Here is a 144,179-nt window from a genome sequence, read left to right as displayed (position 1 = left end):
GTGACAGTAATAGCAGTAGGACAACAGACTGATGATGGGGTGTCCTCTCTATTTCTGAAAATCAACCTTCCTTCCAGTTTAAGGTGGTATTCTACACTGGAAGGAAACACTCTGAAATTCTTTACTAATCCACAATCAGACATTCCCACTCCAATAGTCCAGAAAGATGTGAAATTAGCTCAGAGCCTGGCTGATATTCAGCAAATTGGAGAGCAGTTGTTCATCCCTGTTCAGTTAAATGAAGGGAAGGATTCTGTTCTCGCCCGACTGTGTGTGAACAACGGTAAGAGCTTCGTCAGCGAAGCCATGTTCCACCAACTCCCAAAAGATCCAGCCATTCCCACATTCAAACTGATAGACAAATGGGAAATGGATCTGGAAACACGCAATTTCAAACATCTACTGCCAAACAGGTGTATGTTCAAAATCTCCATTGGCAACAAGAGCATAGTCCATAATTATTGGGTCGTGCGAGACGTCACTGCCGCCTTTTACTTAGGCAGTGACATTCTCAATCGCTTTGCCATTAGTTTGGACCTAATAAACTTCAAAGCTTGGTCCCAATTAGCGGATAATCCCATGGGTTTTTATGATCCAGAAAAAGCATTTCGGTCAGCTCAATTGCTACCTTATGCAGATGAAATTCAGATTAAAGAGGAAGTCACCATCCCAGAAAGGACCCGACAATGCTCCCTCGAAGTGAAATTTAAAAGAGGACAAAAATTGAAAAAACCTGATGCTTATATTCATCTAAATGCTTCTCTCCAACAGCAAGAGTTGGGGGTAAACCCAACACCGTTAGTCAATCTAGAACATGACACCATTCCAATAGAGGTGGATAACAGCGACTTAAAGAGTATTACTCTAGCCGCAGGCACCATTATTGGAATGGCGGTTGATGACCGACATTTCTCCATTGATTTAGGAAATTAACTATTAGGACCAATCCCCAAGGACTGTTTTGACAGTGACAGTGATGACAATACAACACCAGACGGGATCTTTACCCAGCATGCGGGGAACTTCCTGGTGTACACTTCCTGCCCTTATGGTAAGGAAGATGTGACTTGTGACTTCAGGAGGGTTGAGGTGATTTTCCAGGTCCATGAGGGCTGCCTTTCCCACCTGAAGCCTCCAGTCCAAATCAGCACTCTGAACAGGGACTTCTCCACCCAGCTGGAGGAGGCCGCTGAGATAGCAAAACCAGAAGTCTTTCCAGGCTTCAGGCAGATGGTTGAAGAGAGAGTCAACCTAGCTGATGCCTGTGTGACTCTGGAGCAGAAGCAAAAGTTGAAACAAGTTTTCTTGGATTTCCAAGATCTCTTTGCGGTGGACTCATATGACTGTGGTCGCACCGACATCCAGACAACAACAATTCCCATGGACCCTGGCATGACTCCAGTGTTTGTGAAGCAATATCGTTTGCCTCTCGCATCCATGGAGTCCCTTACTGAAATAATTAAGACCCTTGAGTCCCGGGGGATAATCGGTCCAGTACACAGCACCTTCAATAATCCGGTGCTGGGAATATTGAAGCCAAACGGCCAGTGGAGACTCTGAGCCGACCTCAGGGAGCTCAACAAAAGGGTCCATACTTCCCGATGGCCTCTTTCCTACATTGACCAAGGGCTGGCCCATATCCAGGGGTCACAGATATTCACTGCAATAGACCTGACCAATGGATATTGGACTGTGCCTGTCAGTAGGGAGGACCAATACAAGCTGGCTTTTACCTTTTGGGGCCAGCAGTACACATGGACCTGGACTCCCTTCGGATATCTCAACTCCGGCAATTAATTCAACATTTTCCTACACAAGGCCATGCCGACCTGGATGCGAGGGGTAACCTGGCTTATGTAGATGATGTCCTCATCAAAAGTTAATCTGTGGAGGAACACATAGCGGAGATCCGTTATGTTCTGACACAGTTGAGGGCCGCCGGAGCAAAACTTTCCTTTCAGAAAGCACAGTGGTGTAGAACCTGTGTCAATTTCTTGGGGCATGAGATTACTCCTCAGGGTCTCTGTCCCCAGGAAAAGGAAGTGGAAGCACTTCAGAAACTAAAGGACCCCACAACTCTGAGGGAGCTAAGGAGCCTCCAAGGACTGACTAATTACAGCAGAAAGTTCATTAAGTGCTACGCAGCGATCACCAGACCCCTGATTCTTCTCATGAAGGGGGGGTCAAGTGGGAATGGGGTCCAGAAATATCCGAGGCAGTAAGACAGCTCAAAAGAAGCCTCTCACAAGTGCCTTGCCTAGCTTACCCTGTCAGAAACAAGGAGCTTTTATTGGAGACAGGGTTCTCTAATACATGCTTCACTGCAGTATTATATCAAAAGCATGACAAGGTCAATAAAGTAATCTCCTATGCGAGCAAAACTTTATCCTCCGTGGAGGAAAAATTCAACGATTGTGAGAAGGCACTCCTGGCAAGGGTGTGGGCATTGAAGAATTACCGCCCATTTATCCAGGGGGAACACATCATAGTGGAGACTCCACACCAGCCTCTGCAATATCTCCAAAGTGACAGAATCCGGGCCGGAAATGTGAGTAATTCCCGAAATACTTCCTGGATTCTGTCAATGCAAGGCTTTCCTGTGGAGGTCAGATATGGCCAAAACAAGAAGAGTCCCCTCGCGCAAGGTCTGGCTGACTTGCATGATTGTGCCATAGAAAACTGTCTCGAGGACGAAAGTCTAAAAATCAAGGACAGCATGGAGGCATACCTTAATTCCCCACACAAAGTATTTGAAGACGACAAGTGTGAGGGAATGCCCACTGTCTATGTGGATGGATGCTCCTTTCATGTTGACAACAACAGGGAAAAGAACTTGTGGCCAGTGTAGGGAATGCATGGGTGAATGAGTCCCCAGAACCCTCCAGAGTTGATGGCTGTGCATTAAGCCATCCTCGCTGCTGTCCAACATCAACTCCACAAACCGGTCATAATCACAGATTTGGATTATGTACGGAACGGGTTCTTGGAGCACCTGGTTAATTGGAAAACCAGAGGCATGTTATGAGCTAATAACAAACCCTTGAAACATGGGAAGTTAATCCAAAATATTGATTATCTGGTCACCTCGAATGGGATGACCATCTACTGGAAAAAAATCAAGGTTCATTCCAAAGTAGAGGGACCAGACAAAACTGGAAATGACTTAGCTGATCATCTGGCCAAAACTGGGGCCCTCCAAGGGAATCTAATAGCGATTGAGTCCCTGTTTGGGGAAATCCAGGTCACTGCGATCACTAGTTCCCAGACAAATGCTCACAATTATCTTTCAACTGCACAATTGAGTAAGGAGACCCCAGATGCTGATTTGATTACGGCTCAGAAGGGGGTCCAATAATTGGTAAGTTTTGCCAACACATTGAGGACCCTGAGAACTTTCCCCTGACAGATACCGATTACATTGGGAAAGAGGACCTTAGAGTGTTGATGAAATGTCCAAAAATGTTCTGAATCCAAGATGGTTTGTTGGTAAGGAAATCCCAAGCTGGCCATGATCAGTGGGTGGTTCCTACCTCATTCCGAAGCCTGATGTTAAGTCACGCCCATGATGCGGCCACAGCCGGTCATAGGGGGTTTCACACAACACTTGAGATCTTAAGAGAGGTTGCATACTGGCCACACATGGGGCAGGACCTCGAACAATACTTGAAGGGGTGTCTTGTGTGTGCACAATTTCAGCCAACATCCCTCACACACAGTGCGCCTCTCCAAAAGAGGGGGATGACACTGCCATGGTCAGATTTGCAAGTCGACTACATAGGGCGCGCCTCGAGGGGAAATAAGTAAATGTTGACAGTGACATGCTTATTTACTAAATGGGTGGAATGTCTCCCAGCCCCAAACTGCAAGGCAGAAACAGCAGCTGCCCTGATGATCAACCACATCTTTTCACGTTTTGGACTACCCCAAAGGATTGAGTCAGACAGAGGTAGCCATTTTACCAGCGAAGTAATGACTAAGATGTTGAAGATACTGGGGGTTAAAAGAAAGCTACACATTTCTTACCGACCAGCTTCTTCGGGTGCAGTAGAACGTTACAACAAAACCATTGTGAGCATCTTAAAAAAGTTTGTGGCAGATTCTGGGCCAAGTTGGCATATCCGATTACCTCTTGTCCTAATGGTCATCAGATCTACCCCTTCATCTGCAACTAAAATTTCACCATTTGAGCTGATGACTGGACGCAGGATGGTGCTTCCTCAGCATTTGCTCTACAGGGCCCAAGAGCAGACATTGATCAATGCCTCCACAACTCATGAGTATGTTGACAATTTAAGAAAACACCTTCAACATGCTTTTGCCTATGCTCAGCGAAACCTAGAAAGATCAGCCAATAGCATGGAGACCCACTATGACTTGAAGACTACCAGGAAAGAATACAATGTAGGAGACCGGGTTTATCTATACAATTTCCAAAGGAACCAGGCCAAACAGCGGAAATTTCTGCCCACATGGAAGGGACCTTTTGAAATTGTAGACAAGATCTCACCAGTCGCATAGAAGATCCGCATCCCCAGAGGCAGTTGGGCGGAAGGGGAAGAAAATGGGTCCATATTAATCAGCTAAAGTGTTGCCATCCCAGGCACACTCTGCAGCAACTGGAGGAGTCATTTGCAATCCCAGAGGGGGCCGCTCCAGATTAATACATTTCCAACCCTAAAATATCCCACATATAGTGTATGAAATACCATAATAAGAATGCAAATGTCTCCTGAAAAAAAAAATATATATGTTCACCCCACTACATTAATAGTGGTGGGGAAATGTCTACGAATATGTTTCTGCTGCTTTTGCTTTGTCATCCTAGGAGAGATGAAACCATGGAGACTGACCAAGGAGGACGACCTGGGGACCGGGAACAAAGATCCGAGAGGCCCGGGGTACCGCCCAATACTCCCATCAGGACCGGCGAGTAGAACCGATCGATCCACCCCTGATGGAGGAGAAGATACTGAACTTTGCCATCTGCGGAATCAGAAGAAGATGAGGTGAACATCCCAGTCTTGTGAGTTCCATCGACGAAAGCTCAGAATGGCCATTGCAAGAGGGGGCTTGTGGGATGTTTCAATCCAGGCATCCAAACCCTACAACATCATTGTGCATTACTGACATGGGAAACATCATAATGGCCGACGGAAAGCATGCTGCTGGCCATAAATCACCAGAAAGTGCGCAGTGAGAACCTGACAGACAGGCTGCCATCTTCTTTTGCCTCTGTCAGTGTTAATACAGGAGACCATTGCCAGCCCCATCCTTTGACTGCCCACAGAACAAGAGCAAACAAAGGAATGCAGAGCTGTTCAACAATTCTGTTCTTGATTCTCAAAATCGCTAAAATCATGGGCATGAAGCCACCAAAAAAATCCAACTCCTGGTTGGGTGTTCTACATTACTCTACTGCAGAATCCACATCAATACAATGTTAGCAAGGATCATATGCTATCAAGTAAAATCACCTTTTTGTAATGTATTAATTTAAGGCAGCTGTCAAAATTGGGTGCAATACCGGTGCCTGCCATTCACCGGCGCTAGCGACCTAAATTCTGACAGGAGACTTGTATTTCAGGAGCTAAACAGTGAACCTGAGTTAGTTGGGACTTCAAAGGCTTGCTTGTCCATGAGAAGTCTTCACGCCTAGTATTCTCAGCAAGAAGGCAGGGAATCACATGGTTCTGTTAATCAGATGGAGAGTGGCACCCTGGACTGATGCCCTGCTAGCAGGAAAAACCAGACAAAGGATTCCTTCAGCTGAATAGGGTATGCTGATTCTGGGTGTGAACTGTCAACACTGCTCTGGGGAAGGCAAGACATTGACCTCTGAGTCAAGCCTAGTTTCTAGGGGCGGGAACAAACAAATGGGTGTACTGCAGTGGAAGCAAATGTATGTTTTATTAAATTGCTTATAAAATATTGTATCAAGCTGACAGAAATGTACAATTTGGGGATTCTTAATATGAAAAATGCACCCACAATTTGAGAAGAAGCTGGACGTTGTAGGATGTTCTGAGGCCAAGCCCTGTAATTATTAATATTGTAACATCTGTGTTTATGCTAGAGACCTCAAAACTTACTTTAATATGCCTAGAGAGGGTGTGTACCTCCATGTCAGATTTGATGAAAAACCAATATTGCGAAACCCATCAAAAGCGCACAATTTTGTCACTTCTGCACCCAAGCTCTTAGAAAGATCGGGGTTGAAAAGAGACCTGTCTTAATTCATCTGTGATGTGTACATGTAATTTCAATAACTTGTGTATCTGGGAAGCATGTTTGGTTATGAAAAATTGTTTTTCTAAGTAAATGCAAGGGGAGTGTTCTTTCAGCCAAGCCATAAACATAGCATCACTCTGACTCATTCTGACTCACAATTCCCTTCTCCAGTAAGGTCACAGTAAATCCTTTAACCTATCAGCATCCTCAGAGGGTTGGGCATAGAAAGTCAGCCTTCCCACCCACTTTCAAAAGACATAAAATGAGCCACTGATACCCAGATAGACAATCATTTTCCACTCTTTAATCGATTTCTGCGCAGCATGCTGCCCTACCACATCCAGAATTTAGACTCCAGATAGACTCCAGAACTTGAAGCAGAGAGGCCTGAACCAAAAGCTGAATCCTTCTCAGCAGGCTTCAGAATCAAGCAACCTAACCAAACTATTCACCAGCTGGGCGAGCTGTTTGATTCTGGCTAGAACCCTGTGCCAGACCAGACACGGAAAGCAGAGCTGTATCCAGAACCCGTCAGACCCAGACCTTATAGTTTTTTCCGTAATCGCGATCGACGCACTCAGAAAAAGTGCCTCGACTTGCAAACTAACTCAACTTCACCACTTGTAAAAATAGCTGCTTCTTGCTTTCCAATGCTGAAATTCGTTTTCACTCTGATAATCATTCCTGAATCATTGCTAGTGTTGACCTGAACTAATTCAAAGTAGCTATCACCTACCCTGAATCTCCTATAGGGAATTAAAATCATGTTTAGCATATTTTTCACTTCATTGCAACCACATTTAAAAGTATTTGGCCTGTGTCTTAAAATCATCCCTGTTTCTCTAAGATTTCTGGGGGGAGCTGAACTGCTTTTGATTGTATTCCTGAAAACCTGTGTGCCCTCATTTCCATCTCTTCATATTGCATAGGGTGGAGTGAGTTGTCACAAGGCAAAAAGTTATCATATTATCTCTTGTTGAATCCATATTGAGTTTTATTTCTGTGCCTGCATTCTTTCCATCATTGTTTTTCCTTGAAACCATACAAAGTATTCTCTGCTACCTCATCCTTTCTATACCAACTCCTAAGTAATTAAGGAATTGTGCTACTGTAATATTATCCATTGTTGATCACTGTTCATACTCATAACTGTGCTATCAAATATTAATTTATTCATAAAAGTGTGATATATATATATATATATATATTGTTTAATTTCTCCAATAAACCTTTTAATTTGCAAAACAAACCTACTTCTTGGCTCAGTGAGGACAGGGGGATTCAAAGAGAGGGGCGTTATATAAGGGTTTATCATCCAGATTTAAGAACTTGACATAAAAATATATGAATAAGGGCTTCCATTGGGCATCCCAGACTAGGCATTGACTTAGTTGGAGTGCTTGATTGAAGTCACTTACAGCAATACTAAGTAATGGAATGATCCGGTGAAAGGAAGTAGCCCACTCAAAAGTCTCAGAGAAAGGAGAAAGGTGCATTGTTTGAAGCTAAAGGGCGAACAAACAGCAAGAGTGAAAGTAAATAGTGAACGTTGAGTCGAAGTGGTCCTGTGGTGTTCTGTAAAGAAAGCCACGCGCATTTGAAAGACTGACATCTGAAATTGGTCCAAGCCTGATTGAGGGAGGCCCAAAGTATTAAATTTAGGGAAGGGAGCCCCCTTCCAACTTTGTGTGAACTGCATTGTGAGAGGTCTGAGCCCAGCAGATGGGGACCTATGAGAACTGTGTGGTGAAAGGTCTGAGCCCGTCAGAGGGGGACATTTGTGATTGTTTTGGTTAAAAGAGTATTTTGAAATCAAAGAAAGGAGCTTTAAAAAGTTGAAGGCCAGGTGGGCCTCGATGCACGGTTTTGAACTGTGTACTGAGTTGGAAGCTGAGACAGGGTGTCATCCTGCCTACAAGGATCACCTTATCTCGTGGGGAGGAGAGCTGGTACAGCCACATTATCATTTGAACACTAACTATTCCTTTTTGCATACATCTTCTCCTTTTGACACTTTTGTACAAGAGATAGGGCAGGTATCAGGTTTTTGTTAGTATAGGACATTTTGATTTGACAGACTGCACTAGGACTGTTTTGTGTATCGTTTGATGGTTGAGACTACTCCCATCTTAGTTATAGTGCAGGATAGGAGTTTCCCCAACCCTGACATTTTCAATAAAGGTTTTACAAATTGTATCCATTGTGGCAGTGTCAATAATTGTGATACCATGCCTTCTATACAATCCCTACGAGATTAGTCCTCCACACACATAGGTTTTAGGCTGCTTTGAAGGTTCCTGGAGGTTCCTATGTGTTGAATGATATTTTAAAATGTCCACCGTAGTGATTTTAGTATTTCAGTCCAACTAAGAAACCATAAAGCACTAGGGAAAAAAATCAATTTTCATATATCACATATTGTTTTGGCAATGTTTCAATACAAATCTGTTTGTACAATTCAAAATGTTTCCAAATAGAATATTTCACATTTTTTGATAAGGGGTCATGAAGATTGTATGGCCTTAATTTGTTTGATTTGGTCTTTCACAAAGTGTGATTGTGGTTTTCTTTTTTCTATGTCTCTTACTTGAGTCCTTTTCACCTTATCAGAGTCAGTGCCACTATGCCACCCCCACCCCTATGTACATAGTTACTTTCCTGGTCATAAAGAATGTTATTTATGCATACAGTACAAGTGCTTCTCTCTTTTGTCCCTTTTCTATTGCTCTACTTGGTTATATGCCTGAATCCTTTTGGAGGAATAGGATAGTGTGTCATTTCTTCCTATTGTTACTCAAAATCAGTGTTTTTTATCTAATGGATATAGGTTACCATCATAGTCACTTGAATAAGGGGGCATGGCCTGATCCCATGGAGTGAAGTTGTGAACTCGCCAAGCACCCATCTAGATCCTGCACTGATCCTGGGTTCTGGTGGTTAAGTTGCTCTGCTGCGACAGCCAAAAGCAGCATTCTGCAGAGGAAGAGGACGGCCTGCGGTCCAGCCTTGTTTCAGCGAAAATCAGAACGGAACACATGGAGAAATCCTGACAGGGAATCCTACCGCGTCGGTAAAAAGATGGCCACAGTGACCGCTTTCCAGTGAAGGAGAACAAGGATGGAGATAGCACTGTGGCTTGGGTGCAACCCGTGGATTACCTGCACTGGAACAGGCTTCGCTTAGCGGCACCACCGGTAGATCTACCACCGGTACCACTGGTAGATTTCAGTGAAGCAACTGCAGGGGCAGAGCGGGAGCTTGCTGGCCCACTGTAACCACATAGGGCTGGTCCGCGCCCGCGTGGTGTCCGTGGAGCCTAGACGGGCGGTCCCTGGTGGAGAAGGTGCCCACACTGAGCGAGTTGTCCGGCGGCACACACAAACTTGTGCACAAGGAAGAATGGTGTGGGAGCCTAAGCTTTGCGCATGCAGTGGCTCGCAAGGATAGCTGACTTTTGGCTGCCTGGAGAAAATAGCAGAATCTGCTTTGCTGGCGGCATGTCAGCCCCAACCGGGATTGGCAGGACACGGAGCACCGCACTGCTGATTGGAGGCAGCTGCAGCCCCTGACTGGGGCACGCACAGGAGAGGGTTTTTGTGCCTGGGCCTCCCTGGCAATATTCTGTATTAACCCTGGCTGAATTTAGGCCCCCGCTGTGGAGAGAGCATATATGGAGGTGCGCCAAACCCGGGGGAGACCTGTAATTGGTGGAGGTGCTGCAGACCACTCACCCACATAAGAGAGAGATTGTTGCAAGGGGGTGATGGTGGGCTAATGGAGTCCAGCATATGAAGTGGCACAGTGCAGTGCACGAAACATAAATTTGCCTGCATAGCACCAGGAGCTGCTGGGTGGTTGCGGGGGTCTGTCATGCCTGCACTCCCCCCTCCACTGACTGCATCTCATACAAGGAAGGCTGAGAGGGTCCCTGATGATTGGGGTGTGCACTTCACCATATGGGCACTGGTCCCTAAGCTCTTTGCTGGAGATGTCTTCACATCCCTAATCTCAACGGCCTGATGATAGGGTGAGTGTAGTCGATTGCTCAGACCCACAATCAGACATAGCACTGATTGATTGCCTGACTGACTCCATAACAAGCATCTCTTTCACGGGTGCTCCCCACTGGGGCATTGCTGCTTGCTGGACACTGGGAATACACAATATAGACCATATCCAGCAGTGGTAATGCGCCAAGTGCCCCTACCTCGGATCTACTGTTGCTTTGATCAAACAGCATGCAAGAACATGCAGTTTAAGTACAAATGTGACGCTTGCGTGGGGCAACATTAGTGTCGCTGTGAGTCATCCACTGCGTAAACCCTGCTTCTCAACAAAAGGACACCGGCACATGAACTTTAAAGCGGATAACGGCGGCTGCAATACTAAGTGTTGGCTGACAGTCGGCAGGGTGCATCACCTGGTCTCAACCCATACTGCACGACTAAAATTGCTTTGGGCCACCACCAGCTGTCGGAATTAACCCCTCTGGTCCGCCTAGCACTTTGACACATACCAGAACATAGTATACCAACTGCTCCTGGCAGGAACAATGTCTCCAACCAAAGGCAAGAGCAAATCATCAATTATGGACTTGTTTGCCGCTCAGGGCAAACCTCGTGACCCGCCACTGTGCTCAATGGCAGCGCAAGCGGAACTGGAGACGCCTGGGGGAGGGAAAAATACACAGGAAGACCCAGTCCTTGTCACGATAGCTGCCTTGAGATCCTCAATGGACACTAGATTAGATGAGGTTAAAGTGGATGTTCAACTCCTTAGGCAAGATGTTAGGCAACTGGCTGGGAGGGTTACATCAGTGGAACTGGAGCTGAAAGAAACCACTACCTCCACTAAGGACTTGGAAACACGGGTCGGAGACCTCGAGCAACGGAACACAGCACTGGAAGCTGCGAGCGGAGGATGCAGAGGGGAGGGCACAGAGGGAAAACATCAGGTTACTGGGGCTCCCGAAGGGCACAGAGGGATTGGACCCCATGGTATATGTGGAAAATTTACTGCTGCAGGACTTTGGGCCGGGTAGTCTGTCACATGGCTTCACGGTCGAGCGGGCCCATCGTTCACTGCAAAAATGACCACGAATGGGATCCCACCCACAACCTGTCACTGCTAAGATACAGAATTTCTGCACAGGGAACTCATACTAAAATACTCATGGGAAGGCAGAGCGATACAGAGGGACAACACTAAGATTGCCATTTATCCTGTCTAGCCACCGGCATTCCAGAGGGCCATGAATTTGTTTGCGCTGACTAAGACACCTGAATGTTAAATATATGCAAATGTACCCAGCCAGATTAAAGATCATCTATAATAGCAGAGCTCATTTCCTCGACACCCCTGCGGCAGCAACCATGTGGCTAGAGCATAACAACCTAGCCAGTGGGGATGAAACTAAAGCTTGATCTTGTGGAGCACCCTCGCCAAGCCGGGCCATGTCCATGTGACTATGAGACCCATGCACCCAGTACAGTGAGGCTGGGGCCGAGAGGTATGTTGTAGATGGCTGGGTGCTGAGAAAGCACTGACGTTGCTTTGTTGTGTCCGCTGGAGGAATGCTTCTGTAACATGTAACTGGGTGGCTACAGTTGAGCAGTAACTGGTATGGACGATACCCACCTGAACAATTGGTTTTTCGCAGGGGAAGGGAGCACCGTCTGGTCGCCTCACTCTGAACTTGACTGTTCAGAGTATGCGTTGGTTGCCGGCCTGTTGCTGACACCCACCACCTGATACACGATGGGCTGGATGGGCTCCCGAGGTAAGGGGAACTATGTGGGAAACAGCTAGGTGTGGGGTCTTGCAATTATGCCCTGGTGGTTGTACCCTAGGAAAGCCCTGCGGGTATCAATGACTGCTGGATTTTGGTTGTCCCACATGTGATGTGGAAAAGTTATACCCGCTTGATTAAATGGCTGCATATACAATGGGAGCAACGTTTGTTCGTCCTCTACTAGTCTTGTTGGAAAGCCCTGCGTGTAGGCTGGTGGCTGGCCTGTTGCAGGCTCCCATTACCCAACACACAATGGCCTGGATTGGCCTTAGGGGTGCGGGTGCGCCTGAGCACTGTACCCTCCATGCAGTAGCTGGGCATATTCTTAAACTTTTGGTTTGCTGTGTTTTCATTTTTGAAACCTGCATGCATTTATGGTCTACAAGCTGTATGTGAAAATTGGCTAGTCGGTGGAAACGGGGGGAACGGACATGGTGGGTGGATGCATGACCCAGGGGTTGGCATTGGTGGATGGGAGGCACTGTTGAGTTTGTGTTTGGTTTTGCATTCTCCACGCATCCTATTATACATATCTCTGGTTGGGAGAAAGACGGGGGTTGGGGAACAGAATGAGGGCACAGAACCTGGTGCTGAGCAAGCAGAATCAGAGGGGGGAATGGCTTTTCTTAAGGTATTGGCCTGGAACGTGCAGGGAATGGGCATGTACTTACTCGGGAATAGAATGAAATCCTTCCTAAAAATCCTTCCTGAATGGTGAAGATCTGAAGATGGTCCAGGAGCGCTGGGGAGGTAAGTGGTGTGGGGCATCATATTCTGAATATGCTAGAGGGGTGTTCATGTGGATAGAGGATTCTGTGCCGTTTCAGCTGTTGGACGTGGATGCGGACAGAGGCATGAGGTATCCCATTCTGCGGGGCTACATTGATAATAATGAGGTATGCATGGTTAACTCTAATTTCTCAAATCAAGCCATCCCATCTTACATTGCACCCTCTGTGCACGTGTTGCGCAACACTGGGAGTGCTTTTTCATATGGGGAGGCGATTTCAATTGTATTAGGGATCCTTTGCTGGACAGATCCTCTCCCCAGAGGGAGGGCCCATCCCCGGTGTCTGCAGCTCTCAACCTGGCACTGATCAACATTGACTTAGTGGATATATGGAGGGAGTTGCTTCCGGTGGATAGAAGTTATTCTTTTTACTCCTCACCCCATGCCCTATTCAATAGAATTGACTATATCTTTGTCGGGCGGAGTCAGATGGCTGACATAGGTGATTCAGTGTATCTGGGTAGAAACAATATCAAATCACTCCCCGCTAACAGCGACATGCTACTTAAGAGGCCCTAGATTCCAATGTGGCATATGCCGGCTGACGCTCTGTCGGATCAAATCTTTAGAGATAAACTGCAGAAGATGCTGGTTGAATTCCTAGAACATAACATGGGTAGTGTGGAGGAATGGAGCATGTTGTGGGAAACCCTGAAAGTGGTGGTGAGGGGTGATGTTATAGCCAGTGCGGGAGGCATTTGTAGAACGCTGAAGGCTGACCTGGAAAGTTAGAGGATGAAATCAGGGATAGCGAGGCCCGAAATATTTGTCACTACCCACATGAAGTGGGGTTGGCGAAATTAGATATCGCTGTCTTGAGGCGTGGGAGAGGTTGTCTAAATATGATTATATGGCAAAGACTGCCAGGCGCTTATGCAGAAGGGGATAGACCGGGTAGGCTTCTGTCGTTGCTTTCTAAAAGGGAGCATTCTGGAAACTGACCACAGAGCTTCAGGGTACCGATGGGAGCACAGGTAGAACACAGCTTGAGATTAATAATATATTTACTGAATACTACTCCCATCTATACAGTCACGAGGAGCAGGTCCCCTTCAAAGATGTGATGGAGGCCTTATCTTATATTCGGCTTCCCAAACTGGAAGAAGCGCAGCAGACTGCACTAGACCAGCCCATCACGGGGGAGGAGGTAAGCGCTGCATTGTGTCCCTTGCCACTAGTAAAATGCCGGGCAGCGATGGACTTCCTCCTGAATTCTATAAAACATATAATGTGACACTGGCCCAGGTGTTACTTAAGGTCTTTGAGGAAGCATATTCCAAAGGCTTGCAACCGGCAAGCATGCAAGAAACTCTGGTCATTACGATCCCTAAGCCAGGGAATCCCACAGAGAGATGTGAATCCTATCGGCCCCTGGCCATGTTAAATTATGATCTGAAGATATTAAATACAATATTGGCAGGGAGGCTATGCAAAGTGATCGCAGGTCTGATACATAGCGACCAGACCAGCTTTATCCCTGGTCGGAGCACCACACTGAACCTGTGCCAACTGCAACATATTATAGCTCAGACCAATGAGTCCCCTGAGTGACATGTGGTGGTGTCTCTAGATGCAATTAAAGCATTAGATTTGCTCTATTGGGAATGGCTGTTTGCAGTCCTGCAGGAATTTGGTTTTGGTGAGTGGTTCATGCGTTGCGTATGCATCCCCAACTGCGAGAGTCAGGTATCAGTGAGCTGGGATATACAAAGAGGAAAGTGCCAAGGATGTCCGCTTTCACCCATGCTTTATGTGCTGGCGATGGAGCCTGCAGCCGCCTACCTACACCAAGAGTTTCTGGAGGTGGGTATTCGGGTTGGGGGTGTTACACATCTAGTTTCGCTATATGCTGATGACGTTGATTATGGAGGTATTGGGCAATTTTGCTAAATACTCAGGAATTTCTTTTAGTGGGGAGAAAATCCTGTGTATTCCCACTGGCGGGTCTCTGCTGGGCTTTTCCAAAATTGGGGCTCCCGTGGGCTTTGGGCTCCTTTAAATATCGGTACACATCATGCACACACCGGTGGATATGCACACCCGGGATGAAGTTGGGGTGGTGAGAGGGCTGAGAAAATCGATGGCATTCTGGTCTAGACTGCCACTGTCCTTGATGGGCAGGATAGCGGTCAAGAAAATGATTGTCCTTGTGAAATGTTTTGGCAGATTGCTTGGACTTTAAGTTAAATCATGCTTGGTACTAAAGCTCAAGGAATACATGTCTGCACTCATGTTATTTTAAATGCCAATAAACACATTTGAAAATAAATAGTCACTTGAATAAACAGGCTTTTTTTAGAATTCTGTGGTCTGCAATCCATGCTTCCCAAGGTTAAGGTTAGCCAGAGGGCCAGAATGGTCTCTCTGATGGATCATATGTTGTAATTCTAGTTCCTATTATTCCCCTTCTGTCCACTCCTGACATACTATGGTGACAGCTCTCCCTCTCCTCTCACCTGAAGGTCTGAGTATTGCTCTGTGTCATGTCTCATTTTTGGGAAGGACAAATGCTGATCTGGGTCCCCTAATGGCTTGGCTAGGACCAGATTTACCAGATCCACTAGTATTTCTCAGGGATGGTCTTGTCAGTATAGAGATAATATCAGGGATCAGGGAGAATCTCCCCTCTTCCATGAAATATATTTATTTCTGAACTGGTGATTCATAACCCAATCAACTGCTTTCATTGGGCCTTAATCTAGCAGTACTGTCCATCTCTGTTATGATTTATTTTTTACATTGTACTAGCTGTTCCTTAGAAACAACAAGACTAGCCTGACTAGACTCAAACGTGTTAGTTTGGAGGCCAGTGATTCCTGTGTGTTTTGTAAATCATTTTTAAAGGAATCTTTTTCTTGCTGACAATCATGTATTTTATCAATTGCCTCTGGATTTTTAGACCGCCAGCTTTCTAACTCGTTCTTCAATTGTCCTATTTGGAACACTGTATCAGCAAGATCTTCAGTACTTTTACTGATTCCCTTTCTTTGTCAGATTCTCTTCTATTCTTCTCACTACCTCTTATGAAGACACCGTACCCTGATCACATTGTGATTGTGCATGTGTCAATTGTAGGGTGAGTTGGTGTGTTTTGTTCATGCCTCTCTTTTTCTAGAGCTCTCTAGTGTCATGACCCGCCGGGCGCATCCCTTCTGGGCTTCGTGGTCTCTGACCCATAGGGGACTGAACTCAGCAGTACTCCCAACATGGCCGCTGTTTGCAAGTCTCTGCCTTGTACGCTCTGCATTCTACAAAGCAGACACGGCCCTGCGGACCTGCGCGTCGCAACGCTACCACTTGCAGTAGTCAGACGTGTGCTACTGTAGTTCGTACAGCGACTTCCACTGATTCCTGGTTCCCGGTCCTTTAATATTCCTTTTCCTTCATCCTCCCCTTTTTTTTTTCCTCACCTCCATTCCTGGATTTCCTTCGCACTCGTTTTGAGTGCACTTTTCGCCTTTTTCCTGGACTTCTTCCCGGACATCTGAACGCTCCTGGAAACGTGTTCCGGACCTCACGATGGAACCCGAGGACCCACGCATAGGGTTATACAAAACCCGAACTGTGCGAAAGAACTTTCCTTCGATGAGCTCGAACAAACAACATAGACAGGTGAGAAGGGGGGAAACCTGTGACAGATTCAGATGCCAACAAACTGACACTGTTACGGAAATGGAGGCTGCCATTCAGGACATCATGTGCGGCATGCAGGAGTTAACAACAGAAGTTCAGAATATCAAGGCCGAAAACGCTGCCTTGAAACAACTAGTCCTGTCACGTGATTCCGCGACCAAGGAAAGCATGTTATTGGGCGGAGTAGTGGATAAATACGACGGCTCACCAAAAAACCTTTGTGGCTTCCTTGATTCATGTTTAGTGCAGTTTACCTTCAAGCCCTACTACTTCTCCACCCCTAGGGCAAAAGTGGGCTTTATAATTTCACTTCTTTCCGGGCATGCATTAAATTGGGCAATTCCCTTAGTTAATTCGGGTGATGCCCTCCTGGATGACTATGATGGGTTTGTACAGGCGCTAAAGACCATGTTTCACCACCCAGAACAGGTGTACAGTGCCCAAGAACGCCTATTGGACTTCCGGCAAGTATCCCAGGATATGGTTACTTATGTAACACGCTTCAAGCAACTCGCTAAGGAAGCAGACTGGTCCTCTGAGCCTTGTTCTACCCTTTTTCGAAGATGGTTGAATGAAAAAATAAAAGATGAACTAGCCAGGGTAGCGCGCCCAGGCTCTTTCCAGGCTCTCATGGATCTCTCATTACAAATAGACTTTCGTATCCAGGAAAGAAAGGCGGAAAAGAAGAAGTCTAAAATGACCTACCAAAAGACCTCTACGGAATCCTCCTCTAGACCTGAGCCCGCTCCTTCCCCGACTACCGACCCAGAACCTATGCAACTAGGAGCCTTCTGCGGACCCATAACTCTGCAAGAAAGGATGCGAAGGATTCACACCGGGCTGTGTATGTACTGTGCCTCTAATAAACATCTTGTGAGAGAATGCTCTATAGCCCCTCCACGGTGTTTGGCAAACACCAGCTCCCGATCCTAGATGGAGCACAGCTTCGGGAGAGAGATGTTTGCTCCACATCTATTCCATCCTTGAACTCTCCTGGACAAAACAATCTTGTCATTCTGCAGGCCTTCCTATCGCCTTCCAAGAAAGAAATCTATCCCATTCTGGCATTAGTGGATTGTGGGGCCATGGGGATATTCATAGATCATGACTGGGTCAATACCCACAATATTCCATATGAAACTCGAGACGTCTTGCAACCTGTAGAGGCTATCGATGGAAGAGCTCTCTCTTCAGGACCCATAACCCTTCAAACCAAAGAGATCCTGCTTTCTATGAACAACCATCGAGAGTGGATCAAATTCGACATCATAAGATCTGCCCATTACCCAATGGTACTGGGTATGCCCTGGTTACAGAAGCACAACCCCTACATTAACTGGGCGGCAGGATCCTTGTTTCTTGGTTCAGAACATTGTATGTCCCATTGTCTATCCCTAGATTCCTCGTCAAGATCCTCTGAAGATACACAAACTGGCCAGCAAGGCCCAGTTACTGTCTCGAATATCATCCAGGTTCCCAGGGCCTATCAGGATTACACTGATGTTGTTATCTGTTAGAGTATGATTATGCCCTTAGCGGAAAACAGTCTCCAGCTCAATAGTTTTCTAGGAAGGAGAGCACTAACCTGGACATTCAGCAGTGACTGGGAAGGCAAAGGAACAGACGAATGTGAGAATTCCCCTACAAGCCCAATCACTCTCAACCCGGATAATGGTAACCAGGAGAAGAGAGGACTGCGTCCCCAGGGAAACCCTCTATGGGAAGAAAACCCTGGGTTGCGGTTAGAGCAGTCTGATGGCATCTGGTCGTCAAGAGCAGGACCCCTGCGGGAGCTTGTCATTGTTTCAGACGTTCGGTTTCTGCAGGGGAGTTGTTCTGCGAATGAGAAAGGACAGGTAAGAGAAGTGGAGAGAGTCGCGAACCGGAGGGAGTCCCACGGGAGCTGTCACCCACCTCAGACCCGCCTTGGAATCTCTAATGCTGCTCAAATATCCTCACCACGTTCTGTGAATCGGAAGTCTGCAAGAAAGGGAGGAATGATCCTAAGCAGGAGGGAGAAAAGTATAAGTCGAAAAATACCTGCTGTTAGAATGGCATGAAGCGAACAGACGGTACTACAGTTAGGGAGAAAGGGGAAGACTGGGAATATGTACCCCGGTGTGAATTCAATTTCGGATCACTTGAAGGAGTTCCAGGCAGTGTTCCGAAACGATCTGGATTAAAAAAGGCGAAGCAAACAAGAGGTAAGAGGTTAGGATTTAGATAAGAGTCAGAAGGTAAGATCCCTAGGTGGCGGTCACTTTCAAAGCGTCTGGACTTGGAGTAGCGACGCACTGAAGCAATACACTGACCCCCCTATATTCTGTTACATGATCGGCTGGCAACATAGGGGGAATACCTTCAACAACTAGACCAGTGCACATAAAATGACAAGTAAGAGCACCCGCCATCTTAGAAGGACTCAAAATCGCGGCACAGCAAATTCGGCCACGATGCCAAAAAGACCAACGTTTATAGCAAGATGTAACATATGTGTTCTCGACTGCCATAGTTCAAGCCCTTCCCCCTCACAGACCTGAAGACTGCGCTATTGATACAGAACCTTCAGCAGTGATTCCCTTTGGGAGGATGTTCATTCTATCAGAACCAGAAAAAAGAGCCCTCCGAGAATACCTGGATACCAACCTAGAAAATGGCACTTACGACCATCCAAATCTCAGCCAGGAACTTCGTTTTTTTTTGTCCTCAAGAAGGATACCAAGGAGCTTAGGCCTTGCCTTGATTATCGTGGTCTTAATCAATGCACCCTCAAGAACCGCTGCCCATTGCCCTTGATCTCGGCTATCCTGGAAGCGGTAAGAGGAGCCGTAGTGTTCACGAAATTGGATCTCAGAGGTGCCTACCATCTGATCCGTATAAAGGAAGACGACGAATGAAAAACCGCCTTTAGAACACCCTTTGGTCATTTTGAATACTTGATTATGCCCTTTGGACTTGCCAATGCCCCAGCAGTCTTCCAACGTTTTATGGACCGGGTGTTCTCTGATATGCTGTTCCTCTTCATCATAGTTTATCTGGACGACATACTGATATACTCCACGGATCATCTGAAGCATGAAGAACATGTTAAAGCAGTCTTATAGCGTCTACGTGAACATAAGCTCCTGGGTAAACCCGAGAAATGCCTTTTTCATGTGTTCACTGTTGACTATCTCGGATTTGTCCTTAGCCCAGAAGGAATTGGGATGGACCACTCGAAAGTAGACTCCATTCTATCCTGGCCTGTTCCAACTACTGTGAAACAGATTAAATCCTTCCTGGGGCTTGCCAACTTCTACCGGAAATTCATACCTTCCTTTTCGGAGATAGTACATACGATCATTACATTGTTGAAGAAAGATACTCTGTTTCGCTGGACGACACTCCAAGATGAGGCCTTTCAACGGTTGAAGTCGCAGTTTACGCAAGCCCCCATCTTGGCTCAACCTGACATTGATCGACCCTTCCTAGTGGAAACAGATGCCTCTAACTACGCCATCGGAGCAGTTCCAAAACAGGAATTTGATGACACCACCCCATTGCCTATCTTTCTCGCACCCTGACGCCTAGCGAATCCCACTATTCTGTTTCAGAAAAGGAACTCTTGGCAATCCGTCAAACCTTCACAGACTGGCATCATCTATGAAATTCTCGAAGACAGATCCTTCCCAAAAATGTTTCACAACACAATATTTGTCGCCCAAGCAATCAGTCTCCTAGAAGACATTCAGATCCAAACCCAATCCTCTGGGATCTGGAAGGAGTTTATTGGGAAGAATCGATGGAATCTCAAGACAAGGGACGGATATTTGTTCAAAGATAATGGCCAGGTCATCCCCACACAGAGACTTCAACAAAGGATCACAAGCCTGAGTCATGATACACTCCTATTAGGACATTGTGGTATCACCAATACTCTCTGTCTAATAGAAAGGCAGTTTTGGTGGCCAAAGATGAAGGATGACGTACAGCATTACATCCAAACCTGTGCAGTCTGCACTCAGAACAAGCATGATAACAAGAAATCGGTGGGTCTCTTGTTCCAACCAGCATTGCCAACAAGACCTTGGGAATTCATCGCTACAGACTTTATTGTGGAACTACCACCGTCCAGGGGATACACAGCTATTATGGTTACCATTGATTTATTCACACACATGGCTCATTTTGCACCTTTATATAAACTACCATCTGCCTCTGAACTCGCTGGAATCTTCCTGAAACACATATTCCGACTTCACGGACTACCCTCCAAGATAATATCAGACAGGGGACCTCAGTACATATCTCAATTTTGGAAACACTTATGTCGTATACTAGGAATCCAACGTGCCCTATCCTCAGCTTATCATCCACAGACCAATGGAGCCACTGAACGTGTGAACTAAACCCTGGAGCAATATCTTCGCTGCTTTGCCACCAAGGTCCTGGACGATTGGTCACTTCTAATACCCCTGGCTGAATTTGCATACAATAGTTCGGATCACTTCGCCGTCAAAACCAGCCCGTTATTTTGTAGCCAATGATTCCACCCTTCGGTTCTACCATCGATACTCCCACTTCCTACCCCAGTTCCTTCAGTTGACTCCTGGATTGAAACTCTCATCAACGTACACAGAGAAGCCAAAGAACAGCTCGAAAAAGCCCAAACAAACACCAAGCATTACGCGGACTCCAAAAGAAGACCAGTGCCTTCATACTCAGTGGGTGATAAGGTCTGGCTATCCTCGAAACCTCTGTCTCGACACTTATGACCAAATAAATTGTCTCCCCGGTACTATGGCCCCTTTTCCATAAAAGAAATCATTAACTCAGTGGCCTTTCGACTCAAACTACCAGAATCCTGGAAAAGGAGCCACCCAGTTTTTCACACTTCTTTGTTGAAACCATACGTCCATTCCTCCCGGACTGCTCCAAGGTCTACCCCTGTGGTTGTCAATGATCAGTAAGAATACGAAGTGTCCAGAATATGTGACTCCAGGTACAGACGTGGTCAGCTACAATATCTGGTCAAGTGGAAAGGGTACCCTCCCAGTGAACGCACATGGGAACCAGTGTCTAACATAAGTGCCCACAGACTGCTCCGAAGTTATTACATTATACACCCGGGCAAATCCGGAGGAACTGGGTTTCGGTGGAGGCATGCTGTTATGACCCACCGGACGCGTCCCTTCTGGGCTTCGGGGTCTCTGACCCGTAGGGGACTGAACTCAGCAGTACTCCCGACATGGCCACTGAACACGAAACGCTGTTTGCCAGTCTCCGCGTTGTACGCTCTGCGTTCTACAAAGCAGACACGCCCTGCGGCCCTGCGCATCTCAATGCTACTGCTTGCAGTAGTCAGATGTGTGCTGCCGTAGTTCGTACAGAGACTTCCACTGATTCCTGGTTCCCAGTCCTTTAATATTCCTTCTCCTTCATCCTCCCCTTTTTTTTGTCCTCACCTCCATTCCTGGATTTCATTCGCACTCGTTTTGAGTGCGCTCTTCGCCTTTTTCCTGGACTTCTTCCCAGACATCTGAACGCTCCTGGAAACGTGTTCCGGACCTCACGCTGCAACCCGAGGACCCACGCATAGGGTTATACAAAACCCAAACTGTGCGAAAGAAGATTCCTTCGAAGAGCTCGAACAAACAACATAGACAGGGGAGAAGGGGGGAAACCTGTGACATCTAGGCCCTCAGTTGATTATTTTGATATTTTGTTATAACTACATTCTTTGTGATTCATTTTTAAACTACCTCCCTGGCTTATTATATGGTGTGTCATGTCTTCTCATAATGTATTGCTGTGAATGGTGTACTCATTTAAATGACTCTTCAATTCATCATGCATTTGTAAACACTGAATATGAGCATTACTAATTGTCAATTGTCTCTTTCTCAGCATTGTTTGGCTTTTCTGTACACTTTGAATGTGTCTTGTATTGCCTCAAAGAGACCTTGGAGAAAATATTGTTTCTGCAATGACATCTGATTGTTATCCAACCCCTCTTTCATTTTTTACATCTTGTTCTCTCTTATCAGCAACTTGCTGATGTCTTTTGAGAAGTCTCTGTGATTGTGTCATGCAAGTTTCCCTTTCAGATAGAGTGTCCTCCACCAACATGCAATGGAAAAAGAGATGTGTTAAGGGGTTCACAAGCATAAGTCTCCCTTCTCTGTTAGTGGAAGTCATGTGCAGGTTCTGAAATGACTGGTCGAATGAGCTCTGTACCTCCCAAATATGTCCTCCTACTTTCTCCTCTCTTTACCTTATGTTGGCCCTGATTAACAAGCATGTTTTCAATGGGACGTTCCCATGTTAAAACATGTTTGTAAATCAGGCCCTTTGTCATTACTTGAATCACAATAATTTGTTGCCCATTGTATATGCACAACATTTCTAGACAGTGCATTATACCTGGCCATTTTAAAATCAAACTACAACATTCTTTGACATTTTTAGACCGAATAGCTTGATTACAAACCACAATCGATAGTTACTGATCAGTAATGGATAATCAAATAAACCTATCTATCTGAATTATATTTCTCATTTCCAAAATATAATTAATATTTGGTTCAATTTACCAAGAAATTTCCCTGAACAAATATCCCACTACGACAATCAGACCCTAAACTCTGGAACAAGAAACAGGCTGTTTTTAATGTGAATAGTCTGTGTTATATACAATTACAAATTATGACTTAAAAAGTGGCTCCCTAAATTTCAATGCTGGTGAAGACATACTAAATGTTGCACAAAAATACCTGACAGCAGTTTGTCTATAAAAAAAAGAAACGTAACCTGTTTTATATTGTAACAATAATGCTTTAATTGTGATTTGCACAAACAAGTATATACTATTCTAAAAATAAATGGCATCTTCGAATATCTGTTGATACATGAAATAGCACATAGCACAGAAGAAACGGTTCTATAATATAGGGAGAATAATTATATTGTTCACTCATCAAATTGAGCCAACAACATATGGCATCAATATGAAATAAGTTCCTAATATCCCTCACATACATTTTAAATGATTTTTATTACATTTCACAAGTTGTGTACACGAATATGGTGATCTAAGCAAAAAGTTTGTTAAAACAGCACCATGAACAACACACCAGAAATAACAGAGACTTCCCTCTTAAAACATTCGGAAAACAAACCGAAAGAAGGTTTATTTTGGAGAACAAAAACACCTGCATGAATTAAGTTGTCATGCAAGCAGGAGACTGTAAAATTGAAAGGAAAAGGGATCAACAAATTAATTTTAATTGGCATTAGGAGTTAATTTAAGGCAGAATCATTCTATATCAGTGCAATATCACTTAGAAAAATTACATTAAATGCTCATTATTTTCTTAGAAATTAAGGGAAGAAAATGTCCTTTCTTATTCCATTCTAAAGAGTAGAAAACATGTGTAATGATCTTTCCGTGAAAACTATGACTTTCAGAGGTCAAGAAGTTTATAAATCCCTGAAAATCTGTGAGATATGCTGCACCTATAGTTACTCATGTGAAAACAAGGAATTAATTAATAACTCGTTATTGCTTGAGACAACTATTTCATGTGTGTATTTATTTATTTATTTATTTGGTTTGTAAGCAAGGGTTTCGTGATTCAAATCTGTGTTGCGCTGTGTTGTCTTGCTGTCAAGACAAACGCGTTGCCCCTGAGCTATCCTTCCTCCCCAACTATGTCCTGTGTAATTATAGATTCATTGTGCAATATATTTAAAGTGTACTTCAAGACATTTCGCTTCCATGCCCTGTCCACCTTTATTGATCTAGCCCACAAGGAGGATTCCCCGAAAATGGCCTTCACAAGAGACCTAAGAGTAGTGAGAACATTGAAGGGACAGGAGACTGGAGGGATGAGTGAGAGTAGGAAAGGGAGAGAGTGATACTGGACAAGTCAGCTAGAATTTGAATCGAACGTGTATTATTTTATGGGATCCCAAATCCAAGTAGAACATCATCCACTTGATAGAATAGGCACAGTTTAGACGACCATGTGGGAGACTTGGGTTGAAAAGGCCAATATGCCGTGCTATAAGTTGTTCTTTCCTTTCCACTCCAACTCATAACATGGCATCAGAAGGTTGCTTAGTAACCACTGATGCCTTTCTGCATTGCTTGTCTCCTTGCAGAAGACACCCACGCGAGTAGGCACGACTCTGCCAGTCGCATTGGAAAAAAGAGTGATCTGCTCTAGTGTGCCTCTGATTCTCCATTAGTGGTAAGTGCAAAACCCAAACCCTTACTTTGTTCTACCCCTCGCTCTGCTGAGGCCACATGCATAGCGCGGCCACTTACGCACTGACATTCTTTTTTCTATCATATTTTAACTGATCACCAGGTGCCATTTGATGACCTCCTGCAGCATTTTTACTTGCCAGCCACTATTGCAGGAACAGCAGCAATCGATTTTCAACTTTACTGTAAGTGCTTCATGCTCATGCACTTATTCGAATTTTTATTTCAGCACACTGAGAATTTTTCTCAATGGTTTCCTAATATGACAATACAATATTGTGTTTGTTGCAGGCATCTCCAATACCTTTCAATGCACGATTCCATGTGAACAGCCTTGGATTAGTGACTATGCCTTTATTATTTCTGCTTGATGCCACTTTACACTTTTTACCATCCACACACACACACTGATTTCCTCATGTGTTTTTGTATTCTTAGGACTATTGGGAGTCCTACTGAGGACAATAATTATTTTTTTGGACCACATTCAATACCACACATCCACTCCTGATGACAACTGGCCCTTCCCAGGGAAAATGTTGAAACTAGTGCAGGGGTGACCACACAAAGGACCGTGTCAGATCTCACTATTGAAGACAAACATTGAATTTGTCTCATCTAGTAGACAGTCTTTTCGGAATGCTAGATTTGAAAATCTCAATTCTATGCACTAATTATTTTGACCAATAACTGTATAAATTACCAAGTTGGTTGAGTAGCAATGTGATTCTGAGCCAAATGAGAACCAGACTTTTTATTGTTTGTCCTTTCATGTTTTTTATGTTGCGCTTTCTCTGTGTTGCAATAAGGAAAGCACTTGGCATTTACAAATTGTCATTGATGTTTCACTGACCAACACTGTTTGTATGCACTGTATTGCACATGTACCAAGTCATTGTTGTGGGGAATTGTCTAAACTGTCGTTGAGTACATAAAGAACACACGTTTTCTCTTCAAACTGTTGTGTTTTACTTGTTGACCTGAGATATAGCTTTGTTTATTGATGATGATTATCAGCTCCAGTATTTTAGGTTGTAAATGGAGCAAAACTACCCTAATTGTCATACATTTAGTTCTTCACAACCAGGACAAGACATACTTTAGACAGTAGGTGTCAACATTTGATATCTACTAGAACGGGGTCAGGAACACCTGGGTTAGAATGAAGGATCAATAAAAGACAAGAGAAAGAGGTTGAGTCCTTGGGCCCACAAATACATCTATAAAAACCGGAGAACCATTAGTGAGACTTGGATTGATTCTTCTGCCTTCTGTGACACCACCTGCTCCCAAGTCCCCTCTCAAGCAATCTGTTAGTGTCTTGGAAACGACCTCAACATTCAACCTCATCTGGAAAAGGCCTTCTTAAGACGATTTTGCATCAACTACATCTGGGTGGAACCCCAATATGCTTTCCATCTGTTGGGCAGGCTCTCGTTCTTTTTTCCATTTTTACTAAAAATCTCTTTTTTCTTCCAATGTGTTTGAGGTTACGTACCAAGCAACACTCACCCATACAGAATCATTTGACATAACATTTTGACAGACTTTTTGATAGGTTCCCTTCACCTACTCACACCCACTAGGAATCTTCTCTTTTCAACAAACAGCCCATTGAATCCTCTATTTCATAAGGGCATGTATTGGGTATGAGGTAGCCCTCCCCTTATGAATGTGAAATCAAAATTGGACTGGTCCCTAAGAATTATATATGCAGATTTGTAAAAATATCCAGAATTCAGAGACTTCCTTTATGTTTGTGTTGTTGTGTGCACAACAACATTTTTAACATTATAATATATCTTTTTTATATGCATACTGTTCCCCTTCTTGCCTAAATTCAGATCTACTTTTATTTTTTCAAATTGGACAAGCAGTGCTATAACTAGAGCCATTAATGCATTTCTAACGTGCACTTTCGAATGCATTTTTCAGTGCACATTTTATCATATAGTCTAGCTTTATTTCCAGTTGTGTATTTGTCCTGATTCACATTTATCAGCTGAATCCATGTGTTGAAGCAGATATTCTGTAAAATAAAGGGATCAGATGGAGCAGATGCATTCTGCTTGTGGCTCTATTGCCTTAGCAGGGTTAGAGCTCAAGGGCTGTCAGAAGCTTCTGCAATTAAGAAAATTAAGAATTAACTTTAATAATCCAAGAGACACTAAACACGTTGATCTTTCAATCAGCTTAAAAAATGAGACCATGAAAACCCTAGATTTGGAATTCATTTTGGCTTAGGTTTATTGTAATTTATTGACAGGTCTTTGTCCTGGATATGCACAGCTGTGCCATTAAATCAGATGAAAGTGAATGTGAGGAGTCTTTGCATTTCTGGTCCCAAGAAGCTAAGCTTTGCATAAACATACAATTTAGTTTAACCAGAGTTCACAGCTTTCGGGTTCACAGTACTGAAATCTACATGAGCTATTCTATCCTATGTTACAGAATGTCCTATTTACTATGTCTTTATTTACCATAAAACTTACATAATAAATTGTTCTGTTCATATATATACTAAACATCCATGTTATATTTGAATATAACCCTTCGTCTGGTTATGTTTAACATTGGTTTACATGATATTCCAAAGCAAAATTACTTTAACAAATGCACATAGTTTCACAAAAAAGCATTACATTCAATCAAATAATTTCTAAAAGTTCTGGGTACATGATGCAGAGTGATTGGATAACCCTCAAAAACAGGACCTCTGAGATGCTCTATCACTGGATCTCCTGTTTTGGATCTCACCAATCATAAAGCTTCTGCTTGATCTGCCATGTCCATATCTGCTATTCAACTTCAACCATCTTGGGGGGACTCCTCAAGTAGAAAATCCACAGGTGGCTATAAACCATGCTCAGATGGCTTTGAGATGACCTCCTGCATGATGACTTTGAAGGCATTGGCCAGAGAAGAGGCAATCAGTTTAGCATCTCTTAATACCTTGCCCTTAGTCTTTGTTGTCTCACCTTGACCCCACACTGCCTGGGTCAGGGATGAACTGCGATGTGTGGTGGGTAGTAAGGAGTCAGACACACTGCGGACATGATTCAATATGTTTATTAAATATATAAGTAAAAGGCTTAACTGTCCCTGTCACTAAAGAGAATACCCCACATATCTATGGAAACTAAAGGTGCATGTCAGTTGTCAGGAAGTCCAAAGTAAAAATGTCCATTGTCCAATCGAACTCTGTCTGACCATACCACTATATTTTACTTACTTAAATAGACCAAGAGAATGTTTTATCTTATCCTGGTGTTTGCTTTATCCTCAAAAAGGCTTTTTATCTACAGTCTTTCTCTGTGGTAGATATATTTCTTGCCATAATCTCCTTGCATAGTCTTTGAGATCAATACTTGTAGTTTTTCCCGAATAGCCTTGGCTTTCGTATATTCTGTGTATCTATTTTTACAATAACTTCCCTTGCAATGTCTCTTCTTTTATCTTGTTCATTCAAGATTTGTATATCTTGTTTCTCATTACCTATTCTTATGCTAGACTTGTCCCAGTCTTTAATTCTGAGGTTTTAGGGTTTCTTCCCTTCCTCCCAGGGAACTTGTTTGTGGTCTCTGCTTGATCCCCACCTGCTTGATCCCCTCTACTAGGCTTCTCACGTCTCTTCTTAACTTGTTTATCTTTTGGTATCTTGTCCTTAGGACTGAGATGAGTTTCTTTCTTTGATAATAACCCTCTACCTGACCAGGTTATTTCTTATTTCTTTGCAACTCCAAGTATACAGTTTTAGGGCCTCATCGGGAATTGGGTCCAACGATATAAATGCATCAGTAATGCTATTACCACCGCATTCCCGCTCAGCTGAATGCTGAGTTTGGTAGAACCTAAGAGCATTCACCTCCAGCTGTAAATTGGAGGTGAATGTGCCAACTTTCCCACCCATTTTCAGTGCAATTACTGCAGCGCAATTACCGCCATGGTAATTGCGCAGAAAATGCCCCATTGAGTCCTATGGACTCCAAAAATCGGGACTTACCCCACTACTGCAACTTGTGATCCGAGGTTAATAGCGCCGGACCAAGTTGCAGTAACACTAATTGAATTGGGTGGTATCCCAGCAGATTTACCACCAGGATACCGCCCACTCGTGATGAGGCCCTTAGTTTTATTTTCTCATCCTTGAGACTGGGATTAGTTACTTCTGATTTATAACAATGCCCTGCCAGCCTCCCACTTCTTCCGGTTGCCTCTGTACTGCTCTCTATGCCAGGGATGGTGGTGGGGATTGGCTCTCACTCAGGTGTGCTTTCCCCATTCCTCTCGATCATCGGATTCCTGTTCCCGGTTCCTCATCGGGTTACTGCTCTGCACTCGCGCAGGTGGTTGGAAGCATTCCACGCTTCCCGCACCAGTGATCTTGACATCGTTGTTTGGGCATCCTGCCCACCATGCTGTATTTGTAGTCACACCACCACCGGATAGCTTTTTTCTCTCTCCTTTCTCACAACGCCTTTCTCACATCTGCATATGCCGGGCATCTGTCTTGTACTGGCGTTCTCTGCCTCGTTGAAAGTTGTAGGGTGCGCAACTTGCCTTCGCTCCACCTTCATAAGGCCTAATGATGTCAAGGAGCTTCCATTACCTTCAGTGCCACATTATTCATTCCAATAGGTAGTCCCATTTATGTGGCTAGGGTGTATGGCCAGGGAGTTTCTCACAGAAACCAGAGTCCATTTCCCAAAAGGGGGAGTCTCTCCCGTTGAGGTCTGTGCAAAACCTGAGGCATTTCTCCCATGCTATTCCCGGGGATACCAGACTCAAGTGGCCAGGGTAGGGCCATCACTCTTGGATCTCAACCCTGGGGGCGGACAAGCGAGGGAGAATCACCTGGGAAAGGGACCCTTGGAGAGGGTTGGAGGAAAGCCCTTGGGCGAGACATAGTATCCCCCCATTCCAATACATCCCTACCCAATATCCCCTCAGTCATCACAGGATATTATCACCCAAAACCCATTCACCCACAACAATACATCTGCATCCTTCACCCTGACAAAAACCCACAGGGTTTTTCCATGATCTATAAGAAAAAGTACAACTCCCACAATCCCTTCATCCACTATAAAAACCCAAAGATGAGACTAGGCAGATTGCCTATAATGATATGAAATGGCCTTTTCCCACTAATAAAACCAAGCAGGGTCGAGACTGAGTCACCATCATGCCCACTCTGCCGTTAGGAAATATGTGCAGTGCCATTACATGTTCCCTTTCCCCATTTTTGAACAATACTAAGAAAATGAAGAGGAAAAAGGGAGCTATGAAGATTACCCCTATGCACCAGAGATTCCTATGGGAAGTCGCCATTTTGTCCTGATAATGAGGCCAGGCAAGTTCATGCCTCCCTCCACAATCATTCTCACCTGAAACCTGCTAAGCCTTCAAGTCAATATAAAAGGCAAAGAACACAGGCACACTTTGAGCAAGCTGGGGAGACTGAGAGTATCATGCCGTCCAGAGGAGCAAAGGAGAAGCTGCAGAGACCCTGGGAAGGAACCCTGAGAAGGAGGACAGGCTGTCAAGTCACTGGGCCTATGAGTGCAGGAGCGGCTGCAGTGTGGCAAGAAAGCTGTGCCTCCACGCAGCCAGACCAGGGGCCCCTGGAGCTATCTCAGAAGACCCAAGTCAAGGCTCATCCTCTGGGTGTAACATTGAAAACGCAGGCTTCTGAAGGACAGGTGGGATGACCCTGACCCCAGAAAAGCTCAATCGGAAACCCCACAACTCCCATAACCTGCAGGATGCCATTTTGGGGAGCTAGCAAAGTGGGAGCAAAATAGAGACTGATGTCTTGTGGACCTTGAAGTCACGGGGAAAGTTTTTTGTATTGAACTTTTGTGCAAAGCAAGAGAGTCCGAGTCTGACTGAAGGAGACCTGTGTGTGAAGCAAATGAGAAAGTCCAAGACCAACTGAGGGAGACCTGTGTGAGAAGCTAAAGGAGGGGTCTGAGCCAGACTGAGGGAGACCCAAGAGAATTGGAGCAAGGTGGAACACTAGTAAGAGCAGAGTTTCCGGGGCGAAGGCGAACCAACTGGAGCAGAGCAACGGACAGAGGGATGAGAGCCATGGATGGAGAACCCCAGGAGTTCCCTGCAGGTGGTCATTCCCTCCAAAAGGCAGCAAAAGACACATGGCGAAGGCCGAATCCCAAACTAGAAGGCTGCATTGTGTTTCAAGGATGCCAGCGACCCTCTCGGGTGAACAACAGAGTTTGGGAGGCGAGGCCAAGCCTGTGGTACTAACCTTGACTCGTAAACTGGAAGACAATAAAGACAAGAAAGAAATGCACACAGCTGGTGAGTTGGCAAGTGAGATGAGAGGCCAGAGTGTGCTAAAGAAAGATTATAGTGGCAACATTATATCGCACTATTGAAGGCTGCACATGTGTGGATGAGACGTGAAGAAAGGCAGACCTCCAAATGAACCTTGAAGTAACAATAGCTGTAAAGCCAGCGATATTGAGTAACGGACTGGTCCGGTGATAGCAAGTAGCCCACTCGAGAGTCTTGGTGAAAGGTGAAAAAATTGAAGCGATAAAGTGAATGAACTGTAAAAGTGAGGTGATTGAAACAGACCCTGAGAAAAGGGGAGAGTAAAAAGGTGAACGTTGAACATTGATGCATAATGCAGTGAACTACCCAGACCAGTAAGCACTGGGCAAATAACATAGATGGGTGAGTTGTAAGCTGGAAAGTTGAAGTGGTCCTGCGGAGGTCTGTAGTAAAAAGCCACGCACATTCAAAAGTCTTCTAAGTTAGGGGAAGGGAACCCCTAAGGGAGGTGAATTAAGCTTGGGGTAGGAGCCCCTAACAAATTTGAATAAAGCTTGAGGAAGGGAAGCCCTGCAAGTGCTGTGATTTCGAGTTCTGAACCCAGCTGAGGGAGATCTACATTGAATCAGGTACTTTTTGCTTTGAGAGGTCTGGCCCAAAAGAGGGAGACCTACGTGAACATTTTATTGAACTATGATTTATGGAGAGGTCCGAGCCCGACAGAGGGAAACCTATGTGAACTTTTTGTAGAACTATGATTTATTGAGAGGTCCGAGACTGACAGAGGGAGATCTATGTGAACTTTCTGCTTTAAGAGGTCTGAGCCCAACAGAGGGAGACTTTTGTGAACTTTTTATTGAACTGTGAAAGAACTGGACAACCAGTGACTTTAACATGAAAGCCAAGCAGGCCTCAACCCACATTTTTAACTGCTTCTTGATAACCTGAGTCAGAGTGTGTCATCCTGCCTAGAGGGGGCTGCCTTATTCCGTGCTGTTCAAAGTGGGAAGAACAGCTAACTCAGCCATCTTGATTCTTTATGTTACAAAACTGACTTTTCCTTGCATACAAATTCCCCTTTACATACTTTTTGAATAAGAGATAGGGCAGGCATTAGGTTTTGTAAGTATAGGCCATTTTGATTTGACAAATAGTGGCTAGTACTGTGTTTTCTTGATTATTTGATGGTAGAGACTACTCCCATCACAGCTATAGGGCAACGTAGGAGTTTTTTCAAACCATACGACTCTAATAAAGGTTTTGAAATTGTACCTTTTGTGTCAGTGTCATACTTGTGATACTATGTCTTCCTTACAGTTCCCACTTGCCACCATCCCTATGGGTGTCTTGCAGAGAGGGCGCACCTCCCTAGCCTCACAGGAGGAGCTCCTCCTTGGGTGGAAGGGGCAGGGGGTAGATGCCTGATAGGAGAGAGTGGAAGAAAGGTTGTGGACTGGTAAAGCAAGAGAGTTCTGCTCTGTTGACCACTAAACGAATCATGAACCATAACATTAACTCGCAAAAGGGCATCAGCTAAGGGTCACACCAAATATAGTACACACTACAAAAGTTCAGATTTTTAGCTTTTATTACATCATCCTTGGATCTTAACAGAAGGCACACAACTTTAACAGGCTGAATGCAGGACTGAAAGTTCCATTATTCCCCTGGAAAAAGCATACACAGTCACATGATCACAAGTCAGGACTACATGTGATGGTTCCTGTTACCAACCTCACATCAAGAGGTAAGAAGTGTTGATCCAAAACAGACTACAGGCTCATAACTGAGTTAAGCTAACAAAGTGAAATGGAAGGTGCCTGGTTGTGGCTGTGTCCCCAGTGGCACCTTGGAACTGCTGCATTTGATTGTATGAAGCATCCACACCATACCCTTCCTCGCAGGGACACCGGCATGATTGGTGCCATGTTGGGGGACCAGTGGGAAGGTTCCTCTCATGTGCAGTGCCTTTAGCATTGTGAATAAACACACCAGCGCCACCAATGACAGGACATCGCAATTCATTTCCTCTACCTTGAAAGGAGATGCTACAGGTTCCTAGTCCTCCAATTTCCCTTGACTTTGAGTCGGTCTCTCGTTGTGTCCCAGCTCCTTGTTCCTCCCATCGTCTCTCCATCCGCCTTGGTTCCTTCCTTCCTCTTTTGCTTAACCCTTTGCCAGTCCCTGTGTGAAGTTACTTATCATGTTTTTATTCCTCCTCATTCATTCTCTGCCAATGGTCAGCGTTCATGCTGTTTTGACACCATTATCTACTCTAGGGTGGCAGTTCAGTACTTAGCGTTGTTAGGGTTGCTGATGACCCTGGTTTCAGTACTCATCTTTGCCAGGGTGGTGGGAAATTCTACTGCGCTGCCTTTCCTCAGGATCAGACCGAGGCTACCGCCAAAGTGGAAACGTCAGAACATCTCCAGCTTTCACTCACAAGTACGAAAACACAGCGGAGGCCCAGCTTGACAGATTACAATGCCCACCAATTCATACTGAAGGCAAGGTGGATGCCTTACAAGAACTGCTGGATGAGCTCAATGCCCTTAACACGGGAGTTACTGGCCTAAAAGCTGAGAAACAGCAAATGAAATCAGCCCTTGTTAATGCAACCCCTATGGTGCTATCTGAGAGCATAGTAGGGCAGTCTTGGTTGTGACAAATCCAGGGAATTCATCCCTTCTCCTTAAGGGGGAGCCACCCCCTTTGGGATTAGGGAGGTGAGCCCACGCAGCTTAACACCCCTTAGGGGACAGGGCAAGTGAGATCCTGCGGGCGTGACCCTCCCTCGAGGATAGGTAACCCCTAAATAGGGATAATTGAATAGAGGTGGATGTATCCACAGGAGGGGGCCCGTGCAGTAAAGCCAAAAGCCCCATGAAAGGGAGTAGGGCGCTGCACAAAGAAATGTATGTGCAAAAACACACAAAGAAGATGTAGTTCCAAGGCATAGATATATAGCATAGATATATAGGGGTTTGAGAGCACAGTGATTGCGACGAATAATCACCTGTGTAGCAATAATTGGGTTTTGTTTTCATTTTTTAGAGCATATGTGTGCAGGGGTTTATAGCACATATGCACATGTCGTTTGCTTATTGTTTATTTTTCTAAGTAAATGTAGAGCATAATTAGTGCTTTTGGTTAGAGGTAATAATAGTAGTAAGATAGAAGCATTATAAGGATTAGTGTTATTTGTATTAATGGACCAATAGTGCAGCCATTTTGAAGCAAGCCTAATGCATACTTGATAGAAGCCAGTATTATATTTTAGTTAAGATGATTCAGCACATAGTAAAATTGAGCTTCTGCTGACCCGATGAAACAGTGGAGATCAGCTCACTAAGGTTGAGGCACACAGAGTAGCTAAATAATAAAGATTGCCCATGCGACTAGAGCAGGAAGTCTTGATTCTATTAAAGACACGGAGGCGAGCATTATGCTTATTCTTCTTTAATTACTGCTAACCACAGCTTTTAAAATCTTCTTTTGTTTTCATCTATAACATTTTTTTTTTTTTTTTTTACTTGAATGACAAAGAAAAAAGGAAAATATGAAAACATCATCTTTCCAAAACATCATAAACTACTCTTCCCATGAGGCTTCTCTGTCTAGTAGTCCCCAGCCTCTTTTTCAATGTCCAATCAGTCCATCTTCCTCACTATAAACCCCTGAAACTCTGGGTCCCTTCCTCTTCTTTTGCGGCGTATCCAATAATTGAACAAAGTCCAACTCCAATCAAATTCTCAAACTCCAGCTGAAAAGTCTCTTTTTTTTTTTTTTTTTTTTCGACAACTGGCTGAACTCTAAATTTGCTGAACTGACTCCTTCCATACTCTAATCTCTGCTATTCTTTTGCTCTTCTCCTATGCAAAAAGAAAAACACTTGTTAGGGAAGGGAAATACAGTCATCTTATGTCATAATGAAACTTATACATAATCTATTTGAATCAATACAGACCACAACGTAACATAACACTGTATTTCATAGGGTGGGATAATGCTCGCCTCCGTGTCTTTAATAGAATCAAGACTTCCTGCGCTAGTCGCATGGGCAATCTTTATTCTATGACAAGACCGGAGGCGAGCATTATGCTTGTTCAAAGCTTTCCACCACAGCAGCAGCTATATTGGATACTGGTTTGAAGTAAAAAGTCTTAAAGATCGACTCGCTTGACCAGTCTGCTGCCTTCATGATCTCCTGCAGTGGAACTCCGACTGCAAAAGCTCGCGAAGCCATTGCTCCTCTGGTGGAATGAGCCCCAAATTTAGACGTGTCTATGCCCGCCAGTTCCATTATTTCCTTCACCCATCTGGCTATAGTAGCTGATTTGACTGCTTTGTATGGCTTTATACGCGCTATAAGCAATTGCTTCACTCCATGCGGTCTAACGTCTGCTGTCGCTGCTTCATAACGCTTAATGCAATTCGCTACGCACAATTTCTCATTATTTGGCCAATATGGATATGAAATCACTTTAGAATTAGACTTAGTACGCTGCGCTATGGTAAACGCTATCCCATCTGGGTAATACATTTTCCTATCTATCTCCAGCGCTTTGACATCTGAAACTCTTCTGCAAGAAACTAAGCAAAGAAGCGTAGCCAGTTTGCCCGAGAGCTGTTTCCCTGATAAAAAATGATTATCCGGCCATATCTGAAACAGCTGTATCACCTTCTGCACATCCCACAGTGATGAATACTTTGCTCCGGGGGGTTTGGACATCTTCACACCTTTCAGCAATCTGGATACTGCTGGGTGCTCCCCCACCGGAGCGCCGTCCACTAGCTCGTGCCCTGCCGAAATTGCAGATCTATAAACCCCGACTGTCCTGAAAGCTCTACCTGCTACAGGAAGGGTGGCTAGGAAATTCACTACTTGTACTACAGGTGCTGAAATGGGAGATATACTCCTCCTGCACCATAAGTCCCAGGCTTGCCATGCGGAATTATAGCTCCTGATTGTAGATGGAGCCCATGACATATTGATAAGTCTTGTAGCGTCTTCTGAAAGTCCCGGCAATCGCCATCTGTGCCTGAAATTCTGCACGCTATCAGATATAAAGATCGATCCTCTATCAGAGGATGGGGAGCTCCTGCCGGATCCACCAGCAAGTCTGGTCTGAATGCAATCCTCTGTGGAAAATCCGTAGAAAGTTCCATCAGAACTGGAAACCAGGCTTGCGACTTCCACTCTGGCGTCACTATCACTATCTGAGCTTTGCTGAAGTAATTTGGTAGCTGAGAATTCAGTCTCGAGGCGAACAGGTCCATGTGTAGGGGACCCCATTTTGCTTCCAGTTTCTTGAAGACGTCCCTGTGTAGTCTCCAATCGCTGTAGTCCACTAGGTGACGCGAGTTCCAGTCTGCCACTGCGTTCAGGGCCCCTGGTAGATATTCCGCCGTCACTGCGATATGTCTCTGCAGGCATTCGTGCCAGAAATTCTTCTCTAATTCCGCTAACATTTTGGATTTGGTGCCCCCTAGTTTGTTGATATACCTCACTGCAGATATGTTGTCCATTCTGAGGAGAATGCTGCAGTGCGCTCTGTCTCTGGTAAACGCTTTTACTGCGAAAGACCCTGCTAGAAGCTCTAGACAATTGATATGTAGTTCTAATTCTCCTGCTGACCATTTTCCCCCTGTTTCTAGCGTACCACATCGCGCTCCCCAGCCGGACCTGCTGGCGTCTGACTCTATGATTAGCTCTGGCACGTCGCCGAAAATGGCTCTGCCGTTCCAGGCTTCCATATTGTGTAACCACCAGTTTAGCTCGGCCTTGCTTTCTTCGTCTAGGGGCACTAGCCGATGGTATCTCCAGCCTTTCCTCAAGTATTTGATCTTTAACCTCTGAAGGGCTCGATAATGTAATGGGCCGAGAAAAACTGCCTGAATGGAAGCTGCAAGCAGCCCCACTATCCTGGCCAGGTAACAAAGCGAGATCAGCGGTCTTTTGAGCGCTGCTTTCAGATCCTTCTTGATAGCTCTCATCTTCTGAGTCGGCAATTCTAACGTAGCTTTCTTCGTATCTATGGTGAAGCCTAAGAATTCTAGATGTCTGGTGGGCGTTAGCTCCGACTTGCTCCTGTTTACTAGGAATCCCAGATTGGAGATCAGCTCTATCGCCCAGCGGATCTGTTGCCTTAAACGGTCCTTGTCTTCGGCCATGAACAGAATGTCGTCTAAGTATACAATCATCCGGCACCCTTGTTCTCTGAGTGCTGTTGCTACGGGCCTCATAAGCTTGGTGAAAGCCCATGGGGCGGATGCTAGGCCGAATGGCAGGCATTTGAATTGCCAGAGTTCGCCTCTCCATCTGAACCTTAGGAAGCGTCGAAATGGTGCCGCTATGGGCACAGTAAGATAAGCGTCTTTTAGATCTAGGCGCGCAAGCCAGTCCCCCTTCCTGAGCAGATCTCCTAGTAGATGGATCCCCTCCATCTTGAAGTGTTTGTAAACTAGCCAGCTGTTGAGCTCCTTCAGATTGATCACTGGACGAACTTTGTCCTTGCGGTGCACTAGGAAAATATTGCTCAGGAAGGAAGGATCGCTCCCTATCGCTCTCTCTATCGCTTCTTTTTGCGCTAAGGTCTGAATCTCTGCATCTAAAAGAGATTCTTCCGCTTGGGTCATCTGAATTCTGAGCGGGGCCTGACTCTGAACTGGGTGATCTAGAAGATCTAGTACAAAGCCTTGTACTGTCTGATGGACCCACGCGTCTGATGATAGCTCGCGCCAGCTGTGCAAATAAAGCGCTGTCCTGCCCCCTACTGGGGGGTAGGTCATTGCGTGTTCTCTCACCTGAGTTATTGTTTTGATGTCGGTAGAATGCGCGCCCTCGGCGCCCTCGCGAGCCTCGGCCTCTGTTCGGGAAGAAGGCGTCTTGCTGCCGGGTCTCCCAATACTGGGCTCTGGGGCCTTGTGCTCTTCTATGATTGAAGCGGCCGGTCGAGCGGCCTCTATATCGACCGGCCCCTGAAAAAACTCTCCCCGGGAATACTTTCCTGATGGAAGCCTGCGCCTTTTCCAGCGCTGTGTATGTTCCAACGAACCTATTCATCTCCTTGACGAATGTATCCCCGAAAAGAAGGCCTTGGGCGCTTTCCCCCGCTTCATAGGAGGCCAAGTCCCCCAGCTTGTTATAGATCTTCAATAAAGCTGACCTGCGGCGCTCCGAAGATATGGCGCAATTTGCGTTGCCCAGCATGCAGACTGCTCTCTGAGCCCAGCTCGCCAAGGTAGACGGGTCGACCGGTTCTCCCGTATCTCTGGCTCTCTCAGCCAGATCCATTATTTTGGCTATAGGGCCAGCAATGTCGAGCAGTTTATCTTGACATGTTTTCCACACCCTGTCCATGCCTTTCCTAGTATCCTTTCCCGCTTTAGTGATGAAGGTCAACATTTTTGTATCGAGCTCTGGCGTATCTGCCACTTTGCCGCTCAGCTCTGGCCTTGGACATTCTGCTTTGAGTCTGAACCTAATGTCCTTTTCCATAGGCTTCCTCATCTTGTGGGACATATATAGGGCTACGCGTGGAGAAGGTGTCCAGTCTGTCGATCTGGGGTGCCTTATGGTATCGGGGTCGAACATATCCGATATGTCTTCCTCATCCGGAAGGGCCTCCACATTGCTGGCTTTGGGTTTGTCCACGCTCTTTTACGAGACCACGCTCGCTCTGCCTATGCTGCGCACATCCTCCTCTGGCTGTTCTTGATCTGAGAACTCCGAGGATGACGAATAGGCGTCCCCTATGTTTTTCGCCCCTGGGGTAGGGGGTACGAGGTTGGGCAGGGCTGTCTTCGTAAGGAAGGCACTTTTAAGCCTGTGGCAGGCATCAGCCACCTCTAGGGAATTGTTCTTCCCTGTACTTTCGCCCGGGGGAGTAGAAGAGAATTTTCTCTTCCGGGCCACTTTCTTCCCCTTCTCACCTTTTCGCAGAGGATCTTGCGTGGAGGTCCCTTCTCCGGGATCATCGAGCGTGCCAGCCTTCTTGCCCAGCATCTCTTCCAGGACTGATAGCCTGTCTTGCAGAGGCTTAACTCCCAGTGCCACGGCTTGCACCAATGAGTCGCCCAGTACTCTTTTGAAGCTCTGGGAAAGGTCAATGTCCTCTTCCATACCTTCTTCCAGACCTCCTTCACTCCCCTCACTCCAAGCCTCCTTCTCCATGTTATAAGCCATGGAATTGTATGTGCTGCGATGAAGGCTCGTGGGTGAGACACTCAGCCTTCTCAAGTAAAGACACCGAGGGTCTGCAGAAAGTTAAAATAAATGCTTTCTCTTTCTTTCCTTTTTTTTTTTTTTTTTTATTTTTTTATAAATTCTCCAGATGAGAAATGCCTCTGCTGGTCCCAGGCGAAACGCTAGTTAAATAGCGAAATTCGGGTACATCTGGGTTAGAAAACGAGTGGGGGAAAGGGTCTGCAGTTCTCTTATTCGGAACGGAAATTTGAGCGCGAATTCGCGCTCCTGCGCATGCGCGCTCCGCGTTTGTTTTTAGGGTTGGTTGGGCTTGCTTCGCCTGCTACGCGAGCCCAACCACCCGAAACGCGATGCCGTGCGGCCGCTGCCTGCGCCCTGCAGCGAGCGCTAGATCACTCGCGGGCTCGGCAGGCGGCCGCTCGGACGAAGAAACACCTTGGGCAAAACGAACGCGAATTCGCGTCTCGTCAGTCAAGATTGAAAACGCACGAACGCTACGGCGCTATGACATTAATGCGCGCGCGCTCCTAACACGTTAAAATTGTCTATGTCAATACAGAAACAACAGCTTTATTGATTATTCCTGTGTGTACTTATCTGTGGCTCCGCAGCAAAAAAGAAGAGGGAAGGACCCAGAGTTTCAGGGGTTTATAGTGAGGAAGATGGACTGATTGGACATTGAAAAAGAGGCTGGGGACTACTAGACAGAGAAGCCTCATGGGAAGAGTAGTTTATGATGTTTTGGAAAGATGATGTTTTCATATTTTCCTTTTTTCTTTGTCATTCAAGTAAAAAAAAAAAAAAATGTTATAGATGAAAACAAAAGAAGATTTTAAAAGCTGCGGTTAGCAGTAATTAAAGAAGAATAAGCATAATGCTCGCCTCCGGTCTTGTCATAGAATTGTTGCCAACTGAAAAATTCTCCATGGTCAGACACCAGCTACTTCCCACACAATAAGTTTCAGGTGCTCTGGCAGTGAATATAATAGCAATTGAAAATAAAATAGCAGGAATTGATTTCCAGCACAGTGCTGCACGAGTACTTTCTAAGAAGAGCTGGCACCAGGTGTGCAGAAGGAGGTTAGTGTAGGAGATGGAAAGAGCAAGGGAACCTATCAGAGAGATGGGACAATGTTTTCAACCTTGGTGCTGTTCTTCAGGGGCTCGTGTTTTGTTCAAGCCAACTAAATCCAGTTCAAGCTGCAGCTTCATGGTTAGTTTTGTATGAGGACTATTCCAGCCAATTGAAGCAGAGAGTTGTTCTGCTGGTTGGCATATGGTGATTTAATTGAGGGGAGGGAGATTTCAGGATTGTGATGTCAAAGGTGGGTGGTGTGGGTTTAGTTCCAGGAAATATGTTAGCTAGTAAGATTGCACCAATGTATGGGGCCCTAGGGATTTTTGCACTAAACAGCTTATTTGAGCCACCTCAAAATGTAATGAATGTTTTGTTGTATAAAAGTGTATTAGCAGAGGGTAGGGCTGAGAACCTTTTCATCCAGTTCAGCTTGCAAGCTGTTTTGAAATTCTGTCTCCCAGCTGTGAGGGTTTAATAAATATGTGTTTTTGCCTGCACGTTGTCTCTCTTCTGTGTAGTACTTTTTGTACCTTTTTTAAGATTACTTATGTAAGTAGTGCCTCATTACATAAGTATCATCCTCCCTCAAATGAGGTTTTCCATAGTTATGTGTTACATGGGAAGTAATGCCTCCCCTGCACTTGCGCAATCTGAATGTCACTAGGCTGTGTAGGGTCGTAGTTTTTGTCCTCCCTCTGTTTCCCCTCCCTTGCCTTGTCGCGCCTTGAAACACTTGTGTATAGGCGCATTATAAATGCCCTATCATATCATAACACTTGCAGGAGCAAGTCGTTTCCAACCGCCGTGTAGGTGATCACCCCCACAAGAAGATGGCTGCCGCCGCTCACACCGCCTGCATCTGGGAGTGCCTACTGTTAGGGAGAATTCTCATAAATGGCTGATTTCCCTTACCTAATGAGTCCCTCAGCAGCTTTGCTGGATTTCTAGGGTTTATTTTTTTCACCTTTAAGAGTTTGAGCCTTTTTTCCCACTCTTACATGTGTTTTGCTGTGTGTGTTTTCACTTTTGTGTGATCTTGGGCACTGGAGCCTCACATACTCCATGAGCACCAATTTTTATGTGTGTTACACAGCACCTTCAGTGCAGTGGCACAGGGTTGTCTTTAAGACTTCCCACCGACTCCATTTTTCTGGGGCTGATTACTGTCCCCCAGAAACAGGTAAAGTTGGCATTAACTTTATATAGTCACTTTAAACAACAGACCCAGTACACCCCATCTTACATGGAGTATTGGAAAGGGTTAACTCTTATCCCTTTTTGTCTGTGCCTCTTGGAGCCTTGTTTCGCTCCCTTAACATTAAGACTTTGCTACTGGCAGTGGTAACTACCCTAACTTTTCTACCGCGATTATATTATATAGACGTGGTATTGTTTTAGGCTATTATATTAGCCTCAAACAGAAACCCGCTTGACCAAATACATTTTATTTTGGTTCCGGCTGAGTTTATTCACCATTTCTTTTTGTTAAAGTCTTTCTCGTGTTTTTCTGTGCGCGCCAAACCGGGGATGACTCCTTTGTTCGCTGTCTTTTCGTGGGCTTCTGCACAGAAGCCCTCCTTAAGGCACCTGATAGTCTAGGTAGGCAGGATGTGAGGGAGGGATCTTCGGACCCCTGCCATGGGTTCCCATGGTAACCCAAGTCGCACTCTTGTCTGATTGCCTAATGGGACTGGCCTTGCCAGGCCAGCCACCCTGCTGTGTGTTTGACAGCCAGGCTGTATGAATGGGGGAAAACTGCATAAAAAGCAGGTCTCTGGGACTGGAAATACAGAGTCACCACTGGAACGAAAGAACCAACAAGGAACAGGAAGAAGAGGACCCATACCATGACCGAACCGCCCGGTGAAGCCCTGCTGCAGGTCCGAATCGCCAGAATCCGACGACAGAGAAGATCCTCCAGGAAACTTCTTCCCGCGAGCTGGTGGGACCAACCAGTTTGCCCAACCTACAAGGTAGGAACCCTCCTCTGGTCAAATTCACTGTACAGAGCTACAATGGGCCAGATAGCGAGGAAGGTCAGACCCTGCTTGGGTTTTAAGGAGTGCACCTTTTATTCGTTGTTTTGCTCTGCTGCTGGTTTCTTCCCTGGGTGGTGCAGGATCCTCCAGTCTTCCTACTTCGTGTCAGTCTGATAGTCGCTTCAGGAACCGTGAGCCTGCCGGAACCACCAGGAACGTCTGCCTCAGCTACAGCTCCCTCTCCGTTTTAATGTACTATGCACATCCGGTTGTCCGTTTCGTTTTGCAGCAGTGAAAGTGTTTGAAATCTTTCCCCAATCTGAGGGCTTGTCCTTCTCTTCTCTTTGAACTAACTTTTCTACCAATCAACCTCGTCCGGAATATGTGCCACGAACTTTACCGCGAACTTCCCTGAACTGTGTGATCTTGAGCAAAAGACTTTTGACCGATTGACTTTGGCCCTAAGCCTTTTCTAGCTGATCTCCTCACTGTAGACTCTATTGTTCAATTGCCCTGAGTACTTACCTGTTGATTTTACCTAATTTCTATTAACTTTGTCTTTCCCTCCCTTTTAAATTTCTGGAGTGCCATTTTGCTCCCACTTCATTTTGTGAGCTTAACTTGTCTGGAATTTAAGGGAAGTGGTGTGGTGTATTTATGATTGTGATTTTTAACTTGCTTAGATAGTGAAATGTTATACAACTGTTGAGTAAATAAATATATATTCTTTTACTTAGAAACCTGAGTCAGTGTTTGCCTGAATCATAGTAATTGCTGTCTTTTGTGTAACTATTTGTACTGCTCACTGAGATAAGTCTGGCTGCTCCGCTCCTGCTACCACTATAACTGTGTAGTACAGGCTTGTACCAAAGGTGAAATGTTACTGTCACGTCTAGTCTTAATTGTATGTAGTGTTCCAAAAGGGTACTGCATATAATTCTGCCTAACACCTACACCCCAGCATCGCTTTGTGCTATTGGCCGGCATCAGCTGGTAACCCCAGCAACTGATGAAGCCGGTCCCCGAAGGCCATCACCAAAGGCCAACAGAGCTCTCTGTAGCTCAACGCTGCTCAACAATGCCACTGAACAGCTCGCCAGTTATCTGTACCACTGCTCATAACCATGCACATTGCCATGATCCACGGACTGCCTCCATTCCCACTGTATCTTGCGCAAAGCTTGAACGCCCTACCAGCCCAGTGAAACGAACAACCTTGCCCGCACCACTATCCAAGGTAAGCGTGCATATGTCTTTCCGCACAATGCCATCTAAATGGGAGACTCTTGCAGAAGGACATTTATTTGATAGAGACGCTTGAATCATTGGCCCTAAGGGGCATGCATTTAGAATGTGATCTCTTGTTTTTCTTGTGATCTTGTTTACAATAATTTGGCAAGTCAAAAATAATGATCATAATCAGAAAATGTGAATTATTGCATTGTGAGTTCTCCTTGTGCTACATATGGTATCATGTGAAGGAAACATGTAATCTGCATTATTGATTTTGGGGATGTTTCATATAATGGTGGACAGCTAAAATATTGTTTTGCAATGCCATCAGAGATTGCCACAAAGATCGATTACTGGTTTGATTATTTGGGACATTTTTAGAAATGTCAATGATTTAAGTAGACAGGTTGCAAAGGGTATTCCAAAGCCAATTGCTATGTATGTATTGAGATACATTTTGTGACCACATCAGCTAAGTGAAAGCCTTATTTTAGACATCAGCTGTTTGAAAATTGGAGATCGTAGAGTAACTCACTTGATGAATCTTTGATATGAGTTAATTCTCTGATCAATACTCACGCCATGATTTGTATCTTTATATTATCTGGCTTAAATTGAATTGAATCTCATGTGTTAAGATTTACACACGCTTCTGTTGCGTTATGTTACCAAGCCAAGGTACGTTGGAGAGTTTAGACATACAGAGAATCTTTTAACATACGGTAAGGATACAGAAGAAGAAGAGCTTAGCCATGGAAGAAGAGGTCTAGATGTCACTTTCATTGCTGAGTTTTTTCGTCTTGGTACAAGCACTGTGATGAAGAAAAGTATTCTGATGAAGGGGACAGACTGTGATGAAGGAGACAGGCAATGACAAAGGAGGATGGTAACAAAGGAGAAGGAATGTGACAAAGGACTGTTAGAAGGAGAAGGACTGTGATGATGACTTTGAAGGAGAGTGACTTTGACAAATGAGAACGAGTGTGAAGGAGTACTGTAATGAAGACAGACTGTGATGAAGGAGAAGAAATGATATGAAGGACTTTTATGAAGGAGAAAGGCTATGGAAGCAATCTGTGATAAAGGAGATGGGCTGTTGTTAAGGACAAGAACTATGATGAAGGACTACTGTTACAAAGAAGAAGGAATGACTATGACGAAGAAGAAGGACTGTTAAAATACTGGCAAGAGAAAAGGACTGTGGTGAAGAAGGATTGCACTGCAACACATTTTCTTCTCTGTAGCATTGGGAAAGAAACCGAGTGGAAAACTACCATGCAGGGGCATCGATCCACCAGGTCTAGGCCCCCTCTGACCCATTATCAAGGTGCTAGCCCAGTGAAACACAAGCACTCCCTCAGCTGTTTTTTTCAGCTGAGGCAGTGCTCTTAACCGTCAAAGGGAAACACCATGTATCTTTAACAGTTAAAGTTCCCTAGCAGTGCAAGCTCAATGAGCCATGAAAGGCTGAGGGCATTTGCTTCAGCAGCCTCCCATGGCTCATTGGAAATTCTAGATGGGGAACTACATGTCTATATGTGCAAGGGGGTGCTCCTGTCTCTCCTCACACATTCAGACAGAGCAGGCTGGAGTGAGGTGCCTCGTTACCTACGCTCAGGCCCCTCTACGCATGAGCAGAAACCAGGAAGCTTTTACTGTTCATGCTAGCAGGGGCCTGAATGTTGGTGAGGAAAGACCCGCGGCAGACAGTTAGTTTGTTTATGTTCTGTTTTTTTAAATTTAAATTATGTGTATTGATGCGTGCATGCTTATGTTATTAGGTGAATTAATGTATGATGATTGATGCTGGCTTGCATAAGAGCATGACTGTTGTGTGCATGTTGTGTAAATGTGTGTGTTTGTATGTTCGTTTATTTATTTAAATATGTGTATGGATGCGTGCATGCTTGTGCTAAAAGTGAGTGCATGATGGGTACTCGTGTGAATGAGACAGCGAGGGCTTGCTGTGTGTATGTTGTGAAAATGTGTGTGTTTGTTCATTTATTTATTATTTAAATAGGTTTATGGATGCATGTATGTTATATTATGTTATGATATGTTATGTTAAATTAGGTGCATTTTTGTAAGCACACGTACACCCGAGGGCATCTTGGCGCTGAGCAGGTAAAGGCTGGATGCCGAAGCGCAGCTAAAAGAGCAAAGTTTTTAGTCCTGGCCAAAAGGCAAGGTGGTCAGATATGTCTTGCAATGGAATGGGAAGTAGGTTCCACGCTCTTGCAGCGGCTACTGAGAAGGAACGGGCACCCTTTCGGGCTAGTCTAAACCGAGGCACTGCCACCCGCCGGGCGCTAAGAGAATGAAGAGTCTTGGTTGGTAGGGAGTGAATTTACTTTGCAGATATTCTGCTCCCATTCCATAGAAGGATGGGTGGACCATATACATAGATTTGAACAGGATCTGCTGGGCAACAGGGAGCCAATGTAGTTGTCTAATTATGGCGGTCATCCGGGCTCCAGAAGGCGGGCGGATGATAGAACGGGAGGCAGCATTCTGGAGTAGCTGCAAACGGTCAATAAGATAGCTGGATTGGGCTAGATATAGTGAGTTACATTAGTCCAGGACGCTAAGAACAAGGGCTGCCACCAAAGGTGCCTGACTAGCCGTAGGAATAAAAGGGAAGACTTTACGGAGGACCCTGAGTTTAAAGTGACCCGATTTGCAAACTGCTCCAACCTGCTCATCCATGGTCAGAGTGGCCGAGAAGCGTACTTCCAAATTCCTGACAGATAGAACAGATTTAGGGAGAGGGCCTAGTGAAGGGGGCCAGAAGTTGGCCGTCCAGAACACATGAGGGGTAGAGCTACCCACAACCAGAACTTCGGTTTTAGTATCATTTAGCTTGAGCCAGTTCAGCGTCATCCAAATACCCAGCTCCTCCAGGCAGTTTTTTAGCCTCTTAGCAGTTTCCGATTTTGTAAGGTCCAAACGGACCAGTATCTGGGTGTCATCAGCATATGAGTAAAAGCGAAACCCATGAGATTCGATCAGAAACAGTAGATATCTTATATAGATATTAAACAAAATAGGGGAGAGTGCTGAGCCCTGAGGGACACCACAGGAGGGAGAGACAGGGGCAGAGCAAAAAGGCGGACAAGAAACTGACTGAGAACGACCAGTCGGGAAGGCTATGAACCATTTGAGGACCTGGCCAGAGATACCGGCTTCGGACAGTCGGGAGATTAGAAAAGAGTGATCGACGGTGTCGAGAGCAGCCGATAGATCTAAAAGCAGGACTGCTCTGACACCACCATGATCGACAAGACACATAAGGTCATCCATCACCGAATTAAGAACAGATTCAGTCCCTCTACCAGGCTGGAAGCCAGATTGAAATGAGTCAAGGATGGTTGTGTGATGAATAAGCGCATGATGGGTGTTCATGTGAAAGAGACAGAGAGTGGTTGTGTGTATGTTGTGTAAATGTGTGTGTTTGTATATTAATGTATTTATTATTTAAATATGTGTACGGATGCATGTATGCTTGTGTTATGAGTCAGTGCATCATCGATGTTCATGACAGTGAATGAGACATTGAGTGCTTTCTGTGTGTGTGTTATGTAAGTGTGTGTGTGTGTGTGTTTGTGCTGTTCCGAGATGATTTTGGCAAATGGGGGTAGGAGGTTTGTATAACAAAGGCATTTAAAAATGCCTTTGTTGCACAACTCACCTCCCCACCGGCCAAAATCACTCTCTCTAAGGTGCTGTGAGATCCAGCGGACAGGGATGGTATTTTATAACTGGACATCTATGATAGATGTCTGGTACAAAATGCCATACCTGTGCCCCTGACCCCCGAGAGCCTTGCATACACCCATAATCACTTTGATAGTATGTGTATGTTTGCAATTGTGAGGCCCAGGGGACAGGCATGGTATTTTATTACTGGACATCTATGATAGATGACCAGTAAACAATACCATCCCTGCCCCCTTGGAGCCCCAGTGCCTGGCATACACACATAATCACATTGAACCACACGATATAAATAAAAAATCATATCATATCATATCATATGTGTGAGGAGGTCGGGACGCAGGGGAAAGGCATGTCATTTTTTTTACTGGGCATCTATGATAGATGTCCAGTAATATAAACATGCCTTAACCCAGTGCCAACAGCACCTCGCATACACACAATCACATTAATCGTGTGCATGTGAGGCATTGGGGCCCATGGGGCAGGCAATGCATTTTGTACTAATTAATTAATTTATTTAATGTGATTTAGTTCAAGTAAATTAAACTTTACACATATAAAAAAACAAACATACACAATGGGTAAAACAGAATAAGAATAAAGTACACAATATTCACATGATTACACAGTTACCAAGATACCTTCCTGTATCAGCCACAGGAAATGTTAAAAAGAAGAAATGAATATTGCCTGTAAAATATTATGCTGATACTCAACTCAGGTTAACTTCAGTCACAGTTAGTATGGTTATTTTTGATCACACTTTATAGCAGAGGGCCCAATTTAGATTCAATCCTTGTCCATATGTTGTATAAAGCCACTAATAGGCTCATATTCCCAGAGTTTATGCAATATTGCCAAAAAGATTGATCGCCAATGGTTCCTAAATTATGTACATATTTGGCTAACATTTCCTGGATGGATTTGGCCATGACATGGCATTTAGTTAGTATATGTCTCGCAGTAACAGGGGTTTCTGCTCGTTTGCAGAGTCGACAAATTCGATCTTCTATCAGTATTTTTGCTCTACTTCCCAAGTTCATCCTAGTGGGGAGTTTTTCCAGTCTTAGCAAGATGATGAACCGTCTGAGTCTGATTGCTGGGCAGAGATTTAGGTATGCCTGGGGCTTCATGAAGTCATAGTGTCTGTGATGGACAAACTGGTATCACTTTAGCTTGCTCAAATGGGCATAGTTTTCTAGCCAGTCCCATAAGACTACCCGCATATGGAGCACATTTTGCACAGCTTTCGAATAGCTAGTTCCTCTGTGATTCCATCCTATCTCTGTTAGGAATTTAGTCATGGACTCGTACAGTGAGCTAGTGGTGCAGCTTTGACCAAACTCCTGTCGGATAGTTATCAATAAAGGGTTGGTGGAGCCGCCAGTCGTCCTCAGAAAAAAGTCTGCTCTCTTTTTTAGGACAGTGGCTTTTAAAGAGAGGATACCGAGTTCGAGCCGTATAAGCGCCATCGGGACTCCAGGCGGTAACTCCAGGATCCGGCGCCAAAATTTTCCTTCGATGACATGGAGCCAAGCCAGATCCGAAGTCCATAGCGCCTCTAAGCCAGAGGTGATCATTGGAGAGAACACCTGGATGTATAAATGCTGCGTAGCCCACATTGTGAACCCCCCCTGTTTGTAGGAAAAACTAGCCATAAGGGCAGACACTTGTGCGGCTTTGGTAATACCCGTTTGCATGCGTTATGGTCACCGTGTGGTTCGAATTCGATCCCCAGGTATCAATAGCATGGTGTGTATGCTATGCTCGTGTTGCCTACCATGAGGTTGACCCGACTGACTCTTTTATGCAAGTATCTGATGATCTTGGTTTTATCAAGGTTAATCGTCAGCCCGTTGTTATTAGCATACTCCCATAGTGCTATAGCAGATCTTCTGAGGCCGCTTATGGTATTGTCCAGCAGTACCAAGTCATCTGCATAGGCTAACACAGAACAATGAGAATCTCCAAGTTTAGGGGGGCAGTTGTTAGCAGCCTCAATTACTACTGGTATGTCATGCACATATAGGTTATAGACCAGTGGTGCAGTGACACACCCTTGTTTGACTCCCCTATTTTGGTAAACCATATTAGTCAGATGCCCTTCCTGTTCTAATTTGAGCCTGACCGTAGTATTATGATGGAGGGGTCTGAGGTAGTATAGTAATCCCTTTGGGTACCCAATGGTTTCTAATTTGAGCCACAGCCTGTCTCTGGGGATGGAATCGAATGCCGCCTTAAAATCTATATACAATGCGTAAAGTGGAGGCTGCTACTTGGTGAGCGCTCTAGTGCGTAAAATGTCCATCACTGCGAGATTGTGTGTCGTGGAATATCTCGCCTAAATCCACACTGACATTTACACAGAATGTTGGCATAATCCACCCATTTCTGCATTTCGCTCAATAGCAAGGATGCAAATAGTTTTCCTGTAGCATCTCACATAGATAATGACCTATAGTTATTAGGATCTAATCTATTTCCCTTTTTAAAAATAGGGACGAGTATTGCAGATTGCCAGGAGTGAGGGATTATTCCATGTTTCAAGATCTTGTCGAACAGGATGACTAATAGACTGGACCAAAATTCAGGGTAGTTCTTGATGACGGCATTGGCCAATCCATTAGGGCCAGGTGCACGTTGTCTGGTTCATAAACATAGCCTATTAATAGACACAAAGGGCTACAGAAATTCCTTTTATTTAAGTAGTTCAAACGTATGTTGGGCGATGACCTGGCGTTGGTATTCCAGTTGAAATGCAAATTTAAAAACATTTCAAAGCTATTTGTGGATTTTTGCACACAACCCTAAGAAAAAGGCTTTTCATATCCATATCACTGAACCACAAATGCAGCAAATACTCCAGTTCATTGCTAACTTACCAAGTCGCAGAATTCCACGCAAAACAGAGCACCCCACTCTGTACCACCACCCACCCTACCCCTCTTTTTCTACTGAAGCCTACCCCCTCTCTCTGGCTCCACCCACCCTATACCTTTTATTCCCCACCCACCTTCCCCACTCTACCCCTTCTATTCCTCCATCCAAATGATCCCCTCTACCTATCCCCTCTCATCCCACCCCACACACTCTCTGTGTCTTACCCTCTCACTCTGACCCTTTCCTCTTGCTTATCATCAATGGCTCCCTCTATCAATGGCTCCTCCCTTTCTTTATTCCCCTTCTCATTCTGCACACCTTATCGCACACTCCCTTAAAACTTTGCACTCTCCTCCTTGCAACCTGCTGCCTATAAATGCAACGTGAACAACATAATTAAACGCAAAAACGATTGGCATTGCCAATGCTTGTTTTTAGTTGGTTCCTGGACCCCAGTCGCTCTAAATGCATTCGTATTTTGAGATGGACCAACAATTAAACTTCAAGCAAAATCGCTACTTGGACCGCCGTTTCTCGTTCAAGCAAATCTTCATGTGCTAGTAATTTCTACTGAACACAAGAGTTAATATGTAAATATTAATATGGGCTCCAGTCGGCGCCTTCCTTTTATCGTGAAAATCCGTAATTTGGCCTGAGGTAACATCACAGCACCCATATATGTCTTTGAAAAAGCAGTGCACTTGCCCTTTGTAAAACTTTCTGAACTTTTCTGAATCCAAAAATCTGTTGGACATATTTGTCTTATTAACCTGCAATAATTTGGTAAGGCAATTGTGCAAGGAAAACACGTTCTGCCAGAACCAGGGAGGAGGGAGGGTAAATACCGGATGAGCTGCAGAAAGAAAAGGGAGACAATCATGGGAAACGTGCCCAAGGAAGATATCTTTTTTTTAGGAGGAAATTATAGGTTTGGCTAATCTTTGACAGTAGAGTATGCAATAACAGAAACATATTGTGTAATCTTATTGTGATATTTCGTTAATGCGTTCTTTTTAATAACATTCATGATGTCGTGTTCGCAATCTCTTTTCTTCTTTGGTTTTCGTCAAATTTCTATTGATATTATAATAAATGTCTATAAATGTGAAGGAGGCAACAATACATGTCCTCTCTTTTTTATATTTTTTTTACTAACACAATCTTCGCTGTAATTGTTTATGCTGATATACGCACATGCAAGGATAACATGTAGAAAATAAAAGCTGCAAGACAAGTCCCTATGAAAGTAAACATTAGTAGCACACGTGAAATTGGAGCAGGTTCTGTATGGAACATGAGACTGATTGCAGGGAGTGGGGTTATAATGTTTATGAATGTGGCATTTGTACATCGCTCACCTGCCATGCGTTTGGGCTCGCAGGGCTGTGGCATGATTCCGTTTACAGCGTTGCACGGTTCTCAGTTTCCAATGGGCTGCAGTCAGTCCATTGTATAGCAAATATACAGAGTGTGAAATCTATTTCAGAGATACATAAGCAGCAGTGTGTGTGGTGAATATGGGAGTTGATATTGCTGGTTGAATAGCTGGGTGCCTTGTTCCAGACCCACCTGTGGGAGTACATGTGTGAAAGTACCAGTTTGTGGTGTGATGTGTGCCAGACCATGTCAGTTCCTGGAACTCCATGGGTGACTGGGCGCATTGTTTCCTAGCCAGTTGAGTTGAGGGGCTTTGTAGCACCCCGGAGTAGCAGTGCACGTTTAGTTTCCTGACACCGTCGGTAAAGGATTGTTTGCATTTGCAGCCCTGGGCGATGGCCTCATGTTACAACATGGCTTACAAGTCTAGTCATCCACATTATGAAGTAACTCAGGCAGTGGGGAACAGAGTTTGCCAAAGACAAAGAAGTGTTTCTGCCTCTTGCTGTTCACCGAGGGTTTGGCTACTGTTACCATGACTCAGTCTGTGTCTTCGGAGTACATTAGAAGCACTAGAGGCTTGTATGCACTTGTACCTAGCACAATCTCTTTAATCGTAGAGATGGATCTGAAGAGAAAATGAGCGACTTGATTGGAAACAAAATAGTGGTTGTCTGCATGGGGCCTTAGAGATTCTTTCTCTGTCTGAAACAATCCTTGCAATGTTTGCAATCTAATCTCTACCCTTCACCTTGATTAGCCTATGTTGTCTGCTCCCTATCATTCTTGCATTGCAATTCATATTCAACAAGTTTCTGTGATTTTCCATAACTCAATGTATATCTTTGGCACTTTCCAAAGCCATTGGGGACTGTCAATTTGGCAGCTCCTAGATTTCCTACCATGACCTACTGAGCCGTTGCCGGACACAACAGGACACAGATATTAAACGGTGCCTGGGTTTCACCCAGCCTTTCTACCATGCTTCTCAACTTTACGTCAACAAAGATTGTGGGTAATTTCCCTAACATGTGGGTGAATGATTTCACTACATGCGTTGATTTTCAAGATGATCCCCAGAGTTGTGACTTTCTGGGTCATCTCAATTACCTTATTTTCGTTCAAATGGTTCATGAGCACCCAGTCGTAGGAACCTCACCTATGCCACAATAGACCACATCATCACTCCATCATCCAACACTACAAGAAAACCGATGTTCTCTAATGTCTGCTCAGCAGGCAACCATGCAGCAGATATCGCCAACATCATCACCACAAGGGATAACATCCACCCATATCCTAGAGGTACTCACCCCCAACGGCTACAGAATTGTACAACGAGACCATCCAGAGAAGATCAGCAGAGGACTTGCCATGATTCACAGTGCATCATGAAAATGCATCCAACTGGACATGGCCACCATTGGCTCTTTTGAACACATTTCCTGGTCCTTCCTTCTCTCCCTAGCATACTGGGAGAAACCTGAAGGTGTCTCACTTACTAGTCACCAGGAATCTGTCATCCAGGTGGACAGGACACGGCCATCGCTATTAGATCCAGTTCCTGGGGGTGGACCGTGCAGGAGCATCACCTGGAGGGGCGTCTCCAGGTAGTGGAAGTGGGACACTGAAGGATGAGATGCATTATTCCCTTCCTTATGACACCTTTTCCTCATCCTGTCTAGTAGGATACTTAGAAACTCTACCCACCCCCCTTTTCCAATACGATCACTTTCTTACTCTGTGAGCGACAACGGACAAATACCTGAGCCATTTACCTGGCATGTCCTAACACAAGGGACTGGCAGAGTCAGGCATTTACCGACAACTACACACACCTGACTGCCCTTTCCCTTCCCTATAGGGATAAAAGGCAGAGCACAAGAGCACACTCTGAGCAAGGCTGAACGCACGAGGAAGCAGCTTTTCCAGGACAGCAGTTCAAATGGAGGAGAAAGGTGGCGAGAGCTGAAAGGTCTTCAAGGAGGGACTTGCCCTTGCCCTTTTCAACCCAGATCCACGACCTCCAACAAAAGAAACATAAGACTGGGGTTCGCAGCTTGCGGATGGTGTGACAGATGTCAGCGGTACATAGAACCCTCCCACTCTGATAGCCAGGGCGGGGAGACGCAGTTGCCATCGTGGTACCGTCCTTGACTCCAGTGGCAAAAGAAGCTCCAACGAGTTCATGACAGCCGGTGAGTTGGAAGAACCTGATAGTGGGCCAGACTGTGTTAGAATCAAGGTTGCAGTGGCAACATTAAGAAGATTAAGAGACAGATGTATTTTATGAACAAGCTTGGTACCAGAGGTAGAGTGGTCCAGCGCCACCTGAGCGCTTGTTCGGAGGTCTCTGAGTGGTACCGCTCTCCTGAACAAAGAGACCGTGTTGATCAAAAAGCATAAAGAAACTACAGGTACCAAGAGCTCTTGGGGGAGGTCGACATGAGGTGTCTAGGTGGTCATACACAGGTCAATGAAAAACCCTTGTGAAATCGAAAGTCCTTGACATGTTGCAGATGTTTTGATGAGAATAGAATTGTGAGCCCAACTGAGGGAATTGTGAAACAGGTCTTGGCGCCGGGCGGAGGGGAACGCTGTACAAACTTGTTTTTGTGAAAAGGACACGCCCTTGCCATAGACTAACAGAGTGACCCAGCGAGACGTGATTTCCCTTTTGAAGTCTTTGTTTAAGGTTGGCAAGTGCTGTGGAATGTCCAAGCCCGGATGAGGGGGGACATAACTAAAAGGTGGTTGTTTGAAAAGACATTGAGACTCTTGAATATTACAAATAAGGAAATTGTGATTGAAAGGCGATATTGAACCCGACTGAGGGATGTCCAGAGAAAACTAAGCTAAGCTAAAAACATTGTGACGACAAGTATGAACCCGACTGAGGGATGTCCACAGTGAATGGTTGGTCTGAGCCCAATTGAGGGAGGCTAATCACTGAGAGGAGGATCGGAGCCCAGCTGAGGGGGATCCAAGGGTGAAGAGTAATCCTACGTGAAGGTTACCAGAAGGAACTTTTGTTTTGTTGTTTTGGCATATTAGGCCCTCAGAAACAAGAGTCTTTGCATGAGGAGAGACTTGGGCACAAAAGGCCCTGATATAGAGAAAAGGAACTGTGAGCTCATGCCAGAAGTCCAGGGGTGTCTGTGCTCAAGATTCCCACCTTGTCCCGCGCTAAAAATGTGGAGATGGGAGACCGTGGCCATATCATCCTGACTTTTCATTTGGTGAAAACATCTTTCTTTTCTTGTGAAAATATTATTATTATTATTTTATTATTATTACTATTTTATAACACAGCAGTAAGGACAGGCAATTGATTTTTGATTTTTTTAGAGTAAGCCCTTTTTATTTATTTGACTAGACTCTACTAGGACTGCATTATTATTATTTGATGGTCATAGCTTGATCCCTTCTTAGATTTAGGTTTAGATTAGGCGTTTATTTCATCCATTTTACAGTGTAATAAACACCCTTGAGCTGGGATCACTTGTGTCTGTCTTGCTTTGATACCATGCCTTCCTTACACTACACAGTCACTTTTCACCTAATCTACAGGAATCTATGTGATCACTCTGCCGCTCGTAACTGTGCCGATGAAAATGTCAATGCTGTTAAGATGGATTTCTAAACCCTGACCTGGTGGACAGAAGTTTAGGAGGCCACCCTCGGTTTGGTGAAACAGGGGAACCTCCTGGACAAGCCTGACCAATCTAGGTAGCTTGGCAGGCAGTCAAGACTAAGTCTCAGGAGGGGTGAGAGTGATCAGAAGCCCACAATGAACACACGCAGCAAGGAACTACAAATTACTCTTGGACAAGTGTATATGAACAATATCTATGCATTTATTGTCGGCTGGACCAAATAGACACAAATAACTTTAGCAATGAGAATAAACGTTAGCACACAAATCCTTACTCTATAAAATATATATACAATACATTTCCTAATGCAATTTTAGTTAGATGAAATAACCACAACCTGTGAAGAGAGGGTAAATTTAGCATACAAATGGCATTAGGTAATTCTTCAGAGTTCTCTAATGTTCGAGTCCAGCCCTAAGACGTGGGGAGTGCACGATCGCCCAGATGAACAAAAAGTGAGTCTTCTTGTAGGTACTGTAGCAAGTCAGGAAGGGGATTGAGGCGATGAAGAATTGGTTCCCACTATTCTAGTAGGCCCTACCCTTGGCGGATGAGCAGTGTTCAAAAACGGGTAGTAGCTAGGGAGTGCAGGCTATCCCGGCCAAGTTCGAATACCTTTAACGGAATTCTTGTGCATAAAAACACTCAGCTGTGGCGGGACAGTTGCTTTTTCTCAGCTTCTGAAGGAGGTATGAAAAAAATTCCAGTGTAGCTGGCTTCAGGGCACAGAAAAGTAGAACAGCAGGGGAACTATAGCGACCGTCACCACCAGGTATTGACACGGAATCGTGGATGCGTGCAGAGTCACACACTCTCCTTGTTTGGGACCCAGAGGAGCTAGGCCTGCGAAATTTGGTGGGAGAATGTACAGGACCACAAGCAAGCGAAGTCCCAAGTCTCGGGTCTGCACTCGAGACGGCAGCGGTAATGTGGATTACCGTGCGGTAGAGCTGGACAGTTCACTGGATGGTCCAGGAATACTTACAAAGGGGCTGTTTGGTGGGTAAGCAGTGGGTGTCAAGAGTAGTTGTTGCCACGTCTCCAAAGGGGTGAAGTGCCTTGGGCTTCTTGATTGAAGAAGAAAGCAGGGAGAACACAGGTGATCAATCTGGAATGGCTGCAGACCAAAACATTGACTGCTATCAAGGCTCAATTCCCATCAGCTTTCAAACATCCCTGATCTGGCCACAGTTACAGAAAGTCTCCTAAAATCCAGACAAATGTGTTATTTTTCGACCTATTGACATTGTGTCCACCATGGACAAAGTAGGGGAAAGGGCAGTGATATCCCAGTTACAATCCTTCCTGAATTCTAGCTAACTAAAGAGGGGAGGTGTGTCTTTAGTTCAGCTAGATCCATCTGCCACCTTCAATAACTTAGGCTTCTAATAGGGCAAAACGAGACTGCTTCTGCCGTTCAGTACACAAGAATACAGAGACCACATAGTGTGAATACTCTCGAATTCGTGTTGATGTTATTGCAGTGCTCTATACTGGGGGATCTCATGTGAGTTCTTCTCGAAATCCCCTATTTTTGCTCAAACCCATTTACACATCTTGAGTTCATGGGGTCTTTGTCTTGAAGGATTTTTCAATCGAGCGTCATACTGAAACTTATTTTACTGATATGAGGAGAGGTTTTAAAACTCACCATATCTGCTAGTTCCCTGAGTAGTGGGGTTTGCTCCTTGTAGAGTTACTGGCAACTGATAGTTTGAACCATTGGAATGTGCCTTAAAATGTTTCTCCATTCCCAGTTGGGGTTCCTTGCGTTGGCCAGTGTTAATGGAAAGTGTTCTAGACCCCATAACGTCTGCTTCTCCATTGAGGCCCTCTTGCTCTCTATGATGTCTGTAATGGAATTTGTCCAGTGACATTATAGTGCATGGTCTACTGCAATGGGAATGGGAGTGCTGCAGTGTTCATTGTCTGCGGGTGCAGTTTGGCTGTGATGGGGTGATGGATGTTTGAAATTTGGCTGTCAAGGATGCACTGTTGAAGGTTGCACAGGTGGAACAGAGGGCACATTCTCTTATTGCACTTGGAAATACAGCAAATGCTATGCATGAGAAGACATGCCACATAAGTTTCAGGTGCTATTTTTAAAGGTATCAGTATGGTATGGTTTTTAAGTATCCTCCCCAACTCTACACAGAAATATTGCTCATTGTTTCAAAGTTTCTAGGTGTAAACAAAAGTCTCTGTGTACAATAATGTAACTGCATTACCAAACAGTTTTCTGGGGCTCAGACAAAACTTTATGGGTCCAACAATGGTGTGTTAAAATAAAATGTGCTTAGGCTCAAAATTTCAGATGTTTATATTGCTTAATTCAGGGATCCCTTCACAGGATGTTCTCCCTTCTACATCGTTCACTCTCCACTTTTCCTTCTTGGCTCCTTGGTGTCTTTATTAACTGCTTAACCTCCATGTCCTCATCTCTTTGAAGCCCCCTCACCTGGTTCTCTAGTATATTTCTATTTTATAGAGCACAAACATTCCCCCTGAAGAACATACAGAAGGGGGAGCTAGTTATCAAACAGATGACCTTTCAGGTTTTTCGTGAAGGTGAACAAAACACACGTTCGCCGAAGGCAAAGGGAGTGTTTGTTCCTTTTGCGACCTACTGTCATAGAAAAAGCTTGTGCTCCCCGTGTGGCGAATTTGAACTTGGGAATGATCACTCTGTTAGAGGTTCAAGAGCAGACGTGGCAAGGCGGAACGTAGAGTTGAATATTAGAGGCCTGAAAGACTGGAATGCTGTCAGCCAGTACTTTGTGCATAATCCAAAGTCTCCTGAAAAGAATCCTCTGGTGCATGGTGAGCGAATGGAGGGATCTTAATACGGGTGTGATATGTTTGTGTCAAGGAGTTTTTGTCAAGGCTCGGACTGCAGAATTATTTAGTCGCTGAAGAGGCTTGAAATGGTCTTGCTATCTATGCCTGGTGTTACAGTAGTGAAGCCTAGAGCTGATAAAAGCATTGACCACTGTAACACAGTGGAAAAAAACAAAGATATGGGGCCTCATTACGACCTCGTAATCGCGTCTGGTTCCGGGTTCCCAGAATGAGGAATTACCGGGCCATTCCGAGTTTGGAGGGCCCAGTAATTCCTCCCTCCAAGGACCCGGACCTTCCCCATTCCCATTTCAGCCCCCGTAGGGCTGAATGGAATGGAAGAGGGAGCAAACAACGGGCCGATTACGTGTGGCCCGTTGTTTGCTCCCTCTTCCCCTGTACAGTATAGTGAGCAGCGGTTGCGGGGGAAACCCCTGCAGCTGCCCGAATAAAAAAATGAAATAAAAAGATCCTGCAGCGCTGGTTCTCGATCACGGAAGTGAAAGGGAACTGGCGCCGCAGGGACACAGCGCATCTTAAAAGGTAAATAGGGTGTGTGTGGGAGTGTGTTGGGGTGGGGTGTCTTGTGGGTGTGGATGGGGGTGTAGGTTTGTAGGGTTTTGAAATGTATGTTTGCATGGGAAATGTATGCACATTTTGTGGTGCATACATTTCCCACGCAAACTTTTCCGTCGCTGACTTTTCCGCGACGGAAAAATCACATAGATCCGTTAATGACGCCACAGGAATGTTGTAATCTCTCCAACCCGGGCCGCAGCAGTCCTCCAGAACGGCCTGGCGAGTGCTCTGCTGTTACTCTTCAGGTCCGGGTTGGCCCGTGGGGACCCGGACACGCAGATAAGTGTGGAGCGGTGTCCAGTCATTTGGTCGACTACAAACTGGTCGACTGCAATTTGGTCGACGTCATTTGGTCGAAAACCAAATGGTCGAATTTTTTTTTTTATTTATATATGTGTTTTGTGGGTTTTCGTGTAGAAAAAAAAAAAGAAAAAAAAGGGGTTGGGGGGGGGGGAACCCCCCAAAAAAAAAAAAAAAAAGGGGTAAAAATAAAAATAAAAAAAAATTCGACCAATTGTTTTCGACCAAATGACTGGCAACCGTGTGGAGCCATGATTTGATGTTGGCGTGGGTAGAAGATTGTGGATTGAGCACTGCTTGCACGTTTCTTTGAACAATCAGGTCGACGGCCCGCTCCCGCTATGTTCTGCCTTTAAGCAAATGTTTCTTTGAACGTACGCGCTGCAAACACAAACATTGTCGAGCCCAGTTAGTGGGAGATTAGACGTCATGGCAGCACGATGTAGGCACTTCAGGAGGGAGGGGGTCAGTTTTAATTCATTAGATGAAGAGAAGGGGGTCAGTGCTCTAACCCTGAATGTCATGCCATGCTTGCTTTTTGCTTGCCCAATGGACCATGTGTTTTGTTTTTTCATGAAAGGGGAATCGCCCTAGCATGGGCCATGCTGCTTTCTGCAAGGTCCATGTCTGCTTTTCATGATGCAATCAGATCTATGTTCTGTGTGCTCATGTTGCATTAAGTCACGTGTTATGTGCTTGGAGGTTATGTTCTTCTATGCTACATGATTTCTATGTTGTGTGTGCTTCATATGCATTGTAGTTGGATATCGGTTTAGGTAAGAGGATTCAGGTATTGGTTCTAGGATTGAATGGTATGAAGGGATAGGGTTAGAGTAGGACAGGATTGTTGGTATTTGCATGTTGCTTTTCCTAATTTCCCCCATACCTATCCAACTACCCTACCTTATTTCCTCTTTCCGGTTTTCCTTACTCCCCCTTACCTATCCACAATCTCTCCTTAATCCCTCTTCCCCCCATTGGCTGCCAAGTGGTTACCTGTTATTCAAAACCAGGCACCCGTGCCAACCACTGTGGGTGGGTTGATCTATTTGGCTAATGTGGTTCAGGGGAGAGTGTTAATACCCTCTCCTCCTGTGGTTCTTGACAGAATAATCTGCCTCCGATTGCGGGATAATTGAACCGCCCAGGCCAAATGGAGATGAATCCTTCTGCTTTAGCTCAAGTGCTAAAGGCTCTGCAAGATATCCAACTCGAATTAGCTCATGCCAGGCAGAAATCTAGCACTTTAAAGGCTCAAGTTCAGGGGTTAGTGGCGCAAGGTACACCATTAGAATCAGCCGCTTTGGGACCTTCAGGAGGAGTAGCGGCAGGCAGGGCCTCTACAGTTATTGTGCAACCAACAAGTAGTGTGCCCTTGTCGGCCCAGGAAAGGTTCAAGGGAGATCCACAGAAATATATGATGTTTTTGATGCAATGTAGGTTGCATTTTTTGTGCAAACCCGCTGACTTTGAAACAATTCAGGCTAGAACAGCGTTTGTAATTGCTTATTTGACAGGAGATGCCGCCACATTGGGCTATGCCCATGGTGCAGAAGGACGATCCCTTATTATAAAACTTTTTTATATAAACTTTTCCGTCGCTGACTTTTCCGCGACGGAAAAATCACATAGATCCGTTAATGACGCCACAGGAATGTTGTAATCTCTCCAACCCGGGCCGCAGCAGTCCTCCAGAACGGCCTGGCGAGTGCTCTGCTGTTACTCTTCAGGTCCGGGTTGGCCCGTGGGGACCCGGACACGCAGATAAGTGTGGAGCGGTGTCCAGTCATTTGGTCGACTACAAACTGGTCAACTGCAATTTGGTCGACGTCATTTGGTCGAAAACCAAATGGTTGAATTTTTTTTTTATTTATATATGTGTTTTGTGGGTTTTCGTGTAGAAAAAAAAAAAGAAAAAAAAGGGGTGGGGGGGGGGGGTGGGGGGGGAACCCCCCAAAAAAAAACCAAAAAAGGGGTAAAAATAAAAATAAAAAAAAATTCGACCAATTGTTTTCGACCAAATGACTGGCAACCGTGTGGAGCCATGATTTGATGTTGGCGTGGGTAGAAGATTGTGGATTGAGCACTGCTTGCACGTTTCTTTGAACAATCAGGTCGACGGCCCGCTCCCGCTATGTTCTGCCTTTAAGCAAATGTTTCTTTGAACGTACGCGCTGCAAACACAAACATTGTCGAGCCCAGTTAGTGGGAGATTAGACGTCATGGCAGCACGATGTAGGCACTTCAGGAGGTAGGGGGTCAGTTTTAATTCATTAGATGAAGAGAAGGGGGTCAGTGCTCTAACCCTGAATGTCATGCCATGCTTGCTTTTTGCTTGCCCAATGGACCATGTGTTTTGTTTTTTCATGAAAGGGGAATCGCCCTAGCATGGGCCATGCTGCTTTCTGCAAGGTCCATGTCTGCTTTTCATGATGCAATCAGATCTATGTTCTGTGTGCTCATGTTGCATTAAGTCACGTGTTATGTGCTTGGAGGTTATGTTCTTCTATGCTACATGATTTCTATGTTGTGTGTGCTTCATATGCATTGTAGTTGGATATCGGTTTAGGTAAGAGGATTCAGGTATTGGTTCTAGGATTGAATGGTATGAAGGGATAGGGTTAGAGTAGGACAGGATTGTTGGTATTTGCATGTTGCTTTTCCTAATTTCCCCCATACCTATCCAACTACCCTACCTTATTTCCTCTTTCCGGTTTTCCTTACTCCCCCTTACCTATCCACAATCTCTCCTTAATCCCTCTTCCCCCCATTGGCTGCCAAGTGGTTACCTGTTATTCAAAACCAGGCACCCGTGCCAACCACTGTGGGTGGGTTGATCTATTTGGCTAATGTGGTTCAGGGGAGAGTGTTAATACCCTCTCCTCCTGTGGTTCTTGACAGAATAATCTGCCTCCGATTGCGGGATAATTGAACCGCCCAGGCCAAATGGAGATGAATCCTTCTGCTTTAGCTCAAGTGCTAAAGGCTCTGCAAGATATCCAACTCGAATTAGCTCATGCCAGGCAGAAATCTAGCACTTTAAAGGCTCAAGTTCAGGGGTTAGTGGCGCAAGGTACACCATTAGAATCAGCCGCTTTGGGACCTTCAGGAGGAGTAGCGGCAGGCAGGGCCTCTACAGTTATTGTGCAACCAACAAGTAGTGTGCCCTTGTCGGCCCAGGAAAGGTTCAAGGGAGATCCACAGAAATATATGATGTTTTTGATGCAATGTAGGTTGCATTTTTTGTGCAAACCCGCTGACTTTGAAACAATTCAGGCTAGAACAGCGTTTGTAATTGCTTATTTGACAGGAGATGCCGCCACATTGGGCTATGCCCATGGTGCAGAAGGACGATCCCTTATTATAAAATTGGGAGGGATTTTTGACAGAGTTTGGGCAGTTGTTTGACAGACGGGAGGTTTCTTTGGTGCAGGATAAAGAATTATTCGAATTAAAGCAGGGGGCGTCTGATTTGGTGTCATAGGTGATGCAGTTCAATAGGTTGTTAATTGAGACAGACTGGCCGGAGACCAAACAGACGGTGTTGTTTTATCAAGGGCTGCGGGAGGAATTGAAAGATGCGATTGCACAAGTGGATCCCCGAACCTAGTACCTGTACAACCATGATTGATTTGGCTTTAAGGTTAGTTCACTGCATGAATGAACTCAAAGGGCACAGGAAGAGGCCAGAAGGAGTACCGTTTGTGAGGTTGGATAAGGGTAGGGGAGGAAGGAGTGGAGAAGGAGAAACTATGCCAATTGGGAGTGTGAGAGGGCCCTTGTCGGCCTTGGAGAAGGAGCAGCGCAAGGCTAATAACCTGTGTCTGTATTGTGGGCAAGCTGGTCATTACACCCGGACTTGTCCTAATACTCCAAAGAGGGGATCAGGAGGAGATTGTAGCAAGGGGGAGTCAGCAAAAGTACTGGGCTGGCCTTAGATGGAACTCAGGTGACAGGCCTGTATGCACATTGGTTCCCCAGTTGGGCAGCAAATACCGTAGGAAATAAGAACTCACATTTGTATATTTTGGTCACATAATTTTTTGCATTAACCAAGCAGGTGTTGTCTGCGATGGTGGATTCTGGGGCCACAGGGAATTGTATTGATATCAGTTTGTCAAAACAATTGTGATTGCATTTGCAGGAAAAACAACGGGTGGAGGGAGTACAGTCAGTAGATGGATCACCCTTAACTTCAGAACCCATTTGTCAGCAAACGCAACCATTGCGAATGGTGTGTGTGGCTCAGGTCATGTTGAAGAGATTATGTTTGACTTGATAGCAGCTCCTCAGTTTGGTCTCATTTAAGGAATGCCCTGGTTAGTACAGCATAACCCACAGATTGATTGGGCCACCTGGGAATTGTTTTTTGAGACTCAAGGGTGCGAGGAGCACATGGAGGGGGAGATGGGGCCTACAATGTTTTGGGCAGACAGGACACAGGCACCTCAGTTTGTGGGAGCAGAGGAGAGTGGGATTCTGTGCCAGTATACCGAGTTTGCTGGGGTCTTTGACAAGGGTGGGCTGGAAGGTTGCCACCTCATCAACCTTATGACTGTGTGATTGAATCGGAGGCCGGGCCAAGTTACCTTGTAGTAGGATATAAGCTCTCTCTGAAGCCGTGAATCAACATTTGAGGGAGTACTTGGATAAGATGCTGGAAAAAGGGTTCATCAGGTATTCTACTTCGCCCGTATCCCTGCCCCATTTTTCATCCCCAAGAAGGAAGGAACACTCAGGACGTGTATTGACTATAGGGCATTGAATAAGGTGACAATTAAGAACAGGTACCCGTAGCCTTTGATTGCTGTATTATTAGATCAGGTCAAGGCTGCGGTGTTGTACACGAAACTACATTTGAGGGGTGCCTACCACTTGATACAGGTAAAGTAAGGGGATGAATTGAACACTGCTTTCAGAACTAAGTTTGGGCTATTTGAGTACCTAGTTATGCCTTTTGGTCTGTGTAATGCTCCTGCCGCATTCCAATACTTCATGCAGGAGGTGTTGATTGAGTTCATTGATGTGTTTATCATTGTGTACATGGATGACATTTTGATTTATTCATCTTCTAAGGAGCAACATATAGAACATGTGAGAGCGGTGTTGCAATGGTTGCAAAAATATCAATTGTACATACAACTGGAAAAATGTGCATTTCATGCGACACAGGTGGAGTATTTGTGGTTAATTTTAAAGGAAAAAGGGGGGTTTTGCTCTCCAGCTGCGCACACACATAAAGTAAATAGGCAATTGCAAATGTATATGAATGGTTTTAATCAAAAACTAATGCAGCCTGACACGTGTTTCGAGCTGAACGCTCTTGGCTCCATTTCCTCACTTAACAGTGAACGCACTGCAAGTTAATAATTTACCGATAACCTATCCGTGCAACTGCAAATTAATGGGAGCCCATGGTCAATAATTTGTGTCAGATTAATTACACCTCAATTTTAGTATTTACAATTTACCCAAGCCAAGACTAAGCCTCAGTAGAAGAGCGTTCAGCTCGAAACACTTGTCAGGCTGCATTAGTTTTTGATTAAAACCATTCATATGCATTTGCAATTGCCTATTTACTTTATGTGTGTGCGCAGCTGGAGAGCAAAACCCCCCTTTTTCCTTCAATTTCCTAATCCAGTGGGAACTTGGCAGGCTCCCACCCAAGCTCTTAGCCGCAGCCCTTTCACAGCCACATTATTTGCTGACCTATGCGCTGTATCCTGCTGGCTTTCTGCCACCTTTTTCGTGGTTAATTTTAACCCTGCCGGGCATTGTGATGGACAAAAAGAAGGTGCAGGTGGTTACGGAGTGGTATGCTCCCCAATGTATAAAAGATGTTCTGTCCTTTTTGGGGTTTTCCCGTTTTTACTGAAGGTTCATTTCTAATTTTTTCTCAGATTGTGGCACCAATAACTAAGTTACTGAGAAAGGCCACAAGTTTCAGGTGGAATGAGGAAGCTGAGGGGGCTTTTAAAGAGTTGAAGGAAGCTTTTACAACAACACCAGTCTTGAAACATCCAGATCCGGGGAAGCCTTTTCAGGTTGAGACGGATGCATCTAATGTGGCTGTGGGGGCAGTGTTGTCTCAGAAAAATGAGGAGGGTTCTTGGCATCCAGTGGCTTTCTATTCCCACAAACTCACAAACTGCAAGCAAAATTATTCTATTACAGACAAAGAATTGTTAGCCATTCGAGCTGCCTTTCTGGTATGGAGGCATTATTTGTTGGGTTCCAGGAATCAGGTGGTGGTAGTGACAGACCATAAACATGTGCAATACTTTAAGACACCTCGAACTCTTAGCCCAAGACAACTGTGATGGTCACAATACTTTAGTGTGTTTGATTTTCTGGTGACTTTTCGACCCTGTAAGAAAAATGGGAAGGCTGATGCTTTGATGAGGCAGCAAAACCTTGAGAATGTGGTGATGGAAGTCAAGGCGATCATTCCCTCTGAGAAAGTTATTGGGGCTATTACTGAGAAATTGTTAGGTCAGGTGAGAAAAGGAATGAGGCAACAGGAGGTGTTGAAATAGTGAGTGGGGGAACCCTTAAAGACCATGCGTGATGGACTCCCCTATTATGCAGGGAAGTTGTTTCTACCTACCCATGAGTTGCAAGAGAAAGCTATATATTGGTGTCATAATTCCCCGTTAGAGGACCCCTTGCGGAATAAAAGGACACAAAGCATGTTAGAAAGGTATTTTTGGTGGCTGGATCTGAAAAAGGATACTATTGGGTACATTAAAAAATGTGAGGCGTGTGTTCACAACAAAGCAGATCATTCTAGGAAGGCAGGGTTGCTCCACCCTTTACCAACCCCTGAAAGAGCTTGGACACAAATTTCTATGGACTTCATTACAGATCTTCCTCCTGATAATCAGTATGACACGATTTGGGTGGTGGCGGATTATCTATCCAAACAAGCTCAAATTGTGTCAGAATTATTTCTCCAACATATAGTCAGGTCACATGGACTTCCCCTGAATATTGTGTCTGACAGGGGTCCCCAGTTTACTTCCAGATTTTGGTGTGCCTTCTGCCCTATGTTGATAATCGACCGTGCTCTTTCCACAAACTATCATCCCCAGACGGATGGACAGACCGAAAGGCTTAGCCAAACACTTGAGCAGTATTTATGCTGTTACTTGGGAGACGGGATAGAGTCATGGGTACGAGCCTTGTGGTTGACTGAATTCACGTACAATAATACGGAACATGCATCGCTTGGTAAGGCACCAAATGAGTTTCTGTATGGACACATACTAAATATGCTAGCTGAGATTTTACCGGAGATAGAACAGATTCCGGTGTTACAAGTGAAGAAACAGTTGCTACTGGACATCCGTTGGAAGGCGCGGTCTAATTTGGAACAGTCCAAAGCGGCCTACAAAAGACAGGCAGACAAGAGGTGACAGGAGGTTGCTAAGTATAAGATGGGGGACCGGGTATGGTTGTCAACCGGTAATTTGCCACTGGTGGGACCTCGTAAATTTGTATTCCAATTTATCAGACCCTATGAGATTATGCAATGTATGTCTTCAGTAGCTGTTAAATTAATATTACCTACAACCGTTAACATAAATCCAGTGTTGCATGTGTCTTTGCTTAAACCCGCAGCTCCTGGTATGCGTACACAAAGACCCCTAGCGATTATGAAGGACGGCCAAGTGGAATATGAAGTTAAACGAATATTGGATTCAAGAAGAAGGAAGCAAGTATTGTGTTATTTGATTCAATGGTCTGGTTATGGACCTCAAGACTGTTCGTGGGAGCCGGCAAGTGCCATACACGCTCCAAGATTGGTGCAACAGTTTCACTTGCATCATCCTGGTAAGGCAGGTCCTGGGAAGAGCCCTGGGAGAGAAGGTAATGGCAGGAATTGGGGTTGGGGCAGGAAAAAGAGTGCTGTATATGTAAGGTGACTCAATGGGTGTAGGAACTACATTTCCCAGCAGCCTGGGGAAAAGCTCATAGCCCTGGCCTTTGTGCGCTACACCATCTGACTGTGATTGAGGCTGTACTTAGCGCACCAGCCGACCATGCTCAGGTGTGGATTATAAATGTGTTTCCAGCACAGGCGGTCACAGCAATTTCTACAAGAAAGTTTGAACGCATGAGGGACGCCAAAGGAATGCTGCAATCTCCCCAGTACCGGCCGCAGCAGTGATCCTGAACGGCCTGGCAAGTGCTCTGCTGTAACTCCTCAGTTCTAGGTTGCCCAGCAGGTACCCGTACATGCTGATAAGTGTGGGGCCATGATTTCATGTTTGCGTGGGTGGAGTATTATGGATTGTGCCCTGCTCGCACGTTTATTTGAACAATCAGGGCGATGGCCCATTCCCGCTATGTTCTGCCTTTAAGGAAATGTTTCTTTGAATTTACAAGCTGCAAACATTGTGAATCCCAGTAAGTGGGAGATTACACATGGCGGCGGCACGCTGCAGGCACTTCAGGAGGGAGGGGGGAAGGTTAAGTCATTACGTGAAGAGAAGCGGGTCAGTGCTCTACAGGTTGCATAAGGAGGAACCCTGAACGTAAAGTCATGGCATGCTTGCTTTTTGCTTGCCCAATGGGCCTTGGGCCTCATTACGACCCAGGCGGTAAGTTACCGCCTGGGTCGTACCTTTACCACCATGGCGTAAACTACGTTTACGCCATGGTGGTTTTGTGGATTTACCGCCCCATTCCGAGGTTGGCGGGGCGGTAAGTCCCCAATCCCCATTTACCCTTCCCCATTCCCATTTTTGCCCCATAGGGCATAATGGGAGTGGGGAAGGCGTTAATTACTCCACCGTAAATTACGGTGGCGTAAATAACATCAAGGTCCCTTAGCGCCATGGATTTTAACACCTGCTAAAAGCAGGTGTTAAAACCTCCATGGCGCTAAGGGACCTCGGAATCAGGCGGTAAGGGTCGGCGCTGTTTACGCCGCCGTAAACCCCTTACCGCCTGAGTCGTAATGAGGCCCCATGTGTTTTGTTTTTTCATGTTAGCGGAATCCCCCTAGTACGTGCCACGCCGCTTGCTACAAGATCCATGTCTGCTTTCCATGGTGCAATCAGATCTTTGTTCTATGTGCTCATGTTGCATTAAGTCACATCTTATGTGCTTCCATGTTATGTCCTTCTATGTTGCATTAAGATCTATGTTGTGTGTGATTCATATGCATTGTAGTTGGATGTCGGTTTAAGTACGAAGATACAGGTTTTGGTTCTAGGATTGAATGGTATACATGGATAGGGTGAGAGTAGGACATGATTGTTGTTATTTGCATGTTGCTTTTCCTAATTTACCCCGCACCTAGCAAACTACAGTATCCTATTTCCTCTTTCTGGTTTTCCTTACTCCCCCTTACTTATCCACAACCTCTGCCTAATCCCTCTTCCCCACCATTGGCTGCAACATGGTTACCTGTTATCCAAAACCAGGCGCCCATGCCAACCACAGTGGGACGGTCGTTCTATTCATCTTCTGTGGTTCGGGGAAGAGTGTCGACACCCTCTCGTCCCTTGGTTCTTGAAAGCCTGGCACCAGGTGGCGCGAGTGGACTATAGTTAAGGTGAGCACAAAGAAACCAAGTGGAAACCACCGGCCTACCCAATGTGAGGGCGGGTGGGCTGGATGCAGCAGAAGTCTCAGGTTGCATCCTCACTGGAGCCTGGGTGAAGATCTGGGTCCCAGTACCAGGAGGGACCCAAGTGTCAAGAAAAGTACTGTGGTGCAAGGAAGCGGCACCACAGATGTAGGTGCCCCTGCTGCCAGTGCTGGCGTACTAGAAGATGAGGCAGGTACACCCACCTGTGATGCACTGACACAATGATGGAGTGGGGGGAGGTGCTGGGCTGTTGGCGGTGAATGTGTGGGTCCCCCGGGGAGTGTTTCTGCGGAAGTGAAACAGCATGGGCTTCACTGAGGTGATTGTGGTGGTTTAAATGGGGCAGAGTACGCACCTTGAGGATAAAATGTGTGTGTTGCCATGTGGCAGTGATGGTAGTGATCTTTGTGGGGCACAGGGCACTGGCATAATAAATTCAGGACCCAGGGAAGGTCATCCCCCTTTCAGAGCAGAAGGGAGGGGCTGGCCCTGCTACATCCAGAGAACTACAACCACAACAAGTACTGAGGATGCCTAATCAGATCGAAGAGACTAGTTGGGGGGGGGTTGACTGAACCAGCCACCCCTTGTGAATATCATGTACATGTGTACATATGTTTGTGTATTTACCCATGTATATGCATGTATTCATTTATGTTTATAGATTTAGTGTATAGATATATGAAAAGGTTTAGGTGGGGGTGTTAGTTTAGAGTGGGAGCATCAATCAGGAACACAAATGCCCTAGCCTGATAGGGCAAGTAGAGCTGTGGTGTACTAGAGGCCTCTTTGGGGAAGGGGCCATTTTCAGGCCCTTCTTCCTTGATAGGTGAAGCCAAATAGGTAGAAGGGTTGTGTTCAGTGAGTTCCCCCAAAGGGTCCCTCCAGGGCCTATCTATGGCGGGTTGGCTGACGAAGCAGGTTGCTAGGAGGAAAATCATGCCAGGGTAGAAAATCAAAAAGGAAGTTGATGGTAGTTAAGATTTTCTTTTTGTTATGTATTTATTTTTGGAATATCCTGAGATAGTCCGGTCAAAAGAGGACCCAAGGGATGGATTGTTTCTTTGAGCTAAAGCAAACTCCAGACTTAAAAGAAGTGGGACAGTGGGTCCGACCCTTAGGTTTAAGTGTGTGCCTGTCACAACGAACCTCTGCGATGCCTATGGGTACCTCCGTCCCCAAGCACCAGCGAAGGAGAGAATAACTCCCTCGCCAGTTATTGAGGCCACAGGTGATAAAAGGGTCGGAAACACGGGCACCAGGTGCTGCAAAGGAAAAGCAGGTCAGTGTAAATACAAAGCAATAAATTTCAGAATAATCAATACTCTAGATAATGGAGTGGGACCTACCAAACAGGGAGGACAACCAGGCCGGGAAGACAGCCGGGGAAGTTGGTGTTCAGGACCCCCACACTTAGGGCTGGACGTGATGCTGAGCCGAAGTCCAAACCAAACACCCTTGAGCCAGGGAGTTTCAGAAGCAGTTCCAAGAAATGTCCAAAGCAAAAGGGGTCCAAGATCCGAGGGAGATAATACTTGAAAGTTCCAAAAGCCAAGTCCGAATTCCATAAAAAGCAGGTCCAATGATGCAAGCCAGAGAGTCCCAAATTCCGTTTAGACAGTAGTTCAGGCAACCAAATCCAAGGAGCAGGCAAAAACAGTCCAGATAAATCAGAAGCCAGAGTTCAAAAAGCCGGAGGTTCAAGATCCAAGAAAACACAACGCCACTCGAAATTGCTGAGAACAGCTGAGAAGCGCGGAGACTCAGCTTCCGTGTTCTTTTGAACCGGTGTTCGGGTCACGTGATCGCTTCTTCACTGGGTCACGTGAGCGACGCAGCGTATCACGTGACCCTTGCAACCGGGGAGCAGCAACATGATTGGATGAGCGGGCCGCTCCTACAGCAACACGTGGGCGTTGCCTATGTGACCAGGACGCCGGGGTGGTGAGGGTCAACCCACCCCAGCGCCATCGCGGCCACAGTCTCCAAGCTGTTGTGTGCCGCCTCCCTCTTCCGGGGAGCCCGGCACCATGGCCTCTGAAGGGGAGCGCCCGGCCAAGGCCACCGCCGCAGGTAAGATGTCTCTGGGAGGTGGGCGGTGTTGCGCGGCGCTGGGTGGTGGGTGGTGCTGCGTTGCGCTGGGAGTTGGATGGTGCTGCGCGGATCGTAACTGAACCCCCACCCAAAGGCCCACGTCCACGTGGGCAGGACAGATGCTCCCGGTGGAATCGAGACACTAACAGGGGGGCATGAACATGAGACGCGGGCTCCCAAGATCTCTCTTCCGGGCCGAAGCCGGCCCAATCAATCAGGTAGTACAAGATCCCCTTACGAAGGCACGAACCCAATATGTCCTTCACCTCATATTCATCGGAGGACCCTTGCACAAGAGGAGCCGGCGGCAGCAGTGGTCTCGTGAGGGGCGGCAGGGTTTCAACAGGGAAGTATGAAACACTGGGTGTATGCACCAAGAGGAAGGAACGGTCAGGCGAAAGGCCACTTGGTTAATGACCCTCGAAATTCGGTACGGGCCAACAAAACGGGGAAGGAGCTTACGGCAACCCGGTATCCGTAAGTGGCGGGTGGACAACCACACCTTATCCCCAACTGAGTAACAAGGGCTCGGGACACGATGTCTATTGGCCGCACGGCACATGGCAGTCTGGGCGTCCTTTAAATGCACCAAGGTCTGAGCATGTACGCTTTTCAGATCCCTAATGCAGACAGCTGCCGCAGGAGTTAATGTGGCGGAGAAGTCAGGAATGGGAAAAACCCTGGGATGTTGCCCATACATAGAATAAAACGGAGAGAAACCGGTGGCAGAATGAGGTGCGTTGTTATATGCAAATTCTGCAAGGTGCAAAACTTGGAACCAGGTATATTGATGTTGAAGAGAAAGACAGCGAAGATACTGTTCTAGTGTCTGATTACAGCGTTCGGTCTGGCCGTCAGTCTCGGGGTGGTATGAAGACGAGAAACAAGCATCAATGCCCAAGAGGCGAGTGAGGGAACGCCAAAACTTAGAGGTGAATTGGAAGCCCCTATCGGAAATGACTACTGAAGGCAATCCGAAGAGACAGAATATCGATTGAAAAAACAATCTGGCTAATGTCGGTGCTGAAGGGATGCCGGTGCATGGAACAAAGCGTGCCATCTTGGTGAATGCATCCACCACAACCCATATGGTATCATGACCCTGGATCTTCGGCAAATCAGTTATAAAATCCATGGTTACAGTGTGCCAGGGACGGGGAGGAATGGGCAATGGTTGAAGCAGACCCAACGGGCGTCCTCTGGTATTTTTACATTGGGCACAGATTGGGCAGTTTAGAACATAGTTAGTTACATCTCGACGCATGGACGGCCACCAACACCATCTCCTTAATAATGTGAGGGTTTTTTGTTGTCCTGGATGCCCGTTGACTGGGGCGTCATGAGACCATTCAAGAGCCTGAATGCGTGTGTCCGTAGTGGGGAGAAACAAGAGGCCTTGCATGAAGGGTAACCCTTCATGATACACTAAATCCCATTCACTCATTTCATCGGAATGCGTAGAAGCCCAAGTGCGAATGGCACTGACTAGGTCGGTTGAAGGATGACATGATTTTTTTCTAAGATGTGTTCGGGGAATACAGGAAGAGACTCTCCAGGTGACAGATGACATGATTTTTTTCTAAGATGTGTTCGGGGAACACAGGAAGAGACTCTCCACCTTGTAGGCGTGAGAGAGCATCTGCTTTACCATGACCGATGCCAGGACGGTGTCATATGACAAAGTCATAGGCGGAGAAAAACAGGTGCCAACGGACTTGTCGACTGTTTACGCATTTCAGGTTCGCCAGATCTTGCAGGTTGCGGTGGTCAGAATAAACAACAATTTGGTTTTTTGCTCCCAACAGGTGGTGTCTCCAAACCTGAAATGCGTCCTTGACAGCGAGCAACTCTTTTTCGGTTACAGTGTAATGTAGTTCTGTAGTGGTGAACTTGCGGGAGTGATAGGCGAATGTGGCCTATTCTTAAGGCGGTCTGTAAGTAGTCCTTGAGAGCCTGATCTTCCGTGGGTGACAAGGAATAGATTCGACCACAGGGAATTACGGAATCCGGGACGAGGTCGATGGGGCAATCATAAGGTCTGTGCGGCGGGAGTTCTTCAGCTTTTCCTTTGTCAAAAACATCCAGGTAATCCCTGTATTCTGCAGGTATGCCAGAAGCGGCGACTCCTATGACATGGTTAGGAGGATCTGACTCCATATCCTGCTCATCCGTGAGCTGCAACTGGGCCAAAGCACCGAATACTTGGGAAGGGGAGGTCACCGATTCAGGGCATACCAAACAATGATCTTGACAGTATGGGGATTCAAATAACACTTTACTCTGGGTCCAATCAATGATTGGGTTGTGGGTTCGTAACCATGGAAGACCCAAGATGAGACCGAACTGTGGTGTCGTGATAAGATCAAATGACAGGGTTTCTTTGGTTTGTCGTGGATGACCAGGGTCAATGGAGCTGTCTCTACTGATAATTGATTAAAGCGAGTAATGTAATCCACTAGTGGACTCTTACCCTGAACCAATTCTAACATTTCTAGATCCCGGGTCTGTGCTTTGTGTCTAGTATCAAACACTCTTGTCATTTCCGTGATTAACAAATCGAAATCATATAATACGGGACTGTTTGTTTCTAACAGTGGGTTGACCCAGGCGGCTGCTATGCCTCCCAGGTGTGAGAGTGTGAATGCCGCCTTCGTTGTGGAATCGGGAAAGGCTAGGGGGCGGCATAAAAAATGAAGTTTACATTGATTAATAAATGTACGGAATTTACTGGGGTCTCCATGAAACTTTTCAGGGGGTGCCAAGGGAAACGGTGTGGGAACATAGACCGGGGTAGGAGTCGGAGCAGGGGCTGGTGGGCTCATCTGGGGAATGCTATCCCCAAATTCCGGATCAGGAGGGAGTGCATGACGTTCGCTTTGTATGGTGTCAAGCTGCTGATGAATAGCGGCCTTAGCGGCAGACATGTCGGCTCTGAGAACCGTAATAGCCTGTACCAGAGCAGCTACCTGGTCCCCGGCGGCGGCATCCATAGCCAAGGCAGAGAAGGCTTCTCAGTCTGTCACAACGAACCTCTGCGATGCCTATGGGTACCTCCGTCCCCAAGCACCAGCGAAGGAGAGAATAACTCCCTCGCCAGTTATTGAGGCCACAGGTGATAAAAGGGTCGGGAACACGGGCACCAGGTGCTGCAAAGGAAAAGCAGGTGAGTGTAAATACAAGGCAATACATTTCGGAATAATCAATACTCTAGATAATGGAGTGGGACCTACCAAACAGGGAGGACAACCAGGCCGAGAAGACAGCCGGGGAAGTTGGTGTTCAAGACCCCCACACTTAGGGGCTGGACGTGATGCTGAGCCGAAGTCCAAACCAAACACCCTTGAGCCAGGGAGTTTCAGAAGCAGTTCCAAGAAATGTCCAAAGCAAAAGGGGTCCAAGATCCGAGGGAGATAATACTTGAAAGTTCCAAAAGCCAAGTCCGAAATCCGTAAGAAGCAGGTCCAATGATGCAAGCCAGAGAGTCCCAAATTCCGTTTAGACAGTAGTTCAGGCAACCAAATCCAAGGAGCAGGCAAAAACAGTCCAGATAAATCAGAAACCAGAGTTCAAAAAGCCGGACGTTCAAGATCCAAGAAAACACAACGCCACTCGAAATTGCTGAGAACAGCTGAGAAGCGTGGAGACTCAGCTTCCGTGTTCTTTTGAACCGGTGTTCGGGTCACTTGATCGCTTCTTCACTGGGTCACGTGAGCGACGCAGCGTATCACGTGACCCTCGCAACCGGGGAGCAGCAACATGATTGGATGAGCGGGCCGCTCCTACGGCAACACGTGGGCGTTGCCTATGTGACCAGGACGCCGGGGTGGTGAGGCTCAACCCACCCCAGCGCCATCACGGCCACAGTCTCCAAGCTGTCGTGCGCCGCCTCCCTCTTCCGGGGAGCCCAGCACCATGGCCTCTGAAGGGGGAGCGCCCGGCCAAGGCCACCGCCGCAGGTAAGATGTCTCTGGGAGGTGGGCGGTGTTGCGCGGTGCTGGGAGGTGGGCGGTGCTGCGCTGCGCTGGGAGTTGGATGGTGCTGCGCGGATCGTAACAGTGCCATCCCTCTCTTTCCTGAGAGGGATTACCCACGCCTTTCAACCCCTTAATCAAACTGGACAACTTCTGGCTTTAAAAAAATCACAAACCAACTGACCTATCAGATCCCTTTCATTAATCACAAATGGGTCTCATCCATGGTTAAATACCACAACTGTGACTATCCCCAATAGCCCTTTTCGACTACTCCTGCCCCAAAGGCAATTCCACACTTCACTACCTACCCATACTTAGATGCAATAATCTCATAGGTCCCATTTGGTAACTGGCACTTCAATAATTTAGAAAAGAAGACATTGCCAATTATCAGAATGTCAACAGCATCTCGTCTCAATATGTGGAAACCAGCTGAACCTGCGTTTTCCTTAAAGGGATGCTGCACCCTCCTGAAAATCCCTACAACCTTTAATGTTGGAGTAGAACAAGTGTGGGGAATTTAGGGTGACTCCCTGCTGAACCCAATTCTGACAGCATCTGTTACAAAGACAAGCAGGATTAACAATATGTGCACATAGAGAGGAATTGTCAAAGGAGGATTTATCCGTTTTCTGTAGATTTTTAAGTAGAACTGATCATTTTTTTTACATAATTGTGCCAAATAAATAACAGAGACCAAGTTAAAAGAGTGTCCATTGGCAGCAAGAGGATTGCTTCTACTTGGATGCAAAACATCCTTGGTTCATCAAATCACATTCTGGATTCCCTTCTCTTAGAAGGCAATTGGTTCCCAGTCACTCACAGTCCTAGGTTTTGTATGACCCCAACACTTCTGTGTTGTCTCTATGGTCCGTCCTCCACTTGTCGTTTGGATCACTTCCTATGTGTCCTCTGTCTTATGGACCCCCAGGTCTGTGTGCACCAGCAAGCCCGGCTCTAGAAGTGACAGTTAGTGTGTCTTAGAAAAGACTGGCAAAATCCGGGAGCCTTCACAGAGGACTCCATGACCTATCCTGTTCCACGCTTTAACTTCTTTCTTCTCCCCCATTTTCAGATTGCATTATCCTGCAAACGGCCATTTGCTCAGACAGATTTTTCCTGAGTTTTCTCCTCTCCATATTGAGCTTTTCTTCAACAGGATTTAAGAAGTGTTCCTGGGGCTCCCCTGTTCCCCTACAGTCCCTTTCTAGTCTGTCTTTCTACTGATGTCCCATTGATCCCCTATGGTCTGTTTGGGGTTAGGGGGATGGGTGTTTGGTGCATCATTTAGCACGCTGAGGGGAACTTCCTGTGCAATCCAATTGGTACCGAATTTCTCTTGCTTCAGGTTATTCTTTCAGTTGCACAGAGGTACATTCTGCTGCTGGTCGTATAGGTTGCCCTTTTGCTGTTATTTCCATTCTGGACGGGTGATGCTTGTCAGGCTTCCGAGGGCTCAGTTGTCTCCGTTGTTCATGTGTTCTGAAACAGAAGAAAAAAAGACCTGGCAAGGACAGAGGCTGAAAGATATAGTAACAGGGACATTGATAGCAATAGCATTCAGACACTATGCTATGGACTGGGATCCTTCTCAAACACCCCTCCACCTCATGACAGGGTCACATCCATGACCCTGTCACAGTTGGTGGGGAGAGAGGGACAATTCAAGATAGCTTTTCTGTTGTGTTGATGCAAGCAGACCGGATTCACCTGAGTTCTGAGTGTGGGTCTGGTTCAAGGTGTTCTGTGTGGGTATCTACTGGGTGGGTTATTCAAGTGTGAGTGTCTTAGATGGAATAAGTGGATTATGGTTGAGCATAGAGATTGAGAAAGTGTGTTCAGGGAGGTTAGAGGAGGACATGTTGGGCAATTTAGAACATCCATCCGGTGTGGCTGTGCAGTCAAATCAGTAGGGTTGTTTGTGATTTCAGCACTGAATACAAAAATTGGTGGGTAAACAATATTTTCAACACTAAATGACTGGATACCCTCAGTAGGGCTGCCCTTCACGCAAGATAGTTGTGAGGAGATGTCAGGAGGCACCATGCACTAAGCTGATTTCTCTGGAAGTGGACAGTGTGTAGCAATTGGTCCATTATGAGAGTTTGATAGATATTGGGAATCCAGGAAGTAGTGGGAAATATAGGGATCAGGTAATAATGCCCCCTTACATAATGTTGCTGGGAAAAGCCATTGGTGACATTAGATATGGTGACATAATGTATGGGGACGGGTTGCAGGGATGTCCCCTGCTCCCCTTGTGAAAAATAATAATAATTGGGGATTGTTGGGGTGTCTTTCGCATGTTTAATTTAATAATGTCTCTGCAAAAAAGAGCGACTTTTTTGTCAGGAGACATTTTTGCGGTGAACTTATTGCATGGAACCGAAATATAGGGGGGATGCAGCAGTTGGTACTGAGTTTGCACTGAGTGAGAATATTCCAAAAGGGGGTTCAGACTTGGGGTGCCAAAGCAGGCAGGGTCCTAGTCGGGTCCGTGTGATCAACTGAGCATGTTACAAGGTTATGGTGGGATATCTATGAGCCAGTCATGTGAACTACATTGACCACAATATAGCAAAACACAGTAGAACACTAAATGCAATGGCCTCTAGGGGACAACATCATAGTGGGGCATCAGGGAGGGAAAATGCAGCAGATTAGTGAGGGGTGCAAGCAATCAAGGCACATATTTCAAGGCATAACATGGACTAGTGTGTGCACATACAACAAACAACCCGGCGGAATGCATGGGTGTGATCAATATGTGTTGGAAAGGCATAGCATTTTAATGAGATTTGCTGAAGAACTATAAGTTACATAAAGAAAGTTTCCCTTTACATATTAAGTTCATTAGCACATTCATAATCATAGGATGCATTGAACACAGCTGCTGCCTTGAGTTTAGCTTTCAGTAATACATATTTCATGATACTTATGTTTAGTTACTCATATGAAGGGCATGCTAGGGAGGAGAGAACACAATGATGAACAGACATACAAAGAGTGAATAGCTAATTAGATGTTTCAAGACCATTAGACGGTGCGCAATATGGTACAGCCAGGCCAAAGTGGCGTCAATGAAGTCCAGCCAGACCTGGGGTAGTGCAGAAGAGGATACATCCACCCTGGTGGGGGAAGAAGAACAAAATGAGACCACACAAATAGGTAAGGGGCCGTATTGCGAAGCAAATCACAATGGGGCCAAACAGACCCAAATATAGTGCACAATTGTCTCCACAGTGATTTGGGGGAGAGCAAGATGAGGTTGAGCAGGACCATGATGTATTGCACAATAAGGTTCAGCCAAACAAAACAAGAATGCACAATGAAGACAAGCACACGGAGAGGAAGCAGCACATTTCATCCAGAAATGCCTGCAGAAAGGGTGGATAACGTGATATACATTGACAACTGAGCAAAGGAGAAAGGCCACTGGGGACCACTGAAGAAGATCAGCTGGACACCTTCATACAGGGAAAGTTGGAGATTTTGAACATGCTGCATCCTTAAAAGTAAAGCATGTTCACTGGACCAGTAGCTTTCAGGAAGCACGTCAGTGTTGGCAAGCGGACTTGTGAGGAACCTGCCCAGTTATGATTTGATTGTGCTTATGAATCAAAAGTGGGGGCCTGCCCCCATATTAATGGTAGCAGTTCAATGCAACCAAGCAACTGAGGACTTACCTTCGTATTGGCAATATGGTATATTATGTGGTATTTTTATAACGCTTACTGCCATACCGAAGCACTCTGGGGATGAACGGCCTTCGGAAGACCGTAGTCAGAGATGTGAGATGTTAATGTAGGATTTCTAAAATGCATGCGTGAATATTTTAGCCAGAGCGAAGGTGGGTACAGAGTGGCTAGGTCCATGACAAAAGACCGTAGGTATCAGATGAGAGGTTGGGTGCTGTGACAGATAGTCAGTGGAGTCGGAGAGTCTAGGAGACAGATTATGTGAACAGCTGGATCGAATCTATATGCGTGGGACTCCGCTGTATTGTGTTGGAGGCGGTAATGTGTGTTTGGGTGAGTGGAGTGAAGAGTTGGGTGTGGGAGGGCTGTGCTCAGATATGATTAGTTGTGATGGAGTGCTTGACATTCCAGCAAAGAAAGGCTGGCACCAAATTAGATTTAGTTAAAGAGCTTAACTTAAGGCCTGACTGAGATGTTTTCCATGGGGGCTATGTCCCACCTTGTACAGCTGCATTTATGTCACTGAGGTGATGGACGAAGGGTCTCAATAGAAGTTGTACGGTCCGGAAATAAAGTACTGTTAATAACATGTACCAGCACTTTTCCGGACCGGCCAACTTTAAGTTTGCTGGTAGGGTGGAGGATTTACCTCTAGCTAAGAGCTTGTGGTATATTTACCACCCTAAAGGCTGAAAACTATGGGCCTCCATGGAACGGGGATTTAATGGTTTTTCCAGCACTTGGAATCTGACTGTAATTCTGGCAGAACTGGTACTAAAGTTCAACAGTATCCCGCCGGTAATGATTCTCTAAGTCTGTGAGGATACTGAATGTAAGAACCAGGATTTGAGGGCCTTCCTGAAAGTGAGGTGATCGTCAATGTAGCAGATGGTAAGTGGGATTGAGTTCCAGATGATGGGTGCTTAGACTGATAAAGAAGAGACCCCTTTTCTGGTATATTTTTCCCCTGAAATGACGAGAAGTGCTTCGCCAATTCCAAATACGTGTTGACTTAGGCAGTGTGATTTTTGTCTGGTGTAATTCAGTACAGAATGCCATGTCCATATTTTGAAATAGTAGTTATATTGTACAGCGCTCCACCAGCTTAGGGTCATGATGCACTTCATAGATTTGACAAATAAAAGAGTGTGCAAAAAAGTTGTTTATGTATTTCTACGGTACATTGTAGCACAGACAAAAGAAAAAATATATGTGAGATGGCTTCATGGCCAATATACGGCCTACTGTATTAGGAAAACTGCCTTATTCATTAGCAGCTAGAATTACTAATGGAGGTCGTAAATAATGTAGAAGGCACCAAAATAGACACAAACAGGCCACATGCATGCAAAATGCATAAACAGATATCTCAAATATAGGCACCATAGCTCTGATAGCCCTCAAACAGATATGCACCCTCACACAAAAAGACAATATACAAAAGGCCAACCACTGAAATTGCCCCATCAAGCAGAACAGATATGCTGCTGAAAGGAAATATTCATCTGTATGAAAATATAATCAAGCTTTATAGGTATAGTTCAGATTATGCAGTTTAGTTATTCAGCGACATTGAGGACACTGAGAATCTCCTGATTCTCTGGTATCACTCTCGCAGGTCGAGGAACCACTAATGATCTTAAAGATCCTTGTAGTGCGCTGATTGATGCTATCCAGGGTATGGCTGATGAACGCACTCTCCTTACGCAATTTCTATGTCGAGCTCTGCCGCCTGCCCCTTGGCACTCTCCTTCACTTAAATCACGCAAACAGAGCTGTAGTAGGACAGAATGAAGGTGGCTGTCTAATCCAGAACTTTGTGTCACACTGCAATAAAAACAGCAACGGCTGATTTTTATGCTGTTCTCATCCTAACCGCCTCCTGCTCTTCAGAAGAGCTGTTTGTTCCTGCTGATGCTCCACCAATTTCTCTCCTCACCCAGGCTCACTGCATTCACATGGCCCTCTTTTTTGTGTTAATATCCTTAGAATTCGACAATCAATTAGTGTAGTAAGAGCTACAGTGTCTGATCCTCCTATGGCTCATGAAGCTAGGGCGGTAACTCTGCCTAATGCCTTTTACTTTAATGCATTAACAGACAACCTGGTTCTGTCTGCTCTGGGCAAACTCCGTTCAGCCTCTCCTTTGGACCCCATCCCGCTTGCTGTGCTTCAAGAGGCCGCTTGCAATGCCATTTCTCTTTTTACTGCAGCACTTGATTACTCCTTTACCACTGGGCATATTCCCGCTGCTCTTAAACATGCAATAATCTCCTCTCTGCAAAAAAAAAAAAAAATCTTGACCCGGCAGCTGCAGTAAACTAACACCGTAACTCCCTTCTCCCAGTATTAATGAAATTAATGGAAACAATTGTAACCCCTCCACTATCTTCCTTCTTGGAGACAAATGCCCTTCTTCATCCTTTTTAATCTGGATTCCACCCTGGGATGGGGAATGAATCCATAATGGTGGCACTTATGGACAATATGGCTTTGCTTCAGGACTGCAGAGAGGTGGGAGCTCTGATTCCCCTTGACCTCTCTGCAGCCTTTGATACAGTTTACAACCAGAAACTGCGTTCCTTCCTTATGAGGCAGGAATATCAGGCATCCCACTTAAATGATTCTCCTCTTTTCTATCGAACAGGGCCCAATCAGTTTCCCTTCCCCCATTTACATCTCCTCCTATTGGGCTCTACTGCAGAGTCCATCAGGGCTCCACCATGTCCCTTCTGCTTTTTAATCTTTATATGCAGGCATTAGCCAAACTGTTTATATGCAGGCATTAGTCAGGGAGTACATTTCTTTTCCTATGCCGACGAAACCCATTTTATGTTCCGCCTTAACACGCCTTCTTCGGATCCCCCTTGTAAACTGAAAAACTGTCCTGCTGCATTTAGCGACTGGATGGCTAACAATTAGTTAAGGCTCAACAGCAATGTTAGGCTGAATTATATGCAGTACCCTTTGGGAACACCACACACAATTAAGATTACAAGTGACAGTACAAAATCACCTTTGGTACAAGCCTGTACTACACAGTAAAGTGGTAGCGATGGCTGAGCAGCCAAACTTATCTCAACAGCAAGTGAGCAGTATGAATAGTTACACAAAGGAGAGCAATTACTATGATTCAAACAAACACTGACTCAAGGTTTCTGAGTAAAAGAATATACATTTATTTACACATCAGTTGTAAAACAGTTCACTAAAGTAAAGCAGTTGAAAAATCACACTCTTAATACACCACACCACTCCCAATAGATTCTGGACAAGTTAAGCTCAAAATGAAGTGTGAGCAAAATGGTACTCCAATAATTTAAAAAGGGAGGGAAAGACAAGGTTAGGTAAAAATTGAGCAGCACCAATAGGTAAGTAAGCAGGACGATTTAGAAAGAGGAACTACCGTTATGGAATAAAATCAAAAAGGCTTAGAGCCAAAGTCAATATGACAAAAGTCTTTTGCTCAAGATCACACAGTTCAGGGTAGTTTGCGGTTAAGTCTTTGCCAAGAGTTCCGGACGAAGTTGGTCGGCAAAAAAGTTAGTTTAAAGAGTAGGGAAGGACAAGCCCTCGGATTGGCGAACGGTTTCACACACCTTCACCGGAGCTGGACGAAACAAACAACCGGATTTGCACAGTACCTTTAAATGGAGAAGAAGCTGTAGCTGAGGTGGACGTTCCTGGCAGGTCCTGCAGGCTCACAGTTCCTGAAGCGACTGTCGGACTGACATGAAGTAGGAATACTGGAGGGTCTGGCACTGCTCAGGGAAGAAACCAGCAGCAGAGCAAAGCAACAAATGAAAGGTGCACTCTTTAAAACCCAAGCAGGGTCCGACCTTCCTGGCTACCCGGTTCACTGTAGCTCTCTACAAAATATTTGACCAGAGGAGGGAGTCCTGGCTTGCAGTTTGGGTGAACTTGGTTGGTCCCACCAGCTCAGGGGAAGAAGATTCCTGGTAGATCTACTCTGTCGTTGGAGTCTGAAGATTCGGACCTGCAGCAGGGCTTCACTGGGTGGCTCAGTCGTTGTCAGCTCCACGTCGGTTCTTTCATTCCAGTGGCGACTCTGCCTTTCCAGACCCAGAGACCTGCTTTTTATGCAGTTTTCCCCCATTCACACAGCCTGGCTGTCAATCACACAGCAGGGTGACTGTCCTGGTGGGATAGTCACCTAGCCAATCAAACAGGAGTGCGACTTGCGTTACCAAGGGAGCCCATGGCAGGGGTCCTAAAACCCCTCCCTTACATCCTGCCCACCCAGACTTTCAGGTGCCTAAGCAGGGCTTCTGTGTAGAAGCCCACGAAAAGACAGTGAACAATGGAACCAAACCTGGTTTGGCGCGCGGAGTAAAACACGAGAAGGACTTTTTCAAAAAGAAATGGTGAATAAACCGAGCCAGAACCATATAAAAACATATATGGTCTAGCAGGTTTAAGTTTGAGGCTACCAAGATAGCCTAAAACAATACCAAAGTTATTTAAGATAACCGCGGTAGGAAACATAGGGTGGTTACCACTGCCACCAGCCAAGTCTCGATGAAAAGGGAGCAAAACAAAGCTCTAAGAGAAACAGACAAAAAGGATAAGTATTAACCCTTTCCAGTACTCTATGTAAGATAGTTTGTACTGGGTCTGTGGTTTTTAAAGAGACTAATAAAGTCAATGGCAACTATACATGTTCTGGGAGGCAGTAGTCAGTCCCAGAAAATGGAGTCTGAGTTGGGAAGTCTAAAAGGCAACCCTGTGTCACTGCACTGAAGGTGCTGTGTAACGCACAGTAAAAAGATGATGCCTGTGGAGTAGGTGAGGCTCCACAGTCTATGAACACAAGAAAATGTTAAATGCACATAGCAAAACACATGTAAGAGTGGGAAAAAAAGGCTCACACTCTTACCAGGTGAAAAAAATAAATCATAGAAATCCAGCAAAGCAGCTGAGGGACTCAGAAGGTAAGGGAAATTAGCCATTCTGGAGAATTCTCCCTAACAAGCAATAAAACACAGGTTCTCCTGTTTGGTTCAAATGTGGCGAGTCATTCTTGGACTTCTGATTATTGGCCTTTTTCCCTTGGCCCTTGCCCTGATCTCTCCCATATGGTTAAGAGTTTTGGGATCAAATTTAGGACCAATGGCTTGTGGGAAGCTTAGGTCTCGTCAGCCTGTCAGACGGGCTTTCTTAAACTTAAGGTTCTAAAAAAAGTTCTCCCCCTCCTTCCACGTGCTCTCAGATCAAAATGGTCACAGCTTCAATCATGAGCTCCCTTGATTATTGCAACGCAATTTACTTTGGGCAACTGGAGAGGTTACTGCCGACTCCAAACCCTCCAGAATGCTGCTGCGCGTCTTGCGCTTGGAGCACCCAGACTTGCTCACTCTCGTGAACTTTTACACCAACTACATTGGCTCCCCATCAGAAGCCGAATTAAGTTCAAGGTTCTCTGTGTGGTACATCAGGCAATTCATAATGCAGGGCCTGAATTCTTACGGTCACGGATTATGCCTTACACTCCTAATCGATCACTGCGCTCAGCTCATAAACTCCTGCTACATGTCCCCAGATTTCTTTGCGCCAGAGCTAGAGGAAAATCCTTCCCGGTTCTTGCCCCTACACTTTGGAACACTCTGCCTTTAGATCTTCGTAAGCTCCATGAGTTTCTCCCGTTCCACAAGGCTTTAAAACCCCTTCTGTTTTAGTTCTATCGCCTGCTCTATCTCACCCCCCTAGCGCCTCGATAGATTACGTCTTTGTGGGCAAAAATTTAAAAGTAGGAAGAGAGCCCCCAAAACCCAAATCTAATCCTTCGCAAAGGTCTTTAGACTCATATATAGATATAATGGCCTCTAAAATAGTGAGTTGCATTGCTGCAACAGAAAAGGTTGCTAGGGAGGTTGTCCCAGACCAAGGAGGGTGTCATAGGCCTTCCAATAGGGGTGAATTTGGTGGCTTGGTGGGTAGCTTGCCACAGGAAGAGAGCTATGCCTCAGACACATGTGAAGGTATGATATGGCATTTATGATATGATATGATATGGCATTTGTAACGCGCCTATACACAAGTGTTTCAAGGCGCAAAGGTCAGGCAGCGGCCAGATAGCGGGCAACGGTGTAGGAGATTGTAGCCCTAGGGGTGGAAGAAAACACTCCTGGTCCCCTAGGTGGCCGTCTGGTGAGTGACTATGGTCCAGAATTGGATACCTCTTCTAATTGTTACTCACCGGTATGGGGAGTGCGTAAAAAACAGACCGGTCCTCTTGTGCTGGGGATTTGCTTGAAGAGCTCGGGTTGGAGCCTCCACCCGAGCCTCCTCTCTGTGAGGGAATGAACTCTTTAAACTGTTATGACCACCTGCTGAACTGTACAGACAAGGGGACCGATCAATCAAAAGAGCGGGGAGAACACACCGCCACGGACACAGCTGTAAAGAAAAGACAAGAGATGAATATTCTAGCGGAATCAACCCTGGCTTTCCCCAAAACTATTACCCTTAATAGAGTACCTGAGTGAGTTCCCCTTAAGCCACAAAAAGGACCTGGAGCAACCTATAAAGCAGAAGAGACTTTAGATACTAGCTAAATGTGAAAACTGCCCAATGATGGTAATCAAGGAATAATACTTTACCACTGGTGGGGGTAAGAATAGTGCAAAGAATCCTGGGCAACAACGAAAGTATAAAACAAAAAAAAAGGAAGGTTAGTAGGGTAGCTATCCCCGGACGGAACGAGGGTCGCACTGGTTTCGGGATGGTGCCCCACAGCAAAGCGTTCCAAAATGCATTTAGAAATGAAGCAATGTCATCCAAAGATGAGGTAACAGTTCGATGAAGAACAGGATTCCAAAATGAAGAATTGGCCTTACCAGTGTTATTCCCCAGGAGAACGCAAACACTGTGAGGAATGGGCTCAAGAGTCTGTGGACAAGTGAGAGATGGTATTCATGCAGGAATTAGCAGTAGCAAAGTCTTAAACCAGGGATCCAGGAGCAGGCAAAAGGTCTGGTACATGAGCGGACAGCAAACAAAACCAAATCACAATCCAGGAGTCCAGGAGCAGACAAAAGGTCTGGTACATGGGCGGTCAGCAAACAAAACCAAGACAGGATCAAGAACTAGAAGTCCGTGTGCAGGCAAGGTCGGTACACGGGCGAACAGCAAACAATACCAAGGTAGAATAAAGAATTAGGAGTCTGTGTGCAGGCAAGGTCGGTACACAGAGAAAACGGGAGACTTCTGGAATTAAGGCACAGAAAGTAGCACTTCAGAAAAATGCCGGCTGCAACTATAAACAGAAGCGGTGTTCTGAAAAACCGCTGTAGGTTAAATACAACAAGGAGGCGGAACATAATCGAAAACTAGGCTCCCGTATTAATGCCGAGAACTACAATCCATGTCAGGTTTTCTGGGAAATGTAGTTTATTGCAGCTATTCTCCATGGCAGCTGCCACCATGAGAAAAAAGGTGCATGACAGCGCCGTAGCCCCTTATGAAGAGCAACCACTTTCTTGTTCCTCTTTCTGGCTTTACATAGAGCTCCCCAACTGTCCTTGTTAACCCGGGAGACCGGAGAGGCACGGGGCAGACACCGGGGAGTGTGATGAGGCGAATGTCTGGGTGTAACAGCATCCACCCCCAAAGGCGGCGCAGACCCCCTCTGAGCATGGAAGCGGCGTAAGACACTGGAGAATGAATGTTGCATAATGGTTCCCAGGATCTGTCTTCGGGACCGTACCCTTTCCAATCGACCAGATAAAAGGGGCACCCCCTGCGGAGACGAAAGTCCAGAATCTCCACCACTTCATACTCATCACCCCGTCCACCTGAACCGGAGGAGGGTGATCGGGCAGCCGAGTAGAGGGCCGACAAGGTTTCAAAAGACAGACATGAAACACAGGATTCTGTTTCTAAGAGGTAGGTAAGGAAAGACGTACAGCCACTGGATTTACAATCTCCGTGATGGAAAAATGACCCATGAATTTAGGCAGCAATAAGCGTTTGCCAGGCATTCGCAAATTGCGAGTGGACAACCAAACTTTCATGCCCACTTCATAGTCGGGTGCAGGTTTTCTGTGACGATCAGCATTCTTTTTAGCCCTCACTTGGGCTTGAAATAGATGTGAACGGACCGTTCTACGGATCGTCACCAACTCCCTCACACAATCCTGAGCCGCCGGGTTGTCGATGGGAAGAGTCGGGTCTAGTGCAATGATCGTGGATGACAGCCATACAGAGCAAAAAACGGTAAGACCCCTGAGGCGGTATGCATAGAACTATTATAAGCAAATTCTGCAGAGGGAAGCATTGTCAACCATGAGGCTTGAAAGCAGAGCCAGAGACACTGAAGGAATTGCTCAAGGGTGGCATTAACCCTCTCATTTTGTCCATCAGTCTGAGGATGGTAAGCAGAACTGAACTGGTCGGCAATACCAAGGGACGCAGTAAGCCCTCCAGAAACATGTTGTAAATTGAGAGCCACGGTCCGAAATCATGATAGCAGGCAGACCAAAGAATCGAAAAATGTTCTTCAGAAAAAGGGAAGCCAAGACAGGAGCAGAGGGCAGACCCGAACAGGGAATGAACAATGCCATTTTGGTGAAGTAGTCAATGACCACCCATATGGTATCAAAGCCCTTCACAGGAGGTAGGTCCACAACAAAGTCCATAGAAACCATGTACCATGGCTTGTGGTGCACAGGAAGAGACCGTAACAGACCCACAGGTTTAGAACAGGAGACTTTGCATTGAGAACATACTGAACAGGATGCCAAATAGTCAACCACATCCCTGGACATAGTGGGCCACCAAGAATATCGGCGTAAGGCCTCCAGCGTCTTCTGTTGACCCGGATGAGCCACGAATAGGGAGTCATGCGACCAAGCCAGGGCACGCAGGCATGCCTGTCCTGGAGGCACAAACAGGTGTCCCTGAATGTAGGGCAGGGCTTGAACCACATCAAGATTAAGAGTGTCACATTCCTCCTTATGTGTGGAGACCCAGTCTGAAATCAAAGTCTGCAGAGTAGGTTGAGGGGTGCAGGCACAGACAACGTTACAAGGTAACAAAAGAGGTTTGTCAGAGACTTCGCTGCCAGAATGAAGGGCAATGCGTGACAAAGCATCCGTGCAAGAATTCAATCGGGCCGGCCGATATGTGATTGTGAAATTAAACTGGAAAAAAAAGATGCCAGCGAGCCTGTCGGGCAGTAAGGCATTTCATTGATTTAAATGCCAAAAGGCTCAGATGATCCGAAAAGACTGTGACCTGATGACAAGCCCCCAAAAGATGATGCCGCCATTCGGAGAAAGCATCTTTTATGGATAAGAGTTCCCGTTCCGTGATCGGATAGTTGCGCTCATAAGGGGCCAATTTCCTTGAAAAGAATGCAACTGGATGAACCTCTCCTGAATCTGGACATTTCTGGGAGAGAACTGCCCCGATAGCCGACCCAGAAGCGTCGGCCTCAACCAAAAACGGGAGTAAAGGATTAGGATGCTGTGATACTGGAGCGGAAGTGAATGCTGCTTTAAGGGCGTCAAAAGCTTGCTGTGCCTCCTGGTTCCATTGATAGGATTTCTTAGAGCTAGTCAGTGCCGTCAGAGGCACAGAGATAGAGGAAAAGGAATGGATGAAGCGGCTATAAAAGTTCGAAAACCCTAAAAATGATTGCAAAGCTTTAATCGACGTAGGAACGGGCCAGTCCAAAATAGCTCTAAGCTTGGAGCGGCTCATTTGTATACCCCGACTGGTCAGATCATAACCAAGAAATTCCACCTCAGTGGAATTGAAAACACACTTTTCAGCCTTGACAAATAAGTGGTTTTCTCTCAACCGTTGCAGGACAATTTGCACGTGTTTCGTGTGTTCCTCTTTGGATGACGAATATATGAGGATATCGTCCAAATATACCACTGCAAACTGATCCAAACAGTCATGAAAAATGTCATTCATAAACGCCTGGAAAGTGGCCGGGGCGTTGCACAGACCGAATGGCATAACCAGATATTCATACAATACATAACGTGTTTTGAAGGCGGTTTTCCACTCGTCCCCTTCTCTAATTCGAACGAGATTATATGCACCCCTAAGATCAAGCTTAGATAAAATTACAGAGGAACCAAGTTGATCTAAAAGTACTGAAATGAGCGGGAGGGGTACTGGTTTTTTACCTTCACCGTGTTTAATGCCCTATAATCAATACAGGGGCGGAGGTCTCCCTCCTTCTTAGGGACAAAAAAGAGAGGGGAGGCCGCAGGGGACCTGGAAGGTCTGATGAAGCCAATAGCCAAGGCCTTGTCTATATATTCCTTCAACACCTTATCTTCTGGTACAGTAAGAGAATAGACCCTTCCAGCAGGAATCTTAGCCCCTGGCAATAAGTCGATGGGGCAGTCGTAGGGCCTATGAGGTGGCACCTGGTCTGCCCCTCCTTTGTCGAACACGTCTCAAAAAGACTTGTATTCAGGAGGGATTTCAGGTTCAGGAGACTTAGTGATGGCTCCAATTACAGACATGGATGCCACCAAAGCCTGACAGGAAGACTCAGGGGACACATTAGCGTCTTGGAAACATTTCTCATTACACTAAGACGAAGGAAACTGAACAGTTTTCTTTGCCCGATCAATAGCTGGATTATGATGTTGCAACCAAGGGATGCCCAAAATGACCTGGAATTGAGGGGCTTTAATTAGATCGAAGGAAATTGACTCTGCATGTCCTTCCTCTGTTTGCATACGAACTAAGGAGGTATTTTGTGTAACCAGGCCAGAGATCAAAGATGTGCCGTCCACAGCGTGAACAGCCTCGGGTTGGGCTTTAGACAAAATAGAAATATTATTACGTGTGGCGTAATCGTAATCCATGTAATTTCCGGTTCCCCCAGAATCAATGATAGCCAAGGAAGGAAAGGTATTAGCTTCAATAGTGGTAAACACCACAGGAAGGCTAACGTGAGCAGAAACAGCACAATGGGAGTCCAAAGAAAATACCCCCGGCGTAGGGACTCTGTCTATCGCTGGGTTCTGGCATTTCCCGACTTTTTGACAGGTTTCTTAGGGCAGTCCTTCAGTTGGTGTTCAGCAGACCCGCAATACATACATAGATTATGTGATCTGTGATATTTGCGTTGTGCAGGGGTCAAAGGACCTCTTACTGCCCCGATTTGCATAGGTTCTGGAACAGAAGTGGAAGGAGAGGGCTGGTCCAAATGGGGAGTAACAGGGACTGGTGCCTTGCGTTCCCCTTTTCTTTCGGACCTTCTAGCATCTATTTGCAAAACCAAATCTAGCAATTCACCAAAAGTGGTAGGAACCACTGGTACTGTAGCCAAAACGTCCTTTAATTCTTCTGACAACCCTTTATAAAAAACGGCTGATTTTTTCTCTTCAGGCCAATCTGTCTCAGCTGCTAATTGGTTGAACCTGGTAAGGTACGAAAACAAAGAAGACGTGCCTTGACGCAGATTGAGAAACTCCAGGTCAGTAGCCTGAGATTTATAGCGGGTGTCAAAAACTCTGTTCATGGCAGTGATGAGTGCATCACAGTCGTAAAGGACATAACTATTGGACTTGAGTAATGGATTAGCCCAAGCTGCTGCTGTACCCCCAAGATGGGAAAGGACAAAGGCTGCCTTTGTAGTGGAATTAGGAAAAGCAGTGAGCCGACACAGAAAATGTAACTTACACTGGTTGATAAATGTCCGGTATTGTTTGGGTTCCCCGGAGAAACGTTCTGGGGGGGCCAGCGGGAACTGAGTAGCCATAAACAACGGGTTTGCCATAAAGCCAGAAGCAGAGGCCGTAGGAACAATCGAACCCGATGCAGTAGCACCGGAAGTATCCACCCCCAGGGTTTGGGGAGTTGGAAAACTCCATAAACTGTCGATCCTATGATGGATAGCATCATGTGCAGCTGTCATGTCAGACCAAAGTTCGGACACCAAGCGAACCAAGATGGCCAAAGGATCGACTTCTTCCATTGGCTTCTGTTTTTGTTACTCACCGGTATGGGGAGTGCGTAAAAAACAGACCGGTCCTCTTGTGCTGGGGATTTGCTTGAAGAGCTCGGGTTGGAGCCTCCACCCGAGCCTCCTCTCTGTGAGGGAATGAACTCTTTAAACTGATATGACCACTTGCTGAACTGTACAGACAAGGGGACCGATCAATCAAAAGAGCGGGGAGAACACACCGCCACGGACCCAGCTGTAAAGAAAAGACAAGAGATGAATATTCTAGCGGAATCAACCCTGGCTTTCCCCAAAAGTATTACCCTTAATAGAGTACCTGAGTGAGTTCCCCTTAAGCCACAAAAAGGCCCTGGAGCAACCTATAAAGCAGAAGAGACTTTAGATACTAGCTAAATGTGAAAACTGCCCAATGAATGGTAATCAAGGAATAATACTTTACCACTGGTGGGGGTAAGAATAGTGCAAAGAATCCTGAGGAACAACGAAAGTATAAAACAAAAAAAAGGAAGGTTAGTAGGGTAGCTATCCCCAGACGAAACGAGGGTCGCACTGGTTTCGGGATGGTGCACCACAGCAAAGCGTTCCAAAATGCACTTTAGAAATAAAGCAATCTTATCCAAGATGAGGTAACAGTTCGATGAAGAACAGGATTCCAAAATGAAGAATTGGGCTTACCAGTGTTATTCCCCAGGAGAACGCAAACTCTGTGAGGAATGGGCTCAAGAGTCCGTGGCCAAGTGAGAGATGGTATTCATACAGGAAGTAGCAGTAGCAAAGTCTTAAACCAGGGATCCAGGAGCAGGCAAAAGGTCTGGTACATGAGCAGACAGCAAACAAAACCAAATCACAATCCAGGAGTCCAGGAGCAGGCAAAGGGTCTGGTACACGGGCGGTCAGCAAACAAAACCAAGACAGGATCAAGAACTAGAAGTCCGTGTGCAGGCAAGGTCGGTACACGGGCGGATAGCAAACAATACCAAGGTAGAATCAAGAATTTGGAGTCCGTGTGCAGGCAAGGTTGGTATACAGAGAAAACGGGAGACTTCTGGAATTAAGGCACAGAAAGTAGCACTTCAGAAAAATGCCGGCTGCAACTTTAAACAGAAGCAGTGTTCTGAAAAACTGCTGTAAGTTAAATATAACAAGGAGGCGGAATATAATCGAAAACGAGGCTCCCGTATTAATGCCGGGAACTACAACCCATGTCAGGTTTTCTTGGAAATGTAGTTTATTGCAGCTATTCTCCATGGCAGCTGCCACCGTGAGAAAAAAGGTGCATGACAGCGCAGTAGCCCCTTATGAAGAGCAACCACTTTCTTGTTCCTCTTTCTGGCTTTACATAGAGCTCCCCAACTGTCCTTGTTAACGCGGGAGACCGGAGAGGCACGGGGAAGACACCGGGGAGTGTGATGAGGCGAATTTCGGGGAGTAACACTAATGGAGATGATGACAAGATTTGCTTAGATTCACTGCTTGATGCTAAACTCAAGCATCTACAGTTGGTTCTCCAATCTTTACAGGCTTTTGAGCATTCTGGCAATCATGGATGACTCCATTAGAGCCTTGACAATTAAGGTAGCGGATTTGTCTAGTGCAAGTGTTGCAGAGGAGGGGGAAGCCGGGAGCGGTAGAGGGGGTAGTCCCAAAGCAAATGGGGATGTAGTTGGGAGAGAGGTTCGGAAGCCATTCTCTGACTCTCGGTGGGAGAGAGTGTGCCTCGATTCCAACCGAGGTACCAGTAAATCCAATCTCATGGAGAGAAAAGAGAGGGGAAATGAGCAAGGCGCAAGAGGTGGGGGGAAGTGGCGGGGACCAACTCTATGCCTGGGGTGTGGGACCACACCACTCTAAATATGCCTCCTGCAGGTGTTCCTTTTGTAGGAGTAATCACAGGTCTACTGAGCTTTTGACGTTCAGCTATGAGTCAATGGCTTCCCTGATAAATAACGCTACACACTGGATTAACAACAATTTGATTGGCCCAAAAGTTGACCCAGGTATCATTCTTATGGCAAAAAGGGCGGGCTGGGTTGGTACGAAGACAAAACACCTGGAAGGGGATTGTGTAGTGGTGTTCTTCTCAGACCCAATGGTGGTCAGTTATCTGACAAGTTCCAATCTTTCAAGAGGGCTTAAACCAAATGGGAGCAAGCTCTCCAGTAGTCTTCTCTCCTTGGATTATTTTTACATGGGCCCAGAGATCCAGGTTGTCCAGAGGAACGGTTGCAGTGGGATGAGGATGGGGGATGAAGGTTGGAAAGAAGGGAGTGGCAGGGTCCTTGGTATTCACTCTTTGACCGCAGTAATGCTGGCGGCTGGAGGACTATCCCTTATCAGGGCTGAATCACAGGAAGGAAACGGAACATACTGGCGGACTGGAGTCAGTCAACCGTTATGAGGTCCTAACATCTTGTGAAGATTTGGACTGACAGCCAGTTATTTCAGCTAGGCGGGCTGTTCAGGTGGCCCCAGAGATAGGCAGGGTGGAGTTGGGGGCAGTAAATTATTCGGGAAGTAGGATCCCTAATTTGGTGCTCTCAGAGTTCCGTCTGTTATCATGGAACATAGCGGGGTCCAGGGGAAAAATCGAAAGGGCAGACATTATGGAGCTCCTGAAAAATCATGAGGTTATCCTTCTACAGGAAACCTGGGCACTGGAGACCCTATTGCTGGACAGTTACCTATGTTTTGGGATCCTAGCCAAGAAAAACACTAGAGGAACTTGTTACGGAAGTCTGACCATGTTAGTTAGGACTTCCCTTGATTGTAGAGTTAGGGTGCTGGAGACCAAAATGGACTTCTTTCAGGCGATTCACGTCTCCCCCATAAAGGGTGGCTCGTTCTGTATTCTTAACCTGTACAATAGTCCACATAAAGCTGAGGCAGATAGGTTGTCAAGAGTATAGATGTTTATGGATGATCTTATAGCCAACAGATGAACAAATGCGAGCACTACATTTGGGGAGGCGATTTTAATATGAAAATGTGTTTGGGTTTGGCCAAAGTGCTGTTAGACCCAATTTAGGACCAGATGATGAGTATTCCACAGCCGCAGATGAGAAATGCTAGGGGTTGTACCACAGGCCTTCAAATGTGTCTGTGGCTCATAGAATGGGGGCTTTGCTCAGTTAACAGACTTTTAGCTCAGATATGCCTGGCCATCTGACATTCAATAACCATCTAGGCTCATCAACCATTGATTACTTTTGTATCTCTCTGGATCTCTGGGATAGGGCTGTGAGTTTTGAAGTATTGTCAGATCCCAATAGCGATCATCGCCCTATTTGTTTAACACTGAAGGGGATATTGGGTGAGGGGCACAGGCATGATACTCTATTTTGCCCGGTAAAGGTGTTGGCTCCTGGTACGAGAATAATGAAATTGGTAAAGATCAGGGAGGCTAACCTGCATTTATTTACGATAGAGGAGAATGCAGCCCTTTTTCTGGTATTTTGGATGAGTCTATGCCGCCTGAGGAGATTGTACAACAATTTGTGACATTTTTGGGGGCATTTTCCAAGAGCTTTACAGCAGCCGGTAAGAGGAATGGGAAGGGTCCAACTACAGTGTCGTTTGACAAGGCCTGCTGTAGGCTCTCACGGCTCCGGTGCATTCCAGAGTTGACATTGCCCTGGCTAGAACAAAATATCGGGGGGAAATTCAAGAGAAGAAAAATGGAGGTAGAAAGTCAAGCCTGGGAGGGTTTTTGGACGCAGCAAAAAGAAACGATCAGAAGGCCTTTTGGGTATTTGTGAAGGGGGTAACTCGGGGACCACAAGGGAAAGGTCCAGTGGTACCCATGTGGAGGAAGCAGCGTGGTTAAATCACTTTGGGAACCTGTTTAGGGGAAGGAATGGAGAGAATAGATCAGGTTCGTGCCATTCATCTCTGAAGATTAGGCTGGAGGATGTGGCCAAAGCAATTACACAGAAGGCGCATAATCATGTGCCGAGCACTGATACAATCCCCTCTGATTTATTTCAGAACCCCGTTGATTTGTGGGCACCACTTCTCACCATAGTGTTTAACACCTGTATGGAGCTAGGTAGTTACCCTTTGTCTTGGAAAAAGGACATTATTTACCCCATTCATAAAAAGTGGGAAGTAGCGTGTCCGGCTTCATATAGACCAATCTCCTTTTTGGACACGTCCTTTAAGATCTTTGGAAGAGTTCTGTTAGGGTTAATTAAATCATGGCTTTCTGAGGAGTCAGTTCTGTCCAACGAACAGTTAGGTTTTTGCCCCAGGCTTGGCACCAAGGAGCAGAGCCTGAACCTGTATTTGTTGGTGGTAAACTCAGTTTTTTGTAAAGACGAGGGGGTTTACTTCGCGTTCATGGACCTGAGCACGACCTTTGATAAGATAGATAGATCAGAACGTTGGGCTGTGCTCGGGTCAATGGGCTTTCCAGGGGATATCCTGAAGATCTTGGTAGAGATCCATAGAGATAATGAGGCCTGTGTACGTAGCGGCTAAGGGGGTCACTGCACAGTTTTAGTGTTGGTTGTGGTGTCCGGCAAGGGTGCGTTTTGGCACCAATCTGTTTGTGTCTGTACATCAATGGGCTCTACAAGGATCTGATGGATACAAAGGCAGATTTTCTGGTTTTGGGGGGTCGGGCCTTTCCTGTGCTGGCATACGTGGATGATACCGTATTGCTAGCCAGGACCCCAAGAGCTCTACAAAGCCTTATATCCACATATGAATCCTTCATGGGAAACTTGGAGCTGAAGATCAACACCAAGAAGTTGGCCGTAATGGCCTGTGTAGGCAGCAAGCGCACAGCGAAAATGAGGCCTATGCTGTGCAACCGATTAATCATCCCAAGGGTAAAGAATTTTGATTACCCGGGGATTAGGTTCTCTGAATTTCTTTTGGGGAAGGCACAATTACAAAAACAATCAGTCAAATTTACCCAACAGGTGGGGGGAAATGTACGGTTTCTTTCACGTTTTGAGGGTAAACCGCTGGGTGCTGTTTTGAAAATGTTTGTGGCTCAATCGAAGGCCATCACTTTGTATGGAGCCCCGTTATGGGGCTTTCAAAAGACCCATGACCTCCAAGTAAAGGAGAATGTGTTTTTTAGATGAGTACTGGGGCTCCCAAACTCCTCTACCTGCATCTCTATTCGTAGAGAGATGGGCATTGAATTTTTGGAGGACCAGTAGGCCTTGGCCCCTATTACTTTCTGGGTTATGATGTAGGCTAACAAATGTGCCTCACTTTCCCATTTTATAATTCGGTCCATAATGGCCAGGGATGGCTGGAAAAGAATCCTGTGGCTTGCTTATATTGATAAATCACTGGTGGGGGGTAATATAAGATCTATCTCCCCATCCCAGATGCCTTACTGACTAAATACCAGTTTAGAAATTATAAATCTTTATTGGGGAAGTGTTTATAATGAGGAGATCCCTTCAGGAACTTATGTTAAACGCTGACAAAGAGCATGCGGTAATTAGCAAGGCCAATGTAATTCAACCCTAACTACTTTGGGTTAGTACTAGGAAAGACCGCTGGCTAATTACTCACGCAAGGTTTAACCGCCTTCTCTTGCGGAGCAACACAGTTAACTGGAATAGCTTTCTGGACTCTGCGGCTTGCCCAGTGTGTGGCTATATAAAATAAGGTGTGTCCCACCTGTTATTGTTCTGCCCGGGCTATAATGGGATCTGTTGAGCTTCTTTTTTGCCAGTCCTAAGGGAGGCCAATATTCGCCTTCGTAGACCTGCTGTTTTGTTCCTCCTTAGTGCTGATACAGTTTTAATTGCATGGGTGCTGCTGTCGTTTCCAAAAAGAGAGCAAGGTACCACAGGAAGAGGCTCTCAGGCGAATATGTTTTATTCGGCTGTCACCACTGTTTTATCATCCTCTCAAGGAATGGGACTTATGTCTTCAGGACTATGGTACCTCATTAGTGTTCGATGCGAAAGTCATTTGTAGTTTATCATGTGTCATAATATTGGTTTTATGTATTTTTGTATGGTGTATGTTTCACTATAATCCGTGGGTATGAATTGTGTGGAATTTTAAGGGTTGGGATTTTATCGATTGTAATGATTTGTGACAAATGTTTTTTGTGTTTGATGGATATTGAATCCGAATAAACGCATTGACTGACTGAAACACCATATAAATAAATCAATAAATAAAATAAGACTCGCAACCCCATTCAAGCTTTTTTCCAGCCCAGTTTCTTTTTAAGGCCATTTGACCATCACCACTCAATTTGGCCTTCCCTCACCTTCTGTACCTTCCTAAGCCCCCTCTCCTCCCCACACATGCCCACCGCCTCGCTGATTGACTAACGCTTCCAGGAAGCATTATAATATCCATTAGCTGCACAGGAAGCTCCCTTCCCACTTCAGCACAATTTGAAAAATCACAAGAACTCCTGCTTCTCTGGTAAGACCTGTGATCCCCGAAGACACCATTTACCAACCTGGCTTCTCTTTAAGGCCACAGTTCCATCCACTCTCCATTCAGCCTTCCCTCGCCTTCATTCCTCCACCTGCTCCCCTCTCCTCCCCACACACGTCCACCCCCACCCTAATTGGGTAACTAACACTTCCAGGAAGCATTGTAAAGTCCATCACGCTACATGGGAAGCTCTCTTCCCACTTCTGTGCTAGTTTAAAAAAGCTCAGACATTCCTTCTTCTCTGGTAAGACCCTCAACACCATAGCAGCCATTTTCCAGTCTGGCTTCTCTTTAAGGCCACAGCATCATCCACTCTCCATTCGGCCTTCCCTCACCTTCTGTTCCTCCCCGAACATGCCCACCCTCTCCCTGATTGGCTAATGCTTCCAGGAAGCACTCTTAGCTGAGAGCACGAGGGAAACCTTGCTTAGGCAAAGGGCACCTTCCTGAGGAACCTCCAATGCCTATTGGACTGTTCGCCCTGGGTGGCTCAGCCAACGAATACCCTATCTCCTCTCTGGTGCAACAATCAGGAACGAATCAGCGATTTGTGTGTACAGCTAGCACTGTGTAATTTGATTCATGACATTGGGAATCTAGCTGTGCTTTTGGCTCTGCCCAATTTTTTTTAATCTAGCAGCATTTTGAGTCTAGCTGTGCTTTTGACTCTTGTCACTGTTTTGAATCGAGCTGCTCTTTTGACTCGAGCCACTGTTTTGAATCTAGCTGTGCTTTTGACTCTAGCCACTGTTTTGAATCTTGCTGCATTTTTGACTTTAGCTACTGTTTTGAATTCTAGCTGTATTTTGAATCTAGATGCGGTTTTGACTGTAGCCACGGTTTTGAATTTTAGCTGCGGTTTTGACTCTAGCCCCTGTTTTGAATCTAGCTGCATTTTCTATTCTAACCAGTGTTTTGAATCTAGCTGCATTTTTAATCTAGCCACTGTTTTTAACCTAGTTGTGTTTTGACTCTAGCCACTATTTTCAATCTAGCTGCCTATATAATCATGCCACTGTTTTGTATCTAGCCGAATTTTGAATCTAGTTGCACCTATGACTCTAGCTACTGCTTGAATCTATCTTCATTTTGAATCTTGCCACTGTTTTGAATCTAGATGTGTTCTGGACTCTAGCCACTGTTTTGAATCCAGCTGCAATTTGAGTCTAGCCACTGTTTTTGGGCGATATCCCTACACGGTTCCATGATAGTGCTGTTGGCTTGGGACTTTAAAGTCTCCTGTATTTTGAATCTAACTATATTTATTGCCTCTACCCTGCACACTTCCCATTGCAATAGTGCCCTGGACCAGGGATCTAAACGTTTCCTGCATTGTGATCCCAGCCACTGTCTTGTGCCTCTACCCTACATCCTCCAATTGGGATAGCGCTGTAGGCCTGGGATATAAAAAGCCTCCTGTACTTCCAATTTAGCAGTATTGCCATTATCCTGCAACATTCCCACTGGGATGGTGCTGTAGGCCCATAATCGTAAATCTATCCTTCAGAGTCGAGGCAGCAGATCTTCCATCATGCCTAGCAGCTCCAAGGTTAGAGGGACACTTTGGCATGCCATAAGCCTTGCCAACTCCTCACCCAGCCTCCTTCCCCACCCTGCTCCACATGGTTCCATGCCATTCCATCGTTCGTTTTTATTTCGGGGCATTTTTTGCCCCCCTTCCCACCTATTTAGAATCTAGCACCCCAAGCCCCCAAAAATATTATATCCCTCTACCCACCCCCCATATATTAAGATTGTTTTTTTTTTGGTAAAAAAACTGCAGCAAAAAATGTAGCCAAAAAAATAGCAATGAAAGGATGTTGTACCCTCCACATGACCCACCCCTGGGGGGAAAACACCTCCCCACCTGTCTCTCCAGACATTTCAAGGTGCACAGACCTCCTTCCAAATCATCCCAGTCTGCCTGCAGCCATCTTACCGCCCACCCTTTCCCCCGCCACCTCCATCCCCTCCAAGCCCCACGACTCTGACCCATAAATTACTTCATATACCTAAACGCTGCTCAGGCTACCCTTGTGAACACCCCTCTCTCAGCTTCCCCACCGACCCTCACGCACATACCACTGGCACTTGAGAATCCTTTAAAACACAGAGACTGCACCGCCTGCAACATTTTATGTCTGCACACTTCACTCTATCTCCCCCCAGGACCAATAACTTCACCTCTCACTTACACCCTTAAGACTTCCCCCTATTCATGCAACCCAGTGAAATCACTCTTCATCCTATATTAGAAGACTCCAGTCACCAACTCCCTTCACCCCTCCCTGCACTCCTGTAGAAATCAGCAACCTGATCCAATCTCCAACCTTTCACCCCCACCTGTCTGCATCCATTCAACATCAACCCCACTCGACGACCCCAATTGCTGGCCTGCTTCTATGTGTTCCCCCTTCCAATCTCTGATTCCACCACTCAAATAATGGACACTTGCTGAATTCCCTCTCAGACACCCCCTCCGCCTACCACCACCACACCAGACCACTCCGTAAGGAACCGCTCCTCACAAGCACTCTTCTCAAACACACATAAAATGCTACCAGCATCATCCCTCTCCTCCCACAACAGAAGCACCTTTACTTCCATTTACAACCCCACTCCTCCTATCAGCCACCTCACTCCTTCCCCCACCGCACCCCAACCATACTCCGATTCACAATGACCCCTCCGGCGGGACACCCGCAGGGGATCTCTGCCCCTGCTCTCAATCACCACCTCAGTCTGCCCTCCTCTGCTTCCTTCACCTGGGGCCAGCAACCACCGTCCAACTACTCACCTCCTCTGTTCCACCACCCATGGCACAAATGGCCTTCTTATAAGCAGACTTTCAAGCATCCTAATTAACGCCAGATCTTTCACCAAAAACCACCACAACATATACAACTTAATATCCTCTGAAGGCACTGACATCCTTTTCATCACAGAAACCTGGTAATCCGAGGACTTCCGACCCATTGCACACAAGGCCTTTCGCCCCAGGCTACACTATCATCATGCACAACAGAATCAGCAGGTCGGGGGGATCGCCATTCTCCACAAATCACACCTCATCATCTCACACTCCGAGGAACAAGCTTGCAATGCAGACTGCAAATTTCTCTTAGTGACATTTCTGATCCCCCATCTCTTGCTCACATCTTCTTACTCATATACAGACTCCCCACCCCCAGCTACAGCAGAAACTTTTCTGATACCTTCAGCGGCTCCCTTGTGGCCATTCTGGTTGCCCAACGCTCCCTCACTATGCTAGGAGATCTCAACAAATGGTTTACATGTTCCGCATAACCCTATGACACTCCCACTCCTGGACAACCTGGAAGCCCTCCACATGACTCATCTGACATCAGGTGCCACACACACTGCAGGATGTAGCTCCTCCAGTCTGATCTCCATGCTCCTCCCCATCCACTAATCAGGATTGATCAGGCAGCCATCTTCTTCACGCTATGGACTGCAAATCCTCCTCCCTGCTTGACTATGCCTAGACCGTCAACCCGCTTCCCACTGTGGAACAAGGTCATATAACCCCCTCACTTGGCTAACTACCTGCTGTCCTCCCTACCAAATCTCCCTCTCCAGGGAGTTCCTCCCTGCATCAGCAGGGAGGAACTCCTTTGACCAAGGGCTCTCCAATTCCCTCAGATCTCACACCGGCTTCAGATCCTCCTCCCACAGGCAAGTCCCTTTCCCCAGAAGGATCAGCCTATCTCTCAAATCCCTCAAAACACAAATCCACACCCTGTAATGCAGATGGCCGGCCGAGCCATCATCCCAGAATAGAGCTGCATACTCCTGTCAGCTCAAAGCCTACAAGTTAGAAATCCAGAATGCCAAAAAAATCTGTCTGCTTGAACTGAATCTCAAACACCTGTATCACCATCAGGGAAGTCCACAAAATCATCTCAGAAGTCAAGGCCTCTCCCTGTACTTCCTCCCCACTCGCCACTCCCAAGCACTATGTGATGCCCTATCAGATCACTTCCACAAACTAGCAATGGAAAGAAACGTCACCATCAGCGCTAAGCTAGCAGGGCTCTCGCTCTGACTGCTTGCCCCAACGTCCGACCTCACAGACTCTCCCACCATCCATCCCATCCTCTCCTCCTTTTCTCCCATCTTGCCACCTGTATTCATAAGGCTACTTTCCCGCAGCCATCTGTTGGAATCCCAGTAGACCTGTGCCCGCCCGCTTTTCTAAAAATATACTTTCCTCAACTTAACTCTTCCCTCACATCAGGCCCATTCCTAGCAGCTTTCAACACATCCCACATCAAGCATCTGCTAAAAAAACCACCCTTAACCCCCTCCTACCAGCCAACTAGAGACCTAACTCTAACAACCGTTTTATAGCCAAACTAATTGACCGAACAGCCTAGTCCCAGCTTTGCCTTTTCACTGAATCCAATCTCCTCATTGAACCCGCCCAGTTCGGCTTCAGACCCCTACGAGGAAGTGAATCCTACAAAGTCTCCATCTGGGTTGACTTGAGAAGAACCACAAACTCAGAATGCTGTCTCCTACTTATCATCCCCTACCTCTAGGCGGCCTTTGACACTATCGACCACTGCATCCTCAAGGACAGACTCCACTCACTCAGCATCAGGGATACAGCATTGATGTGGATATCCTCCTTCGTAACCAACCGATCGCAAATTAGCCACTTACCTCCTTTCTTCTTGACCCCACCCACTGTCACAAACAAAGAACCACAGGGTGTCTCCCTATCCCCGCTTCTCTTTAACCTCTACCTGAGCACCATTCCTGCTCTCATTCGCTCACAAAGCCTGACCTGCTAACACTATGCAGATGACACCCAGATCATCTTCAAAATCCCTAAGACCTATTCCAGCCTCCCCTAACCTCACCTAATACCTCACAGAAATCAACCATTGGATGACGGCTAACCACCTCCTACGCAACCCTGGAAAAAACATAATCATGATCTGTGGGAAGACTGCCCTCTTCCTACCGCTCTAGGCCGTCCTCCCGCTACATCCAACCAGTAAAGAACCTGACACTTTCACACCACATCAACTCTGTGTCCAAATCGTGCTATCTACACCTTTGCATTGTCTGATGCATCTTCCCCTACCTCTCCTAACCTCACAGAGTCATAGCAATCACGACTATCGTCCTCGCTCGAATAGGCTACTCTAACTCTCTATTCCTGGGCGCCCTTCATCTCAACTCAGAAAACTCCAAAGGATCCAAAACACAGCAGCTAGGCTCTTCCTGGTCCTTGGCCCCAGAGAGCACATCACACCCGTCCTCTGTTTCCTCTGCTGGCTCCATGTCGAGTGATGGTCCATTTTTGAGGCCATGTGCATCACCCACCATACTCTGCACAAGACAGGCCCAGAAAACCTACAACACAGGCTCACCCTTTACAAACCCAACAAAAACCTGAGATCAGGCACTGCTCTCCTCTTTGTCATCCATCGCATAAAATCAACCAGAATAGGAGGACCCTACTTTTTCATCAAAGCACCCGCAGAGGTTTCCCCACCCCCTGTCAAGGAGTTCCCCCCTTCTCACCTGAGTTCGATCTTTGCTGGATTTCTTGATCGATGCCTTCTTGCGGACTGATCGAGTGTTGAATAAGGCTGCACGAGTCTCTTCCAACTCCAGCGTGCGTTCAAAGTTCCAGGATGCAAGGATCCAGGAATCCAGGAAATTAACAGAGTGAGCTACTAGCACACGAGTCCAGGAATCAAGAAAGGAAGGAAAGGGACTAGGAATGGGGTAGGCTGGAAGAAGCAAGGGAAACAATACCGAGAGCTACGGAGCACACGTCTGGTCGCTACTTTGCAATAGCATTGAGACATGCAGAGCCGTGGGAGGCGTGGTCTATAAATAGAACATGCTACGGCCAAGGTGTAGAGCGAGGAAGGTGTTTCACAGTGAACCGCCATGTTGGACGTACAGGGGAGTGTAAGCCCCGTTGAGACAAGGACCAGGAATTCCAAAAGGGGCGTGTTCTGAAGTTCATGACAGCATGCCTCCTTGAAGACCCGTTACTCCGGGCTTGCCCGGGTGTATAAGGTGAAATCTTCTGAGTAGTCGAGGGGCCTTGATTAGAAAGTGGTTGCCAGGTTCTTTCACTAGGAGGATATCCTTTCCATTCAACCAGGTATTGAAGCTGACCCCGTTTATACCTGGAGTCACATATTGGGGATACTTCATATTCCAATTGGTTGTCGACCATCAGAGGAGGAGGTCGTCAGGATTTCCGGGAGGATTGGGTGTAGTGTTTTAATAAGGATGTGTGAAATACTGGGTGAATTTTCTTCCAGGAGTCTGGTAGTCTGATCCATTATGAAACTGGATTGATAATTTCCTTGATGGGAAATGGACCATAGTACCGAGGGGCCAACTTGTTTGGCCGTAGATGTCGGGGTAGTAATTTTGAGGACAACCAGACTTGATCACCGATTGCATAAGAGGGACCTGGTCTTCTGTTGAAAACACATACCTCTTAGTGTGTGTTCTGGCCCTCTCTAAGTTTTCTTTGGCCTCCTGGTGTACGTTGATGAGAGTTTCTATCCAGGAGTCGACAGTAGGTACTGGTGTAGGATGAGGGAGAACAGAGGGTAGAACCGATGGATGGAAACCGTGGCTATAATAAAAGGGACTGGTCTTAAGTGCTGAATGATCGGAATTGTTGTAGGCAAATTCAGCACGGGTGTCAGGAGCGACCAGTCATCCTGAACCTTGTTGGCAAAACATCGAAGATACTGCTCCAGGGTATGATTAGCATGTTCTGTGGCCCCGTTGGTTTGGGGATGATAACCAGACGAGAGGGCGCGTTGGATTCCCAAAATGCGACAGAGATGTTTCCAGAATTGAGAGACATATTGAGTTCCTCGATCAGATATGACCTTCGAAGGAAGTCCATGTAAACGGAATATGTGTTCCAGGAAGATTCAAGCAAGCTCGGACGAGGATGGCAGCTTACACAGGGGTGTTAAATGAGCCATATGAGTGAACAAATCTATGGTAACCATGATGGTCGTATATCCTCGGGAAGGTGGTAATTCCACAATGAAGTCTGTAGCAATGAATTCCCATGGCCTTGTTGGCAGTGTAGGTTGCAGTAGAAGACCCGCCGGTCTCTTGTTATCATGTTTATTTTGATTGCAGACAGTACAAGCTTTGATGTACTGCTGAACGTTGGTCTTCATTCCAGGCCACCAAAACTGTCTTTGTATAAGACTGAGGGTGTTGGTTATGCCACAATGTCCGGAGTGAAGGGTATCATGACAGAGGTTTATTATTCTTTGTTGTAATTTCTGTGTAGGAATGACCAGTGCATTGTCCTTGAATAAATAATAATAATAATAACTCTTAGGTTCCACGGATTCTTCCTTGAAATATCCTTCCAGAGGTCAGAGGATTGGATTTGCACTCAAATTTCTTCCAGGAGGTTGACTGCTTGAGCTACAAAGATCGTGTGGGGAAACATCTTAGGATAGGCCTCGTCTTCAGTAGTTACATAGTCATGACGTCGAGATAAGGCGTCAGCAATCATGTTTTGTGATCCGGGAACACGAGTGATTTGGAATTGGTACTGAGCAAAGAAGTAGGCACAACGCGCCTGACGACTGTTCCTGCACTCCAACGACTGTAGAATTTGAAGATTCCGATGGTCCGTGCAGACCTGAACTGGATATCTAGCACCCAGAAGTAGATGTCGCCATTCAGTGAAGGCTTGGCGGATGGCTAACAGTTCCTTTTCCTGGACGGAATAGTAGTCAGGGTTCGTGAGAGGTAATCAATGGGGTGTTCCAGTTTATCCTCAAGTTCCTGCTTCAAGACCGCTCGTATGGCATAGTTAGAGGCATCCGTTTCCACTAGGAATGGCCGATTTATGTCGGGTTGGGCCAAGATGGGGGCTTGCGTGAACTCTGGTTTATCTTGCGGTGTAGACCAGACAAAGGGGGTGTCTTTCTTAAGAGGGCAACGATCGGCTGAACGATCTCGGAAAAGTTAGAAATGAACTTCTGGTAGAAGTTGGCAAGCCCCAGGAAGGATTGAACTTGTTTCACGGACATGGGAACGGGCCATGCCAGTATAGCCTTTACCTTTGAAGGGTCCATACCAATTCCTTCTGGGCTAAGGATGAATCCTAGGTAGTGAACATAAGTAACGTGAAACAAGCATTTTTCGGGTTTGGCTAAAAGTTTGTGTTCACAGAGTCATCGTAATACTGCCTTTACATGTTCTTCATGCTTTAGAAGATCCTTGGAAAAGATCAATATGTCATCCAGATAGACAATGACAAAGAGGAATAACATGTCAGAAAACACCCTATCCATAAAACGTTGAAAAACTGCGGGGGCATTAGCTAGTCCAAAGGGCATGAGCAGATATTCATAGGGCCTCATTACGACCCAGGCGGTAAGTTACCGCCTGGGTCGTACCCTTACCACCATGGCATAAACTACGTTTACGCCATGATGGTTGGCGGATTTACCGCCCCATTCTAAGGTGAGTGGGGCGGTAAATCCCCATTTCCCATTTTACCCTTCCCCATTCCCATTTTTGCCCCATAGGGCATAATGGGAATGGGGAAAGGCGCTAATTACGGCACCGTAAATTACGGTGGCGTAATTAGCACCAAGGTCCCTTTGCGGCATGGGTTTTAACGCCTGCAAAAAGCAGGCGTTAAAATCACCATTCCGCAAAGGGACCTTGGAATGAGGCGTTAAGGGTCGGCGCCGTTTTACGGCGCCGTAAACCCCTTAACGCCTGGGTCCTAATGAGGGCCATAGTGTCCAAAGGGTGTTCTAAAGGCTGTTTTCCATTTGTCTCCTTCCCGGACACGGATCAAATGATAGGCACCCCGGATATCCAACTTCGTGAATATTACGGCGCCTCTCACAGCTTCCAGGATATCCGAGATCAGGGGCAGTGGGTACCGATCTTTGAGGGTGCACTGATTTAAGCCACGATAGTCGAGGCAAGGTCTGAGTTCCTTGGTGTCCTTCTTGGGAAGAAAGAACAACAAAGCACCCGCTGGAGATTTTGAGGGTCTTATGGTGCCATTTTCAAGGTTGGCATCCAGGTATTCTCGGAGGGCCTTTTTCTCTGGTTCGGAAAGGATGAACATTCTGCCGAAGGGAATCACTGCTGAGGGATCTGTATCTATGGCACAGTCTTCAGGTCTGTGAGGGGGTAAGGCCTGGACAATGGCAGTTGAAAATACATCAGCCTATCCCTGATAGGCCTCTGGGACTTGTATGATATTGGAAACCATGAGTGGTGTTTGCTGGTCTCTTAGTGGTTCTTTAGGGGGTGTCGAGGAGGGATCCAGGAATAGACAGTGGGACATACAAAACTCTGACCCTAGGAATAGTGATCCTGCTGTCCAATTGATATACGGATTGTGCTTCTGTAACCAGGACATACCCAATACCATGGGGTTATGAGCTGACTTAATGATGTCGAATGTAATCCGCTCTTGGTGAAGGTTTATGGAAAGCTGGATCTCTTTTGTCTGCAGGCTTATGGGTCCTGAAGTGAGGGGTCTTCCGTCGATTGCTTCCACCGGCTGCATGGTGCTTCGTGTCTCGTACGGAATATGATGACTAACAACCCAGTTTTGATCAATGAAAATTCCCATAGCTCCGCAGTCTACCAAGGCCAGAATGGGATAGGTCGTATTCTTGGAGGGCGACAGGAAGGCCTGTAGTATCACCAATTATCACCAAATTGTTTTGTCCAGGAGAGATCAAGGATGGAATTGATGTGGAGCAAACATCTGTCTCCCGAAGCTCTGCTCCATCTACGATCAGCAGCTGGCGTTTCCCGAACACTGAGGAGGGGCTAGAGGACCCTCCCTAACCAAGTGTTTGTCTGAGGCACAATACATGCACAACCCCGTATGAATCCTTCTCATTCTTTCTTGCGGGGATATAGGTCCACGGAAGGCTCCTATCTGCATGGGTTCTGGTTCAGAGACTGAGCCCGGGTTTGTGTCCGTCTTGGTGGTACTCTCAAAGGACAGCTTCGAAGGATTACCTCTGGATTTTTTCTTCTCTGCCTTCCTTTCCTGGATACGGAAATCTATTTGCATGGCAAGGTCCATTAGTGCCTGGAATGAGTTTAGGCGAGCCACTCTGGCCAACTCATCCTTAATCTCCTCATTCAGTCCTCTCCTGAAAAGGGTAAAACTCACCTCAGGGGACCAATCAGCTTCCTTGACTAATTGCTTGAATCGGTAACATAGGTGAGCATATCCTGGGATCCTTGCTGAAAGTCTAACAGGTGTTCCTGGGCACTATAGACCTGCTCTGGACGGTCAAACATGGTCTTAAGGGCTTGTATGAAGCCATCATAGTCAGCTAGGAGAGCATCGCCGGAATTAACGAGGGGCGTAGCCCAGGTTAAGGGGTTTCCTGAAAGGTGGGAAATTATGAACCCCACCTTAGTCCTGGGAGTCGAAAAGTAGTAGGGCTTAAAAGTAAAGTGGACCAAACATGAATCCAGGAATCCGCGAAGGGTTTTTGTCGACCCATCGTATTTGTCCACTATGCCACCTAGTAACACACTTTCTTTTGTGGCAGAATCACGGGATAGAACTAATTGTTTGAGAGCAGCGTTTTCCGCCTTTAGATTCTGCACCTCGGTTGATAGCTCTTGCATGCCACGCATCAGGTCCTGGACGGCCGCTTCCATGTCCATATCGAGTTCGGTCGGTTGGCGTCTCAAACTGTCAAGGAGTTCCCCCCTTCTTACCTGAGTTCGATCTTTGCTGTATTTCTTGATCGATCCCTTCTTGCGGGTTGATCGAGTCTTGAATAAGGCTGCACGAGTCTCTTCCGACTCCAGCGTGCGTTCAAAGTTCCGGGATGCAACGATCCAGGAATCCGGGAAATTAACAGAGTGCGCTACTAGCACACGAGTCCAGGAATCAAGAAAGGTACGGAAAGGAACTAGGAATGGGGTAGGCTGGAAGAAGCAGGGAAACAATACCGCAAGCTACGGAGCACACGTCTGGTCGCTACTTCGCAATAGCATTGAGACGCGCAGAGCCGCGAGAGGCGTGGTCTATAAATAGAACACGCTACGTCCAAGGTGTAGAGCGAGGAAGGTGTTTCACAGTGTACGGCCATGTTGGAAGTAGAAGGGAGTGTAAGCCCCGTTGAGACAAGGACCAGGAAGTCCAAAAGGGGCGTGTTCTGTAGTTCATGACACCCCCTACCCCGAGTACTGAGAACCCCATTCCGCCCCCACGGTATTTTAAATCTCTGTCAGATAGGCTGGGGCATGAATGAGTCCATCGAAGAATGTATTGAGTGATGCAGAGAAAAGTCTCCAGCAGACTGCAGGACAGGATCCGCGGCAAGTCAACAAAACAAGAAACCAGCCACGACTCACAGGTATGTATCACACTACATGTCGATAGAAGCTAGCTGCTTGCACGGACACCCACCCGCATACATCTGCAATCGTATACTACTTGAAGACACATCGCACAAGTCCTCTGCCATTAGAATACAGCTAAATCCTATAATAAAAATGTGGACTAGCTGGACACATAATTTGCACGCATACTCGCCCAACAACCACACAGCACCCATCCAAAAGCCAGCTCAACATGGGTCGCTAGCAGGGACTTGGCCACCTCTACCTAACTTCGTATTAGCTAAAATGCACACACACATTCTAAACTCCTCTGACAAATGTCCCATACCACAGCCTTCTGTCCCCCAAGGACGTTTTCCTACAGCACTTTGAGGCCATACCAATGGGAATAGGTGCTATGCAAATGCCATATTGCATTTCATTAACAAACAGTATTACATATCCTATACATAGGACCATTAGGCAGGATACGTAATAAAGACTCCATCAATTGGTAAAGCTATTGTCTCATATTCAGAGTATATATATCATGTACACCACTGTTAGGAGGTATGGTGTTTGCCCCATTAGAAAGTACTGTAATATGTGTCATCTCTCGGGAAAACTTCTGGCACTTTTAAGCATGGAAGGTGGTAATGGCTACTGCCAGGCAGTATAGATAATAGTGACTCACTTGGCAGTATGTGAATATCCCACTGTCCAGTATAAATGGTGATGAACCCATTATTTAGCTCAGGCAAAGGCTCAATATTAGAGCAGGTAGTAAGGATTCCTATCATGCAATATATGTAACAACTACCCCCATAAAAGCTTGAATATGGTCATATGATGAGCAAACAGGGAGTGGAAGTGGCAAGCTCATAGTGGCAATTTCAAGTATTGACCTTAATTGTGCATGCACTGGTATCTACTCTTTCACTCCCTTTTGGCCATTGCACACAATAATTATTAAGGATCACTTGCAAAGCTGGTTCACGACATGAAGCAAATTGTCATACAGTAGAAAGAACAGGTCGTCTTGCGAACAATGATGTGTTTAACATTGACCTGCAAGGGCAATAAGGGCAGTAACAAAAGAAAAAGGAACAGCCAAAAACATTATTTGCATGCAGGATTCTTTCTTCAATTATATCCTGGGCATGATGCCAATCCTTAAAGATCTGACTATTGCGAAACAAACAACGAAGCCATTCACCAATCTTGGCAATTTCTACAGCAATCATCTGCATTGCTTTTATAACCAAGTTAGCCAATATTAGGTCTAACCTTTTAACATGAGACAAAGGTGCTTCATGCCTAGTAATTCGAGTTCATATTTGTCCTTGTCACGGCTCCAAAGTCCAGGTGCAGGAGTGGCGCAAACCAACTACCCCCACTGCGGTCTGAGCACCTGCAAGATGAGCTTACACAGGCCGCTGAGACCCCAGCAGGGAAAGAGGCTTGGGATCTCGTTGGTTGGATGGGTCTCGAACAGAGGGTAACCGGAGTGAGGGTTAGGAGAGGGGAAGTGGACAGGCAAGGGGACATATAGGAAAAAACAACAGTAATATATGCACCATCACACCAACACACACACACAGTGTTTTACAATAAGTTTTGATGCAAAAGGCACTTAGCTCTGTAGTTGAGTGCTGGCCTGCCTGCTGCCTGCGCACTCTCAGGTCCGGAGTTCAGAGCAGTTCCAATGCTGCAAGAGAGTTTTAGTATTAGTGACCTGTGTTAACTCACATAGGCATAACACGTTCCACACACATACAGTGCTGGCACATGCACATTACACGCTCTCAAAGCTTTTAGTTCCCAACAACAGCGTGTGTCTCAGAACATGTGGCTCAAGTTCGCCGCATGTGGCTTGAAAGGAGCTAGATCCACCGTGCCGCCAAAGTTTTGCCGCACGTGGCCTATATCAAGCACTACGTGCTGCCAAAGTCTGCCGCACGTGGCTGTGGTCAGAAATGCTCTCCGTGCTGCCAAAGTTTGCCGCACGTGGCCGAAAACACGTTAATAACAAACGCTGCATGCGTTAATGGTAATGGGTCTTGGTAGCCAAAAGTCAGGCGGGTTATATGCGGGGGAGCGCTGCTTAGCACTTAGCTTTTGTCCCTTGCAGGGGACGTAGTATGGCTGGGCGGTGCCCCCTGCGCGAGCCTTTCAGCAAACTGGATGTCCCAATGCTCCTCTGCTGCTGCGCTTCTGATTCCCATGTAGGGATTAGCCGCTCGTTCGCAATGGTTTGGTCGCACTTATCTGTTGTGAGCGAGGGGCCGGAATGCTGGTTCCTTGGGGCGTGGCCCCTCGCGTAATCCCCGTCGGCAGGAGCTCTGCTGGATGGGTCCGTTCCGGTCGGGAGCTTAAGCACAAGCCCCGTGCCTTCGTTCTGCGCGCATGTGTGTGCGCGAGCCCCTCCCAACCTGGGAGTGGAAAAGTAGTTCCTGGCCCGGAGGCTGCTAGGAGTTGTGGTCTGGCGAGCCTTCTGCCTCCAGAAGGGACAGAGAAGCCTCCTGTAAGGCTGGAGGCTGTTCCTTTGGGCTTGTTTTGTTTTGTGTCTGGTTCCTCTGTGCCCTGGGCCTCTCAATAAGCCCTGACTCCCCCTTACAACTCCCTGTACCCTGACAGTACTCCCCCCAACATGGAAGGGCTCGGGTTAAGGTTTCCCAGGATGATTTTTGTGGAATTGCCTTACTAGTATAGGGGCATGCACATTGTGTGCAGGCTCACAGGAACGTTCCCCAGGCCCATACCCAACCCAGTCCACCAAATAGTATAACCCATCTGGGCGACGCTGTGCATTCAGAATTCCCTGGACCTCATATTCAGGATGCCCCTGAACTATGGCGGTGGTTTTTCAGTGCGAATGGATGGCCGGGCTGGTTTCAATAAGGACACATGAAAAGTAGGATGAATTTTCATTTGTGGGGGTAATGCCAGCCTCACTGCCACCGGGTTAATCACATCCGAAATAGTAAAAGGACCTAAAAACCTTGGCTGTAATTTACGAGGTCCAGACAAATTAATATTTCGGGTTGACAACCAGACCCTGTCGCCCTGTTGGTACCGGGGGCTTATTTTTCTCCTTTTGTCAGCATAATGCTTATATGATGTCTTTGCGGTGTCCAGATTTACCTGAATATCCTTCCAGACCTGCTGCGCATAAACCTGACGCCCCAATAGAGTGGGTAGATTTGTAGACTGATCACCAGATCTGGTTGGCAATATTCTAGGATGGTATCCATATGCACCAAAGAAGGGCGTATGCTTGGTAGAACTATGCACAGTGTTGTTGTAAGCTATTTCTGCCAACCAGACATATTGGACCCACGACACTTCGGTATTGGCTGCATAACAGCGGAGGTATGTTCCAGACCTTGATTTACCCGTTCGGTTTGGCCGTCCGTTTCCGGGTGATAACCGCATGATAGGCTGACCTCCATCCCGATTAATTGGCAAAAAGCTCGCCAAAATCGGGAAGTAAATTGAGGACCTCTGTCCGTGATAACACGTGTGGGTAGACCGTGTAGGCGAACCACATGATGTAGAAATAAGTCTGCTAACTCACATGCGGTGGGAACTCCAATACACGAAATGAAGTGACTCATCTTGGTGAGGGAGTCCACAACCACCAGGATAGAGGTGTATTTTTGTACTGGTGGCAAATCTACAATCAAGTCCATAGTGATTGTATGCCATGGAGCTGGTGGCGCTGGCAATGGCTGGAGTAAGCCTAAAGGTTTCTGGTGACTGGCTTTTTGTCTGCTACAAGTGCTGCATTCCGTCACGTAAACCCACACATCACGAAGTAACGTAGGCCACCAAAAGTGTCTGGAAACGTTCTGCTGGGTTTTAGCAATACCAGGATGTCCGGCTAATGTAGTGTCATGACACCAATGTATCACTTCCTTTCTGCGTGCTGACGTAGGTAAATATAAGGCCTTAGCGTAATATGGGACACCATCTACCAACGTATGTTGCGAGCCTCTTGACACCACTTTTGCAACTCTTGAGCAGACATGGCTTTCAACACGTCATCAAAGATGTTCGGTCTACCCACTAGTCCGACTATCCGGGTGTGCGGAATTATAGAACAAGCCTCACCTACGCTTTTTGTCTCTGGCTCCGGATATCGAGATAGGATATCTGCCTTCATATTGTTTGCCCCTGGGCGATATGTAATTAGAAAGTCAAAACTAGAGAAAAACATTGCCCAGCATAATTGGCGGGGGCTTAGTGTTTTTGCAGTTATAATGAATTGTAAGTTCCTATGGTCTGTCATGACGATGACCGTATGGCGGGCTCCCAACGACCGTATGGCGGGCTCCCAACAGGTAATGTCGCCATTCGTCGAACGCTGCTTTTACTGCCAATAATTCTCGGTCGGCTATGGTATAATTAATCTCAGCCGGTAACAGTTTTCTAGAGTAGTATGCCACAGGGTGTAAAAACCTCGTTTCGGGGTCTCTTTGAGATAAGACCGCTCCTAAAGCATAGCTTGATGCGTCGGTTTCAACTAGGAATGGCTGGCTGAGGTCAGGATGGCGTAGTATTGGTGGGGATGTAAAGGCAGACTTCAATTGCTGAAAACTTTGTTCAGCGGCTTTATCCCATACGAACGTCTTTCCTTTCCTAAGCAACGTTGTAATGGGCGTCACCAGTTGCGAGAAGTTCTTAATAAATCGGCGGTAGAAATTGGTGAAACCCAAGAACGATTGTACTTCCTTCACGGATGTAGGAGCCGCCCAGTCGACCACTGCTTGTACCTTTTTCTGGTCCATCTGTACCCCAGATGGTGTCAGAAAGTATCCCAGGAACTCCACGGTCGTACGGTGAAATTCGCATTTCTCAAGATTAGCATATAGGTGGTGTTCCCGAAGCAGCTGTAATACTGCCCTGACATTTTTAACGTGTTCCTGCATGCTGGTGGAATATATCTAGATATCATCGATATAAACCACAGTGAAAACATCTAGATACTCCCGTAACACTTCATCTAAGAAGTGTTGGAACGCTGCTGGAGCATTACAAAACCCGAAAGGCATCACCTGGTACTCGTAAGACCGAATTTGGTCCTTAATGCGGTCTTCCACTCATCTCCAGCCCGCACTCGCACCAGGTGATAAGCCCCCCGAAGATCCAATTTTGTGTATATTGTTGCGTTCCAAACTTGATCAAGCAATACTGGAATTAGTGGCAAGGGATACCGATTTTTAATCGTAATACAATTGATTCCTCTATAATCGATAAAAGTTCTCAGGTCACCCGTTTTCTTGGGCACGAAGAATAACGGCGACGAGACTGGTGAGTTGGAATGTCTGATAAAACCGCTTTTCAAATTGGCATCAATATATTCTTTTAGGTGCGCTGTTTCTGCCTCCGTTAGTGCATACACCCGACTAAGGTAGTACCGCCCCTGGTTGTAAGTCTATACGGCAATCAAAAGGCCGATGGGGTGGCAGTGTCTCAGCCAATTTTTTACTGAACACATCTTTGAACCCCTGGTATTCTGGCGGTAAGTTACTGGGATCTGATGCCTCTATGGCGGCTATAGTGGGCTCCTGAACTAAGGGCAAGGACTGGACCACCTTAGCGCAATGTGTACGGCAGTATGGGGAGGACATGGATATCGTACCCTTGGACCAATCCACCAGGGGGTTATGTGTTGTGAACCAGGGCAGACCCAGTATAACACCAAACAGTGGTGCTGCTATCAGGTCAAATTGGATGGCCTCGCTGTGATTCTGTTGGCTACAAAGTGTCAAGGGTTGAGTGCAATGTGTTATGGGACCTGAACTCAAAGCTGTCCCATCCACCGCCCTTACTGGTTCCGGTACCCTCTTCCTACACAAGGGCACTCCCAACTTAGCCGCATATGAAAAGTCCATGAAGTTACCCGTGGCACCAGTTTCTTAAGAGTAAATTCACCTTAACTTTGTGCCCCCTGAATTGCAAGACTACTGACAGAGTGATGTGGGGGGTGTAATTCACAAAACCTGAGACTGGGGTAACTTCTTTTTCAGGGCTCGGCTGTAGTACCCCTACAACCGCCGAGCCGAGGCGTTTCCCTGCGCTTTAGGTTTCGTTGGGCAATCTTTGACAAAATGTCCTGTGATCTCACAGTACAAACATAGGCCCTCCTTACGCCGTCGTTCTTTCTCGTCTTTAGTGAGAGGACCCCGGACTGACCCAATTTGCATCGGCTCATCCCCGCTTGATTTCTCCGGGGCCCAGGTCAAATGGGTATGATCAAGCCTGACTACTAGACGAGAGTACCCCCGTTTCCCATCTCCCCGTCGTTCCGCTTGACGATGATCTAGACGCAATGCTAGGTCTATCATTGCTGGACAGTCTCGGGGTTGGGGGTCGACCTGTGCTATCAGGTCCTTCAGGTCATCACGAAGACCCTGATAAAAGAGTGACTGTCACGCTCACCTGATTCCCACGGAGGCGCAGGTCTGGCTTCGAGTGCTGATGCTTCTTCAATGGTGAAGCGCAGGACTCTGAAGATGGACAGGAAGGGCCCCTCTACTCTGGCTTTTCTGGCTCACAGGAATATTCCCCTGTGCGTGAAAAGGGAGTATTACCTACTGACGGAATAATGCTCAAGCCTCCCACTCCCTTCCAACCCTCCATGATACCCTTCCACGATTCCCCATGAAGTCTCACCTTAGGGTCTGGAAGGATGAGTTCTCCATCCTGCTTCTGATGCAGGGGCGCATTGAAACCCAGTTACTTCACTGGATTGAGGTTTGATGGGAGTTCAAAATAAGCTTGACTATTCAGGTGAGGCGCTGTAAGAGTTCTGTTGCAAGTTCAAAAGTTCAAGCTTAATAATAATGTTAATTGTCTTATTGCAGCAAGCGCTAATGCTTATGTCTTTTTCCCCTTAGGGGCTGGGGTTCGGAATGCCGGAGATATGGCGCCGACCCGAAGTGAAACGTGCAGTTCCAGTAAATGACAGGTAAGTTCTGGATGAGCGTTCAGGTAATGTCTTTGCATTCGCTCATTCAATGTCTTTGTCTATTTTCCCCATAGGGGCCGGGGTCCGGAATGCCAGGAAGCGGCAGGACCCGAAATGAAATGGGAATGACCCAACAGGTAAGTCTAAGAAGGAAACTGAGCTTTTCCTATTCCCTTCCTTCTCTCACCTTGTTTTCTTGTCCTTTTCTCTCTAGGCTCTGGGAAGTGGGTGCGGATCCGGATGATCGCTGCTGAAGATGGAGGAGCCCAGGAAAGGTGAGTGAAATGCAGCGCTGCAGCGATCGAAGCGAAATGCTTTTAAAATGATGTCTTCCCTTTCAGGATCGTCGGTGTGATGTCTCCGTGATGCAGCTTTAGCAGGTAAGGTCTTCTTTCTCTCCAATTCTCTCTTATCTCCCTTTGCAGGCAACCCAGGATGCTGACAGGCGTGGCTGAAGTCCAGATGCAGGAGCTGACACGGTGAGTGTCCAGCTGCGAGGAGCAGAACAACGCGAAGCGTGAGTTGCTGATCGGGCGTGGTTTAAATAGCTTTGGAAGAAGTTCCAGGTATGTATCCTTCCCCGACCACACCCAGGTGGAAGGTAGTCCCACAGGTAAAGTAGTTCTATTCAGGCCTCAAGAGGGCCTGGATGTAGCAGCATGTTCTGCATCAGGTAAGTGCACATTAAAACACTTGAACACATGTCTAGCTTTATGAGCCTGGCGCCTAAGGCGCCAGGACAGGGGTCTAACATGAGCCTGGCGCCTAAGGCGCCAGGACTGTGTCCAAAGGGCCCCAGCTTGGGCCCGCTGGCATTTCCCTGGGGGAAATGATGCCTGCCTCTGGGGTTGCTGGGTCGGACCTGGCTCCTTGGAGGTAGGCATCATGACAGTACCCCCCCTCAAGGCCCCTCCCAAGGTTGTTCCCTCCGGGGGTTTTGGCTTGTTCGGAAATCTCCGGTGGAACCTTTGTATTAATCGAGGTGCGTGAACATGGTTACTAGGCTCCCACGATCTCTCCTGAGGTCCATATCCCTTCCAGTCAACAAGATAGAAGAGTTTTGACTTTAACACCTTGGAGTCTAAAATGTCTTTAACTTCGAATTCTAATTCCCCTTCAATTTGAACTGGGTCTGGAGGCTTGGACAGTCGGGTCCCTGGTTGTACTGGCTTCAAAAGTGATGCATGAAAAACTGGATGAATACGCATGTTAGACGGTAAATCCAGTTTAAAGGCCACGGGATTGATTATAGCCTTGATGGGATAAGGCCCTATGAATCTGGGATTGAAGGTTTGCGGGCCCTTGAGGGGTAAATGTTTCATTGCTAGCCATACCTGGTCTCCTACTTGGTAAGGAGGAGTTTTACTTCCGTGCAAATCAGCGTTTTCTTTATACTTTTTCTTGGCTTGCTGTAAATGAGTTGCAGCTTCTTTGAAGGCTCGGGTTATTGTGGAATGCAGATGATTTACTGCGGGCATTTCCAGGGTCAGAGGTGGATCTAGGTCAGAGGTCCGAGGATGGTGACCATACAAAGTATAAAAAGGAGTTTGTCCGGTTCCAGAATGCACTGAATTGTTGTATGCAAATTCTGCGATCCAAAGGATGTCTTTCCAATTTAACTCGGATTGGTGTAACATGCACCGAAGATATTGCTCGAGAGTCTGATTGGTTCTCTCGGTTTGTCCGTCGGTTTGGGGGTGGTGGCTGGTGGATAACCACACATCTATTTGTGCTAGTTGGCAACACTTCTTCCAAAAATGGGAGATAAATTGACTTCCACGATCCGAGACTAATATGGAAGGGAAACCATGTATGCAAACTATATTCTCCAGAAATTCCTTGGCCAAGGTGGAAGCTGAAGGCAAACCTTTTAAAGGGATAAAGTGGGCCATTTTGGAGAATAGATCCACAATTACAAGGATCGTGTTGTAACCAGCACAAGGAGGCAGGTCAGTTATAAAGTCCATTGACAAGGTGTGCCATGGTGCCGGTGGAATATCCAAGGGTTGAAGTAGGCCGGCTGGCCTTTTCTTTTGACCCTTGTTTTGGGCGCAAATTCCGCAAGACAATACAAAAGACTTTATGTCTTTTCTCCAAGAAGGCCGCCGGAAGTGGCGTTTGATTTTTTCCTCCGTTTTAGCGATACCAGGGTGTCCTTCCATTAATGATTCATGATGATGGGCAATAACAAGTTCTTGCAATTCTTTACTTGGCAGAAACAACTGTTCCTGGAAGTAGGGTAAATCATCCTTCACGGTGTAATGAGGACCCTCTTGACTCCATTCCAGTAAGGCTGAAGAGTCTAGAAGTTGTTTTACTTGCGTTTGGATGTCCTCAATAGTTTGCAATGAAGTTAGGCCTAAGATTCTTTGTTCAGGTATGATTGGCACAGGTTTTAACTCGAATTGGGTTCTTCCATGCCAATCCGGGATAAGGCGTCCGCTTTACCATTCTTGCAGCCAGGGCGATAGGTAATTTCAAAATCAAATTCCGCAAAGAATAGAGCCCATCGGAGTTGTCGTGAAGATTGAGCTTTGGCCGTCTTTAAATACTGTAAATTTCTGTGGTCCGTAATTACGGTGATGGTGTGTCTTGCTCCAAGAAGGTAGTGACGCCAAGCCTTGAAAGCAGATTTAATAGCCAGTAACTCTTTGTCAGTAATTGCGTAGTTGATTTCAGGAGGAGAGAATTTCCTGGACCAAAAGCCACAGGCTGTAGTTGGTTAGTTTCTGGGTCTCTTTGCGACAGGACAGCTCCCATGGCCGAACTGGATGCATCGGTTTCCACAATGTAAGGGAGATCTGGGTGCGGGTGCTTCAATACAGGTGCAGAGGTGAATTTGGTTTTCAGGTCCTGAAAGGCTTGTTCGGCCTCAAGAGTCCATTCAAAGCATTTGTTTTTCTTTAGGAGAGCTGTGATGGGTTGGACTGTTTTTCCGGGATGAATCTTCGATAGAAATTGGCGAAGCCGAGCATGCTCTGAACTCCCTTCACCGAGCTAGGAGATGGCCATTTGAGGATGGCGTCCACCTTTCGTGAGTCCATTCGGACTCCTTGAGGTGTCAGGACGAATCCGAGAAACTCAACTTCTGTGGTATGAAAAACGCATTTTTCGAACTTTGCAAATAGTCTGTGCTGGCGCAATTTCTCAAGAACTGACCTAACATGTTTTCTGTGATCGGATTCTGAAGAAGAGTACACCAGGATGTCGTCAATATAAACAATGACACAGACGTCGATAAGTTCCCGAAGAATATCATTCATAAAGTACTGAAAGGCGGCAGGTGCATTGCACAAACCGAAGGGCATCACCTGATATTCAAAGAGCCCAAATTTGGTGCGGAATGCAGTCTTCCATTCGTCGCCTTCTTTTATACGCACCAGGTGATAAGCTCCTCGGAGATCTAACTTGGTGTACACACAAGTGTCTTTCACCTGGTCGATAAGCTCAGGGATCAGGGGCAGAGGATAACGATTCTTAATCGTTATTTGATTTAGGGCGCGATAGTCTATACATGTTCTAAGGTCGCCCTCTTTTTTCGGCACGAAGAACAGAGCTGAGGAGACAGGAGACTTGGACGGGCGAATAAAACCATTGGCTAGGTACTGATCTAAATACTGACGCAAATGCAGGTTCTCAGGTTCCGTAAGAGCATAAATCCTACTACAAGGTAGTTGAGCATTGAGTGCCAGATCGATTTGGCAATCATAAGACCGATGGGGAGGTAACGTGTTAGCCTGTTCCTTCTGAAAAACGTCTTGGAATTCTTGGTATTCTGACGGTAGCTGTACAGGGGTGGAAGTTGCTGAGGCTAGACCCATAGCTGGATTTCTTGGATAACAAGTTGGTTCACAATCAGGAAAACTTATCTTCTTTGCTCGCCAGTCAATTCTGGAATTATGTGTTTCTAACCAAGGAATTCCAAGAATTACTTGAAATTGTGGGGCCTTGATCACATCAAACACGATTGCTTCCCGATGTCCATCCTGACCCACCAGTGTCACTTCAACAGTGGAATGCGTTACAGGCCCTGAGGCTATTTCGGTTCCATCTACTGTAGTAATGACATCTTGGGTTACTTTCAGGCGGAGAGGGAGCTTAATCCTGGAAGCCAATTCACGGTCTATGTAATTTCCAATAGCTCCACTGTCGATGTACGCTTTTATAGCATGCAACTGCTGAGGCTGTTTTGGGTCCACGAGCACCATTGGCATGACAAAATGCGAGGTCAAAGAGTTTGTTTTCAAGCTCGGCAAGCGGACCCCTACGCTTGTCGGGCTAGGTCGTTTCCCGAATCAGGTGTCAATAAATCGTTATCAGTGGCTCCAACCACCTTCTTAGGTGGTTTGACTGGACAATTTCGAAGAAAGTGACCGGAAGTCCCGCAATACAGACAAAGTTGCATTTGCCGCCTTCTCTCTCGTTCCTTCTGCGTTAATGGTCCTTTAACACCGCCAATTTGCACAGGTTCGGATACGTCGGTACTCTTGGAGTTAGCGTGGGTTTTGATCGGTACTCGGGTTTCGTACTTGAACCGATCTGCTTTTCTATTTTGAAGTCTGTGATCAAGTTGAACCACCAAGTCTATGTAGTCTGCGCAGACCTGGGGTAGATTTACAATCTGAGCTAGAACATCCTTAAGCTCTCCGCGCAGGCCTCGATGAAACAATGTGATCCTTTTGTTTTCTGGCCATCCAGTTTCCACAACCAGTCTATTAAAGGTGGCAACGTAGGACAGGAGATCCTGATTACCTTGTCGTAAGGATAGCAGTTCGTTATCAAGGGCTTGTCCTTGAGAGTGTCGAGCAAACAATCTTTCCATGCTGGCCTGGAAGCCCTGAAAATCCTGGAGAATGGGATCATCCTGATTTACCAATGGAATAGACCAATTGGCAGCACTGCCACTGAGGTAAGATAGTATAAAGGCTACCTTGGTCTGGTCGTTAGGGAAGGCGCCGGGTCTGCATAGAAAGTGTAAACAACATTGGTTCATAAAGACAGCATATTTCTTGGGATCCCCCGCAAAACGTTCAGGCGGGGCCAAAGGCATGTGTCCAGGTAGATTGATTTGTACCGGATTATTCAAACCCATTGATGTGGAAGTACCTCCGGAATTAGATAAAGGAGTGTGCCCTGCCTGGGCCTGCAATAACCTTTTGGCCAGGTCATCTGTTCTTTCCTTTGATAGGATCAGTTCTCTTTTGAGAGCGTTAGTCTCCTGGCGGGCTGAGTGCACTTCTGCCCCTATTTCCCCCAAAAGCTGGGCCAGCTGATCTGTCTCGGAAGTCTCCATAGCGCCTGGGTGGGAAATTGTGGGTAGGCTTCGTATTCTGCACGCTCACCTGATTCCCACGGAGGCGCAGGTCTGGCTTCGAGTGCTGATGCTTCTTCAATGGTGAAGCGCAGGACTCTGAAGATGGACAGGAAGGGCCCCTCTACTCTGGCTTTTCTGGCTCGCAGGAATATTCCCCTGTGCGTGAAAAGGGAATATTACCTTACTGACTGGACCACCTTAGCGCAATGTGTACGGCAGTATGGAGAGGACATGGATATAGTACCCTTGGACCAATCCACCAGGGGGTTATGTGTTGTGAACCAGGGCAGACCCAGTATAACAGTGGTGCTGCTATCAGGTCAAATTGGATGGCCTCGCTGTGATTCTGTTGGCTACAAAGTGTCAAGGGTTGAGTGCAATGTGTTATGGGACCTGAACTCAAAGCTGTCCCATCCACCGCCCTTACTGGTTCCGGTACCCTCTTCCTACACAAGGGCACTCCCAACTTAGCCGCATATGAAAAGTCCATGAAGTTACCCGTGGCACCAGTTTCTTAAGAGTAAATTCACCTTAACTTCGTGCCCCCGGAATTGCAAGACTACTGACAGAGTGATGTGGGGGGCGTAATTCACAAAACCTGAGACTGGGGTAACTTCTTTTTCAGGGCTCGGCTGTAGTACCCCTACAACCGCCGAGCCGAGGCGTTTCCCTGCGCTTTAGGTTGGGCAATCTTTGACAAAATGTCCTGTGATCTCACAGTACAAACATAGGCCCTCCTTACGCCGTTGTTCTTTCTCGTCTTTAGTGAGAGGACCCCGGACTGACCCAATTTGCATCGGCTCATCCCCGCTTGATTTCTCCGGGGCCCAGGTCAAATGGGTATGATCAAGCCTGACTACTGGACGAGAGTCCCCCCGTTTCCCATCTCCCCGTCGTTCCGCTTGACGATGATCTAGACGCAATGCTAGGTCTATCATTGCTGGACAGTCTCGGGGTTGGGGGTCGACCTGTGCTATCAGGTCCTTCAGGTCATCACGAAGACCCTGATAAAAGAGTGACTGTCACGCTCACCTGATTCCCACGGAGGCACAGGTCTGGCTTCGAGTGCTGATGCTTCTTCAATGGTGAAGCGCAGGACTCTGAAGATGGACAGGAAGGGCCCCTCTACTCTGGCTTTTCTGGCTCACAGGAATATTCCCCTGTGCGTGAAAAGGGAGTATTACCTACTGACGGAATAATGCTCAAGCCTCCCACTCCCTTCCAACCCTCCACAATACCCTTCCACGATTCCCCATGAAGTCCCACTTTAGGGTCTGGAAGGATGAGTTCTCCATCCTGCTTCTGATGCAGGGGCGCGTTGAAACCCAGTTACTTCACTGGATTGAGGTTTGATGGGAGTTCAAAATAAGCTTGACTATTCAGGTGAGGCGCTGTAAGAGTTATGTTGCAAGTTCAAAAGTTCAAGCTTAATAATAATGTTCATTGTCTTATTGCAGCAAGCGCTAATGCTTATGTCTTTTTCCCCTTAGGGGCCGGGGTTCGGAATGCCGGAGATATGGCACCGACCCGAAGTGAAACGTGCAGTTCCAGTAAATGACAGGTAAGTTCTGGATGAGCGTTCAGGTAATGTCTTTGCATTCGCTCATTCAATGTCTTTGTCTTTTTTCCCCATAGAGGCCGGGGTCCGGAATGCCAGGAAGCGGCAGGAGCCGAAATGAAATGGGAATGACCCAACAGGTAAGTCTTAGAAGGAAACTGAGCTTTTCCTATTCCCTTCCTTCTCTCACCTTGTTTTCTTGTCTTTTTCTCTCTAGGCTCTGGGAAGTGGGTGCGGATCCGGATGATCGCTGCTGAAGATGGAGGAGCCCAGGAAAGGTGAGTGAAATGCAGCGCTGCAGCGATCGAAGCGAAATGCTTTTAAAATGATGTCTTCCCTTTCAGGATCGTCGGTGTGATGTCTCTGTGATGCAGCTTTAGCAGGTAAGGTCTTCTTTCTCTCCAATTCTCTCTTATCTCCCTTTGCAGGCGACCCAGGATGCTGACAGGCGTGGTTGAAGTCCAGATGCAGGAGCTGACACGGTGAGCGTCCAGCTGCAAGGAGCAGAACAACGCGAAGCGTGAGTTGCTGATCGGGCGTGGTTCAAATAGCTTTGGAAGAAGTTCCAGGTATGTATCCTTCCACCGATCAGGTATGTATCCTTCCCCGACCACACCCAGGTGGAAGGTAGTCCCACAGGTAAAGTAGTTCCATTCAGGCCTCAAGAGGGCCTGGATGTAGCAGCATGGTCTGCATCAGGTAAGTGCACATTAAAACACTTGAACACATGTCTAGCTTTATGAGCCTGGCGCCTAAGGCGCCAGGACAGGGGTCTAACATGAGCCTGGCGCCTAAGGTGCCAGGACTGTGTCCAAAGGGCCCCAGCTTGGGCCCGCTGGCACTTCCCTGGGGGAAATGATGCCTGCCTCTGGGGTTGCTGGGTCGGACCTGGTTCCTTGAAGGTAGGCATCATGACAGTGACATCGTTTTATCTCGGGGCCACTCTGTCTCCGCCACCAGTCTGTTGAATTGAGTTACATATGTGACTAACTCCTTATTGCCTTGACGTAGGGTAAGTAACTCCCTGTCTTTACACATAGAGGCAGCTTGACGATTAAAGATCTTACCAAACTCATTTTGGAATTCAACCCAGCTGTAAAGAACTGCGTCATCCCTTTGGATTCGCCCAAGCCGCTGCATCTCCTGTAAGGTAGGAGATCACAAAGGCTGTCCTAGGCTGGTTTGAGCGAAATCCTGAGGGCTTAGTAAGGAAATGAAGCTGGCATTGAGTCAGGAAGGTTTGGTATTTCTGTGGATCACCGGAGTATCTTTCTGGGGGAGCTAATGGAACTATGGACTCTGGAGTTACACTTACTTGGACAGGAGTGGGTGCAGTAGCACCACCCGGAAGGCTCGCGGTTTGGGCAGCTAAAGAACGTACTTGGACGGCCAGGGTAGCATAGTCCTGTCTAGTGGCAGTGAGCTCAGCTTGTAGGTCCTGTAGGACCTTGGTTAATTCTTCCATAACCTAGCTGGGTCGTGCCACTCAGGCACCCGTCACACTTGGGCTTGTGCTTCTGTCACGGCTCCAAAGTCCAGGTGCAGGAGTGGCGCGAACCAACTACCCCCACTGCGGTCTGAGCACCTGCAAGACGAGCTTACTAGGCCGCCGAGACCCCAGCAGGGAAAGAGGGTTAGGATCTCGTTGGTTGGATGGGTCTCGAACAGAGGGTAACCGGAGTGAGGGTTAGGAGAGGGGAAGTGGACAGGCAAGGGGACATATAGGAAAAAACAACAGTAATATATGCACCATCACACCAACACACACACACAGTGTTTTACAATAACTTTTGATGCAAAAGGCACTTAGCTCTGTGGTTGAGTGCTGGCCTGCCTCCTGCCTGCGCACTCTCAGGTCCGGAGTTCGGAGCAGTTCCAATGCTGCAAGAGAGTTTTAGTATTAGTGACCTGTGTTAACTCACATAGGCATAATACGTTCCACACACATACAGTGCTGGCAAATGCACATTACACGCTCTCAAAGCTTTTAGTTCCCAACAACAGCGTGTGTCTCAGAACATGTGGCTCAAGTTCGCCGCACATGGCTTGAAAGGAGCTAGATCCACCGTGCCGCCAAAGTTTTGCTGCACGTGGCCTATATCAAGCACTACGTGCTGCCAAAGTCTGCCGCACCTGGCTGTGGTCAGAAATGCTCTCCGTGCTGCCAAAGTTCGCCGCACGTGGCCGAAAACACGTTGATAACAAACGCTGCATCCGTTAATGGTAATGGGTCTTGGTAGCCAAAAGTCAGGCGGGTTATATGCGGGGGAGCGCTGCTTAGCACTTAGCTTTTGTCCCTTGCAGGGGACGTAATATGGCTGGGCGGTGCCCCCTGCGCGAGCCCATCCGCGAACTGGATGTCCCAATGCTCCTCTGCTTGTTTTGCGCTCTCCCCCCACTGCTGCGCTTCTGATTCCCATGTAGGGATTAGCCGCTCGTTCGCAATGGTTTGGCCGCAATTATCTGTTGTGAGCGAGGGGCCGGAATGCTGGTTCCTTGGGGCGTGGCCCCTCGCGTAATCCCTGTCGGCAGGAGCTCTGCTGGATGCGTCCGTTCCGGTCGGGAGCTTAAGCACAAGCCCCATGCCTTCGTTCTGCGCGCATGCGCGTGCGCGAGCCGCTCCCAACCTGGGAGTGGAAAAGTAGTTCCTGGCCCGGAGGCTGCTGGGAGTTGTGGTCCGGCGAGCCTTCTGCCTGCAGAAGGGACAGAGAAACCTCCTGTAAGGCTGGAGGCTGTTCCTTTGGGCTTGTTTTGTTTTGTGTCTGGTTCCTCTGTTCCCTGGGCCTCTCAATAAGCCCTGACTCCCCCTTACAACTCCCTGTACCCTGACAGTCCTTATTCTTTGAAATTCAGTATTATTCGGTTACCGAACTTGACTCTTTTATATAAAGTTGTAGGCAACTAGCTCAACAAGGGATCTGTGTCCTACATCTGTAGCTAACATAGCCAGCATTTGGCCTGAATGTGATTTTTGGTGAATTATCAGCCCCCCGTTTTGCCTTTAGGCTGTTACCTCAACATTAAAACTAGTAAATGCTACACTTACAAAACGCATTCACTGCATGGATTAATTGTGGCACCAATTCACCGCTCCCATTCCAAACTATCCGGCTAAAGAGCATAGATACTAAATGGCAGATATCAACCTCTGGGGATTTAGAGAATAACCCTGGATTGGAGGAGACTTGACGCATCATACTGACAGCAGACAGTGGCATTGCGTCTCGATGAGTCAACCACTCCAAATAAAAAAAAATGTGAGTGCTCTCCAGAGGATGTCATCATCTTCTGTTTGTACAATCTACATTTTCAAGTCCTAGCACACCTGAGCGCGAGGAATTGGTTTTATTTCGACATATATGCAGAGGAACCCCAGATCCTCTGCCATTTTGATGGAGATTTGACTACAGTAACATCTCAAATCGGCACAGCGATATATCCAACTTTCCTCACTTTAACCCATCACAAATGGAAACCCTTCTGTTCTCAGTGTCCCTAATTCCAAAACATGGGGCCCATAATATTGTCTGATCAATCTCTGGCAAGATCAAAGATCAATGTGTGATTGGAGCAGCCTAAAGTTTCTCATGTATCCTCTTCTATCCACACTTAGCCACACCCACTGATTATATACGGAGCTGCCTTTTTCATCTCATGTGACAATGGCATTCTATATCAACCTGCTTTTGATAGAAAATGTTTTTATTTCCTTCAGGCTGTGTTACTGATCTGCTGTCCTTTTAAGGCTGCTGAAGGCTAATTGCTGTCTATAGCTGGCACAGAATGGAACACTGAATCATTGCCCCCTATGTACGTTGCTCTGTTGATTCCGTCTTCAGAAATTGCCTATATGCGTTCATTGTCCGGTTCTCTGTGAATTTCAATGGCTGCCTGTCCAAGAAAGGGAGGAGTTTAAAGTCTCATGTCTTAACGTGGATGGACCTTTTTTCCTTTACCAAGGTTTTCCACATATGTGCTATACCTTTAGTTGTGGTCTGTCCATATTAATCTCTCTGTAATACCCTCAGTTTCTCAAGTGATGTGGAAGAGTTTTTCTCTGGAAAGGTTGCACTTAAGTGAAGAGTTGCAACTTGTGTTGAAATTCAAGCAGATGTAAAATGATATACCCAAAAAATTTAGCATATTTACAAAGCTCATCAGACAGACTGCCAAGCACGTTGTTCGCGAAATGCAGAAAGAAGGTCACACAGAGTCACGAAGGCTACAAACATGTTCTTATTTCCTCACAATCATTAGAAAAAAGAAAACCGACATTTTGCTGTATTCCACAGCATAATCATGCTACTGATAAACAAAATGGGACTAGTTTATATATCGTGCTAATGGCAACTACAAGGCCAACAGTTTGGGCTTTGGGTGCAAAGTCTGATGGTAAAGGTAGACTAAAGGGAGCCTAAAGAGTTCCAATGAAGAGGAGATTTTGGTGGGGAGAGGCAGGAATGGGTGGGAATGGCAATAGGGATTAGCATGGCCATGGGCAGTTAATGGGTGGGCTCATAACCAACCAACACCTTTAGATTGTGTGTTCCTCCTCATATGCCTTTCCTCTGTGTTCCTCCTCATGTGCCATTTCTCCCGATCTATACTCAAATGCAATAGTTTAGGCCTATAGGTGTCGCAAGCGACACCAAATAGCCTAAATAGAAAAGGAAAACCTTTTGCAATCGTACACTTAAACAGACCTAAATCAACAATTGTACACTGGAGCATAAACCTGTAAACCTAAAAGAAAAACTATTTAAGTGAGGTGAAATCAAAATACAAGTCTGAAATCTCAGGATTGTAGGTTACAATTAGTAGTTTACAAATTAATTACTAACATGGGTACAACAAGGAATACAGCAGCAAAGCCTAATAATGAACCCAGTTGTTTCACTTCCACTTTATGTGTGGGTGTGTTCTGAACTATACAAGAAAGGCAGTAGAACAAATGGCACATTTCCTGGTCTTTACGAGGGAGAAAATGGGTGAATTATATACAAACGCCTGGCCACAGGCAAACGAAGGTTCATTAAAAGCTTAGCCCTTGGTACGACATAGTGGCTGAATGTTAAGAATGGGGTACCTGGCAAGTATATTCAAATATTCAGGGGTGATTGAGTGACTAGTAGGCATAAGCAGCCAGTGCATTTTCTTCTATTGTGCCCTTCTCAAAATTCGTTGCGTGTACTGCACACTACATTAGTTCAGTGTAGCAGTTACAGTGGTGATCACTAAAAAAGCATTGCTTGTAAGCTTGCTCCAAGGTCTGAAACAATTCAATTAACTATTATCAGCAATAAAGCCAAACAATGCAGGCGACAAACATTACTTGATAAACGAACAGAGAAGGGAAATACATTACAGGTAGTGCTGTAGCAACCATATTGCACTAAACTCTACTGTGCACGGTCAGGTGGGAGGATTTGTTTCAGTTCATGCGGTTGTCTGAACATGACACGTGCACCCTAGTGGCGTCTTGTGTGCAGTGCAACCTTCCACTACCCGCCTCATTCACATGGTTGTCACGCTACACGACTGTACAGTGATATGCTGCACGTGTGTAATTAAACATGCCGCTGTGTTGCTCTTATGTTCATTAGTAGTGGCAACAATAAACGTACTTTGCACTGGTTCATACAAAACATTCTGTACATTCTAAAAGTTCTTTTCGGAATCTGCAACTTTACGAATGCCCATTTGAAGCTATTTAAGTGAAGCCTCTGCTCCATCCCTTGCATCTGCCATGCCTTCGACTGTAGTTTTACCATCCCAGATTACACCCAAATCGGTTCAGAACGAAGTCATAACGGGCAATTCACCCTCATTTGGAGGGTGACAGCCTCCTGGGACTAATTTCACTGCAGAAGCAAGATTGCTGCATTCCATAGAGTTCAATGGGAATACTGACCCAACAAAAAGGCACCATTCTTGAAAACGGTTTGCCTCACTGACCTCAATGGTACCATGCCCCAAAATATTTGCTGTGTGCCTCTTTGGAGACACAAAAGTTTGAACGGTGTGCAAGGTTCCTCGCAAACTGGTGGTGTCTTTGGGGAACAAGGTGTGGTGGGTTTGCATCCCTCTAGGGCAGGCTTTGGCTTACTGCTATGAAATCACTACTGTTAATATCATTGCTGCTGAATGTCCCTTTCTGTCAATGAGGAAGGCTGGATCCAGGAATGCGGGGAGTCCCCAGAAGGGTGCCCTATTTATGGGATGAGCAGTGGTCTTAAATATCCCAGTGCTATCTAACCACACTTCAATGGCGTGACATTGATGCACGATGCACTCAAAATTACCAAAGGGCACACATATATATATATTTTTTTATTGTGTTATAGTCAAATGTCTTTTCACAAATACAATTCAAAAATACTAAACAAATACACACTGTACAAAGAAAATCACAAGAAACTGATCAATGCTACAGCTTTGGGAAAGAAAAAAAAAAGGGAAGAAAAGAAACAGAAAACAAAGAAGACAAAAAACAACCAACACAACAACTTAATTCTCTCAAATGTGAACATTTGACTCAATTCATCGATTTAAAAATTAAAAAAGATTAAAAATAGTTTTTAACCCTTACAATTAAATAAAACCTAAAACCTTAAGAAATCTCAGTACCTCCAATACCACGCTCAATTCATGCCTAGATGCTAATCTTTCACGAAAAGGGGCAGATGTCAGCCATTCCTAAGACTGTACAAAGCGAAAGAAATGTTGTATGCAGAGGCTTTGGACTGCATTACATTCTATTAGGATGTGCTTCATAGTTTGAACTTGTTGAGAATTACACAGACAATACCCTAGGAATATATGGTCCCCTTGTGTTCTTGCTCAAATCTCCCTTTTCTCCCTGGTAGGTATCAGATTTAACCTTAGTCTCAGGAACTCTGATCTCCACCTGGAGTCCGGGATTCGGGAGAGATAGGCCGGGTGACTCCCTCTGGGCTTATCCTTTCTTGAGTAAGAGGCGCGCATTATATCTACAATGCATGCCTGATCATGGTCCAGTATAGCCTTCTTAACACCCAGAGGGTTTGCCTTAACATTATGCAGTGGTCTAGTGATCTTGGACAGGAGCTTATCCACAATATCCCTCAGTCGGGACAACACAGAGGAGGTGCCCATCTGTGAATGGAGAGCTAGATCTTGGTATAATGTGTCCTTCTCCGGAAGTAGGATGTGCCTGTAGTAAAAAATGAGTCTACTATCCAGGTAGGCTGCAATAATGTTAGACACAATCCATATCTCAGACTAGCCACGGGAAGAGATAGTGGGAGGTTGAATGCTCTCTTCCAAATGGTCCCCTCTATCCTCACCCAATGAATAGACCGCGTTCATGCGTAAATCTCCATCCCACACAAAATTTTAGGGATGACTTTACTACTGTACAATCTCATCAAAGGAAGTAAGGAAAACCTGCAGTATAATTTATTTATTCTCTTCATCTGGGAGCAAAGTTGGTCAGCCATCCGATTCAATCTGTCCACAAATGGTGCCATACTCAGGGATGAGGTAAGCACAAATCCCAAATATTTAACCTCAGGGACCACAGAGATACATTTTCCACTTAGCCGGTCAGTCAAATCTGGAGACCCATTTCCCGCTAACATGGCATTTGACTATGTTTGATTTATTGGGATTTATGGTGAGTTTATAAACCTCCGCGTAGTGTCCGAAGACATCAATCTGCCTTTGGAAACCTATGTCATTGTAGTTCAATAAAACCATATCATCCGGGTATGCCAACCACGATATATTCCTTAACCCAATCCTGGGATTTACCAGGGCACTTGATGACAAGGTCTGCCCGACATCCGACAGGCACAGGTTAAAGAGGCAGGGGGCCAATCTGAATCCCTGCTTTACTCCCCTGCCCGTTGGGAAGGGCTGTGACAGATCTCCCTCGCCATTCAGGTGAATCGTGATTTCATAGTTAGTATGTAAATGGATTAGTTTAGTTAGTAGACCCCGTGGGATGCCCCAATTCTGTAACTTACTCCAAAGACGATCCCAATTTATTGCATCAAAGTCAAGAGAGAGAGGTCCAGCCATGCACCATATAGAATTGGCCCCCCCTTCAACCATGATCGCTTTATGGCCACGTTCATAACCAAGCTGTTCAGAGATGTTGAGAGGCCCCTCCTAAAGGCTATCTGTTGTTTATAGAGGATGCTTTCATCTACCGCCAAGGCCTCTAGATCCCTTAGCAGTGCGGCTGCAAAGGTTTTAATGTCCGCGGCTGGCAGTGCTATAGGATGATAGTTGATGGGGGAATTCCTATCCCCCTTTTTATATATCGGGATAACTATTGCTGTCTCCCACGAATTTGGGAACTCTCTAAACTCATGAATGTTCTTAAACAATTCCCACAGAATCCCTGCCCTTATGATGGAATTAGTCAGCCCGTTAGGCCCCGCTGCTCTGGAGATAAATGTCTGTCTAATTAGGATTTCAATGTCTTCCGTTGACAGATTAACCTCCCAAGGAACCAAATTGTCCCATTTAAAGTTATCACTATCAGAATTTGTGTATATAGTTTAAGGCAGTGTGACCTCCAAGCCTCTTTGGGAATCACATTTGCCTGCATGGAGTACTGGGAATTCCCCTTCCGATTTACCCACTCCAAAAAATTTCTTGACGATTGACCACCCAAACATCTAAGCATAGATTTTCTATCCCTCTGGAGGCGTAGAAATCTATGTGAGCTCGATCATCCTTTATATAGATTCATGATGTTTTTGCGCTGTTGTACATAACTCCCTCCTCATATCCCTTTTATATTTGTTTGTGGCCTCATTGAAATCATGTTTGTGTCGGCTCCCCCTAGCAGACACTTGTCATGGTTCATCCAGTGACCACAAGAACTCCCAGAAGAGTTTTGGATTATGGAGTGGTTCCAACTCCCCCTACTCTCCATCTTTCAAGACAGCACGCAATGTGCCATTTAGAATGTTCCCATTGCCCTTGAATTCCGATAGACGGGACCCAGCCTGGTTCACAACTAACCTGGGATATAACATTTTATCCAAATGACAACTGTCTGTCCTTAAAGTAAGGCCTAGCATTTCATGGTCACTAAGAGGTGAGGGAATTACTTCAAAATGGCTGCGTTGCCCAAATAGCTCAACAGAGAGGAACACATAGTCAATAATTGACCCCCGCAGGCCTGATCTCCTAGTAGGACCCGGAGGAATATCACCCAAGGCGGAGCCATTTGCCATTTTCAGATTTCAACCCTGCATAAAGTCAGACCTGATCCTCCCATTAGCTATGGACTTACTACCCCTAGGACCGCTGTAGTCATCCTGGCTTAGACAAAAGGAATTAAAGTACCCAGCAATAATAAGTCCAGTACCTTCTTCTGAGTCTGGTATATTAGACAGAAGAGTCGCTAACGAGAGCAGGAAATCACTGAGGTGAGTGGACGTGAGGTTCCAGTACAGATTTTTCAGTACTATAGATTTAGAATTTATCTGATCAACGCCTGTTCTACGTATGGCCACCACAGACAAAATTCCCGGTTCATCAACAGGTAACTGTACAAGGTCCAGGGCAGCAGCATTTCGTGTTGCAATGATCTCTCCTCCTGAGGGCCGACCCCCATTATAGTGGATGGCCAAAGATTCAATAACCGAAAAGTCGTCTTTAACAAACGGTCGAAGTAGCCATGTCTCTTGAAGGAAGACTATATCAAATGGACCAAAAATACTGACACCCTCTCTTTTGATTAAAAAACTACTAGAAACCTGCGTATTCCAACAAACCATTGACAAACTCCCCCTACCTACGGTCGGCCTTTTACTAAACCAAGCTGTGAAAAGATTTGAGAAATGATCTGAGGCAGGAGTAGTATTAACTTAAACTGGGCATCTAGTGGAAGACCCTTCTCCTCTCACGATGTTGGAAACTCTCAAAGGACATGGCTCATCCCTGGTTTCAGCACTCAGGGTTACATCGTGATGCGCCACTTCCCCTAACCTAAAGCCCAATCTCTTAAACTCTTCTCCCACAGCCAACAACGCATCCAAACCCAGGAGAGATTTTTAGCCTATATCTACAGCCTCTGTTCTTGATTCAAAAGGAAAACATACATAATCTATGTCCCGAGTAGAGAATAAGTACAGTTCCGGAATAGATCTGGTGATAGCGAGTACTCACGTCATAGGTTTAATACACAGCGACTCTTCCCTCCTGGCAACTGACGTACCCCTACTCTGGGCAAAGCAAATGGTTTCACATCAGAGGACCTCTCCGCAACCTTCACCGGGCTCGAGCGAGGATTCTCCTGACCATCCAGGTCTCTCGAGCTCCTTAGCAAAGATGTGTCTCGTGTATAAGGACCCCTCGGCCCACGTCCTCAATCACAGCCATGGACACTGCCTGAAATTCCCCAGCTAGAGCTGTTGACTTTTTCTTTCTTTGGGTAAATATTGGAGGCAGTTTAATTGGTCAAACAACTGGGCCATCCTCAGCCCCCCAGGCTGAGCTGTAGAGGTAGAGGGGCTAGTACCAAGTTCAGTCTGTATATAAAAATCCCTCGCTTCCTGAGGCACCTTTACTGAGGGATTAACTTGGGGTAAAACTGGAAACAGAGAGGCAGATGATTCTAAAGATGATTCTTTCAGGTTTCTCATTCTTAATCTCCTCATAAAATTATTAGACCCTGAATTCTTGATCTTCTTATTTTTCTGATTTTTTGACTTTGGGACTGCGTCCTCCTTCATTTCGGGGACCAGATCCCATGTTCGTCAAGGACCTGGATCCTGACCTTTCCTCCTTGAGCGATAAAGGCCCATAATGAAGGACCTTCTCTGTGTTATTGATGCATGGAAGTTGATATGGCCTAATTAATTCCTCTATTGTAGATTCCAAGAGAGCTATATAATTTAAGTCATCACTGGCACCCACCACATCTGTAAGAGGCTCAAGGGATCCCCTTCTTGAACCAAAACAAGATGAGCTGGTTCTCGGAATGTGAAAAATGGAGGCTATATTGCCCTCTAAGAGGGCCATACGCCCTTTATGTTAGATATATTCAACTGCCAAGTTTGCAGTCTCAATCCTTGTTCAAGAGCCACGCAATTTAATTCATTAACTTTCTCTCCAATATCCTGGTTGATTGAGTTAAATAGACCCACTGTTGCGGCGTCACACTCGTAAGTGTTCTTTATCAAATCTAGAAGGAATCCTGAATTTACATGTACTTCCCCTCTTAGATATTCAAACACATTAACCAGCAAGTTCAGGACGAAGTGCAAAGCCTTTAAGGTTGGTTTCCGAGCACGGACTCACTTCCTTTTCTGTCGGATGCAACATATCCTGCTTAGTGATAGGAGGCACCATGGTACTTGGCATTAAAGAGACTACCTCCCCCAATATGTCGGTGGATTCCAACTGCTCAGCATGAATGCCATTAACCCCTTCCAGGCACTCGTGAGTAGGTACTTGTGGATGATACTGTAGCCCTTTCTCCAATTGAGTATGCAACCCCACCACAGTATTTCAGAGTGGATTTGACCCAGTGCCACCAACTTCTCAGACACGGCGGTGCCTGATGCCATCTCATCGATCTTGGAGGCATTTCGTAGTGCACCTTCCCTTAAATGGGCGTGCATTATCGGATCACTGTGGTCTGACACCTGGGATGGTGGAAAGAAGGCCTCAATGGTTCATTTCATAGAGGTAGCTGAGAGAGTATAGCCTAAACAGTTTTTGAAAAGACGTGCGCTCACAGAGCAACCCTCATTCACAATCGGGCTCAGTTCCCCCCAAGAAGATTGTCGCTGTAGTGTAGTTGGCATTAGAAGGAAGGATGACTGGCCATCTCTGGAAGTAAATATTCGTGGCCCTTTTGACTGTCGGACAGGAGAGATGATCCTAGCATTCTCCTCACAAGGAACTGAATCCAGCTCACTGGTCCTTAAATCATCCCTGTGTGCTCCACTTCAGAGATTATACATTCTGCAGCCAGGTAATCGCGGGACACTCAACCAAGAGCCAATCTTGCTGTAGTTGTCCAGTTTAAATAAATAGACCAATATGGAGAGAAGAAAAAAAATGACTTTATGACCGAAATGTTTTCAAGCTGAGGAGACAGATAAAACCATCCGTTCAATCCTGCATGCAAAACACAGAGTTCCCCTGGCGATTATGAGGGATTCCAATCCACCTCAGAATTAAAAACCCTCACTCTCCTATCACCTTTGACTCTGAGCAGACACAACGCTGTTAAGTAAATTTCCACAGGCGACCTGCCAGTGTTTTAATTTATTTTTTTCCTTTGCAGGCAGACAGGTCTTTGAATAAATGTCACAGGCGTCTCAGCTGTTCAGAACGGAAGCAGAACGAAAGCTGACAAAACGTTGTTTTCATTTCCCCGGGTGCCCTGCTAACGCTTTCCTTCGTTTTTCATGAACAAGCATACAGATCCTTAAGCGAATAACACAAACGTACTTGCTATTCCGAACGTAAGCAAAGGACAAAAGATCAATAGGAAAATCCTCTTAGTAACCTAGCTGGGCGTACCGATCAGACCCTTAACAGCAGGGTGCAGTTGCACTCACTGCAAATAAGGTCGTCAATCGGCCGTGATTATTTTGTGCACAGTGCTACTGGTCTAGGCAGGATTTCTGGAGGGCTCGCTCTGTGGGCAGCATACCATGTATTTGCTGGCCACTCACTCCTCTGTTTCACCTCTACTTGCCTCTGGTAGCCGCTTCGAAGTGTCTAGAGGAAAGGACGTAGCAAGTTCAAGAAAATGTCTGTCAAGCCGCACCAGAGACTAGCTGCTTCTGACAGCACCCATATAATCACATATAGTCCACTTGCTTCGAGTCAAGTGAACTTTTAGGAATTACCCCAGGGCACACAAAGCAATACCCAGGTTTGCTGTCAAGATAACTCCCAGAAGTCTACCAGAAAAAGCACATCCTGTGCTTAGAGAGGCCCAGCTTCACCTCACTGATGTGGTTTACAACCACTGAACAGGTTATCAAGCCTTGTTCTTCCGAGAGAGGGGCGCCTGCTACCTTTGTTGAATTCTTTGAAGGAACTTGGGGTTGGTCACCCTAGGTTACCTTTGGGCAACCAGACATGGACTCCCTGCTCACTGTGCTTAGAGAGGCTCAGCTTCACCTCACTGATGATGCCCAACAAGGCTGAAACACGTGTATGGGGTTGCTGTTGGTACTCTTGTTCAGAGAGGAATTGCCATAGCATTTCGGTGCTGGACTGCCCATGTGGGCGGGACAAAGACTGACATGCAAATGGATATTTCCCATTTGTGAAAGGTACAGTGAGCAAAAAGCAGATGGCAGCGAACTCTCAATGTGGTTAAGAACCACCTAACAGGTTATCAAGCCTTGTTCTTCTAAGAGAGAACTCTCAATGTGGTTAAGAACCACTTAACAGGTTATCAAGCCTTGTTCTTCTGAGAGAGGGGCGCCTGCTACCTTTGTTTTTTTTTTTAATAACATATTTTATTATATTTTGTGCAAGGAACAACAAGAAATCAACAAGAAATCAATGAAAAAATTCAACAAAACTACAAGACTACAAGACTTTGCATACGGCTGGCAGGGTAGCCTGGACGAATACACTGGAGGACATAGGCAAGCATAGCAACACATGTGAAATAAAGTATATGAGCAGTTGAGGTGGCAATCAATTCCTGGCTAGTCATATTACGTGAAAACGTGAAAATGCCCCAAAGCATGGTGTTAGCAGGCATGGAATTTGCGGGACTGCACGCCAATGCACAATAACGCTATTACAGTGGATTTACATTGTTTGTTCCCATCTTCCCCAAATCTTGTCCGCTTTGCCCGGACAACCTCTGGCTTGGTAGATTCTGCGTTCCATTAAAATGATTGCATCCACGTCCGATAGCCAGTGATCATATTTCGGGGTGTTTTCTGAACCCCATAATTGCGCGATGTTCCTTTTCGCAATTCCTGTGGCAGTTGACACAAGTAACTTTTCGAATCGTGACAGTTCTAGGTCGTCTGTAATACCTAGGAGCATGAGTTTAGGGTCCGTCGGAACTGGGCGGGACATGGCCCGGGAGAGCCTTGCGCTACATTTATGCCAGAAGCGTTGTATGCGTGCACACTGCCAGAGGATGTGGTAAAAGGATCCTTCTTCTTGTTTGCAGCGTAGGCACTTGGGGTCGGTCGATTTACCCCAATTGTAGAGTGTTATTCGAGGATAATATATCCGATGTAGTATTTTAAGCTGTACCAAACGAATCCGTGCCGAGATTGCGCATTCTCTAGGATACATTAGGATTTCGATCCAGTCCTCCGGTAATATGGGGCCAATGTCATTTTCCCACTTCGTCTTTAGGGTCAGAAGTTCTTTCGTGCCGAATGAGGAGACAACATTGTACATGGTAGACGTGACTTTATTGTTCACCTTGTCCATTACTATATTTCTTTCAATAGGGGTGCATTCCGGCATGTCCACAAGTTGGGCTCTGTGTGCGACAAGTGCGTGTTGTAGCTGTCTGTGGTGATACTGTTCAGATTCCGGCAGGCCATGTGCCGCTGCGAGCTCGGGGAACGGCATCAGCCGGTCGTTTACGATTATCTGTTGGATCGTCTGTATGCCAGCAACGACCCAGGCTGGCCATTTCGGGAGGTTGGCAAGATTCGAAAGGTGAGCATTGTTCCAGATGGGCTGGAGTGGGGTGATTTTCTTGTCCCAATCCAAGTGTCTGTGTATATCTTTCCATATCAGGGCTGTGTGTACTGCTATCGTGTGTGCAGGTGGGTGAGTTTGTTTGCAGTAGAGACTTTCAAGTGGGGACATTCCATGTCTCGCCGCTAGTTCGGCTCTTATGTGAGGTATGCTCGGGTCCCCGTGTAGGATATCATTGACTGTTGCCATCTGGGATGCCCAGTAATAAATCTGAATATTCGGGAGCCCTATTCCCCCTTCCCAAACCGAGCGTTGGAGAGTGTGGAGGGCAATTCTCGGACGCTTCCCTCCCCAGAGGAGTATACGTGTTGTATTATTTATACTGTGGAATTCTGCAGCGGGAACGTGGAGAGGGGCATTCTGAAGAACATATAAAAAGCGGGGTAGGGCCAGCATCTTGAAGAGCGCTGCCTTTCCTAACAGTGTCAGCGGGAGTGCCTGCCAGTGGGTTACATCTTGCTTATATCTTTTGGCAAGTGGACGTAGATTTTGTTCTACATAGTTATTTAATTCATTGGCGATTAAAATACCCAGGTATCGGAACTGTTTGGTTTCAACCTTATATGGGGAGCCCGCTGTCGGAACGCAGTCTATCCCTTTTACCGGGAACAGCACAGATTTGGACCAATTTACTTTAAGTCCGCTAAAGGATCCGTATTCTATTAGGATTTGCGTGACCACAGGGCATGAAGTGGCTGGGTCACTCAGGTATACTAGGAGGTCATCTGCATAGAGGGAAACTCTATCTTCACAGCCCGGACCCCATCGAAAGCCAGTCCATGCGGAAGAATCCCTCAGGAGGACTGCTAGTGGTTCCATTATTAGTGCGAACACCATCGCCGAAAGTGGGCAACCTTGTCTGGTTCCCTTCCCTATTCGGACAGTGCGCGACGGCCACCCATTTACTTTAACCTCGGCCATTGGGTTCTTGTATAGGAGTTGCACCCATTTTATGAACGGTGCTCCGAAGTGCATCCTATGCATTATGGCCCATAGCGCCTCCCAGTGAACAGAGTCGAATGCTTTCTCGAAGTCTATGGCCAACAGGCCTGCTACCTTTGTTGAATTCTTTGAAGGAACTTCGGGTTGGTCACCCTAGGTTACCTGGGGGCAACCAGACGTGGACTCCCTGCTCACTGTGCTTAGAGAGGCTCAGCTTCACCTCACTGATGATGCCCAACAAGGCTGAAACACGTGTATGTGGTTGCTGTTGGTACTCTTGTTCAGAGAGGAATTGCCATAGAATTTCGGTGCTGGACTGCCCATGTGGGCGGGACAAAGACTGATATGCGAATGGATATTTCCCATCTGTGAAAGGTACAGTGAGAAAAAAGGAGATGGCTGCGAACTCTCAATGTGGTGAACAACCAATGAACAGCTTATCAAGCCTTGTTCTTCCGAGAGAGGGGCGCCTGCTACCTTTGTTGATTTCTTTGAAGGAACTTAGGGTTGGTCACCCTAGGTTACCTGGGGGCAGCCAGACGTGGACTCCCTGCTCATTGTGTTTAGAGAGGCTCACCTTCACCTCACTGATGATGCACAACAAGGATGAAACAACTGTATGGGGTTGCTGTTGGTACTCTTGTTCAGAGAGTAATTGCCATAGCATTTTGGTGCTGGACAGCCCATTTGGTGCGGGACAAAGATTGATATGCAAATGGATAGTTCCCATCTTTGAAAGGTACAGTGAGCAAAAAGCAGATGCCTGCAAACTCTCAATGTGGTTAACAACCACTGAACAGGTTATCATGCCTTGTTCTTCCGAGAGAGGGGTGCCTGCTACCTTTGTTGAATTCTTAGAAGGAACTTGGGGTTGGTTACCCTAGGTTACCTGGGAGCAACCAGACGTGGACTCCCTGCTCACTGTGCTTAGAGAGGCTCAGCTTCACCTCACTGATGATGCCCAACAAGGATGAAACACGTGTATGGGGTTGCTGTTGGTACTCTTGTTCAGAGAGGAATTGCCATAGCATTTCGGTGCTGGACTGCCCATGTGGGTGGGACAAAGACTGATATGGAAATGGATATTTCCCATCTGTGAAAGGTACAGTGAGCAAAAAGCAGATGGCTGCGAACTCTCAATGTGGTTAACAACCACTGAACAGGTTATCAAGACTTGTTCTTCCGAGAGAGGGGTGCCTGCTACCTCTGTTGAATAATGTTTATTGTACCCAGTGAAATGAACAACTCATGGTAGCCAGCAGTGTGCCTGAGTGCATATCAAAAACTTGCAGTCCCATCGCTCTACCGAGGAAAGTACCCAGGGTCCAGCAGGATGGGATGTTACTTAGAGAGCACACCGAGGGATGAACTGCACACCAGCTGCTAATATCCACCCAGAGGTGCCTCCGAAGGATGCAAAAATCCCAATAGTCTGCCTTCATGCCCATGTCAGACACTACGATAATTGGAGTCAGCATACCTGATGCTCGTCCAAAGATATAGCATTTTCAGCCTATAACAAGCCTGGAATTGGAGTGGCTGCAGGGGAGAAGCAGCGTCTGTGTTTGGGTCGGGGAATGGAGGGACACCTAGTGATCTCCAGGCTTACACAGCACAGGCAGGTGCTTTTGGCTGACACTGTGGTCAGCTCATACTGCTGCCATCAAATAGGGTCATAGCGTACTTACAAGACAGCATCCATCATTATGCCATGAGCTGCCACAAAACCGCGCTTCAGCAAGATTATTTAAACTTCTTGAAAATGATTGCTTCCTTTGGTGCAAATAATTTTATGAATAGGTGAATTTATCAATCGCATAGCAAGTTAATACAAATAATACAATTTTCTTTTACACTTCGGGATATATTTTTTTAACACAGCAGAATTAATCTTTTATGAGACAATGGGCCTCATTACATGGAAGGCGGTAAGGGTTAACGGTCACCGGCAATGGTACCGGTGACCGTTAACCCTTACCGCGTTACTACGAGGTCCCTTTGCGGGTTGGTACTTTAACGCCTGCTTTTTAGCAGGCGTTAAAAACCAACCCGCAAAGGGACCAGGGTGCTAATTACGGTACCGCAATTTGCGGTACTGTAATTAGCACCTTCCCCATTCCCATTATGCCCTATGGGGCAAAAATGGGACTGGGGAAGGGCAATGGGGGAAGGGGGAATTACCGCCCTGCCAACCTTGGAATAGGGCGGTAATTCCCCTTTCCTCCAAGGCGGTGCCGGTATTTTACCGGCATGGACCAAGATGCTAGTAGCACCTTGGTCCACCGCCTACTGTGTAATGAGGCTCAATCTTATTTCACTACTGAAATGTGTGTTTTTATTTCGTTACATTACATTTTGTTCATATTTTAACATCATAATTAAAGAACCCTGACCTTTGGCTTGTTTCCACAGAGCTTCCCTAGAGACAGTTATCCAAGATGGCCACGGTCATGCAGGTGTTCAGAGCTAAAACAGTTCCTGAGATGGGCAGGAATGGGTGGGATTAGCAACATGTATTAGAATGTCTAGGGGCAGGGAATGGGAGGGATGAATAACTAAACAACACCAAAATAGAATATGTGCCCCTCCTCAAATTTTATTCGAGTGTGCCCCTTGTCACAAGCCCTTCACCCTATGTATACATGAATCAGTATTTGAATGCAATAGTTTGGGCTATTATAGGTGTCACAAGCGTCAATTTATAGCCCAAACTAAAAAGAAATCCAGACCAATGTACAGCAAAAGTGCAGAACACAACGCGAAGTGCAGAGTGCCATTAGAATTATGCACATTGGGCCAACATTTGACTATGATCAAGCAAGTAAATACATGTGACACTAGCTCCATATTTAAAATGTTGCTTAATCAAATAATCATGTTTTGCTCAGACAAAATGTCCTCAGACCTGGCCAAGGCTTAGGTCCTGGTTGGTAAGTGGGCACGATTAGCATTGCTTCTATGGTAACTATGGGCTTAAATGGCCTGTCTGTAATTTAGAAGCAAGGAAGTAATCATGTGTGGAATTGCACCTCTTTTCTATGTAGTGATGTGTCCTTTGAGACTTGCTTGATGACTTGCCAATATTTATTAGGATAGTGAGTATTTCTGATTTTCTAACGCTTTTACCCAGAGGTGGAAGTGTTGTGCTTTCGAGCGACAGCACTGGCTCTGCATTCTGCAACCTTAGCAGGTCTCAGTCTGTTCTCTCTGTCAGGACATTGTGGGAACACTAAACTCCTGAACAATGTACCAGTACTTGGATCTCAGGCATCCTTTTCATGAAGGACAAATAATGATTGAAATTACTTTCAGCAATGTTTATTTTGGACCACAATGAACAACACAGTCTGGGGCTTGGGTTGCTTCTTCTAGTAGTTGAGTAGGCCAGGGTTTAAAACAAAACAGTGGGGCAAAGGTGGGCCATGGTGGGTGGGAATCTGAGATCCCCATAGCCCCTCTAAAGCCTTCAGGGGTGAAGTCTGATGTTACCATTCCACATTAAATCAACAAACGAAACAAAGAATGACAGGGCTAATCACAATAAAAATTGTTCAATTTATTTAAACATATATCATTTTATGGCCGCCTAAGCTAGCTTTTGAATTTGCATTAAATATTAGTAGATATAATACACATATAAAAACCAATGTGCTATATCAATAAAGTGCAATGTGCAAAAAGTGCCATCAATATTTACCAAATAATGTTCTAGGAACCTAATGTGCAAAGGATGCAATCACCACTTAATTGATAAGGAAAAGACCGATTTCTCAATTGATTCACAATCTAATACATAAACGTACTAAACACATACAACAAAGCATGTTCAATTATGCCAAAATCATGTAGCATGTTCAATTATGCCACAGTCAGTTTCATTTTTACCATTCCACATTGAATACATTGATTCAAGCTACTGTAGCTGCTCTGAGGGGTCATTCTTGATGTCTATTTTCTCTATTCTCTGTCTCAGTTCTGTTCTTCCTGAATTGCAACTTTCTCTACACCAAAGATTTGCTTTCAGTATACAATGATTATTTTTCAAGAGAATGTTATCATTAATAATATTGTCATTATTATTAATGTATTTAGTGCACACCTGGCATGGGGTAAAAGGAGTGATGTACAAGTGAAAGAGCAACATTTTGGTAGCAACAATTTAACAAGTCACATTAATAATACTCATTAAGGTACAATATACAAATGGGGTGTGCACAGGTCTTCAGTTCTTTCCTAAAGTGAAGGAGGATTGGAGGAGTGTGGATTGCCACAGGGGTAGCATGCCAGAGGACTGGCGAATAGCATGAGAAGGAATGTTTCTTAGTTTTCACCCTGCGAGCCAGTCAAGTTTCCAGTCGGTTGAAGGTCTTACTGTGAGATGACTGTGTGCCCTGATGGTTTTAGTTTTGCCAGCAGGTAGGCTGGTGTACTGGAGGTGGATGCCTTGAAGTTGATGCAAATGATTATTTGTGTTGTATCCTATCTGGAAAGGAGAGCAAGTGTTCTTCACACAATGTCAGAGTGATGCTGCCACATTTCCTAGAGCAGGTGACAAGTTGAGCAGCAGCTCGGTGGACTACTTTGAGCGGGCCAGGTGTGCAGCCCGGAGACCTCCAAGGAGGGCATCACCCCCATCAACATGCAAGATCTCCAGGGCCTGTACCACCATTTGGAAAACTTTGCATAGGACGGAGGACTGTCTCCAGCAGAGTGAAGAGATCTGATACCAAACTGTTTGAACCTTTTTATGCAATGTATTGTTGAACGGATAGATTGCTATCCACAATGAAGCCTAGGGATGTGACTTAGTGGGTGAAGTGAGGGTTGAACCTATCCAAGCAACTTTTGTCCAGTCAACTTTGAGTTGGTTTCTGCTTGGCGGGGTGGTCCAGTTGTATACAATGTGATCTTCGGGCTTTAAGCTTTAAATCAGCACAGCTTGTCATCCATGTGTGTATTGTTGAAAGGCACAAGTGTAGGCAATCTATATCTTTCAGCCCTTCCCCTTTAGGTACAATGGTGCATTATCTGCTTACTGGTGCATTGTGATGTTGGGGCCATCTAGGAATTATAATCAATGAATACGAAATTATTGGTTGATAAGTGTGATTTCTTATTCATTGACTCGTATCCAATTGATCATCCATCATCTGGAGTTAGCAGAATTCATGGCGCGACATCTAGGGTGCCACTTTTGAAAATGATTACAATCCTTTGAATACAAGGTATGGGTATGCCTTAAGGACACCCGCCAGTAGCAACAAGCAACACACCACAATCACTTTGGACCGCATTGGCATAGAGTGACAAAGTTACATACCCGACTTCAGTTGTAACCATCTAGGAATTAGCACAGTATTTCCTCATATTGTTTACAGATGATAACAGAGGCAATGCAACCCTGAGGGACTCCACAAGTGACGGGGTGGTGTTTAAATCTGAATATGCCCGTCTAGACAGTCTGCATCTTGTCAGAGTCAGATAGTTAGGTTGTGAACCATTTCAGGAGGGTTCCAGAGAAGCCTATGCTGTGTGCAAGGAGGGAAATTAGTGTGTGATGGTTCCCATTATCAATAATCTGAAGGGCAACATTGACCACCTGTGTAGGTATGCCATTTGGAACATAAGGCCTTGAGGGATGGGAGGTCCTCTGGTTTGAAATCAAGGTGAAGTGCTTATAGCTGGGGAAGGTGAAGAAACCCTTATCCAATGCTTGTTTTGAAGTTTTGACTTGCCACCATGCTGCTTTCATCCTGAGCCTTATGGTCTACCAGGAGTGTGATAAGGAAAATAGGATGCTGCATGGTCTGTTGAGAAAAGAGTGATAATGTTGCAGTAGCAGAGGTGGGGGAAGAGTTTAAGATCAGGTCTAGGGTATTATCCCTAATGTGTGTGGGGGCTGGTATGCATTAGGGTATTTCCAGAGATTCTGCCAGGGACACAAATGTGTCTGTGTTGTGTTTGTTTGCTTGGGTACAGTGGATGTTGCAGTCTCCAAGGAGATGTTGGTCACTTGAGAGAGTGAAGCTGTAAAAAGTAAGTCTGTACTCTCATCTAGGAAGATCCCACACTTTTGAGGTGGTCTGTAGATGGGCTGGAACTTTGCTGAGTCCTTGTGTGATAGAGATAATTGGCAAGTTAGAGTTTCCATTGAATCTAACTGTGATTGATTGTGCCAGTCAATTTTGTGGATGACTGCCACTCCTCCCTCTGTATTCCCTGAGCAGTAAGCATGTTGGATGCTCTATCTAGATGGGATATGGACATCAAAGATTGGGGAGGAGGTCGGTGTGATCCAGGTTTCAGTAATGAAGACAGCATCACGCTTATGGTTGATGATCAAGTCCAACATGCCTGCTGCTTATAGGATGGATATTTGGGCATTAATCAGCATTGAGGAGCAGGTTGGCCGGGTTAGATGTACAGTCCCTGGAGATTGTGGGGTTGAGCTGGAGTTTTGAGAGACACATGGTTTTGTCTTACTAATGGTGAGGTGCAGTACGTCTGGCCCTTGGCCCTGCAAAGCCCTTTCAGGCAGGGCCACATATAAAAATAGCTTCACCCGATTCAGCATCTAGTTGGGTTTTTGTGGCAACTTGAATTCCCACTTCAAGTTTTTCAAAGTCTAAAATATCTGACCTAGAGTTTGAATAACACTTGTGATTCAACAAGGTTTTCTGCACATGCACCAGGACAGCAGCACTTTTGCTGAAGGACACCATAGCTCTAGTCCTACATCGTCCTGC

This window comes from Ambystoma mexicanum, chromosome 1p, assembly GCF_040938575.1.
Source record: "Ambystoma mexicanum isolate Mex_15411 chromosome 1p, UKY_AmexF1_1, whole genome shotgun sequence".
Taxonomy (NCBI): Eukaryota; Metazoa; Chordata; class Amphibia; order Caudata; family Ambystomatidae; genus Ambystoma; species Ambystoma mexicanum.
The sequence above is the reverse complement of the archived record's forward strand: the minus strand, read 5'-3'. Positions refer to the sequence as shown.